General features: G+C 36.9%; 4 protein-coding genes across 8 annotated transcripts; 3 read left to right on the forward strand and 1 right to left on the reverse strand.

Annotated features, from left to right (window-relative positions):
* Positions 1-699: 699 nt before the first annotated feature.
* LOC140147971 (uncharacterized) lies at positions 700-72,183 on the forward strand. Its single transcript, XM_072169787.1, has 32 exons — positions 700-889; positions 4,968-5,125; positions 5,525-6,007; positions 9,559-9,783; positions 10,252-10,326; positions 11,229-11,397; positions 12,960-13,055; positions 17,340-17,515; positions 39,160-39,346; positions 39,511-39,750; positions 39,901-40,068; positions 45,708-45,871; positions 46,252-46,660; positions 54,684-54,843; positions 55,695-55,792; positions 58,227-58,415; positions 58,723-58,863; positions 59,932-60,065; positions 62,815-62,910; positions 63,782-63,976; positions 64,405-64,521; positions 64,723-64,866; positions 65,651-65,854; positions 66,120-66,275; positions 66,400-66,526; positions 66,977-67,128; positions 67,545-67,619; positions 69,129-69,369; positions 69,755-69,940; positions 70,397-70,584; positions 71,293-71,491; positions 71,706-72,183. The coding sequence occupies exons 2-32, from the start codon at positions 5,012-5,014 to the stop codon at positions 72,080-72,082; spliced, it is 5,685 nt and encodes a 1,894-aa protein (XP_072025888.1). The 5' UTR covers positions 700-889; positions 4,968-5,011; the 3' UTR covers positions 72,083-72,183.
* LOC140147970 (uncharacterized) lies at positions 49,371-51,604 on the forward strand. Its single transcript, XM_072169785.1, has 2 exons — positions 49,371-49,784; positions 50,336-51,604. Exons 1-2 carry the CDS (start codon positions 49,487-49,489, stop codon positions 50,788-50,790), a joined length of 753 nt encoding a protein of 250 aa, XP_072025886.1. The 5' UTR covers positions 49,371-49,486; the 3' UTR covers positions 50,791-51,604.
* An 18,494-nt stretch (positions 72,184-90,677) lies between the features above and the next one.
* Positions 90,678-111,040, forward strand: LOC140147801 (antiviral innate immune response receptor RIG-I-like). The gene is made up of 14 exons (XM_072169548.1): positions 90,678-91,066; positions 92,235-92,372; positions 93,377-93,724; positions 94,377-94,744; positions 98,746-98,973; positions 101,092-101,166; positions 101,991-102,159; positions 102,418-102,513; positions 103,177-103,340; positions 105,446-105,587; positions 105,814-106,053; positions 106,641-106,808; positions 108,105-108,268; positions 108,722-111,040. Exons 1-14 carry the CDS (start codon positions 90,949-90,951, stop codon positions 109,202-109,204), a joined length of 2,901 nt encoding a protein of 966 aa, XP_072025649.1. The 5' UTR covers positions 90,678-90,948; the 3' UTR covers positions 109,205-111,040.
* Positions 111,041-115,133: 4,093 nt separating this feature from the next.
* LOC140147990 (uncharacterized) lies at positions 115,134-128,267 on the reverse strand. 5 transcript variants are annotated; one of them, XM_072169814.1, is made up of 9 exons: positions 128,149-128,267; positions 125,831-125,919; positions 122,457-122,569; positions 120,529-121,243; positions 119,551-119,645; positions 118,923-119,201; positions 118,155-118,306; positions 117,203-117,304; positions 115,134-116,443 (listed from the first exon to the last, which is right to left on the reverse strand). In XM_072169814.1, the coding sequence occupies exons 6-9, from the start codon at positions 119,095-119,097 to the stop codon at positions 116,357-116,359; spliced, it is 516 nt and encodes a 171-aa protein (XP_072025915.1). In that variant the 5' UTR covers positions 119,098-119,201; positions 119,551-119,645; positions 120,529-121,243; positions 122,457-122,569; positions 125,831-125,919; positions 128,149-128,267; the 3' UTR covers positions 115,134-116,356. The 5 variants fall into 3 exon arrangements, 2 of the variants coding, with proteins under 2 accessions (XP_072025915.1, XP_072025914.1); XR_011858429.1 differs by having other exon boundaries at positions 117,199-117,304; XR_011858431.1 differs by lacking the exon at positions 122,457-122,569 and having other exon boundaries at positions 117,199-117,304.
* Positions 128,268-144,179: the final 15,912 nt, after the last annotated feature.

The following is a 144,179-nucleotide window of genomic DNA, read 5'->3' on the forward strand; positions in this document are numbered from 1 at the left end:
GCCTGCCACCCTCCCCTAGCTTGCCAAAAAATATCAGTGCACCGCTTTTGCAAAAGTCAAATTTGTGGGAAACCGATACATTAACCTTAAATGGTCTATATGATAATTATGCATAGCATTATTTGAACGTAGCTAGAGCAGTTAAAAAAATATGTATAGATATAAGACTGAATGTGCCAAATAGTATTTGTATTGCAATTTAGAATGTGTACTTCGGGATTTTTACCATTCTATATTATATTTGAAAGATAGCGTTTTATTTAAAAGGTGCCCCCATTTAATGTGTGCCGAAAATTGCTTGCCTCCTTTAGAAGCTTTTAGAATGGCTCCCAAAAAAATATTCCATCCACTCCCAATTTCATAGTTATTTTACAGTCCCTGATGTGTTTTATTATTGCTAAACGGATTTATAACAGCTTATAACTTATTGATGCATTGGGAAATTTCCAATAGGTGTTTTTATATTTAAAATCATAATTCGTAAGTCTATTTTGAAAGTAAAATTTATTCGCAGCAAAAATATACATTGTCTTAAATAGCACAAAAACACGAATCTTATGCTATATAAAACCATGTGGTGTATGTACACTGTGTGATGACAATCCGTTTCCCGGGGACTATACTTAGGTGAGGTCAACAGGGCATTGGAATTTGATTCTAGGAACACTTTTTTTTGCGTGACTGCAACGCGATTTTTTATGATATTACAGACGTCACGTGGGGTTACAGGAAGTCGAAGTCGAAATAAAGGAGCTTAAAGGAAGTATTATTACAATAATTTTGTGTACATTAGCCTAATGTTATATACATAATGTCGGTATGGATATATTGCTGTTGCTGACTCAACCAACATAGGGATAGAAATATAGCCCGCCATGTACCGCGCGATGTACGTACTATTTGCAATTATTTATTATATCGTTATTGATAAAATACATGTAAAATATGAATCTATCTTTATACCCTTGTATTCGTCAATTATGTATATGTATACACATGGAGGCCAATCGACATGATGGAAATCATGTGATCATATGATATTCCCATATTCTCATTTTAATTTGTCATTTATGGTCGATTTACCGTATGTTGCTTTCATTGGTGATCTACACCCGTCCCATACCATAGTTCCTCATACATGCATGTATTTATGTGGCTTAATTATCAATTAATACGGTGGTGGTCATCAATCAGCGCTGCTATGAAGTACAAGTTCATATCGATTAATCCATACATGTAAAATATAGTGACATTGGTGATATTCGTCAATATATAATATATACACATGGGGGCCAATCGACAAAAATGATATTATATTCAGGCCCGTTCGCAGGATTTTTTTTGGGGGGGGTGCTGATTTTGAAAAAGTGGACTTTTTTTCCAAGGGGGCAATTTTGTGAAAAGTGGACTTTCTTTCCCAAATGTGGACCTTTTTTGACCAAAAAAGCGTAAAAACCTGACTTTTTTGCTCGCTGCGCTCGCAAATTCTGAAAAAATGGGACTTTTTGTATATTTTTGCAAATTTGCTGAGGCACGGTCGCACCCCCCCCCCCCCACCTGCGTACGGACCTAATTATATTATCATTTTAATTTGTCATTTGTGGACGACACTTGCTATCTGTTGCTTTCATTGGTGATCTACATCCATAGTTCATCATACATGCGTGTATTTATTTGTCTATTTCCTTACCTACTTGATTATTTATTTTGAACTAATCATATATCACATCTCCATGACTGAATCAATCAAGCAAGCAAGCGAACAAACAAGCAGTTATTGAATATTATTATTGAATATTATTCTTAGTATTATAGCTTGTTATAAGACGCAAGCAAAACCAAAACAGACCAAACAAAATGTCATAGTTTAATTTATCTAAGAATTGAATCATTAGCATCACTTCTATTACTGTCAATATTATTTCCCATTCGCAATCGTTTACATGTACACTATAGTGACATTGGTGATATTCGTCAATATATAATTTGTACACATGGGGGCCAATCAACATTATGGAAACCCTCATATGATATTACACTCCTCAAAAGAATAAGGGATCAGTTAAATATAATCAGCATTTTTGAAAACATAGGATATGATGATAATATTATTGATAATTGTGCTTTATCTTTCATTACATCACTTGTTCCCTAAGCTGCAGACAAAATTCACTCATTGCAAGTATTCGCCATCACCCACATCGTGAGGGAAGGGAGGAAAATGGAGGCCAAAACAAAAACGATTTTTAAGTCATGATGCAGTCATGTCTACAGTAGAATTCATCTCGACCTTTGCAGGACTTAAACCCCATTAAACGCTATTAAACCAAGATAACACTCATTGAAGCAGCTCAACTGATTAAATCAGATCTTCTCTGGTTGTGCACAAGTGTCTGTTTTACATGTGCGACATCGCAATAAAGCTGGTATTATAGCTTCAGTTGGGTAACCGATTATAAAGGAAACGAAAGGAAACAATGGTATGTGTACCTTTGTTCACGAAATGAGACAATACGTGCTTTTTGTTAACCAGCATTCTTCAAAATGAGCAACATAATGATTGTTGAATTAACACGGTTTGGAAATAATTTCTTAATATTTTTGGTGTTATCTGTCGTTTACATATCCTTCCTAAAACACAAAAGTGCGACCCTCTCCAAACATCTAAATTAGCTAAAAATTTAGGACATGTTACAAAACTATATTTTCTAGAACCTATTTAGAATAGTTTAAATGTAGCTTGTACCGTTTTTTTGTGGCATCCTTCAGAACGGAGCGGTCCGTTACCAATATAGCTCAATATTTTCGGTCAAATCTCCATTCAATTAACACGGGGAGTTGGCTAGCTATGAGCTAGCTATGCTTTGCCCTCACTCATATTCTACGAAAGTGCGACCCCTTCTGAACAGCTAACCTAGCTGTAACTTTAGGTCATGTTAGAGAAATATATTTGCTAGAAGTTTGGAGAATAGTTAAGATATTGGCCGGTTATTTTTCACACAGTGATGTTAACTAGGCAATGCTCATATACCTATAACATACACTGTTTGTAGAGGTCACGCGTCAATGGTGAGAGCACTGTGTATTGTGTATAGGAAAACGGACAGTAACTGCAGTATGTCAGTTTTTAAACGTCACCACGGTCAAGATCAAGTCACATATTGGGGTGGGTTTGTGTATGTGACGTGTGTGTGGGTATTTACATCACATTAGTGGGTATAAGATGCCCTCAATGTATCCCCGGGGGTGGGGAAAGTCATTAATGTAACTGTACAAAAGATGACCACCCGGCCCCCTCCTCGTTTTCCCAAGGGTAGGGGTCTTATTGAATAGTACAGAACGAAAGAACATATAGAGTATTAATTTATGTATTACGTTGCATTATAAAGGGAGCTCGATTAGCTTCAATTATGACCCCTACCCTCAAATATGTGAGGATGGGGCCAGGAGATCATCTTTTGTGTGGTTACATTAATGACTTTCCCCCACCCCGTGGATATATTGAGGGCATCTTATACCCACTAATGTGACACCCAAACACACATCATATACACAAACCCATCTCAATATGTGACTTGACCTTGATCATGGTGAAATTTGAAAAATGGCTTCAAAATCAAAATTATATCCTTTATTTTCCCCCTTTCCTCAAGATGTGGGTGATAGCGGATATTGAAATTAATGAGTGAATTTTGTTCACAACTTAGGGAACAAGTTATGTAATGAAAGATCAAGCACAATTATCAATCATCATATGTGACGTGTCATGTCAAAAGGAGACACTTTTGGGCAGGATCGTAAATGGAGATATAGCCAAAAATCTGCCCGGAGATGATTTTTTCATAATTTGGGTTTGTTGCGAATTTGTGATGCTATTAATGTTTAAAATATTGTCTGATAGTTTCAGACCGGAATATAATTGGCATCTTGTATTTTTGAGACATTTTTCAAGGTAATTCCTACTCTCAACATTGTCAATAATATTTTTAAAGGCCGATATCTCAATTTCCAATTTTATAATACCATAACTTACGAACTCAATATCTTCGCTTAGGAATGTCCGATTTCATTGGAGAAAACGGCGTTGTGGAGCAAATTATCTCTTTATTTAAGATATGTCAAAACATCAAAATTGATAACCTGCCCAAAAGTGTCTCCTTTTGACATGACACGTCACATATTCAATGTTTTCAAAAATGCTGATTCTTTTGAGGAGTGTATATTTTCATTTAAATTTGTCATTTGTGGACGTCTTTCTATATATTGCTTTCATTGGTGATCTACACCCATAGTTCCTCATACATGCATGTATTTATGTGGCTTAATTATCAATTAATACGGTGGTGGTCATCAATCAGTGCTGCTATGAAGTACAAGTTCATATCGATTAATCCATACATGTAAAGTATATTGACATTGGTGATATCGACGCCGAGGATGGTGGGGATAATGATGATAAGCAGCTTGATGGTGATGATGATGATGATTTAAATGTGTCTTCTAATTAAGAAATATCTTTAATTGTCATGCGTCTTCTAATTAAGCAATATCTTTAATTGTAAGGTACATTGTATTTTAATCACAATCTCCAAATTTCATTATCAAATATCAAGCAAATTTGACGTTCTTTGGTTAATAGTGGCTAGCATCATTTCCGGTCAGCCATTTCGCGGATTACGTCCTATTTCTTAAATATAAATAATAATTCTTTCATGTTTCAATCCTATTTCAGTGATCAGAGAGCAAAAATGAAAATATTAGATTTAGCATGGGTTTCCAGAAAATCGTTGAGAACACCTCGGGTTTATGGTTACTATTAAGATGCGGATGGTATCTTTAATAGTTATTCTAAATTTCATGTCTTACATGTTACGTAATAACTTTGGGTGTTAGTTTTTATCTAGAAGAAAAGGTGTAAAAATATTTGAATTAATGTCTTACAATGTATTATGATTTATCATTTGCAGGTCTGCATATTCGAATAGGACCAACATCAACTTGATTCCCTGAAATGGAGGAGGAGACAAGGAGGAAACGCTTTGAGGATTGCCGTATCCGCTTTATGGAGGAAGTAAATCCAAAAGAGTTAATTCAATACTTGACATGTTTGACCAAATCATTAGAGGTAAGTTATATTTTAACATGTTTGAGCCCTGACATTAGCCAGCTATCCGTGACAAGGGGAATCTAAAATTGCAAAGGTTTTGGAGGGAGGCTCGAGACTTTTTAAGACTATTTTATGATAGTAGATCTTGAATTATATTCACATTAAGGGCTCGCATAGCAACGTTTGTATAGTATTTTTTCTGGAAAAAATTACCTACGAGCACCGCCCAGATGGCTCATGATTCAGCTAAGTTCAGTGACTTTTGGTACACAAAGAAACGAAAGTGGTCCAAGCTATTTTAGGACTACTTTAGACAACCGACCAATACAATTAAGTAAATAGCATTTATGCCTAAAAGTAATGGCCCCTGCTAGTTTTTGTTACCTGTATTATAAAAATGTGTGATATCAATTTCAGGAAGAAGTGCTTTATTGGCATGACAGAGAAGGTGCCCGTCATGCTGCATTTCGTTTGGCAATGGAATTAGTGAAAAAGGATGACTGGTATCATGATGTTATACATGCATTACGAAAAATAAACAACAACAGTTTAGCAGATGCGATAGAGGGGAAGCAAGATGGATCAGGTGCCAGAGAATCAAGAAGAAATATTGAAGAGTTAATTAGACAGGGATCTCAACATAAAAATGATAGCGACGCATTAAATATGTCTCCTCTGTCACAAAAGGAGCTAGAACTACGCAGCTACCAACTGGAACTCGCCAAACCAGCGCTACCCGGACCCAATGGTAGCAAAAATACCATTATCGTGGCACCTACTGGATCCGGTAAGACCATCGTAGCCCTCAAAGTCGCTTTGGATTTCCTGGATTCCCCTAGGAACACAGGAAGAGCAAGCGGTGGAGCTTTACCACGCAAAGTCGTCTTTTTGGTAAATAAGGTATAGTACTGTTTCAATATTTGTCTAAAGCCACTTGTCATTTATATAAAAGATAATTACACGTTCACAAAGGCTGGTAATTTGTTAGAAGATCCAGCGCTTATATTATAGAGTCCGATTGCATCACGAATCCGTTGACAGTCCACCTACCGAAAGCTTCTTCCTGTTTGTCTGTTACACATAGTCTTTGTTACAGACCAATAAGACCATTTATCACTCACTCACGAAAACTAGAGTGGGCCAGAGTGCAGGGCAGCGAAAAATAATTTCCTTTCTGGGAACGTGAACTGTTGTTTGAAATATTTTCTGCGAGCGAGGAGCCGGAGCGCGAGTATGAACAAATATTGAACAGGTGGGGTCCAGGGGCGAAGCCCCAGCGCCGTCCAGGCAGGGGTTAGTGGATTTTTTATGGGCAGAAATCAGCAGTCTGAAGAGTGGAGACTATTTACATTTTCAATTCCTTAAACAGTTAGCTCCTGTTATAAAATATTAAGTATTGGTGTTTGTTACAGTACTATTAATTGAAATATTAAAAATTGAATGAATTGGTTGACCATCCCAATGAGTGACTATTTTCATGTAAATAAAAACTATAAAAGCTACAAAACTCGTATTCTCTTTTTTGCAGTTCACTTTCGTTTACTTTTTGACAACATTTATGTCACATTGTGGGTAAAAATGTTCAGATAATACATTTGAACTATGATTTACTTAAGTTGAGTGACCATTTATATGTGGTGTGATCAAGCAAAATCAATCTGAAGTCGGGCATATTTAATTTTCAGTTTTCTATATGATTCCATCAATCATTTGTAAAGCTACATTTTGCAGAGAACCCCATCGAAATTGAACATTAATTTAGTTCCAAAGATATGAACAGTTGCAGTTTTTCCAAAACAATATGAACACATCAGCCGTTGTGCTGTCGGAGCCAACAATATGACAATTCGAAGACGTAATGAAAGACTAAAATTTCTACCACGGGGAACTTACCTTCCGACAGTCAATGAAAAACCTGCTTTTCTGGGGAACGAATCCCAGTTAGGCTTTGCCGCATGTTGAAAAACCTGCTTTTCGGGGGAATCTCAGTTACGCTCTACCGCATGTTACTTTCTGGGATCCCAGCGGTGTGTACGATAGTCTGGTTTGGAGTTCATGTTGACGCAGCAGCGTTAGAGACTACAGTGAATCGAGTCATACGCAAATAAAATCAACACACGTTATCTGTTTTACTTTGTTTACATATTCATTCCTCATGTTCCTGTCACTGGCCTTTAGTTTTATTTACCATTGCGAGTTCGCAGAAAATATTTCACGACTGGTAAGTAGCTAACTTAATAAAATTTTATAGTTTCTAACAAGAGACAGTTACGGTTCCCTAAACCAAAGAATGAACGGCTCTTTTCAGAGCCACCAAAACTTTACAAAAAGATAATTAAGATTGGTAAAATCTTTTTGTTGGATATTTATAGTTTTAAGTATCCTGGACCAAAAGAATAATTGGTTATATATAAATATTTCTTTTAAAGAAACCAAGATAAGGTTTGAACTAATAAGGCTATTCTAATTCATAATTTAGAAATTCTCAGCGGAAGAATTCCTAATTCTATAAAGCTAGTTTTAAGTTTTAAGACTGGGTTTTTACTGAAAGCAGGTACCCTCTGTGCCCTTCGCCTTTTTATAATTGGAATTTTTTTCTGCGACTCTGATTTTTTTTTTCTGGGAACGCCGGTACCACGATACCGGTGATTTCGTAGCCCTGCCAGAGTGGGAGCTAAAGCCGCTCATGTCGGCGCTTCACACCCCGGGGTTCGCACTACTGTCGCGCCTTCTGCGCTACGGTTGACTTCGCCTCTATTACCCCCGGTATAGATCTCGAGGGTCTTTGACAAAGACTAGTTTTATAATAAAGTTATATTGTTTACTATTATTTAAGATATTAAATAGTAATTACATTTTTCAAAACCTAAACATATACGTGAAATACAGGCCAGCGAATATGATTTTACACATGTTTACAAATCGAATAGATCAATTATGATAAGGATAATGAACTGAGTGCAATGCATTCGTCAAGATAATCGCACGCGCCGTGGAGTTATTGCATTTAGCTCGAGAGCCGATAGGCTCGAGAGCTAAATGCAATAACTCCATGGCAAGTGCAATAATCTTGACGAATGCATTTGCACGAGTACATTATCCGTCATACACTTTGAGTGTATTAGAACAATAGGCAATATTAATTGCTGCATTCATTATTAGTTTTAATATTAGGGACAATATCTTACATTTTAAAAACACCGTCAGGCCATTGACCAGCTAGGTAGCATTTAACTGGTAAAGAAAATCAATCCCTGTATAATTTAGCTATCAATGGTATCGATTGCGCCATACGTCATACTTTAGTAACTTATTCACGCATGGTTAGTAACCAATTGACTTTATGTTGTGATCATTTAATATCGTGGTTTCGAACCGAACACAGAGAGCACTGAACCAGTTCACCTGGAAACGATCGATTTAGATGTCCGACTAGTACTACGGTGAATTGAGATGACAGAAAAAACATATCAATATCAACTAGACTTTATAGCTCTATAGTCATGATAGTTTGAACTTTAAAATCTACTTATATTAAAAAACACGACATTGGGATTTTACAATTTGTTCAGTATTATAAAGCATGATCATGATATTATGCGCTAGTGTGTATTTCCCGGGCCCGGCCATGTTATTTTAGAGATATGCCTACATGTATTTCATTTGTAAAATGCTGAATATTTTGCAATGGTGTCATCTTGTATAATTATGATCCACCTGTTTTTGGCCCTTTTTTAATTAATAGAAGCTCGATTATTCTCATTTGATGTTTGATTTATTTGAGGTCATTAATCATAATTTATGACAATGATATTTGCAAAATAGAACACCGTTTGTAACTATACCATTTTAACACCACAGAATGTATATTCGTACTTTTTTGATGGTATATATATCGAACAGACAGTTATATAGTTATGTGACCTCTGTGTCGAAAGCGCCACCTAACTCTACCATATAGTTATGTGAAAGTAGTATTTCTAGTATTTGAGCGTGCACGTATTATCTAGAATCTATTGTTTAGCGTGCGGGTTTTAGATAATGCATTGTTTAGCGTGCAGTTTTATATAATTTGGGCTATGAAGGGTAGTTCGCGAAAATAATGCACGGGAGAAGAATACATAACGATGAATAGAAACGGGCACTAGAAGTGTATGTCCGGATATTGTTAATTCTTGTTTTTGCAGTATTTCTATAACTGTATTTCAATGGTGTAATACTTAATTTCATTTTGCATGTTTATTTATTCTGTAGTCGTGAGTAATAATCATACATTTATTGAAATATATTATGGGACAATACAATTGCGGAATCTGGATATGATCGCAATCACGTTTTTCATTCGAAACATCATCTTTGACAAGAACTTGAGCCCTGTTCTTGTTAGCCAAATATCACGGTGCGTATTCATGGTATTCTTGGACATTTTTAATGTTGTTTTTTTTCTTCAGCGTGTTCTGGTGGAACAGCAAAGTGAACTTTTCATGAACTACATGGCTAGCAATGCCGTAATTGGTCTGAGTGGTGAATCAGTACACGGTCCTTTGAAACCAATATTAGAAGCCAAATCGGTGTTGGTTATGACGGCAATGGACTTACTCAATGGACTACAGGACCATACCGTGGCATTATCACAAATTGGACTGCTGATACTTGATGAATGCCATAACTGCCAAGTACGATATAGCATTACAAAAGTACTTAGGATTAATCTTATACACTAACATTAATATTAAAGCTTATAGCTCGGTGTATATGTTTCAAGCATCGTTTAGCAACAAGATGTCTTCATTTGCCTTATCTTATAACAGATAAGTCTCTTGCCTTACAAAAATGAGGCACGTTGCATATTTCAATGCATGGTACTTGTAACATCTTATTGGGATTTAAATGTTGCTATTGTCATCCAATTCGCGAATGACCACTTTATGTATTAATGTATTAAACTGCAGCAGCAGCAGCAGCAGAAGATGATAAAAAATACGACTGATAAAAAACAACTTATAATTTTCTTTTTAGTTTTTGTTGAAAAATCAGAAGGCCTATCGTTCAAGGCACTAATGTACAATTTATGTCCATGGACTAATGGACAATTAAGTTGTTCTAAACAGTGATATGTGTTGTTCCCTTTCTATCATATGCAGGGAAACACCCCATATAACAAGATTATGGCTGACTACCGAGATATGAAACTGAGTTCCAAACACCCAAGACCTCAGGTAAAAAGTACATTGTTCACCTGCAAATCTAACTCATTGTTTTCTTAATGCGAAATAGCAAAAGTATAATATTTCTGAAGACATTAAATTGATAAAACATAAAACTTTGTCAATCAGTTTATTTATCATTCATTCTTTATCACTGTTTTTGAGATTGTATGGCTCGTTTTATTGCTGTAAAATTGAAAGTATAAGACCGAAATGAGCTTATTGGTTATTGTTATGCAAGTCTCATTCGGTTAATAAATTAGGCACTGCACTGATGGAATTCGGTGTTGCAATTTAAAAGTTGCATTTTGCTCCTTGCATGCCCTATTGATTTGTACACAAAGCCTTCGCGAACAAGAGAACTAGCGCCATTGATTAGCACGTTAAAACAAGCGTCGTGCTTTCATTGATTAAAACACAAGAGTGCAACTTTTGATTTCATTTCTTTATTAGGTTTTAGATCACCGTTTCTTTAATTCTCAACCAATTTCAACAAATGAGGTCTTAAATGAGAGCTCAGGAGTACAGGTATTGGCTGCTTGATTGATTTTGACAGATTTGTCTTTATTTAGGATATACAGGGGTGAACACAACAAATTCTTTGGCTTACTGTAATTTCATATTGAATTTTAACACCGGATTTAAAACAAAAAGTATATCCAAGCACTCCTTTTATATAACATTACTAAAAAAGGCGTGTCTCAGAATAGTGCTGATTTTAACATTATCGATCGACTTTTAGCACGACTATGCATAACAAGAGGATGGTCAAAAGCGATTGAGTGCACTGGTACATCACACAACAACAACAACAAGAGCATTGAATAATGGAAATATCGACCATTTTTAATGATTGAATGAGTTTCGTTTTGTTTTTTTATAACATTGATAATATTAATTTCACTTGTTTTCAGATTCTTGGTATGACAGCCTCTTTAGACGTTGGCCAAGCAAATTCGGATTATCAAGCAGAGAGCAAGGTCCTACAACTATGCGCCAATCTTGATGCAGAGGTCATATCAACAGTCCATAGTAAAGATTGCCTTGAAGAGCTTTCTCAGCACCAATATATACCAACAGAGAGTTAGTATATATTATAGCTTTGAATACAAGAATTGCAGTTATTATGGTTATACTTAGAGAATAAAGGTATTGGTTTTAGCCCCTGGAGTGTATCTATCGTCTCATATAACACGGGCGACATCATTATTTTAAGTAAAACAACGAGGCGAAACCGAGTTGTTTTACGCCAGCGGCTAAAAACAATACCTTTATTCTCATTCTTAAACACTTCAATTCAAATAGAAATATCATAAGTATTACAAAATTTTAATCAAATTAAATCCTACATTTTAAAAGGAACTACCTAGGGCTTAAAATCGATCGGTCCTGTAGTTGCTATGCGCCTCCGATTGGTTCAAATAGCGAGCACGCGTATCGCGTTGATGTACACTCGCTGACCCGTGTGATATCGTGTCTTATCATTCAGTAGACATGAATAACGACATTTCATTGGTTAATAGCCAAATAATATAATTTTGTATTGTTCAGCGTTCATAAATATACAATATATAGCCGTATTATTCAGCTCTTAATCAGTACCGGCAATTAACGGGCCTGCATACTCGCGTTGTATTGTACACTGTGCTGATCGCGTATGCGGTAGAGACGGCAATTACGCGCTACCTCGCGTCGCGTGCTAAGTGTGCGTCGCGCGTTGGCAATGGCGCGCTGTATTACATGGCCTGGCGGTAGTTGCATGACAGAAAACTGTAAAGCATGCATGGAAGAGTTTGGAGTAGGCCTATAACTTGATAATTTTATGATTGTGGTATTATTTATTTATTTATTTATTTATTTATTTATTTATTTATTTATTTATTTATTTATTTATTTATGTTAGATTCATGTCTACTGAATGATAAATTCGTTACCCCTGTCTGTTCATACAATACGAAACATATCACTGGTTTTGAGGTCGTATCACACTCGGCCTGCGGCCTCGTGTGATACGACCTCAAAACCCGTGATATTTTTCGTATTGCATGAACAAACAGGGGATAACTAATAATATCACACGGGTAAAGAACCAATGAGATTGCAGGAACGTTCTCAAGTGTTTAAGAATAATCCATGAAGCTTGTTGACTTTGCTAATAGTTAACACGCAAGAGAAATCTTGGTGGGGGGGTGAAAAAGAATCAACATCATCTGGACTGCTCATACTTAATTCTATTGAACAGGTTTGGCCTACGTACATATTTTAAGCATTTTATACCAAAAATAAAATTGTGCTAGTTTAACCAAAGAGGTAACTTTTCTCTTTCAAGTATTACATTGGTATTTTTCCAAAAATATATTATAGATTACCTAGCCAAGACATCAAAGTGGTTCTTAACTTGGTATTAATTTTTGAATACATGTGGTTTTAGTACCGGAAGTTTGCGTGTCCCTGGAAGATTCCAGTAGACGAAATAGTGGTTGAATATGTTGTGTCTGGCATATTAAAGACATACCTGTACACGAGATGAAATTTCCTGAGAAAAAAACATACAGAATTGTAGATGTCTAGATATAAAAATACTAACAAAGGTCATTAAAACGGTTAGTGTATTTAGAACCGAGTATCTGTTTTCTTCTCTCCAGAAATCAGTGAAGTTAAGGGACGTCCTAATGATCGGTTTGCTGAGGAGATTAACATTATCATGGAGAAAATAGAAAACGTAGTAGAGTGCTCAGAAGGTAGGTTTACCAGCATTGTGAACAGGCAATTTGAAACTTTAAAAAAATTATATAATTGATTTGATTTATTTTGACATACACCTAAATAGCACACGTAATTCATATGCGAGTTCCAAAAAAAAATGCAAAATCACTATTTGATTGGAGTAACGTGTATGGAAGCATAAGTGTATCATTTTGAGCAAAACCCTAGAATCGGTCGCTATACCCGGGTTTCGCCAGCCCATTCTTGGGTTTTGCTCCCCAAACCAAGGAATAGCTCACCAAAACTCAAATCGGGTAGCAATTCTAGGGTTTTGCAGGCCATTCCTAAGAATGGGCAGCAATACTATAGTATAGCCTCCGAATCTTGGGTTTAGCCAAGCAAAACTCAAATCCGGGTAGCTATTCTAAGGTTTTGAAGCCCATTCCTAGGAATAGCCCGCGAAACCAGGGTATAGCCCCCGAATCCTAGGTTTAGCAGGGTGAAACTCAAATCGGGGAGCAATTCTAGAGTTTTAAAGCCCATTCCTAGGAATAGCTAGCAATACCATGGTATAGCCTCCGAATCTTAGGTTTAGCTTGGTAAAACTCAAATCGGGTAGCGATTCTATGGTTTTTGGCTATTCCTAGGAATAGCGAGCAAAACCAGGGTTTAGCCGCAAAACCCTAGTTTCGCTCCCCATTCCAGGGTTTAGCTATGGAAACCTTGAATCGGGCTTGGAAACCCTGAATCGGGTCTGAAAACACTGAATCAGGTGCAATTTGATACGGTATTCGTTGTTTATACGGTCGAACAGCATGATATGCCCGGTGATATTCTGCAAGGATACAAGAGGTCATTTGACCTTTCTATGTTCAAAATATTATGACATGTTAGGCATGCATGCATGTTTGTTCCTCTTTGTCGTTAGTGTATTAATTATCATCATCATCACCATCGTCATCATCATCATCATCATCATCATCATCATCATCATCATGAATCATCATCATCATCATGAATCATCCGTCGACCATCCTCATAGCACCACCACCGCACCAACAAATATCAGATCAAACAATTTACTGCAAGTCCTCAGAGAAAATTAAATTATTAATTATACAAATATTTAAAATCATGTTTTTACACGCACAGCGTATCTAATTACAATTATAAAATACAACTGATAAATTGAGCTGAAGTAAAAATAAAATAGTCTATTAATAAAAATTCCTTTAAAAAAGGAATGTGGCGCCCAATGTGAGCTGGACGGGATATGGTGAATTCCATGGTGATTAGATTTGGTATTATAATGATTTTTTTAGTGTAGTGTAGAAGATGATCAAATACGAGAGAAATGCTTCATGGAATGAAGCTTTCGTGTCAATTTGCGATTATGTGGGGTGGGAGTTCTGGGGGCCGTTGTAGTGAGGATATTGCTTTGGATATTGAATATTGTTGAATTTCGTTATCAGGGCCTAGGGTATATGATGGATAACTAGAAGACACAAATAAGTAAGCTTCCCCCTAGTCATCTATACACTCATTCTTGTCACACGACGAATTTCGACAAAGTCATGTAAACGTAATTTCGTTTTTCACCCGACCTCCGTCCAGAAACAATCCTGAAATGTTGAAAACTTGGGGTCAGCGCACTCATGCCAGTTTATAAGGTATAGGCTACTCTGTGTCTTTTGTAGCCAACCATGTGGCTAAGAGAGGCTAGGAAATACTTAAACTAATACAAAACAATCATACCCTCCTTTCATATCAAACAATACCAAGAAATTGACAGGCCTGTTAAATCAAGGGTAAGATCGATCGTTATTCTTCATGAAACGGGCACAGCCCATTTTTATGTTATTAATTCTGCTAAAAATTAATTAATAAATAACAAAATTACGTCATAATTATGACTTTAAGTCGGCCATAGAACTCTATTTTAAACAGACAAATAGCCATTGGGGTTTCTTTCACTTTACCTTGCTAGGAACCCATCCCAGCAGTTAGGCATATTACAATAAATATTATTTTTGCAAATAAACTTCTGACCTTCAACACAGTCATGTCTTCTAAATTTATTCCTTTCTCTGCTGACCAGGGTTGATTTTCGTTAATTAATGTTTTGTTTTTTATCAGAGATAGTCACCACAAAGATACTGAGCTGTATTCAAGCACATAAACCATTAGTGATTTCATGTTTGGTCAGTGGTTGTGTTGGTCAACTATAATTAATTGGTGTTTGTTTAAGGATTAGGTGCACTGTGTGCAATCACTATATTATCAATAACCTCAATTAAACAATCATAGTGCAAAATTTGACCTTAATTTGCAAAGTATGAGTTTTTGTACTCACATTTTCAAAGGTCATTCAATGAATGCACAAATGTATTGGGGTTAAAGAACTGTGCCCTGATAGATGACCATGTTGTAGATTCTTCACACTGTAAACAACTAGTTCATGTGCAAACATGTTCAAAACATACATAATTAGAATGGTCAAATGTCACCGTCTATCGGGTTCTAAGAGGCGGTAAACTGGTTTAAACCATACAAAGGTCACGGGTTATTTGGTGTTTTTATAAGTCCATTAATTTTGTATTTTAAACAAAGAATATACACACATCATTTTATCCCGTGCATATCAGAAAACAATAATAAAATAAAATCCTAGCATATTGTGGTTTTATTTCTGAGCTGGGCATAATTTTAGCAAAACAATTAAGGAGTAAATCTAGCAAGACTGAAATTAGAAGCTTTTCACAAAGTACATGCCTATATGTGGCCCCTCCGTAGAGGGCGCCACAAAAAGTGTAGGGCCTATTTTGAAAATAAATATTGTTTACACTAGAAAATAGGGAGGGGTGTATTAAATCCTTTATGGCACAGATATTAATTAATCAATTAATTAAATAATTCATTCATTCATTCATTCATTCATTCATTCATTTTCATTTATTTATATATTTATTTATTTATTTATTTATTTATGTATTTATTTATTTATTTATTTATTTATTTACGTAAAGAAAGAAAGAAAGAAAGAAAGAAAGAAAGAAAGAAAGAAAGAAAGAAAGAAAGAAAGAAAGAAAGAACGGAATTTAAATAAATAGCAGGCCGTCTTGGCATGAATATAGTGATGAACATGTTAAAAACAATATCGTGAAAACAATCCAACAATTCACTTCATGTGTTAAAACATAATTTTATTTTTATTTACTAAGCATGGCTTTTTAATACACTTTTTAATTGGGCATGGCCGTCCACATGGTAACGTCATAACATTCATGTCACTACAACAAGGTTAGTTAATTAATGACATTTGCGGAAATTTACCGTATCTCGTATTGACATAATTAGAAGTCCTTCGGTTTTACGAGCAAAACTTCTTTTCAGCTGCGAATCCGGGGTTTAGCGGCACAAGTGTATCATTATCGAGCAAAACTGTGGTTTTGCTGCCCATTCTTGGGTTTAGCCACGAAACCCTAGATTCGCCACCAAAACCTGGGTTTAGCGGCACAAGTGTATCGTTTAGCGAGCCAAACCGTGGTATTGCTACCCATTCCTTGGTTTGGGGAGCAAAACCCAAGAATTGGTCGCTATACCTGGGTTTCAACAGCCCATTCTTGGGTTTTGCTGGCTATTCCCAGGAATGAGCTTCAAAACTAAAATTAAAAATTAAAAAGTGTATCAAATTGCTCCCCGATTTGAGTTTTACCGAGCTAAACCTAAGATTCGGGTGCTATACCCTGGTTTTGCGGGCTATTCCTAGGAATGGGCTTCAAAACCTTAGAATAGCTACCCGGATTTGAGTTTTGCCTGGCTAAACCAAGATTCGGGCTATACCCCCGGGCTATACCATAGTATTGCTGCCCATTCTTAGGAATGGACAGCAAAACCCTAGAATTGCTACCCGATTTGAGTTTTGCTGGGCTATTCCTTAGTTTGGGCAGCAAAACCTAAGAATGGGCTGGCGAAACCCGGGTATAGCGACCGATTCTTGGGTTTTGCTCAAAATGATACACTTGTGCTTCCATAAACGTGGCACGGACGAAGATTTAATTTGGGGCCTTCGATTGACTCTGTTCCTGTTGTCTTAAAAGTGCACAACAAACACAAATGTTCCACTTGAAATATTGGTAAATCCCGTCAAAGGTTGCTTGCTTACTTGCCCGGCTTACTTTGTAAAATGACCACACATGGCTTCCATTTAATCATGTTCGGTACATGTACAGTACTTTGCATAAATCATAAAATGTATATTTTATATTCTATTACTGATGTTAACTGATATAAATATCATCATGTGTTTTTGATAATAGAATGGAAAAAGCTTCAAGCGCACAACCCACAGCTAAAGATACCTTCATCACGTGGTAACCAGACATACGAGCAGTGGGTAGTACAGATGCAAGACGGGATAGCTGTGACAGTGAAAGCTACAGACGATAAAAATACAAGGAGACACAAACTGATGGCATGTACCGATCATCTCAAGGTCTGTACCCACAAAAGATATTTACGGCATCACGAAAACACTTCTATTACCCTTACCATGCTTACCAACAGAAATGAATGCAAAACCTAGTGTGGTGTCTAAGGTATTTGGCTTGTACCTTCAAAATCATACCCAAGTCTTTAAATGTTGAAATAGTTATTCAAAATGCTTTTGCTTATTTTTTTCAACAACACATACATACAAAAATGTGCATATGTCTCTGACACGTATGAGGAGCATTATTTATACATAATTTTATTGTAGTAATTGTTGATATAGTTGCTTTGATATGTATAAAAAGACTGATATGGTATTAGTTTTCTAATTCAAAATGTTTTAAAGCTTTTAAGGGAAGGGGAACCTTTATTGGTTTAAGATATGGAATGTATTCAAACTTACAATGTTAAACACCGTCCCCTTCACGCATCCATGTAAAAAAGTAAGAACATTTTCAACGTAAATGTGAATAATTAAAACAATTAATTAAAAATTAAATTAAATAATAAATTAAAAAACAATTGGTACAAGTAAATTGCGTTGTAAATCCGCATCATGTAAGCAGCGAAATGTGCATTCCCGGGCCGTATTAAACTTCATTTGAGAAGAAACCGTGATTTATGTCAATTATAGTTAACCTACAGAAAACGTGAAAATAACAGGAATATTGCCACATTTAATTATAAATGAGTGTCATGGTATCACTGTAGCTGAGTAGAAGCTTACGGAGCGTTCGTGCAGTGTTCCGAATTCGGCACGGTGAAGTTGGCTCGAGATTAGAGATTAGAGATTAGACATTCGTTATTACGTTGAATATTACACTTTCAATCGTTTTTCTGCATCGATCAAGGGTACTGGAGTCATTTGAGACCGTTTTTGGACTTTCAAAAATTTTGGCCCTAAAATTTCAAAATTTTTGAACTTCGTTATTTGGGCGAATTTCGACCTAAAACCCACTTTTATGCATCGGTCAAGTGTTCTCGAGTATTTTTACACCATTTTTGGACATTCAAAAATTTTAGCCAAAAATTTCAAAATTTTTGAACTTCGTTATTTGGGCGAATTTCGACCTAATAACCACTTTTATGTATCGACCAAGTGTTCCGGATCATTTTGACACTATTTTTGGACATTCAAAATTTTGGCCAAAAATTTCAAAATTTTGGAACTTCGTTATTTTTGATAAATTTCGACCTAAAACCCACTTTTATGTATCGGTCAAGTGTCCTCGAGTATTTTTACACCATTTTTGGACAATCAAAATTTTAGCCAAAAATTTCCACATTTTTGAACTTCGTTATTTGGGCGAATTTTGACCTGAAACCCACTTTTATGCATCGGTCAAGTGTTCTCGAGTATGTTTACACCATTTTTGGACATTCAAAAATTTAAGCCAAAAATTTCAAAATTTTTGAACTTCGTTATTTGGGCTAATTTCGACCTAATAATCACTTTTATGCATTGGTCAAGTGTTCTCAAGTATTTTTACACCATTTTTGGACATTCAAAAATTTTAGCCAAAAATTTCAAAAATTTTAAACTTCGTTATTTAGGCGAATTTCGACCTAATAACCACTTTTATGTATCGGTCAAGTGTTCTCGAGTATTTTTACACCATTTTTGGACATTCAAAAACTCAAAATTTAGCCAAAATATTTGAACTTCGTTATTTGGGCTAATTTCGACCTAATAATCACTTTTATGCATCGGTCAAGTGTTGTCGAGTATTTTTACACCATTTTTGGACATTCAAAAATTTTAGCCAAAAATTTCAAAATGTTTGAACTTCGTTATTTAGGCGAATTTCGACCTAATATCCACTTTTATGTATCGGGCAAGTGTTCTCGAGTATTTTTACACCATTTTTGGATATTCAAAATGTTGGCCAAAAATGTCAAAATTGTTGAACTTCGTTATTTTTGATAAATTTCGACCTAAAACCACTTTTATGTATCGGTCGAGTGTTCTCGAATATTTTTACACCATTTTTGGACATTCAAAAATTTTAGCCAAAAATTTCAAAATTTTTGAACTTCGTTATTTAGGCGAATTTCGAACTAAAACCCACTTTTATGTATCGATCAAGTGTGCTCGAGTATTTTTACACCATTTTTGAACATTCAAAAATTTTAGCCAAAAATTTCAAAATTTTTGAACTTCGTTATTTGGGCTAATTTCGACCTAATAATCACTTTTATGTATCGATCAAGTGTTCCGGAGTATTTTGACACTATTTTTGGACATTCACAAATTTTAGCCAAAAATGTCAAAATGTTTCAACTTCGTTATTTGGGCGAATTTCGACCTAATAACCACTTTTATGTATCGACCAAGTGTTCCGGATCATTTTGACACTATTTTTGGACATTCAAAATTTTTGGCCAAAAATTTCAAAATTTTTGAACTTCGTTATTTTGATAAATTTCGACCTAAAACCCACTTTTATGTATCGGTCAAGTGTCCTCGAGTATTTTTACACCATTTTTGGACAATCAAAATTTTAGCCAAAAATTTCCACATTTTTGAACTTCGTTATTTGGGCGAATTTTGTACCTGAAACCCACTTTTATGCATCGGTTAAGTGTTCTCGAGTATTTTTACACCATTTTTGAACATTCAAAAATTTTAGCCAAAAATTTCAAAATTTGAACTTCGTTATTTAGGCGAATTTCGACCTAATAACCACTTTTATGTATCGGGCAAGTGTTCTCGAGTATTTTTACACCATTTTTGGACATTCAAAATGTTGGCCAAAACTTTCAAAATTTTTGAACTTCGTTATTTGGGCTAATTTCGACCTAATAACCACTTTTATGTATCGATCAAGTGTTCCGGATCATTTTGACACTATTTTTGGACATTTAAAATTTTGGCCAAAAATTTCAAAATTTTTTAACTTCGTTATTTTTGATAAATTTCGACCTAAAACCCACTTTTATGTATCGGTCAAGTGTCCTCGAGTATTTTTACACCATTTTTGGACAATCAAAATTTTAGCCAAAAATTTCCACATTTTTGAACTTCGTTATTTGGGCGAATTTTGTACCTGAAACCCACTTTTATGCATCGGTCAAGTGTTCTCGAGTATTTTTACACCATTTTTGGACATTCAAAAATTTTAGCCAAAAATTTCAAAATTTGAACTTCGTTATTTAGGCAAATTTCGACCTAGTAACCACTTTTATGTATCGGGCAAGTGTTCTCGAGTATTTTTACACCATTTTTGGACATTCAAAAATGTTGGCCAAAATTTCAAAATTTTTGAACTTCGTTATTTTTGATAAATTTCGACCTAAAACCACTTTTATGTATCGGTCGAGTGTTCTCGAATATTTTTACACCATTTTTGGACATTCAAAAATTTTAGCCAAAAATTTCAAAATTTTGGCCCAAAAATGCATTTTTAGACATTCGAGATTAGAAATTAGACATTCGTTATTCCGCAGAATGTCGATCTAAAACCACTTTTCTACACAGATCACGTGTCCAGGAGTAATATGACACCATTTTTGACCTTCCTGAAAATAGTTGACCCAAAAATGGCATTTTAGAAATTCGAGATCAGAAATTAGACATTCGTGATTTTCGAAAATTGTCATATAAAAACTACTTTTCTACACCGATCAAGGGCCATGGAGTCATCTGACACCACTTTTTGACATCAAAAATATTTTGACCCAAAAAATTGTATTTTTATACATTCGAGATTAGAAATTAGACATTCGTTATTCCGCAGAATTTCGATCTAAAATCCACTTTTTTACACCGATCACGTATCATGGAGTCATTTGACATCATTTTAAGACATTTTTGCACTTTAGACATTCGAAACATTTTGACCAAAAAATCGAAGCATTTTGACCAAAAAAATCTAAATTTTTGGACATTCGTTATTTCGCAGAATTTCGATATAAAAACCACTTTTCTACACAGATCACGCGTCCAGGAGTAATTATGATGACACCATTTTTGACCTTCCCGAAAATATTTGACCCAAAAAATTGCACAAGACACCACTTTTTGACATCAAAAAAATTTTGACCCAAAAAATTGCATTTTTAGACATTTGAGATTTGAAATTAGACATTCGTTATTCCGCAGAATTTTGATCTTAAATCCACTTTTCTACACCGATCACGTGTCATGGAGTCATTTGACATCATTTTAAGACGTTCGACACCACTTTAGACATTCGAAAATTTTGACCAAAAATCTCAATTTTAGACATTCGTTATTTCGCAGAATTCCGATCTAAAAACCACTTTTTTACACAGATCACGTGTCCAGGAGTAGTAATATGACACCATTTTTGACCTTCCCGAAAATATTTGACCCAAAAATTGCATTTTTAGACCTTCGAGATTTGAAATTAGACATTCGTGATTTTCGAAAATTGTCATATAAAAACCACTTTTCTACACCGATCAAGGGCCATGGAGTCATCTGACACCACTTTTTGACATCAAAAATTTTGGGCCCAAAAATTGCATTTTAGACATTCGAGATTAGAAATTGGACATTCGTTATTCCGCAGAATTTCGATCTAAAATCCACTTTTATACACCGATCACGTGTCATGGAGTCATTTGACATCATTTTAAGACATTCGACACCACTTTAGACATTCGAAAATTTTGACCAAAAATCTCAATTTTAGACATTCGTTATTTCGCAGAATTTCGATATAAAACCACTTTTCTACACAGATCAAGTGTCCAGGAGTAATATGACACCATTTTTGATCTTCCCGAAAATATTTGACCCAAAAAATTGCATTTTTAGACATTCGAGATTTAAAATTAGACATTCGTTATTCCGCAGAATTTTGATCTAAAATCCACTTTTCTACACAGTTAACGTGTCATGGAGTCATTTGACATCATTTTTAGACGTTCGACATCACTTTAGACATTCGAAAAATTTTGACCAAAAAATCTCAATTTTTAGACATTCGTTATTTCGCAGAATTCCGATCTAAAAACCACTTTTCTACACAGATCACGTCCCAGGAGTAATAAGACACCATTTTTGACCTCCCCGAAAATATTTGACCCAAAAAATTGCATTTTTAGACATTCGAGATTGGAAATTAGACATTCGTGATTTTCGAAAATTGTCATATAAAAACCACTTTTCTACACCGATCAAGGGCCATGGAGTCATCTGACACCACTTTTTGACATCAAAAATTTTGGGCCCAAAAATTGCATTTTAGACATTCGAGATTTGAAATTAGACATTCGTTATTCCGCAGAATTTCGATCTAAAATCCACTTTTTACACCGATCACGTGTCATGGAGTCATTTGACATCATTTTAAGACATTCGACACCACTTTAGACATTCGAAAAATTTTGACCAAAAATCTCAATTTTAGACATTCGTTATTTCGCAGAATTTCGATATAAAAACTACTTTTCTACACAGATCACGTGTCCAGGAGTAATATGACACCATTTTTGACCTTCCCGAAAATATTTGACCCAAAAAATTGCATTTTTAGACATTCGAGAATGGAAATTAGACATTCGTGATTTTGGAAAAGTGTCATATAAAAACCATTTTTCTACACCGATCAAGGGCCATGGAGTCATCTGACACCACTTTTTGACATCAAAAAAAAAATTTGACCCAAAAAATTGCATTTTTAGACATTCGAGATTAGAAATTAGACATTCGTTATTCCGCAGAATTTTGATCTTAAATCCACTTTTCTACACCGATCACGTGTCATGGAGTCATTTGACATCATTTTAAGACGTTCGACACCACTTTAGACATTCGAAAAATTTTGACCAAAAAATTGCATTTTTAGACATTCGAGATTAGAAATTAGACATTCGTTATTCCGCAGAATTTCGATCTAAAATCCACTTTTTTTACACCGATCACGTGTCATGGAGTCGGGTGCAGGGTGTCAGTCCGAAACGTCCTTAGTCCGAAACGTCTTCAGTCCGAAACGTCGTCAGTCCGAAGTGCAAATTTACTATATCTGGGGGTTCGTCAGTCTGAAAGTCATTTTAGGTTCGTCAGTCCGAAAAAAAGCTTCACTAGTCCGAAAATAAAAAACACGTCTTTAGTCCGACACTTCATCAGTCCGAAGTCTTCAGTCCGAAACGTCTTTAGTCCGAATCTGAAAAGCACGTCTTTAGTCCGAATCTAAAAAGCGCGTCTTTAGTCCGAATCTGAAAAGCACGTCGTCAGTCCGAATCTGAAAAGCACGTCGTCAGTCCGAATCTGTAAAGCACAGCATCAGTCCAAATTTGACAGCCACGTCAATATAATAAAATAAAATAAAATAAATGGAAAACAAAATTGAATCCTCGCTTAATTTTTGTATTGAGTTCACAGATAAGATATGAAACATAAGCCTAACCCGAACCTTAACCCTGCCCCTAATCCTTACCCTAAACCTAACCCTAACCCTAACCCGAACCTTAACCCTGCCCCTAACCTTAACCCTAAACCTAACCCTAACCCTAAACTAACCCTAACCCTAATCCGAAGCCTAAGCATTATCTAATCCTAGGTTCTTAGGAGTTGTTCCGGTGCCTAACCATAACCCTGACGCGAACCCGACCCCTAACACTAGACCTAACCCTAACTTCTAAACCAAGCCTATACTAACCCTAAGCCTAATCCTAAACCGAAGCCTACCCCTAACCCTAAGCCTTCCCCTAACCCTGAGTTATTTCGGCGTCTAATCCTCACCCGAACCCTAAACTTAAGCCTAAGCCTAACCCTAACCATTACCAGGGTATACCCGTCAATCCGAAACACCGTCAGTCCGAATAACCGTCAGTACTATTTTTAGGATTACTAACCCTAACACTAACCCAAAAATTCGGATTGACGGTGGTTCGACTAACGGTGTTTCGGACTGACAAGGAGACCCCCATAACCGATAAGCCGAAACCTAACCCTAACATTAACCCTAACCCTGAGCCTTACCTTAACCCTAGGTTCTTAGGAGTTGTTCCGGCGTCTAACCCCAAACCTGACCAGAACCCTAACCTTAACCGTAACCCTAATCCTTACCCTGACCCTAGTTTCTTAGGCGTTGTTCCGGCGTCTAAAAATAACCCTTACCCGAACCCTAACCCAAACCTTAACCCTAACCCTAATCCTAAACTTAAGCCTTAACCTAACAATAACCATAACCATAACCCCACGCCTAACCCTAACCCTTACCTATATCCTGACCCTAATACTAAGTCCAACAAGGAGCCAAACCCTACCCTTAATCCTAGTCCTAAATTTAAGCCTAACCATAACAATAACCATAACCCTAACCTTAACCCATACCCTAATCTTTAACCTAACCCTTAAACCTAACCCTAACCCTAACTCATGCCCTAACCCTAATCCTAACCCTTACCCGAACCCTTACCCTAACCCGAGCCTAACGTAGGCACCATCGAGTATAATTGTGCCTATAGCGCCAATTATAAGGCTATCAGTATTAAGGTCAAGTTTTGACAACAGGTTAAGATTCTTAGGTGTTCTTCCGGGGTCAAACCCGAACCCTAACCATGACCCTGGTCTTAACCCTTACCCCAACGCTAAGCCTAACCCTTAGCCTATAATCCTAACCCATAGCCTACCCCTAACCCTAAACCTAATCCTAAACCGAAGTATTACCCTAACCCTAGGTTCTTAGGAGTTGTTCCCGTGTCTAACCCTAACCCTGACCCGAACCCGAATTCTGACCCTAATTCTAAACTTAACCATAACCGTAACCCTAAGCCTAAACTAAAGCCTAAACTAACCCTAAGCCTAAGTCTAACCATAATCCTATACCGAAGCCTAACCCTAAGCCTTACCCTAACCCTAGGTTCTCAGGAGTTGTTCGCGTCTAATCCTAACCCTGAACAAACCCAAACAAGAACCCGAACCCTAACCCAACCCCAACCTTAACCCTAACTCGAACCTATACCCTAACCTTAATTTAACCCTAATCCTAAACTTAACCCTAACCCTAACCTATACCCTAACCCTGATCCTAAACCTAAGCCTAAACTAACCCTAAGCCTAAGTTACCCTAATCCTAAGTCTTACCGAAGTCTAACCCTAAGTCTTACCCTAACCCTAGGTTCTCTACCCTAGGACTCCTAAAGGGGTGATCTCTGACCAAAGTTTTAAAATACTTGTGGAAATAATTGTAGTGACATTGTGTGAGTGGGAAAATAACCTTTATTTCGTTTGATTCGGGCATTTTACCCCCTGGACATGGCTTCTTGCGTTTTTGCTCATTTTAGTACATTGTAATTCATAGTGTGTTAGCTGATAATAGTTTATGGGTGGCTTCAAAACTCAACAGCCGGTTGACCGGCAGTTAGTGGCGGTTGAACTGCATTCCATAATGATTAGAACAATAGAAACCGGCTATAAGGCGAGTCTGCACATTATCGCCTCCCACTTTCGTGGTGACCACGAGCCCTTCGTCGTTAGCTTGCCACCGCGTCGAGTTGTATGCTTGGCCACTAGCAACTACTAGAAAGCTACAGCAGTGGACGCCGTTCACCAGTATTTCTAAAAGGCTGCTAGAATAAGAAAACATTTTGATGCTCTTTTCTTGCACATGCTGAGGAAGCCTGATTACCTTTTTAAAATAGCCGAGTGGGAGGGTTTTCAATGAAATATTTTGTGTGTAAAAACTGAAGCATCATATGTATAAAAAATATTTGAATATTAACTGTACATCATGTATGACGATTCATGATACCCAATGGTGCTACAGTGTATGTGGTTTAGAAAGCAGAGAATTTTATTTCAATTTTATTCTACGCAAAATATTTTCTGAATTTAGTGGAAATTAACTATGTAAAGTCCCCACTAAAAATTAATGTTTCGTCTTTATGGGAATCTAATCGCCAATATCTGGGAGAAAATTTTGAGGACCTACAAGGACTTCTCCTATAAATTGCAAAAATCCAGACCGTACGAAAAATGGTAGGCTCCATACTGACCCGGTATAATATTGGAGTATAGCACGTGCGTTCAAATCGATAATGTATTGTGCATGTATAGCTGCCCATTTTATTGTCGGATTTCTGTATGTAGAACACGCAGTTATCAACAATTGAGCCAGGTGGTGGCCGCATTGCATTCTCTAAATTCAGTAAATTTTCATCGTCAACCGTGTAATTGAATGGGATTATTTTGAAATTTTAAAACGCTTGAAATATCACAAACAAATAGGCCTATGTTGATAAATAATATAAATACAAGCTAAAACCGTTGGGGTTCGATAATGAACCCCACAAAACTAACCGAGTATATTGGAAAATGCCATACGGCCGGGCGGTTTCACAAGTTGCCGGCTCGATCGTGTCATCCGCCGCCTGAATTGAGCGCTATACACATTAATGTTTTTAAACATATACAATTCCAAAATATGGTACGTTACTGCATACATGATAGCGGCGCAGTGCAGCGTGGGTTCAAGCCCCACCTCTGCCGAAATTTAATTTCCTTTTTTTTTTAATTTCATATTATGTTAGGGAAATATGGCTGCGAGAAGTTATGTATGACGAAGAGTGGTGTGCTAGAAAGCTATGCTTTCCTCACCGGCTTACACAACCTGAAATACTGGTACTTGAAAACTTACGACTCTCGTTGGTGTTGATATGTCGACTATTGTCAACTGAAATTAAATTATAATTATCCCGTCTGTGATGAGCATTATCATGATAAAATATTCTATGCATGGCAAACTTGAGAATAATATGGTTGGTTTTTCTTTATTTGATTTGTGATAATTGCCTGAAATGAACGTTTTTTATTGCATTAATTGACTTGTTTGAACTGTCGTAGGCCCTACACTTCCAGGCTGTTCTTCAGCTGTAACTTTTTGATAAATTTAGGAAGACACTAATTAATGTAAACAAATATCTGGACTGACGGTTATCATTGTTTTTTAATACAACAAATTAGTTAATAATTATGCTTATGCTAAAATAATTATATAATTTTTATAAAGCTTTCTTTATGTCTTTCAATTATATTAAACTGGTAAGAAGTATACAGTACATGAGAAAATTGTGGTGTTTTTTTACTATTATTTATTCTATGGTTTTCTAGCCACTTATTATAAATCTGACATATTTCTGGACATATTTTTTTATTTAATTTTTAATGCTATACAGTAATGATAATGTGATAACCGTTACAGTTTGTTAAAAAGACCTGACTCAATATGTAAGACTCATGTAATATGTAAATATTACATTATTACATGAACCCATGCACGTTGATAGGGAAAACATTTAACCCTTCAACAAATATCTACGTGCGTTCTTTTTGACAATAACACGCAACAGATGTTGACCATTAATTCTGTTTAAATGATGCTGTAGTGACATCAAAGACCATTTCAAACAACTGTTACATGTAGAAATATTCACATAAACGATCAATTAAATACTTTGATAATGTCTATTTTATGGATAAATTAATGTAAATGTTAAATAATGTAAGATCCGTGTTGTTGAGTTTGTATTGTCGACTATGCTAGCTTATGCTGACGTGTAGAAAACGTCATTCGGACCAGCTGTGTACAAAGAGTTTTGCAATGATGTGATGTGTAGATCTGAATCGTGGCAATATGAGCGTGTTTAGGCTATATTATAGTAAATTTGCTGAATTTTAAGTACATCTTTGACGACTATCTTTAATTTATCGCTACGGCTGCTTTTTATAGCGAATCAAATTTACCAAATTTAAAATAACTATTCCTCCCTCAAATGGTGAGATAATAACTGCAAACATGGGCATCAATCCCGGGAGACAGGGAGACATAAATCCCGGGGGGACAAGGGGAGTGGATATACCTCATGTTTTTAGATATATGACACAATATCAAATCCCTCCATGTTTTGTCAAAATGCAAATTTCATGTCAGTATACGTATACAGAATTACAGTAGATCAACCGATAAGCAAACATTTGGAAATTATTTGTTAGTAATGACAAAAATTCACAAGCAGTTTCACATTTACAAAACAGAAACATAAAAAAAATCGAATTAATGTAAATTATGGAAAACAGATGCATGTGGCATGATAGAGGCAATGCTCTTGTATTAACAAAACTGTCTCCAGTCATGAGCATAATTACAACTAGAGCTGCTTGACATTGACCTCAGAGGCGGATTTAAGGAAAAGGGCCCTGTCAGCAAAATATCCCGGGCCCGGGGCCCAATGGTAAAGAGTTGAAATCAGGAACGTACCTGAATTTTGTCGGGAGGAGAGTAACAACAAAATTTGATAGTGATCATTAGTTCGGCCCAATGTTATGAGATACGTGCGCGTAGTGCGCAAACATTCATTCCATTTCATACTATTTGAAGTAAAAGTTGATGTAGGCCTATATTATTTCGGTAAATTACGCAAGAAGCGCGCGAAAATGTGCAATTTCACACTATTCTATACCCAATTCGAGGGTTTATCAGATTTGTGAGTGTTTCATACTGCAGTTACTGTCCGTTTTCCTATACACAATACACAGTGCTCTTACCATTGACGCGTAACCTCTACAAATAGCGTATGTTAGAAGTATGGGTAATTGCCTAGTTAACGTCGCTGTGTGAAAAATAACCGGCCAATATTAAAAGTACTCTTCTAAAATTCTAGAAAATATAGTTTTGTAACATGTCCTAAATTTTTAGCTAATTTACGTGTTTGGAAATATTCGTACTTTGGTGTTTTAGGAAGGATATGTAAACGACAGATAACACCAAAAAATATGAAGAAATTATTTCCAAACCGTGTTAAGTCTGCAAACCACCATGCTTCTCATTTTCAAGAACGCTGGTTAACAATAAGCAGAGTATTGTCTCATTTCGTAAACAAAAGCCCACACAGAATTGTTCTCTAGCGTTCGCTTTATAATCGTTCACCCAACTGAAACTATAATACCAGCTCATTGCTCCATTGTACATGTAAAGCAGACACATATGTTGTGTGGATTTAACCAGAGAAGATATGATTTAATCAGTTGAGCTGTTTTCAATGAGTGTTATCTTGGTTTAATAGCTTTTAATGGGGTTTAAGTCCTGCAAAGGTCGTGGTGAATTCTACTGTAGACATGACTGCATCATGTAAACGGTACTAAAGAACAAGGAATATTTCCTTTTCTATTTTTTTGCTTGATAGTCAAGAAGCAAGCAAAATCCCAGATTAATGGTCATAATCTGATCTCAAGGAATACGAATCCAATACGTTGGTACGCGTGAATTTTGACATTAGGGGGATGGGGTTGGAAAAAATCTTAAATCCAGGGCTTTTTGGCGAAAAATTTAATTTATGACACAAATGCGCGGGAAGCGCCGAAAAATGTTGCCATTTTGAAATTAAACTGTTAAAATATGGTGCAAAAGTGGGGATTGATCCCCACACCCCCGGATCTACGCCTATGCACCTTAGGGCCGGATTTGCCTTTTGGGGCCCTGGGCCCGGCCAAATTTGGAGGGCCCCAAACTCACTGTAAGGAGGGCATATACGAGCGCGTATGCACTCAAGTGGCTTAGTTTAATTTGATTTACGTATAAGATTGCGGCAGAAGCATAACAATTTTGAGAGAGTCGGGCATATTTTGTTTTCGATTTTACTATGACATTTGCGGGTGATCGAAGCACGAAAAAAATGAAGGTGAATTTTGCTGTAATATAGGGCCAGTGCGCGCTTCGCGCGGGCAAACTTATGCAATTTTACCCTATTTTGGCCCAAAACATGATGTTTTAGGTCTAAAAAGGCACCTTGCACAGGGCAATTGGGAGGGAGGCACATTTTGGGGGCCCTGGGTCTGGGCCCATTTGGGCTCTGTACCCAATAATATTTGACATTATGAGGCTCATATACCCATGTAAAGGTACACTGCCCAAGTGCTGAACCATGAACTGATATTGCTTTAAATTACTTTTTATAAACATTTTAGACCCTGGGACCTATAATGTTTGACCTTTGGAACTCATGAATAGTTATTGAGAAACGACAGACCCTTTGTATTGACATTTTGGGCCCCCGGGAACTCTTGATCTTGGGTATCCGGGCCAAAATTGGCAAAAGTCATATCTAAGGGGAAAGACCTTCAGGCTCAAAGTGCATCACGGTCCACATACGGAGTCCTTTGTAGTTTTAGAGCCAGCTTTGATGGTACGCTTATATCATGGACCCATACTAGATGACCTACTTGTATTTTGAGAATGTGTAATGCACCAATTCGTAGTCCTGATTCTATAGAAATTGTGTTCCCAAATATTAAATTTGGACAGCTAGGACCCTTGACTTTTAGCTACTTTTGATCTGTGGCCAAAATGGGCAAAATTTAATGAAACTTTTCAAGAATCATAAATGCAGGCATAAATAGAATGTCCTCTGCATGCACGGGCATATATAGCCTTTTCAGTACTATTCTACCCACCGGACCTTTGAACCTTGCAGAAACAATTAAAGCCAAAAAAAAAAAAAAAAAAACTGGCACATTTGGTCACAAAATTCAGTACTAAGAATGCTGACTTCAATATCAATCCATGCATGCTTTGTAATTGTGAGTCTCAAGTCTTATAAAGTGTCAGTGGACCAGTGTTCTATTAACAAAATTGCACATTGTGTGCGGGCCCTTATATTTTTAGTTGAAAGCAATGATAAAAGTGTAAAAATAATGCACCAAATAGCTTCAATTGGACCTTCATTTTGCACAGATTTCCAACTTCTCAGGGGGAACATCCCCTTCAGACACCCTATACATATAGATAAACATGTGCCTGTTTTCGCTTCTGTTGGACACCCGTACACTTTATGTTTTAAGCAATAAGACAAAGGTAATTAAAATAATATGTACATAATTATTATCAGTTGCTTTGTTTTGATAATGTGATATCAAACACCCAGGGGAATTTTATTTAACCAGTGAATTTACTCAACACACTTCAAGATCAAGATGAAACGATCGCTTGTAAACTTGATAACACCACGTAAGATAGTGCAATCAGCGATTTTCAAGAAAGTTTATTGACCCAATTAGAGTGGTTCGTCGTGACCACCGCTAGTCTTCGCTGTGAAGGATGCTGTGAGTATTCAGTCATGCATTTCTGGTCGCCGATACATTGTCAGTCAGTGACCGTTATGTTCTTAAACGGCGAAGCTTCGTGGTCACCACGAAAGTGAGCGGCGATAATGTGTATACTCGCCTTACAGAGTAGAACCGGGCGTCACTAGTGCGCAACTGGCGGATGAGTTCTGAAGCCCTCCATATAAATTATGTGAACTTATGATTATTGTTTTCAGTGCTCTGAGACTAATGAATAACAAGAATCAGCACATCATTTATAAAAAGAAATTTAACAACTTTGTTACTGATGATATAGGGAGTGTTCAGAGATGTTTTTATGGGATGGGTTGCTTGCATTCTGAATTTTAAAAGGTTTAAAACATCTTGGCTCCCTAATCCAAGCCCTAGAGTATTATTAAGCACTTCCTAAATGAAGAAAATCAGTGTAGGGAGTCAGTAGCACAATGTCGTCAAAGTATATCGCCCAGTTTGGGTGCATGGTCTCGAAAATATTGCACTTGAAATTGTTTGCTTCAAATAGCCTATGGGATATAAAATCCAATTCTAATCTTTACATTTTTAAAGCTATAGACATGATCCAAGACACAGTACACCCAAATTAAGTGTTAAGGCGAAAAAAACCCAAAACATTTAAGTACCACCTTCCATGCGTGTTGGTGTAACCCACAAAAAGACATCTTTATTATGACGTCATTGTGACGTCAAATGGGGGGGGGGGTGTTGGAGCTTTTTGTTTGTTTTGTTTTTTGAAAAATGAAAATACTCTATGATATACATTAATATAATTTTGTAAAAGATTTAATGATAAGTTATGTTACAAAAATAACATGGAAAGAATATATGGTTAACTTGTTGTAATTGGCCTTATAGTCATATAATCAGAATTTCAGACCCCATGTCCAGGGGGTAAAATAACCGAATCGGATGAAACAAAAGGCATTTTCCCACTAATACAATGCCACTACAACTATGTCCACAAGTCTTGAAATAATATCTCACAAAGTGGTTCAGAGATCACCCCCCTACTAGGAGTTGTTCTAACCCTGACCCAAACACGAACAAGAACCCGAATCCTAACCCTAACCTTAACCTAAGCCTAACAATAACCGTAACCCTAACTCTAACCTATACCTTAACCCTAACCTTAACTCTAATCCTAAACTTAACCTTAACCCTAACCTATACCCTAACCTTAACCCTACCCCTATCCTAAGCCTAACCCTAATCATAACTCTAAACCTAATCCTAACCTAAGCCTAACCTAAGCCAACCTAACCTAACCCTAATCCTATACCGAAGTCTAACCCTAAGTCTTACCCTAATCCTAGGTTCTTAGTAGTTGTTCTGGTATCTAATCCTAACCCTGACCCAAACACGAACATTAACCCGAACCCTAAACTTAACCCTAAGCCTAACCATAACCGTAACCATAACTCTAACATATACCTTAACCCTAATCCTAAACTTAACCTTAACCCTACTCTATGAAAAGGAATAAAAATCAAAACCACTAATCCCTCCAATTAGCTCCTGCTGATTTCCCATTATAGAACTAAATTTATCAAAAAGTGTGCCAACAGGTATCATAATAACATTATTACATAACAATTTCCTATCTTTTGGATTGTCTGCTGTGGTTTATCATATGGGGTGGGCTTGTCTAGCTGGAAGTGTAATTGACCAAAGGGGGTAATTATCAGTAATTGGGCCAAGGGACGGGTTATGCAGGAAACTACAGAAAATTTTGTTGCCTAAAAATAATTTTTGAAGAGTATAATCCAAGGTGAACGGCTTGAGGAGGGTAGGTGCAAAACTTCCTTTGACGTCTGCATTATGATCCCGGGAGGGTAAAATTGGGGGAACGCCCTCCCTCGGGCTCCACCCAGGATAAGTCTGTGATGTTAAAATGCTCATCATCGAGGAGGAGGCATCCTCAAGTCGGCGTACCGGTAAAAGGCGGTCTTTTGGAGCAGCGAACAATTAAAAATGGGGGCTTTTGGAGCTGCGACCAGTCAAAATTAAGGATCTTTCTTGGCTTTCTGGTTAAAAATCGCCTGAAAATACAGAAATATGAGGATTGAGGAATGAGCAATTTTGTTGAGTCTCTTAAAGCTGAAATTATCAAAATCAAGGGTGTTTCAGAGCTGTCATTTTGGTCAAATATAAAGGGGTCTTTCGGAGCTGTGAAATCCAAAAAGGGGGAACTTTCCGGGGAAATACACATATGGTCATTTGTGTTATTGTGCCCCCCGGATCTTGCCCCCCCCTGTTCATAATTATTGTACAGCCCCCCGGGGCACAGCCCCGTAACTTGGTGGAAAATAACAGACGGTAACAGTTAGTAAAAACTTCTTTAATTTTAATTGAAAATAAGCCAAAATATCAGGCACTATAAGATACTTTCCCAGATGTTTTCCTCTCATCCTCATATATATTAGGGCAAATAAAACATAAAATAAACATGTTTCACGTCCCTCCCGCTTCCTTTTTTGAGATTTCTTCAATTATATTTAGGGCCTAGAGGTTTCTTCAATGAGAGGGCCTACCTCTCAGAACAACAAATAAAAAGAGGCCTCCTCCTTTTTCCAGGCATTATTGTGTACGCTAAAACAGCTCTAATTATGGGTATTTACACCGATTTTGCAATAAAAAATAAAAAGCCCCCTCCTCAACCTTTTTTTTTCTTCAAAAATCCGGATGTGAAACATGTTTTTTTATTTTACTTGGCCTTTATCATATCAAATACACACTAGGCCTACATAGTGCACTCTTGTGCACCACCATATACAAGTACAAAATACAAGACACAAGGCCATACAGGTCAAGTTTGTCTCTGTCGGACCATGGTGGGATCATAGTGGATTACAATTACATCATTTTGAAGGTCTGGTCCAAACATGTTTAATAGTGTTACATAATACATGTAGTAAAGGGCACTAAAATTATGTGTTCAGCATAAAGCCTAAACATGATAAAAGTAGTATCTCTTGCGCATATGATCATGATAATGTTGGATCAAAGCTGCGTATATATTAGGTCTACTCATATTAAAGCAGTATTAACGTGCGATTTGCATATCAAATAGATTCTTATTATATTTTCCACAAAATGTGTGCTTTCACTGATCACATTGCTATTTCTCTCCAGCACCTATATAAATTTGCAATTTTTTTTTTTTTTTTAAAAATCACGAATGTCTAATTTCTAATCTCGAATGTCTAAAAATGCAATTTTTTGGATCAAATATTTTCGGAAGGTCAAAAATGGTGTCATATTACTCCTGGACACGTGATCTGTGTAGAAAAGTGGTTTTAGATCGAAATTCTGCGAAATAACGAATGTCTAAAATTGAGATTTTTGGTCAAAATTTTTCGAATGTCTAAAGTGGTGTCGAATGTCTAAAAATGATGTCCAATGACTCCATGACACGTGATTGGTGTAGAAAAGTGGATTTTAGATCGAAATTCTGCGGAATAACGAATGTCTAATTTCAAATCTCGAATGTCTAAAAATAAAAAAATTTGGGTCAAAATTTTTTGATGTCAAAAAGTGGTGTCAGATGACTCCATGGCACTTGATCGGTGTAGAAAAGTGGTTTTTATATGACAATTTTCGGAAATCACGAATGTCTAATTTCTAATCTCGAATGTCTAAAAATGCATTTTTGGGGTCAAATATTTTCGGAAGGTCAAAATGGTGTCGTATTACTCCTGGACACGTGATCTGTGTAGAAAAGTGGTTTTAGATCGAAATTCTGCGAAATAACGAATGTCTAAAATTGAGATTTTTTGGTCAAAATTTTTCGAATGTCTAAAGTGGTGTCGAATGTCTAAAATGATGTCCAATGACTCCATGACACGTGATCGGTGTAGGAAAGTGGATTTTAGATCGAAATTCTGCGGAATAACGAATGTCTAATTTCAAATCTCGAATGTCTAAAAATGCAATTTTGTGGGTCAAAATTTTTTTGATGTCAAAAAGTGGTGTCAGATGACTCCATGGCCCTTGATCGGTGAAGAAAAGTGGTTTTTATATGACACTTTTCGAAAATCACGAATGTCAAATTTCTAATCTCGAATGTCTAAAAATGAAATTTTTTGGGTCAAAATTTGTTGATGTCAAAAAGTGGTGTCAGATGACTCCATGACACTTGATCGGTGTAGAAAAGTGGTTTTTATATGACAATTTTATAAAATCACGAATGTCTAATTTCTAATCTCGAATGTCTAAAAATGCATTTTTTGGGTCAAATATTTTCGGAAGGTCAAAATGGTGTCGTATTACTCCTGGACACGTGATCTGTGTAGAAAAGTGGTTTTAGATCGAAATTCTGCGAAATAACGAATGTCTAAAAATTGAGATTTTTTGGTCAAAATTGTTCGAATGTCTAAAGTGGTGTCGAATGTCTAAAAATGATGTCCAATGACTCCATGACACGTGATCGGTGTAGGAAAGTGGATTTTAGATCGAAATTCTGCGGAATAACGAATGTCTAATTTCAAATCTCGAATGTCTAAAAATGCAATTTTTTGGGTCAACAAATTTTTGATGTCAAAAAGTGGTGTCAGATGACTCCATGGCCCTTGATCGGTGTAGAAAAGTGGTTTTAATTTTCGGAAATCACGAATGTCTAATTTCTAATCTCGAATGTCTAAAAATGCATTTTTTGGGTCAAATATTTTCGGGAAGGTCAGAAATGGTGTCGTATTACTCCTGGACACGTGATCTGTGTAGAAAAGCGGTTTTAGGTCGATATTCTGCGAAATAACGAATGTCAAAAAATTGAGATCTTTTGGTCAAAATTTTTCGAATGTCTAAAGTGGTGTCCAATGTCTGAAAATGATGTCAAATGACTCCATGACAAAATGGTGTCAAATATATGTAGAAGACTTGAAGTATACATAAGAGTTGTTTTAGGTCGAAATTTGGCCAGAAAACGAAGATACAAAATTTTGAATATTTTGGCCAACATTTTTGGATGTCCAAACATGGTGTCAAATATATGTAGAAGACTTGAAGTATACATAAGAGTTGTTTTAGGTCGAAATTTGGCCAGATAACGAAGATACAAAATTTTGAATATTTTGGCCAACATTTTCGGATGTCCAAACATGGTGTCAAATATATGTAGAAGACTTGAAGTATACATAAGAGTTGTTTTAGGTCGAAATTTGACCAGATAACGAAGATACAAAATTTTGGGTATTTTGGCCAAAATTTTCGGATGTCCAAAAATGGTGTCAAAAGACTTAAGAAGACTTTAAGTATACATACCAATCGTTTTTAGGTCAAAATGTGGTTAGATAACGAAGATACAAAATTTTGACATTTTTGGCCACATTTTTTCGGATGTCCAAAAATGGTGTCAAAAGATTGTAGAAGACTTAAACTATACTTTTCAGAGTTTGATTTTAGGTCGAAATTTGGCCAAATAACGAAGATCCAAAATTTTGTATATTTTGGCAAAAGTTTTTGGATGTCCAAAAATAGTGTCAAAAATTGTAGAAGACTTGAACTATACATAAGTTGTTTTTAGGTCGAAATTTGGCCAGAAAACGAAGATATAAAATTTTGAAATTTTTGGCCAAATTTTTTGAATGCTCCAAAATGGTGTCAAAAGACTTAAGAAGACTTAAACTATACATAACACTTGATTTTAGGTCGAAATTTGGCCAGATAAGGAAGATACAAAATTTTGAGTATTTTGGCCAAAATTTTCGGATGTCCCAAAATGGTGTTAAAAGACTTACGAAGACCTGAACTATACATTACAGTTGTTTTTAGGTCGAAATTTGGCCAGATAACGAAGATACCAATTTTTTGAGTAATTTGGCCAAAATTTTCGGATGTCCAAAAATGGTGTCAAAAGACTTACGAAGACCTGAACTATACATAAGAGTTGTTTTAGGTCGAAATTTGGTCAGATAACGAAGATGCAAAATTTTGACATTTTTGGCCAAATTTTCGGATGTCCAAAAATGGTGTCAAAAGATTGTAGAAGACTTAAACTACACACAAGAGTTTGATTTTAGGTCGAAATTTGGCCAAATAACGAAGATACAAAATTTTGTATATTTTGGCCAAAATTTTCGGATGTCCAAAAATGGTGTCAAAAGACTAACGAAGACCTGAACTATACATAACAGTTGTTTTTAGGTCGAAATTTGGCCAGATAACGACGATGCAAAATTTTGAGTATTTTGGTCAACATTTTTGGATGTCCAAAAATGGTGTCAAAAGACTTATGAAGACCTGAAATACATAAGAGTTGTTTTAGGTCGAAATTTGGTCAGATAACGAAGATGCACAATTTTGACATTTTTGGCCAAATTTTTCGGATGTCCAAAAATGGTGTCAAAAGATTGTAGAAGACTTAACTACACACAAGAGTTTGATTTTAGGTCGAAATTTGGCCAAATAACGAAGATACAAAATTTTGAATATTTTGGCCAAAATTTTCGGATGTCCAAACATGGTGTCAAATATATGTAGAAGACTTGAAGTATACATAAGAGTTGTTTTAGGTCGAAATTTGACCAGATAACGAAGATACAAAATTTTGGGTATTTTGGCCAAAATTTTCGGATGTCCAAAAATGGTGTCAAAAGACTTAAGAAGACTTGAAGTATACATACCAATCGTTTTTAGGTCAAAATGTGGTTAGATAACGAAGATACAAAATTTTGACATTTTTGGCCACATTTTTTCGGATGTCCAAAAATGGTGTCAGAAGATTGTAGAAGACTTAAACTATGCATTTCAGAGTTTGATTTTAGGTCGAAATTTGGCCAAATAACGAAGATCCAAAATTTTGTATATTTTGGCCAAAATTTTCGGATGTCCAAAAATAGTGTCAAAAATTGTAAAAGACTTGAACTAATACATGACAGTTGTTTTTAGGTCGAAATTTGGCCAGATAACGAAGATACAAAATTTTGGGTATTTTGGCCAAAATTTTCGAATGTCCAAAAATGGTGTCAAAAGACTTAAGAAGACTTTAAGTATACATACCAATCGTTTTTAGGTCAAAATGTGGTCAGATAACGAAGATACAAAATTTTGACATTTTTGGCCAAATTTTTCGGATGTCCAAAAATGGTGTCAAAAGATTGTAGAAGACTTAAACTATACACAAGAGTTTGATTTTAGGTCGAAATATGGCCAAATAACGAAGATCTAAAATTTTGAATATTTTGGCAAAAATTTTCCAATGTCCAAAAATAGTGTCAAAAAACTGTAGAAGACTTGAACTATACATATAAGTTGTTTGTAGGACGAAATTCACAAAATAAGGAATTTCAAAATGTTATATTGAACGTATAGAATTATTCAATTGCGAATGTCTAATCTCTAATCTCTAATCTCGAGCCAACTTCACCTCGCTCCGAATTCATCGCCTAAAATTCCACGCTACCCACAATTCCAAAGGATGTGTCAAAATTTCGCTTAAGTGGAACGTCAAATTTAAGGATATTGATGAGAAAAATATGCAGCATATAACTGATGACAACTGTGATGACAATTATTTAATATGATTACGAGGATGATGATGATATTTATCGATTTTTATGCAGGTTTACAACGATAGTCTTAACCTAAACCGTGATATCCGAACTGTAGATGCTCTTTCTCATCTTAGCGAGTTCATGGTGGAAATAAATAAGCACAAAGATGATTGGAATAAACTGACGGACGAAGAAAGGCAAACAAAAGTAAACCCCATTGATGAGACCGATGAGTTTTTGTTGAAACTTTTCAATGGTACGTAAAATAAAGTTGCTCTCCTTTAATAACTCGTCGTACAAGTAATCTGAGTTATAATAGAAACTTTTATTCCCTCAGCTGCAGTCGTTTCAAAAGTAGGGAAATAAAATATATACATTTTATTTTTCATTCAAACTTATACTAAACATGTTCATGTACAGATCGCAAAGCCAAACTAGAGGCTATCAGCGTGCATCCAAACAGCCGTAATCCAGTTCTTGAGAAGCTTGGTGATGTTTTGTTGAAAACTTTTGAAACTACGAAGGAAGTGCCAGTGAAACGTGGTATATTGTTTACAAAGACAAGAGCTTCCACAGAGGCTTTAGAAAAGTGGATTGAAGAAACAGAGCAGCTGAAGTGGTTAAAACCAGGGAAGTTGATTGGCGGTGGCGGATCTGGAGGTAATTGCTTTATCGTATAATAAATGATAAAATAGTTCGTTGCTTGACTGCCCGGGCTTGACTGCAGTTTGTTTTTGAAGAGTAATTAGGTACTGCTTATTTCCCGGGCTTATTTGAAATAAATGGACTGTTTTTGTTCTGTTACATTAGGTATGAGCCAGCACCAGCAAAATGATCTCCTGGCGGCATTTCGCGAAGGAGACCATAAGCTGATAGTTGCTACATCAGTAGCCCAGGAAGGTCTCGATATCTCATCGTGTAATGTGATCGTGAAGTACAATTACATCAACAGTATGGTTGAACATGTGCAACTAAAAGGTACGTTATTTTCATAGAGCGATCTTAACTCTGGAACAGTGTGCTCTCTGTGTGGTAGAGATGGTTGGTAACATCAACACTATAGCCATTGGCTGATATCCTTGATGTCAGCAATAACTTAATAAATCTCCAGTATGTCGGGTAAATTCATACTCTCGGTGGCAGCCCAACTGGAGTCAAAAAAAGGTTCTGATTTGTAGCATAGATTATGGTTTATTGTTCTTTTGCTATATTTATTGTCAATATATGAAATATATAATATAAATATACATGTTACTATTCGTTGGGATACCATTAAGTCGAATTCAATTCGACCGTGTCGTGGTTGAAGTGCGACTTTTCCTGGTCGAAACAGTCAGTCGAATTGAATTCCGACTTTTTCATGCGTGTCGCACATCGTCATCATCCCTATATCTTCGTGTTAAAAATTGCCGTGATAGTAAAGCGAATCCTCTCATTTTTAACAGCTACGCATCGCGATTTTGTTCGAGATTTTGCCGAGCGACTCAGGCTAAGCATACCATGACTATCATATGAGATACCACAGCGTTTCTATATTCTACACTTTATTACGATTTGTGCATACTCTAGTACCCCATATGATGTTTCTATTACAAGAAAAAAATTAGTTTTCAGGTAAAACCAGGGTTTTGTTTCCAGTACACTCACTCGAAAAGCAGTACACTAATTAGCGGGGCCTTGCAGCTTGCTGTGGATATCTTTTACTGCATTTTTAATGTAAACAATTTAAAATCCAGGGTAAAAATGGAGATATATTTAATTTTGAGAATGAAAATTATACTTTATAGGTATAAAGGAACGCGTTTAGCCCATTTAGTTAAGTTCCAGGTGCACGTCCTATAACACAATGCATATTTAAACTTTCTTTATCTGTGTCAATAATTGAATATTGATTTCAACGGAGTATTGAGCTGTATGGAAAAAAATATTTATAATACAGGGTGTTGACACTGTGTGTCGCTGAAGTGGCGAGGTGAATTTCTGGACCGTCGATTTGTCACTAAGCAATGGCACTGTGATATTGATCAATCGATAAACAACGACTGTTCTTGTGTATTTTCGTACATGCGCAGCATATGTCTACTGCAGTGACTGTACATCCATGCAGAAGTGTCTGATTGTATCTTTGTTCAATTTTGATAATTTTGCTTTAAATTGATCTACCTGAATTTGAAATGGCTTCACAAGGTTCCCAACAACTTCAACAAGATGAAACCACAGAAACTCGGGGTAAAATGAGGACTGAAAACGAGGAAATTGCGTTGATAGACAGAGGGCGTAAATAGTCGTAATTGAATTCAACAGAGTCGAATTCGTTTGGGCGCATAGTGTAAACACCCAGTAAAAACCCGAATTAATTTATGTCTGTCTTAATCGAATTCGATGTCGAGCACTCCTCCCCACGTCATACGTAAATTCTCCCAGACCCATTTCCCAAATATGAAATTAAAAAATAAAGTGAATTTCAGTTCTGTAGAGGTGTGCCTCGAACCCACGCCGCAGCTACATACAGAAGTCCAGCGCGCTAATCCATTGGACCACACGACTTGTTGGTAGCCAACTTGAATTTTAAACATATGAAGAGCTGAGTTGCAAAAGGGCTTACATCCACTTTTTCTGGTTCTGAGAAAAACACAAAAACTGTTTTGAATCCAAATACACGCATTCCTACACCTGACTAGCAGCCTTAATAGTTGGGTCCCCGTCGGCTACAATGCATCCAAAATGTGAACTGATTCGGCCTTGGCGGAAATTTTGAACTGCATTCCATCACCCGTTTTACACCTTCCGCGAAAACACAGGTAGACAAAAGAATGTTTACAACACAATACAGTTCCAACATTTGTGCAAATAAAAGCCGCCTTAGAGAAGGTCGAGGAGGGTTAATAGAATAATACAATAGAGATAATTCGGTAGGAAATCCCGTCGCATCTATTCATAGATGTACAAATGGATGAACAAAAGGACTATGTATGAATAGATGCGACAGGATTACCTCTATTGTATATATTATTCTATTAACCCTCCTCGTCTTTGCATCTTCTCTAGGTGTTAGGCGGCTTTTATTTGCACAATTGGGCGCTCAAAACACCAGGTTGGTGCTAGCGGGAAACCAAAGATGGCCGACCAAATCCTGACCATGACTTGGCTCGTTGGATTCGTCTATAGGCTATAGGCAACTCCAACATTTATCGGGTATAGAATAGAAATACAACAATACGTGTACTGTGCTGCGCACAAGGGAGCACACCACTAAATCAATGCGCCATTTGTGCAACCCTACTGAGTTCCGGTAAAATTCAGAAAGTTTTTGCGGTATTATGGGCTGCTCTTTGGACTAATAATCAGAAAGAGTAGCGAATTGTAGCTTAAATGAAAGTGTAAAGCCTGTGCATGAATTTGAATCACTAAAAAGTCGCATTTTATAATTATCGAGAAAATAGGTCCGCGTATTAAAAATGGGCAGAAACGGGTTTACAGTCATGAGAGCATGTCAAAACAGTGAGGGCGCTGTTTAGCGGCTCCTACCGGGAAAACGAGGTGGAAGACTACCCATACATTGAAACATATGTTAAACTGTCATCGATTTGCAATCGACTGGTTATCATTAAAATTCTCAGAAAGCGCCGAAAAGGCCTCAAAACGAATAAATAAAACTGGTGTTTTTACACGTATTTCAATGGGACGATTATTTAGTGGTGTGCGCCCTTCGAAGGGCCTAGGAGTAAAACCGTGCTTTTCAGAGATTCAGCCCAAATTGAAATGGCTGTTGATTAAATTGCAGTTTTTCGATTTAAATAGATGGTTTACATGTTAGTGAATATATTTAATGCGTTTTAGATGCAAGTCGCGCTAAGATTATTCCCTCAGAGGCCTTCAAAGTTCAAGAAATTGCCACAAATTGTGTGAAAACAAGATTTCTTGGATTTTAAGCAATTTGGGCTTAAGGTGACAAAACGGTGCATGCCTTTTAAAGCTGCAAATCTTGGTTTTCTAGGGGCGGGGGGTGATTGTTATAAAATCATTAACAGTAGACCCTTGCAATTATTAAACGTAATTTACTCTTATTTAAAACCGAATTTTATCAGAAAGAAGGTCAAAAACTATCTAGAGAATTGGAATTCAATGCAAATTTAGAAGAATAAGCATGAATGGTCAAAATGTTGAAAATTTGCCTATTTTCGGAATCCACCATAGAACTTTGAAAGGCTAGTTCTCTTGATGTGAATGTCACAGAGCACTTAAATTTAAAGTGTTTTACTCAAAACATTTTATATTTCAAGAAAAAGATAAAAGAACTCAATTTTTGAACATCAAAAACCCTTGAAGGAGCACACCACTAAATCAATGCGCCATTTGTGCAACCCTACTGAGTTCCGGTAAAATTCAGAAAGTTTTTGAGGTATTATGGGCTGCTCTTTGGACTAATAATCAGAAAGAGTAGCGAATTGTAGCTTAAATGAAAGTGTAAAGCCTGTGCATGAATTTGAATCACTAAAAAGTCGCATTTTATAATTATCGAGAAAATAGGTCCGCGTATTAAAAATGGGCAGAAACGGGTTTACAGTCATGAGAGCATGTCAAAAACAGTGAGGGCGCTCTTTAGCGGCTCCTACCGGGAAAACGAGGTGGAAGACTACCCGTACATTGAAACATATCTTAAACTTTCATCGATTTGCAATCGACTGGTTATCATTAAAATTCTCAGAAAGCGCCGAAAAGGCCTCAAAACGAATAAATAAAACTGGTGTTTTTACACGTATTTCAATGGGACGATTATTTAGTGGTGTGCGCCCACAATACATACAGGCTGAGTCAAAAAGAAGTAAACTCTTGTTTGAAGGGCTGTAACTAGAGATCTGTAAAGAATCTGCTAAAAATTAAAATATCAGTGGAAAGAGCAAACTTTACACGTCTAAATAATAACAAGAATTGTTGTAATTGCGCACAGCAAACTAAAGTTATACTCATTTGAATACAACCACCAATTTTTGTAGCTGCACACGGCCGATTGATTTTAATCCATTTCAATTTCGAATCAATAAAGTACTAACAGGATTTACTGTTGAATTGACAACTTTTGCTTTTAATTAATTACAAACGGCGTCCCCAGAATGAAGTCCATGACGGTACTGTAGTTTATATGGATACCAATTCAAGTCTTCACGAACGATCGGGCAGAAGCTTGACTGGGGAATGTTGGGTAAAGGATTGTGTCTTGAGCTGATCTTTGGGTCTTGCTGTAACGCATGCCTAACTCTAGCAATCTTCACTTGTGATCTAGCAGTTCGTGGTCTGCGTGAAGCTTCCGGATGTCGGTTATTTAGTGTCCCATGCACATTGTGCTTGTTCACATTCTTATATACTGCTCCCTTACATGGAATCCGATTAGATGTGGGAGACTGGAGACGAAAAAGACGCTGAACTTCAGTGGGACTCTTAGTTTCATGATATTTCGTCGACAGAAACGTACGATCCCGTAAGGTATATTGTAGTGCCATGTTGTCATTTGGTCCGTTTCATAATAATGTAGTGCAATGAGGTAAGATTCATATTGAAAAGAACCCATTAACATTAGGGAATTATTGATCGAAACCACACCTGCCACAGAACTTTATTTGCATTTGAATATCGCGCCTTACGAAACAATATAATAGGTACTTGGAAAGTGAAACCGTGTGCAGCTACAAAAATGGGTGGTTGTATTCAAATGAGTGTAACTTGAGTTTGCTGTGAGAAATTCGAACAATTCTTGTTTTAAATTAAATGTGTAGAATGTGCTCTTTCCACTGATATTTTCATTTTTAGCAGATTCCTTGCAGATCTCTAGTTACAGTCCTTCAAACAAGAGTTTACTTCTTTTTGACTCAGCCTGTATATCGATATTGACTGCATCGTGCATGGTTTGTCTGTCCGTGCAATGTATAGGGAGCCTGTCATTTTCTTGTAGGCCTATAGTCCCCGGGGTATAGACGTTGGGTCCCCCCAGTTTATTCAAGATTTTCGCATAGAACCCCCATGATGATTTTAGAAAATGGAAGATTAGATTACCATAAAAACGATTCAGTAATCTTTATCAGGGTTCTATGTAAAAATTACATAGATTTTTCATCATTTTGAGCGTTCATTTTCACTAAATTCAAAAAATATTTTGACGTACTATATAAAATTGAAATAAAATTCTCCGCCTCCTAAACAACACCAACTGAACCACAACTGGGTATCACGAATCGTTATACATGTTGTGCAGTCAATATTCATACATTCCTTTAAACATCATGAACATAGGATGCTTTAGTTTTTACACAAAAAAATGTTTCATTGAAACCCCGCCCACTCGGCTATTTCAAAAAGATAATCGGACTTCCTTAGAATATGCAATAATTAGTATTAAAATCAAGTTGTTTTTTACGCATTTTAAAAACGCTTGGCCCGATCACGAATGTCGCTGTGTGTCGAGTTTGAATTCGACTTTTGTACAACCTTACACGCATACATACACGCACCCACTTCCACTCTATCACAATGTATCTCCCTTCATGACAAAATACCAGAGGAAAGCAAGTACATAGCTCTTGTAAACAAAGGCACTATTATTGACACACTTCATTTAACAGGAAGAAACAGGGCCAAGGGTGGTCAATTCTTCTTGGTGGTAGATGAGCAGTTGAAGCTGAAGAACAAAGATCTAATGAATCGCATTCGAGAGCAAATGATGCTACGAGCTACCAACACAATTCAGAAAAGACTGACACAAGAAAAGGATCTTTTCCTAGGAAAGGTAGAAGAATCTTTACAATGTTTCCTTTCTAATTTTCCTCTATATGAACTACATCCAACTCCGAGAGGCGTCAGGTATATAACATAAATGTAAACGTTGCATGCTTCGTTTTCACCATGTTTAATCTACGTCTTCATTAATTGCTCACCCAAATTTGCTTTTTTTCGTCTATTACATTTTAAATTATGCTTAAGACCTATTAAGACCTTTCTCTATTATTTTTGTATGTTATGACCCTTCTTATTTAGCTATACATGAGCAATCGGAGATATTTGCTATTGATTGATACTTTTTCATTGGATTATCTATTTGGTTTGATCTATTTTTGGTTGGTTGCAGTTGCTTAGCGTAATTGGATGTTGTGTAATATTATGTTACAGATCAAAGAACTACAAAAAACAGACCAAGTCGACCGAAGGAGGAAGCAACGCGTAAAGCTGAATTGTCAAAAATGTGGTGTATTTGCCTGCTACAGCGATGATATTCGATCTGTTAAAGGCGCTCATTATATCGTTATTACCGACGAATTCCACCAGCTGTATGACACCAAGGAGAATGCACGATTCCCAAAGAAAGTCGATGATTTTGACCTCCAAAAGAACATCGTGTGTAAAGATTGCAAGTCCGAGTGGGGTATACTCGGCCTGTATAAGGGTACCACAATGCCATTGTTGAAGATCGCTGGATTTATTGTGGAGTATCATGACGGGAGGCAGCAGAGAATAAAGAAGTGGAAGGATGTGCTGTTTAAGGTGGACCCTACCACCGCGGAAGATTTGAAGAATATAGGTAATAGTAATGATTCAACTAATATGATGATAGGAATGACGAAGTGCATGAATGACTTTCACAGATCCAGTGTCAGAGGCATATCTGGACCACGGAAGCTTAATTTCTATACCTGTCCCGCTGACAGGCCCCTATTGATTTCTGAATAAAATTGTTAATTTTCAACACCAATTATTTTGTCAAGAATAAAACGTATGTGGGTATAGGGGTGTGTGTGTGTAGGGAGTGTTGTAGGTAGGGTGGTGGGGCGTGGGGTGTGTGTGGGGGGATTATGGATAACCAGTTTTATGAAATTTATCTCCTATTGATATTGCAATACGAGATTTAAAACAATTGTGGCCATTACAATTTTCTCGGTATAATATTTTCCCGGTAGTTTTTGTCCCGATATTTGTGCCCCTGTCCCCGGACGGTACGCCTCTGGCCAGTGTCAAATACTCTCTGTATAATATGTAAAATGTCGATATCGTCATATTATGGAACAAAACGGATGGCGTATGAAGCATGGTATAAATAAATTGTGGTGAAATTTTGAAAGAAATGCCAGTTTCCATTCTAACATGGGATGTAAAAAAGAAAATGATGTTTTGGGTTTTTTTACAAATGACTCAGGCAATCAGAAAAAAAACCACTTTGATTATATGTGATGGATCTCTTTATTTCCGCTTTGCTAATTCATTGAGATTAGTATAGCTATGTAAGTGATGAAAAGTACAAACATTTTCATTTCCCCCATTCCCCTTAATTCAAATTTCGGGAAAATGGAGACCCAATGCCAAAATATTTTCTTACAACATTAAGTATGCCGAAATGTGCATAGATTCTTTGCTTTATACTATGCTAATGTTACATTATTGTTTTAAAGAAAAACATTTATCCAAACGGTTACATTTCAGCCCCGGTGGTGGCACTTCAATATGAAATGGATATAGGTGTAGGGCTAGCCAGTAAGGGGCACCCGGTGAGAGTAAAATATAAAAAATATGGGGTCATTGCAAGGGTGAGAGCATGATTTTTGGCATTCGGTGAAATAAAAATGTACAAAATATGGGGTCATGTGAGAGAGGGGCCGTTTGGATCTAAATTAGGGGGCATTAGGCGGATATAATACTTTTTAAACGGGGTCTGTGGGTGAGATCCAAAAGAAGCCTCGAAAATTGAATTTCTAGTTCTAAATGGCTTCAAATGGCTTAATTATTTCAAACGAATGAACAAAATCAGTGATAGACGACTCGTTGCTGTTCAGATGGAAATATAAGGGTCTAGGTCTTTGAGTGACAGATCTAAAGGGAAAATATGGGCTCTTTGGGTGACAGAGCATGTGCTGGTAATGGGGTATTTGGGTGACAGCGATGGTAAAAAGGGGGGTATTACCACCCCTACATACCCGTCACCTCCAAAGTGGAGTGCCCCCCCCCGCCGGATTTCAGCACATCACATCAAAGCTCCCATTTGGCGCCCATTCCTTTTTAAAGGAATTTTGATTTGGGTATGATTATATATTCACGAAAAAGCTTATTTACAAAATGTCGGCCTTTGAATGTGTGAGTTACGCATAATTACATGTATTACAGCGCCCCATAGAGTACTGTGTTTATTCAATCCGAAAATAAATTGAACAGTATCATTGTCAAACGACTGAATCTGCAAGAAAGCTTATACCGTATTAAACGGCGTGTTTGTGGATGAAAATAAAATCGCAAAATATTGCAATCATTTTCTCCATTCAAAATGCATACTTCACAGGTCAGAGAGGTCACAGCTATTAAAATTGAAAATTCAATATACAATGCCCAGTAAATAATTTACATTTCAATAATCTTATTAATACACTCATCATCTCCAGTTTCATGTAGCAGACACAAGAAAAAAGTACCATTGGATTATATAAATTTGTAAGTGGAACTGCTATTGATCTGTGAGAGAATACAAATATATATCTTGGCAGGGGCAACGATCTAGGGGTAAAATTTTGAGAAAAAATGTTTAAACCAAATTAAATCAGATATTATGCGGTATTATACGACCACGAAGCCCAGTCGTGAGGTGTTTGACCTTAAAATGACCTCTGATGAACTTGACATGACTTTGTACAAAATTATCTTTTCGTGAAAAATGAAGGCACTAATACCAATAGTGTTATGAATCTGGTTGCATGAAAGTGAAATTCAAGTTACGCAGAAAGCCAAATATCACAGCCTGCAGGTTGCTATCAGTGTAGCGTCATGTCCTTTAGAGAAAATTAATCCCTTTACGTTATAGGACGCAAACCGTGGACCTACTTTAAATGTAATTCATAACCTCATTACCATACGCGATGTATTTAATCCAATCACCGATCATAAATTTCAAATACGCGAACGCAGTTGCAGGTCATTGAAAAAGTATAATGACCGCGTCTCGTGACGTCAGGCGCACAACAATGACCTGAAATCGTGACGTTTCACCGAATTTTAATTGATTGGGGCCCCGAACATGGATTTCTTTTATTATGCAAATGAGGGCGGCGAATTTAAAGATGGCGATAACCACTAAAAATAAATTGCACACGGCGAAACCCCGACGCAAAATATAAACAAGAAAATGTAAACAAAGAACGTAATTGTAGGAAAATACGTGTACATAGTAATCTTGTGTAACATTAATCAACTAAGTTTTGTAATAAATAATGTGAATAAAGATTTTTTTGAAAAATGAAACATGACTTCCGTGCCCTAATTTCCATGGTGATTGCTGACGTTTGATCTCTGCCGATACCGGCGGCCGACTTTCAGCTGAAGAACCGGCTGCACCGATACGAAGTTTAGAATCCGATGTGTTGTAAACATGGATTTAGAGGTTAATTTTAGCAATTTATGGGATGAATTGGAGTATGATGATATAGTAGAGACAATAGAAGCTATTGAGAGAGAACATGGTACGAACCAATCGGAAATTCACCCCATTTCAGCACCAGTGACTACCACCGCGAGTACCCCGGCCAAAACCGTGACGAAGTCGGGGATGCCAGCCAAGCAACCAAGATTTGCTGACACTAGTGAAGCAGATCTAGTTAAACTAGAAAGTGCACGTCATGAAAAGAAGACTATGGACACAACAGCATGGGCAGTGCGGCTGATTAAGGGTAAATAAAACCAAATAAAATATCAAGTTCACTTCCCGAGTCCAAATGCTCCCATGCATCTTCGATACGGGCAGTACACGTACGGTGGTACATCCACTGTACTGCGAGCAACAGCGGCGAGGTTGATCATGCCCCAAATATCATGGGATTCCCTGACCTTGACACAATTTAATGTACACAATGTTCACACGCTCGATAAAATAATCTCAGTTCACTCATCATGCTCATAGACCATTTAGTAAATTCCCAGCCAGTTCTCAATAAAAGAAACAATCAAGAGCATCTCAATAGTATAAATTAGCATGGAATTGTGCATGACAAATTGACAATGTAGGCCTATACAAATAACAAAGTACAAGATGTACATGTACATGCACAGTTCATACAGTCAAAGCCTGCATCTTAAAGACTAAGAAAGGGCCTAATAATAATATTAATGAAAGTCACATGTCAATATTTATAACAAAATCAAAAACAAAACCTAAAAAAGCTAACATTGCAATCAACAAATAATTTACTTTGGCATTGTATTTTCTTTTATTGCTTTGCAGAATGGTGCAAGGCTACGAACCACGATGAGAAATTTGAGACCCTGCCACCAGATACATTATGTCAGCTACTGAGACAGTTCTATGGTTCAGCACGTAAAGAGAATGGCCAACCATACTCCAAGTCCAGTCTTCTCAACATCAGGGCTGCGTTGCAGAGATATATCTCGTCTCCGCCATTTAATAGGACAATTAATATTATTCGCAGCGAGCAATTTCAATCAGCCAACAATGTATTTAGCGGGGCATTAAAAGTGATGAAAAGAGATGGAAAAGATACCAGCAAGCACTATCCCCCCATTACAACTGAAGATCTATCAAAGATGTTTGATACCAAGGTTCTATCCATGAACAATCCCCAGAGTCTACAGAGACTAGTTTTTTTCCAATGCCAGTACTTTTTTTGCAGGAGGGGAGGAAGGCTTACGAGATTTAAAGAGAGATTCCTTTGCAATTAAGCAGGATGCCTCAGGGAAGGAGTACATTACAATGACATTCAACGAGCACCAGAAAAACCATCCTGGTACGCTCAATGAAACATATCAAATGAACAAACGGGTCTACGAAACAGGCGAGGACAACTGTCCTGTAAGAGCGTTCAAGCTCTACCTCTCCAAATTGCACCCATCATGTGAGTGGTTCTATCAACGCCCCAAGAGGCTCGCATCTGGTGCCATCTGGTATGATAACATTCCAGTAGGACATAACACCATAGGGAATATGATGACAAACATCTCAAAGGCGGCAAATCTAAGCCAAATCTACACAAATCATTCGATCCGGGCAGCTGCAATTACCGTTTTGAATAATGCTGGCTTCAGTGACCGAACCATCTGTAGCCTATCTGGGCATAGGAACAGCAGCAGCCTGAAAAGCTACTGTAGTGACGCCAGTGACGGACAGAAGCGCAACATGACCCAAGAGTTGTCCCGTCAGCAACGCAAGATTCCAAGAACGGCAACTCTTGCTTCACCTACAGTGTCTCTGATACCAGCATCTTCAATAAGATCACCTGCAAATTATACCATAGCACAACCAGCACCACTAGGCCTACCAACAATACCCACAACATCAGCAATGCCAATGATCCCAGCTCAGCCATCTCTTACCAGTGCAGTAGTGCGACGTCCACCCAACACCATGAACACAGCTTCATCAGCCTCAACAAGCTCTGCAGCAAATGTGGTGAACATGGTGAATCCACAAAATTTACACCCTATGTTCACCAACTGCAACTTTCAGGGTGCAACACTGAATTTTCATTTTGGACAATAGCCCTGAAACTGACATGCTATTTAAATTCTGATTAAGTGATTAAATATATAGCTTTAACTTCAAAGAAATTGTAATCAGCCAAATTTATTGCATTTTTTTACAATAATACATGAATAACTCAAATGATTGTAAATAGTGTTATTTTTTTATGAAGTGCAGATTGTACATGTACTGCTGTTTGAGCCTGTTTCAGAAAATGCTATCCGGCTCGTAAACCAAACCTTTATGTGAAAGTTAAAATGATCTGCTTTACGTTTTGCATATTTCCAATAATAATCATCTGCATGTTGACCTACATGTAAAAACAGCAATTTTGTAGCATTTATCAAAAGAACTGAAATAATTACGGTAACACATATTATAGTAGTATTGCTGTATGCCTAATGCCTATGCATGTATGTAGTGAATTGGTTGTAAACATGTCACATGAAATAACCAAATCTTTTTTCAGTGCATTTTTTTAAAATTTATACAAATCAAATGTGATTGTAGTTGTACAATTGCCATTTCAGAAATGATCTCTATGATTAAGTTCTATAAACTTCTAAATGCACAGTACGAATGATGTATGCATGATGTAAAATTAATTTAATGGTAACCGGCTATTTTGTAGCCAAAAAATTATCTTGATGAGTTCACATTTGAGTGATAGATGCCATGTGATGTGCATCAAAGTAGGCGATTAACTTACATTTTTTGTAAGCTTAATTTGAAATTAACAATTGAGGTTAAAATTGCGCGTGTCAAAATCTCTTCATTCAGTGACAAAAATGCTAAATGTGACTGTAAATGTAATGTAAATAGTGTTATTTTTTTTAATGAGGTTATTGTACATACCATAATACAGTTGCTGTTCCACAAATCATCAGCTATCATCTCATGGTTTTAAATCTAAACCATAGCATAGTATGAGCAATTTTAAAACTCCTTGGATGAGCTTGATTTGTAAATTTTTCAAATGTAGGTCATGATTTTCATGAGGTGACTTTAAACTTTGACCTGTTTAGTGTGATATTTACATGTAAAAGCGTGACTTGTGTTCACTGTTTACATGACTATTTAACACTTAATTTGTTTGATAATAATGTTTAATGTTTAGATTGTTTGGTGAAATACATGTAACAATGTGATGCAGTACTATTATTAGCTCATGTACTGTGTACAGGATGTACATGGCGAGAGACATGTATGCACGTGTACATCATCATGATCATGTACGTCTTGGTCGACAATGGAGCTTCAGCAGCTTTCAGCTCATGAGCTTGCAATTTATGCAAGCTCTCTAGCACCGGGCTCTAGCAATCCCGGCTTGCAATTGATCTAGATTATACTAGCAAATTGCTAAAAATATGAGATCCGGACTATAATAGCTTACCTTTTAGACTGCACAATTTTACACGATTTTAGAACCTCATGAAGTGAGCTGTCAGCTGTAAACACCATGCTTCCACGTACATGATTATGTTTTTGCAAAGTGGGTCAGGTTCAACATGTAATAAACCATGATAATATTGCATTTTTGGTACAGTTTCCTATCCTGTATTTCCGTCTTGCTTGCAGTCGAGGTCCTTACAAAGATATTATATTCCAAGAAAAACACAACTGTGAAGTATTCCATATTTTTTCGACGTATTTCCTCGACATTCCAATAGCATTGTCTTCTACATATTTTGATAATTAACGACACGCGACAAAATTCCCGCACTTCGAAAGGAAATGCTAAGCGGGCCCTGGAACATGGATGACATTTAAAAACACATCGCAACTACTAAATATTAAATTATTCCAAATACTGCGTTGTGATTGGTCAAAACTTGTTACTGGGCGGATGATGGACGGGGAAACCCCTCTAAATTGTATTTTGGTCGGAACAATGCATAATTATAGAAGGGGTGAAGGTATGAAACGAGGGTTCGACATGATCAAAAGGGGACCGATTTATGTTTTTGGGGAACAAAATAATGGTTAAAATCCTTCTTTTTACATCAAGGACGGTTATGAATGAGGTTAATAACCGCGCGTCAGCTGATTTTCGGTGATTGTTTGAAATCGGAGGTTTGTTTTGGTCCTTCGAATTTTCCCTCAGGGGCTGACGCCCCTTCGGGAAAATTCATCAGGCCCAAAACAAACCCCTCCGGTTTCAAACAATCACCTCAAATCAGCTGACGCTCGGTTATTAACCTCTAAGCAATAAAACATCTTATGAGAACCAAAATTGTGCTTGAGTTTCTTATAGGATAGTCAAAAGCATTTACAAAACTGCATTTTGCAGAAAACCCCATTGAAATTGAACAACCAGTTCCAAAGATATGAGCAATTACAGAGTTTGCACAACAAGAAGAAACAAAAGGAAATATTTCCTTTGTTGGCAATATCTCAAAATCAATATTTCCGAGTTCCGACTGATTTTGCTTGATCGCATCACAAATATTGAAATCGTCTTGCAATATGACTCATCTGCTATCGTTTAGAATCTGTTCTGATAAAGGCCACTAATTTCCAGGAGTGGGGATAAATGACAACTTGAAATTCTTCCATTTTGAAGTTACAGCAAAACTGTATTTTGCAAACGGTTATGTTAAATGTTTTCCTCGTTGCTATGGTAAAATACATTGACCAAATTCTGCTTTAATGTGGACAGTTCGATGAGTAAATGCTATCTTGTTGCATATTTTGCTCGTATATTTCAATAAATCACAGATGTACGTAGCCTCTATATTTACAGTTATTCCAGAGACTCAATAATATCGTTTATAAGACTAAGACATTGACCATTTTGGCAACGTCCGCAGGCAAAATATTACAGTCCTTCAAATCAAATGAGTTACTACCGCACATAATTTTGTAAATAACATCTTACATTGCAATATCAAATTAAAATGAACATTTGGGGAAAACCACCAAAGCAAAAATAAGAATGACGGAATTAATTTCGTGCGTTTTTAACGTTTTTGGTAGATCTTTTATTAACACGACTTTAAAGGTTACCTAAATATTTTATAACTTTTGAAAAACGTTTTGAATGTATTTGGATTTTGCGGACACATTCATGCAGTAGTAAATATATGTTTTACAGGTACACCTGCAGAGATCCTAGCTCGTGGCCCAGAAGCTCTTAAAGCTTACCAGAAAGCATCAGAAGAAGGAACCAAACATGTGTACAGAACCCGACTAATGCTTGTTGGTCAAGAAAGAGTTGGAAAGACAAGTCTCATGAAAAGCTTCACTGGACAAAGGTACAAAATAGGAATTTGTCTTAAGTGAAAGTCTATTTTTTACTCTGAGAAAGGTTTTTTAACACAAGTCTCCACATACCTAAATGACAGCCAGTGAAAAATTTCACTGACCATCCAGGATTTGAACCTGGGACCTTCGGATCAGTTGATTCCGATTTTGATAAACGAATTAATCTGCAAGAAATTTTTTGTACATAAACATTATGTAGCCATAGATTTCCAGTGGTATAAAAATCTCAACTTCTTTGGAGAAAAGTGAGGGGATGAGGCTGTGGATCACGAAATGGCCTTTTAAGATCTCATTTGTTTAGTTAAATCGGTCGAGAATTAAAGAAACGATGATTGAAAACCCACGGGAGTAACGAACAAAAAGGTTTTTAATTATTATAATCAAAGGAAAGCACGGCGGTAGTTCCCCTTGCAATATGCAGCTTCTATAATTTGCATCTTTCGTGACCGATTCCAACAAATGTGGTCCTAAATCTGAGCTAATTTTGTTGTGTGCGTGTTCTTATTATGACATATCTGTCTTTGTTTAGGATTATACATCGGTGGAAATAACTGGTACATGTACCTCGATTGGTTAATGACCATACCAATGTAGAATGGTACTAATTTTGGTTACGAAATACTGGTTGAAATGTGACGAGAATATGTGTGAATTTTCGAACAATGATTTTCGGATTAAGGCCTATATCGTGATATGGCGCCTTTCTCCAGATCTATATGTAAGAAGTTAAAGCGCTGTAATTTCGCTGCCATGGTGAGTCATCACAATCAGATCGCATCAACTAGGCCAGGTGTCCTAATTGTTCGCTATTGTTGTTGTGGCCTATTTGGTCATATTTCAGATTTAGTGCATATGAAGAAATTACTGACGGAGTTGATGCAAGCACATTTGTTCAAGTCCCGAAAGACAAAGAAGGTCAATGGAGAGTAAACAAGACAGGTATGTTTATACTTCTTCTTCCGCCCACGAGGGTATAGTAGGTATAGGTATAGTAGTATATATATTTTAAAAGTTGACCTTTTTGTGGGGTTGGGGATTAGAGCGGTAAGATGTGATGGGAGGGTTGTGGTATGGGTTGAGTAGGGGTGTTGTGGATAAGGGGGAGGGGTTGGTAGTATATAGTAGGAATGTAGTTGAGGACTAGTTGGATAAGAGTTGCAGTCAGTCTGATGGTTTCCACCTTATAGTTGATTTTGACTTTATCGTGTATGTGTCAGGTGAACATTAACAAATTGAATGTAAATGTGCGCAAAGGGGTCCAATGGGTCACGGGGGTGGTAATCGTATACAGATTTTGGGCACATTTATATTTTGATTGACGTTTGATTGGTGGGTTAGAGTGAGTTTAGGAAAGGAGTAGTGTGGGGAGGGTTGGGGTAGGAGTTGGTAGGGTTAGGGTCTACAATGGTATGGGTAAGGGTAAGGGCAGTGCAAGTAGTAAATGCGTAGCTGCGAAATGCATGTATGTGCATGGCATCCGCTCTACTTTGTTATCTGTGCCAGAGGAGGCATTTTGAAGGAATTTTGTATCGGACCGGAAGTGACGCCTTGATGACCTTTGAACCCAAATCTGTGAACATCCAATAACCACTGTTTAAATTTGATGCATGTGTAAAGGTGGCGTCACTCTGCTATTTTATTTGTTGTACTGGAGACATTTTGAATGTATTTTGTTTCGGACCCTTAATGACCCTTGACATCTAATAAATGCCACATATGCACTAGGTATTCAACGATTCACGTATGAACATACCGTCATTCTGTTATGATTTCCTGGCTTATCACATTGTTTGACGGTATTTGGTTTTACACCTTTAATGACCTGTTACCCTCATCAATTAAAAGTATCACATACTGGGTAATATCAAGTCATGTTTGAATATACCGTTACTGCGCTGTTTTTTCTATCTAGTATATTTTTGAAGGTATTTGACGTGACCCCTAATGACCTTTGACCCCAGATCTAAGTATAATTCATAGACACTGGGTTATAGCAATGTATGTGAAAGTAGCGTCACTGCCCTACGTAATTATTGGGAGAAATACCATTTCATAGAAGGTGTATCATTTTATACCGAAAGTGACCCCTTAATGACCTTAGACCACATAATACAAGGTGTCCCATAAAAAGGTTACATGTAGAAAATGAACAGCATTTTGCGATGGTACAACAAAGCACTGCCAATTGTTCAGGTATTATTTATTTATCCGTCTTGTTATTGCCTGCTAAATTTCAACTCCGTATCGTAAAAGCAAGAATCAAGAATGACTTATCATCAAAATATTGTACAACAATTGATAAAGGACAATTATATTTGTTAACATTTGGTTATTTAAAAAAATCTACATGTAACCTTTTTTTGGGACACCCGGTACACTAGGTAACATTAATGTGTAAATATGCAGTCACTTCGCTATGTTTTTCATAGGTAAGGTACACACTGGAAGTGACTCCATTTGACCCCAAATCTGTGTATAATTTATAGACACCGGTTAACAGTAAGTAGTATCACTATCCTACGTAATTTGTGGGATAAGTATCATTTTGAGTTTCACGACTTTCATGTGACATGTATGGTCATGGTCAGTGATGGTTTTGAGTTGAAATGGGTGTAAGCATGTTAGTGCTAGAGCAAAAGTCGGCAGAAAGAAGAAAAAGAAGAAACTTCTGTAAGAAAAAGGACACAGCCGTGTGTGAGGAAAGGAAAGGGGAAAAGGAGTATAAAACGGTGCAACCACCATGCTTTTCCACTGCTGTCTGATTACCCCTGTTATGCATTTGCTTCATTACTCCTCCACAGAGGGTGTTTAAAGACATTCCCATAACCCAATGGGATTTCTGACCTTGGTATGTCTGGCTTTTGTACACATGTGGTACAGTGACCATACCTTGCATTGGGATTGTGTGCAAATATCTGGTGTTTTCATCCTATTATTTAAAATTCAAAACATTGAGACTTATAAATAAAATTAATGCAGTGGGACAATATGAATGTTTCCTGTAAGAAAATCAAATATCAGTCATAAGTCTCAAATATTAGCTTGTTGGCTGCAGTTTTAAAATTACCATTTTGTGTATGTGGCAATGGGGACTTTGCCTTTAAAATTAGGTTATATTGATCAAATTTCCCAATCATAGCGCATTGTAGGAATGCCTTTAAGCCTCCTTTGACTCCTCCAATTGCAAAGTTCCGTAAATTCCAATGTTGTCATGTACACATCTCGTTAAAATACAAACTGGTAGGCCAACGTGTAATCAAAATCGTTCTGTGAATTTTTTCTTATCTTATCTCGTCAAAACGCCTCTGCTCGGGATTTGTCTTTTGAAATGGAATTCGCACTCCATAATTTTTATTATGTGCTTGATTGATAGATCTTGCCAAACATGTGGAAAACCAACATAATGATGCAGTGTCTGCCTTGATGGTACAGGATCTTAGAAGAAGGGAGGACAGACTCGATATATCAGAGAAATCGAAGCACCGTACTGACGTTGATACTGATGAAAATACTCAAAAACAGGAATGTCCTGATAGTGACCAGACAAACACATCTTTAGCAGGTATGCATGAGAAAGAGTGTAGGTCTATGTAAAACATTGAATAATTGCACCAAAGGTAAGAAATATCTGAAAATAAATTTTTCTGATGATAAACTTTTAGTTTTGATGGCGTAAAATGTGTGTATCAATGTGGAGGCTGGCATCATAGTTATTCTTTTCTTCTTCTCTCTGCAAAACAATGCATGCCTTCTTAGGTCACTTTTTTACTGTTAATGGAAGATACCGCAATCAACCTGTATATTTTAACATTTTTCGTTTTCTCTCTCCCTCTCTCCCTCTCTAAAAACCCAACTTTTTACCAAACAAGAGGAAAGCAAGTCGAAGCAAAGTGAAGCATCAAAGGATAGAGTTGGCAATGAAGTGCTAGCAAATGAGAAAACTTTAGAGCATGTCACATCAACTACTGAAAAGTTTCCTGATGGAGACCAGACAGAGAAAATTATGGAAGGTATATTAAATATTATCGTCTTAATCATCACCATGCTCCTCCCCTCATGTTCCTCCTGTGCATCCTCTTTCTTCCTTCTCACCCTGTGAGGTAGATGTGGGTAAATGTATGCAGTTATCATTAACAGGGGATACCATATGTTACCATTGAGTCTAAATAAGTCGACATGAAAATTGTGCAAAAATACAACAAGTGTAATAATTCCCACGTTAAACACCCATTGCCATTATTTTCACCCCTAAGCAAGTAATATCATTCCTTAATTTTGCTTAATCCTAAAACCCTTCATTTCAACTGGGAAAAAACGTATATAAAGATTTATTGCATCTACCGTTTTTTCTTAAGTTTGATATAACATATACACCACATGTATGTACGCACAGTACCTGGTGATGAAATATGATTTACGTGAATAATTTATTGGTTACGGATGATGTCCCCTTGTATAAATAGTGATATTTGGGAGACAAGAGCATCTGTAGAACTCTAAAGCAGTATACAGACTTTTTATTGTACGTACAATATTGTATGTACAATATGTACGTTATTTAATCTATTGCCATTCTATTTCCAGTAATGTTTAAGTTCTAACGAATGTTTGATGACGTAAAATCGATAATATATTTCTGCTAGATATTGTATGTAACATATTATCGATTTCTCGTCATCAAACATTCGTTAGAACTTAAACATTACTGGAAATAGAATGGCAATAGATTAAATAACGTACATATTGTACATACAATATTGTACGTACAATACTCGGAGTCTGAAGCGCGCTTAACAAACAACAATCAATTGTTGTCTTCAGTGACGGCACATGGCTTATTTTACTACGGGAGCATATATATAGTACACGGCGCTCCTTAGTGATACAGCTTTGTTTTGGTCACATTTTTAGGGGTCTTTCGGAGCTGCGAAATCCACCCCCCCCCCACCACCACCAAAAAAGGGTGTCTTTCCAGAGGATCATAACCCGTATGGTCTTTTGTGTTTAAGTGCCCCCAGCCGGTATAATACATGTCTGGAAACTCTTAATTATGCATATTTTGCTTTCTTTCCTTCCAGTTCCGGAAACCATATCAAAGATAGTAGCACAGGGATTACAAAAGAACCAAGACCATTCCACAGACCACAAAGGGGTCCCAGAATTCCACATATGGGATTTTGCTGGTCAGGATGCTTACTATACAACACATCAGGTAAAAAATAAGAAAACAATGTGACTCAAAGTGACCAGCTAATGTTGCTGGTCCGAATTACCAGGTAAAAAAAAAAAAAAAAAATGTTTGATTGATGTAACCTGACCGACCCTAAATTTTTTGCCAAAAAATAATAAATAAATAAATAAAAGTAAATAAATTTAAAGAGAAAAGAGAAAAAAGTTCCAACGCCTTTATCAAATGAAATATACAGCTTAAAAAGTAACAAAAAAAAAGAAAACAATTCACACGTGTTCACACGTGAATTTTTGTTACTTACCCACCCTAATTCACCTTTTCGGTAAATCCCATAAGCCTTTGCGAGTACACCTGAGACTTCGTCATTTGACGTCACGCCGATCTGCGCCGATGCGCACATCGTTTATCGAACATTGTTACTGCGCATTGCAAGTCGGCGTGAATTCTCAGGTGTACTCGCAAAGGCTTATGGGATTTACCGAAAAGGTGAATTGGGTTTTTTTATGTTACGCCAATCAAACAACTTTAATCGGGGTACACTTAATGTTACATGTTGACATAATCTTTTTACATTTCTTACACGAATCCATGTATTGTTGTGTAAAGTTGGGTAAAGCAATAGAGGCCCTGCATTCTTTTATCGATTTGCTCCAAACAAAGGATTTGAACCGGTGTCCTTCACCGTAGTTATGGCGGAGTGCAGTCCATTCAATCAAATGTTGTCATCAACCTATTTGATCGTAGTGCAGGGTTATGTGTGTGAGACGAACTGTCACGGTAGATTGCAATCATGCTTTTGTTGAATGCATTTGAGTAGTCCGCCATATTTACGGGATGATACGTCACATGCAAGGCCTCTATATATTGTTGGAATAGCTCACACCGACGACTTTAATTTGTTTTCGAATTTCTACTTTTACACGACTATAACACCGAAAGGTACCGACTGATGTTCTTAAATTCCCTGTGATTGACTCTAACTTGTTGAAGATGGACGAATTCCGTAATCTGAATCCAATAAAGGAAGATCAAATTCTGAACCTTGTTATGACTAAATCTACATTCCCTCTCTAGTTTTGCTAACCTCAACGAAAATGCAGAAAGCGTTGCATTAAATATCAATAACAACTACAAAACTACTTATTTAAGAACAACTTGATTTACAGGAGGTATAGTTAGGTATAGTTGCATTTTAGACCTGGCCACAGCAGACAGGATACAGCAGACCGATACAGGAGACCTTATAGCACAATAACTATTTGCCAAACTACGTCGCAAGGGGGTCAATCCATATATTTTTCTGAAACCTTTGGATGAGAAGAAAACGTTGGAACAATGTTTTTGAAACTTTGTAATTTGACCAAATGAAATATACAGCTTAAAAAGTAACAAAAAAAAAGAAAACAATTCACACGTGTTCACACGTGAATTTTTGTTACTTACCCACCCTAATTCACCTTTTCGGTAAATCCCATAAGCCTTTGCGAGTACACCTGAGACTTCGTCATTTGACGTCACGCCGATCTGCGCCGATGCGCACATCGTTTATCGAACATTGTTACTGCGCATTGCAAGTCGGCGTGAATTCTCAGGTGTACTCGCAAAGGCTTATGGGATTTACCGAAAAGGTGAATTGGGTTTTTTTATGTTACGCCAATCAAACAACTTTAATCGGGGTACACTTAATGTTACATGTTGACATAATCTTTTTACATTTCTTACACGAATCCATGTATTGTTGTGTAAAGTTGGGTAAAGCAATAGAGGCCCTGCATTCTTTTATCGATTTGCTCCAAACAAAGGATTTGAACCGGTGTCCTTCACCGTAGTTATGGCGGAGTGCAGTCCATTCAATCAAATGTTGTCATCAACCTATTTGATCGTAGTGCAGGGTTATGTGTGTGAGACGAACTGTCACGGTAGATTGCAATCATGCTTTTGTTGAATGCATTTGAGTAGTCCGCCATATTTACGGGATGATACGTCACATGCAAGGCCTCTATATATTGTTGGAATAGCTCACACCGACGACTTTAATTTGTTTTCGAATTTCTACTTTTACACGACTATAACACCGAAAGGTACCGACTGATGTTCTTAAATTCCTGTGATTGACTCTAACTTGTTGAAGATGGACGAATTCCGTAATCTGAATCCAATAAAGGAAGATCAAATTCTGAACCTTGTTATGACTAAACCTACATTACCTCTCTAGTTTTGCTAACCTCAACGAAAATGCAGAAAGCGTTGCATTAAATATCAATAACAACTACAAAACTACTTATTTAAGAACAACTTGATTTACAGGAGGTATAGTTAGGTATAGTTGCATTTTAGACCTGGCCACAGCAGACAGGATACAGCAGACCGATACAGGAGACCTTATAGCACAATAACTATTTGCCAAACTACGTCGCAAGGGGGTCAATCCATATATTTTTCTGAAACCTTTGGATGAGAAGAAAACGTTGGAACAATGTTTTTGAAACTTTGTAATTTGACCCCCTTGTTACTCTTATGACCTTTCGAGGAATTTCAATACCCTTTATGAATGTACACCTAAAAGGTTTAGAATCAGTACAACCAATTTGACCAAGGATCATTCTCAAACTCAAACAGACTGTGGCTTATGTAGAATTTTAATGCTTTTTATATGTTTTTTTGTTCAGGCTGCGTCCTTATTAGGTTCATCTTGTGGATCTACGCAGTCTTTATATTTTGTACTTTGCTAATTGATATATTTTTGACTTTCTATTTTTCCATCACCTAGGTTTTCTTAAACCACAGAGCCATCTACATACTGGTATTTGATCTTAGTCTTGACCTCAGTCAACCAGTCAAAGTTCAGATTCGCAATATTGACAAGGTAAGTAGAGCAAAAACATGACGTAACATTCATCAATGTCTCCATCATCAGTGGCGTTGATACTTTCATTGTTCTCAGCAGTAGTAGTATCATTTCTATCCAATTACTTTTCAGTAAACTGGGCTGTAATTTTAAACTGCAAATTTAAACCATACACATTTGGAGGCCTATTCAGCGTATTCAATGTATCCAATGACTGCCAAAACACCTTATATATATTCAGCATCGAAGTGGTTACGTAATTCTCTTGGTTACCGGATCACGCTACTTTGGTATGCCTTCGAGTGCCATATACTTTATGTGGTGATCATTTCGATCGTGGTTCATTACTCTAGCGCGTGATCCCGTTGACATAGTAACATTACGTAACTTCGATACTGAATTGTGTTACCGTAAGCAGTATGCTTCGACTATATTTATAAATACGTATTTTTACGCACGTGACCCATGGGCATGACATACCAAGACCAGCAAGCGTGGCAAAATCTTCATACCATTGACCACTATACAGAAAAGGATAGGAACTCTTTAGATAAATATCATCAAAATTAGGTATTAATTAAATAGCAAAATTATAACACATGGATACGTTTACAATATAATCACAAAGTTTAACAGAATAGACAACTTTCCTGCACAGTAGTCTCGTGTGGTTACCGCCTTTGCATTCAAATGTACAGGAAGACCGCCCGCTGTGTAGCAGATCACTTCGAGACTTACCGTTTATAAGCTGTAATGGCAGCGCGGAGGTTGTCACGTAGGTATTTATAAATACATATTTATAAATATAGTCGAAGCCTACTGGTAAGACATTATTAAAATTCTTTAATGATAATGTTTCCAGTTTAATGCAAGATATACTCTTTTCCAGATCGAGTCAAGATACCATGAGTTAACAGGTCTAGAGTTCTTGGATTTTTGGATGCAGTCCATTTATGCATACGCTTCAACCAACCAGCAGCCCCGTGATGAAAACAAACTTCGGCTATCACCACCCATATTTATTGTGGGAACTCATAGAGACAGCTCTCATATTAGCACTGATTTACAAGAAAGAAAAAGATCGGTAAGTGCAAAATGTATTTTATCATAATTATTGTACGCCCAGGATTGTATGAGGACAATGAAGTCATAAAAGGAGACCATATTGCGGCATAATCTGTGTTGGGTGGGGTGTGCATTTGTAGACGCCATCTGCTGTTCATTCCCCTCCTCTAGCCTATTGCCATGATTGCAAACTACATATTCTAGACTCAAGGCGCAGAGGTTCACGTGTATTAAGTCCTCATTTAGATATGGTATGACCAAGTTACAGGTCCTCGGTTGGAAAATCATAGGTCCTCATTTGTCGGTCTTTATAAATATTGTGTGTGTGGGGTGGGAGGATGTTGTGTCTATAGTGTGTGGGGTGGGGGTTGGACACATGCCACATGCAAAGAATATAACCATTTAAATTATTTATCTAACTATGTCTATTTCCCCCTATTTACATAGATATTGGAAAAGTTCAAGAGCATCGGTGACATGATTTCTGATAAGCCTTACAAGGAACATGTAGTCGTGCAACTATATGCTGTAGAGAACAGCTCAAATAACCAGGCAGATATAGAGGTATGCTAATTAAGCAGCAATCAATGTTTTGATTTCAAGAAGCATTTATCTTCCAAAAAATGTGACAACTTTAAATAAATAAACTAAAAGCAGAACTAGTGATGTATAATTATTATTCACCGTGTAATTGTTAACAAAGTGTATAGCCTATAACTAAAAACAATTTTACTGAAACATTTTTTATTTGGCTTAACTTTTCAGCTATCCTCACTAATGGAAGACATAGTGACTGTCGCTGGCGAAGAACCATACATGGGAGAGAAGATTCCACTTAAGTGGCTAACATTTGAGAAGTCTGTAGCAGAGGCTATCAAGAAAGGCAAACACTTCATGGAACTGAAAGAGGTAAATTAGGCACAAAAGACATTACTTGTGAAAAATATTGTGATATTTAGTATTTAGGGGATATAAAGTGTAACCTGGAAAGTGTATCTACCAAAAAAGATTAAACAAAAAAAAAAGTTACAAACGTAAAGAAACGTGGAGAAACAATGGTGCTTTTTTTTGGTTGAACAAAATGATACTTTTATAAATATCGTGATCAAATCGAAACATCTGTAAAAAAGGCATGAGTGTAATTAATTGGCTCTGAACTGGAACATCACAACAATGTTAAAATTCGTATAAGTACTTATACGCACAAAATGGGTTTCATTCTAACAATTATTTTAGCACTTTTTTTTAAAGAAATAAGAAAACTTTTTAAGAAATAAAAAAAAATGCGGAGTACCTCCTTAAGGGACAGATTACTTAATAGCAAACCGCAATTTTAGTTTTCAATGCTACATGTATTTGTAAGAATAGACCAATAGTTATTACTTTTAAGTAAGTTAAGTACTTAAGAGTACTTAACTATAAAGTGGTGAATATGGAGTAATATAACTTGACTGTTTAAATAATCCCAATTTCAACGGGTATTTTTTTAATTTGAAATGTCAGTTTGTCCCCTACTTTGTGACTATCAAAGAACAAATTAGTATGACTGTCACCTTTTCAAGCTCAATTTCATGCCTGGTGACCTGGTTCCTGTTTTGTGGGAGCACCTAAACTACTGTTGCATTCTAGTCATTCCCCCAGTTGGCAAACTTAAGAAATTAAATTTCAGAGAATATGTTTTTGTGTGTAACAGGTGCAAGATATGAGCAAAGGGTTTGGTATTGAAGCAGACACACTATTCACAATGTTGACTTTCTACCATGATCTTGGCACCATCATCTACTTTGGAGGAAAGGATGACACCAACAACGACCTACACAATATTGTTATCTTGGACCCGCAGTGGCTCATTGATATCTTCAAGAAAATCATTACGGTCTTGCCAATTCGAAAACAGGTCTGGAAGTTATGAAATGTTTTCTATATAACCTACCTATGTATTCTTGTCATTTGTTTTGAAAATCATAGGTCATGTGTTATTCAATAGATGCCACACAACAAATTTTATGCTTGCTGGGACGCCGATTTTTTTTTTATACCGTTGCATTCATGAACATTCAGTATAATATTTTACGGGTTTTTTTTTTAAATGTTAGATATTGCCAGAATGCATCGTAGTGAATAATCTTGATGATTTTGTATACTCTTTCTGTTTCTTCCAGGAGCCCACAATGAAGAAAATGTGGCGAAAATTGGAGAAAAAAGGTGTCTTGAAAGATGCTCTTATTAATCACGTGTGGAGTGATCTCTTACCTCAGAAGAAAGCTCTCATAGCTCTCATGGAGATGTTTGATCTGCTGTGTCCACGTGGTGCCGAGGTCAGTCAAGCTATTTGCATGTTATTTTATTCCCCTTATTTGGCTTGCTTCTATAGCTTATATTCCGCCTTTTCGTTAGGTGGGGGAAGCAAACAATATTGCTAAAACCCCTTTTCTTTTTCAGGGTGAAGTTGCCGATGCTTATTATGTACCAGCTTGTTTAAAACCCTTTCCTGGTGAGAAGATGCATCTGGAACTAACAGGAAGAAGTGACATCACATTCTACATAGACTTCAAGGGGTTCCTGCCGGGTAAGCAAGTTTGTGATGATCTGTCTTGAGTTATTGAGTCAAGACTCAACTTCATCATTACACTTTAGAAGTCATATGAAAATCGCAGCGCGGCTATTATGCGTTACTTCACACTGACGAAGGCCCACTACGCAGGTTCCACCGGGTGTGAAAAAGGAAAAGGCATGTAAGAGTTGCAGGACTTGGGATTGTATTAATTTGAGATAGATGTTAATTTGTTATCCACTTATTCTCATGCAATACAAAATATTAAGCAAATTAAGTATCAGGTGTCCAAATAGTAAAATGAAATAACATAAGTGAACAAAAGACGACCAGAGCACAGGCTCCTACCATGTTGACCCATGATTGAACAGGGATCCACCCCAAAATTATTATTCTTGATGTTGCCACTTGTACTATAGTGATCAGCGATTTTATGTCATTTTTGGTTTTTATTCCTATAAACAGATGGATTCTTTCATCGTCTACTAGTGCGGGCTGCCCGTTGGTCACAGAACGAAGGAAAACCAAAATTGTTCTACCGCTATGGCCAGTTTTATCTTCATGATGATCATATTGTCGAACTAAAGATGCAAACTACAAAACCAATTTGTATCAGAGTAAGTTAATTAAATATAAATCCTCTGTTTGTGACATAGGATGTTAAAACTTTCAGTGAACAATATCGTAAACACAAGAAAACATGCAAATGTGATGTGGTTAGGGTTCACGCCTCGGATGCATTCCATGAGGTCCTATATAGATTCAGTCCCTAGAGCTGGCGGTATTTAAGGACTATGTCCTTTTAAAAGTAGGAAAGAGTTTGATGCATTTTAAAAGTATTGGTCAGCTTTTGACATTTTAATAATGTAACTAAGAGTTTTTATTCGGAAATGGTGTCTTCTTGAATTTCTTTTTGCGGAAGGGAATTACTGAAACTGTGTTATGAAGGAAAAATATATCTGAGCTATCATGATCAAATTTATATATCCATTGATCAATGTTTTTTACTTATCAATCCCATGTTACATTTCAGGTGACAGTTAGCAAAACTCTGGATGGTACAACAACAAGCAGTGATGCTCCACCAGATCCCAAGACATGCTCTGCCGTGAGTGCAAGAAGATAAAAATTCCTTTAAAAAAGGAATGGGGCGCCCAATGGGAGCTTTAATGTGATGTGCTGAAATGAGGACGCGTATGTAGGGCTGTTAAGACCCCCTTTTTCACCTTCGCTGTCACCCAAAGACTCCATTACCAGCACATGCTCTGTCACCCCAATGTTCCCATATTTTTCCTTTAGATCTGTCACTCAAAGACATTGACCCATATATTTCCATCCATTTTCTATCACGAATTTTGTTAATTGCCATTTGAAGCCATTTAGAACTAGGAATTCAATTTTCGAGGCTTCTTTAGGCTCTCACACAAAGACCCCATTAAAAAAAATCATATTCTCACCTAACCCCCCCCCCATTTAGATCCAAACGGTCCCTCTCTCGCCCAATGACCCCATATTTTGTACATTTTGCTCTCACAATGCCACAAATCATGCTCTCACCCTTGCAATGACCCCATATTTTTTTTTAATATTTTGCTCTCACCCAGTATTGCACATTCCTAACCCTATATCCATTGAGCTTGCTTTGAAATCATGTTGTGGGGGTTCTTGGAGCAGAAATATTTTATTTAGAATATAGGTTTGCATATTTAATTCTTCATTGTTTTCCAAGTGGACATATGATATAACTGTCGCTTGTAATACCTGACAATATTGCATGCCTGGTTATTGATTCATAGCGGAAAGTCGCCGCGGAATTAACAGGTTTTAGGAGCATTTGAACTTGTTTTTATGTTAAAGCGACACAAAAGTCACGGTGTATCGGGTGTTGTATTGTATTTCAAACAAAGATGAAAAGCCTATACGCGCGGGATTTCAAGGATTTTTTAAAGGTAAATGTTTTAAATAACACAACAAATGTCAATTGCAACTACCGCGCTAGATTTTCCAGGGATAAGAGACCATCCATCCCTGGATCATACCCTGCGATCGTAATAGCGCTATCTCTTGAAAAGCGTCGGTGTTTTTATGAGTCCATTATTAATTTTTTATTTTAAACAAAGGATAACGGGCCTAGACGCACAAGATTTCATCCCGTGCATATTAGTAAACAATAAAAAATCAAAACCAAGCAAGTTTTTATTTCTAAGCTGGGCATACTTTTAAGCAAAACAGTTACGTAGTAAATCTAGCAAGACCGAAATTAGAACCTTTTTGCAAAGTCAAGCCAAATAAGGGGCCCACCGTAGCGGGCGCCCCAAAATCATGCAAATAATGGTATAAATTGATGGTGGATAACTGAATATATAATGATATAATGTTGTGCGCAAATACGCCACGTCGTACACATACTATAATAGGTTTATATGGTAATATTTTTAATTTTTCAGTCAATCTTGCTGATATATATTATGTACAAATAACTTCTCCGAATTCCTTGCTATAAGCTACCAACACAATCTGAGTACTTCCTAATTTGACTTTTCACTCAACTTAGTTATGTTTTAACAAAAGAATGATGTTTCGGTCATATCATAAAGAGCTTTGTGTTTTGCTTCAGGTGACAAACTTTCTTGAGAATGCTCTCAAAGAACTGACCAAGACTTGGATTCATGGGATGAAGTACGAGTTTACAATAGCATGTCCTTGTAATACGGTACCTTCTCTATCACATTTACTTCCACTAAAACAAATTCTCAGTAAACCGACGATCATATGTCGTGAGAAATATGTACGTGTCGAGACGGGTATCTACCAGGCATGGTTTCAAGGAGGAATGACATGTACTACCTCAAAACAAGGTAATGCGCAATATTCCATGCTTGGTTTTCCTCAAACATGTGGCACGTGGTTCAACATGTTACGTAATTAATATTTTCAGTTATGACCACATTGACCACATCTCAAACAAGAAAGTAAATAATAAGGAATGAAATTTGAAATAAACATCCAAAAAATGCTATTCATACTCTAAACAGTGCTGAACACAGCAAAGTAATTGTCTTCAATTGCCTTTTAGGATTTGGGGGTTTTAAGGTTAGAATTAAGATAATTATATAGTAATAGTTTGGATTACGGTTTAGTGACGGGCACTATTCATGAGGTGTTCTGACTTGCTAACAACCTGCAACCATGCATTTACATTTCGAAATTTATTTGCTCTTCTCGCTTGTTCAAAATTTTCAGGATCAGCTGCTAGAGTAAGTGTTACATTAGAGGAGCCAAAAGAACTGCACACTCGGCATTCCAGATCAGCTCAACCGATTTATACGAATACGCTCTTCAGAAAACTTCCTGCTCGTGTGAATAAGGTTTTAGAAAGACTTAATATTCCGATGGAAAATAATTGGAAAGAGCTAGCTAGCAGTATAGGTAAAATAAATATACTAATTTGTACTAAGATAAAAATGTCACAAGAGCTTTTCATTATGTTGAATGAATGTTAATGCTAAATATAAAATCCTATTTAGATGCCGTTTTCTTAACAATCGCGACAAATATTTCCCTAGGAAGAATGACCAGACTGGTAATGTGTCATGTCCACCAAAACAATCACAGCGAGTCATGACGACGATATGTTTAAGCGTAACAACATTGTACCACCGTTGCTCACTGGGGCAAAGTGAGTGTCGAAGAGGGCAAAAATCAAAACGATTACCCAATGCCCACTCCCACTCGTAGCGCCGCTGCTGGTGATAACGATTTCAACGAATCACAAAAACAGTTTAAGCACGGTTCTTGTGTGAAACTGGTCAAATATACTCGTACTATCATGTGTAAATTATAATAAGTCGGTCAAGGTGTCTTATATGGTATCCAATTTTACAGAACCAGATCTAACAATAGAAGAGATGACGCGAATAGCAAATACACCAAACCCAACTCAAGAAGTATGCAATATCTGGCAACAGAATGAGGAGGTAACACTACAAGTTTTATTGGAGCATCTATATGACATGGGAAGAATGGACATCGTTACTGATTTACAAGATCAGCTTAACATCAGTTGGACTCCAGTAAGTTAGTCATAACTTACCTGTGGTTTGCATTTTCTTCCCCTGTTTTCTTCTGATCAATAACCAACTGTTCACATGAGGATAGCATTCTGTCCTGTATGTGTAACAAAAGCCAAGATGCAAGAACATGCTGGTGGTTTGTGGGTGTAATAATTAATAATGTAATTAGATTCATAAAGAAACATATCGAAATGCGTAAAATTGCTCCTTACATATGCATCCTGCATGAAACACAGTGCTTTTTTTAAAAGCCGTGTCAGGTATTTTATGGGTTCTATAATACTCAGTGTAGAGGTGGCTTACCTTCCAGCAGCACGTAAATAAGGTTTGTTTACATTGTAGCTCTACCAAAATAAACTAATTCAAATCATCTTTGCAGTATGTCCCAAAAGGTGTGTCTTGACATAATTATGATGTGATTTGTTATGAAATATTGTGGTTAAATCTGTGTCTCTAAGGTATGAAATATTTTGGTAAATATGTTTCGCTTAGGCATGTGTTACAGTTGAGATTTTAATTGAGAAGTTCTTTATCATGATGCTCATACAGCTCATGTAACCACGTTGCGTCTGGCATAGTAACCAAAGCCTGAGTGTTTTTTGTTGTAGTAGTTGTTGTTGACATTGTCACTTTTCCTTCTGTGTTGTATGACCATGATGTTACATTGTGAAATAGGTTTTTGTTATTTTACCAATATTTATTTAATAGGCCGTGGGCCTAGCGGACGCCAGGACTCATCCGTTTCTTTCTGCGAGAAACGTGAATAAGTTTGAGTCTGCAATTGACACGCAAACTGAAAATTCGAATGCAGCCGGTGCTTTAGAGAATATTAGTGACATATTAGAAGCAAGAAAAGCTGAACCAGAAGACAGCATTTCTATACCATCTTCAGATAGTAGGAACATTGGTAAGAGTGCGGAATTAAAAGATGTAGTTAAAGATTGTAGATGGTGATTCAAGCAATGAGAGTTATGATGCTACTGTTAAAGTACAGGTTTATCTAGTGTTCTAAACTATGTATTGTGTTTGATTTTGCATGGGTATATCTGATTATGTATCTTGATAACTGTTGGACTGTACATATCCTAAATCTAAATTCTCTATGTATGATTTACCTGTAGGTTCTACTGCAGAATTTTCATCTTCTCCTGCAATACAACGAAAAAATAAACAGCTCGAAACAGAGGAAACAAAATCTGTTGCTAAAGGTCGTAAAATAGCCACAGAATCCTCGAAGGCTTCATTAGAAGTAAATGCACGTAATACCCAGCCCGTTTCTATCAGCAGCAAGCTATGCCGCTCATCTCCAAGTGCAGAAGAAGGGGCGGCATCATCAACAGAGAAAACAAGATTCATGTCAACGAGTTTTATCGACCATCGGGGTGGAATTGTAGCGTTGCCGGAGTTGAACGTAGAATTGAAAGTTCCAGAAGATGCCTTAACAGAAAATACGCGCATTTCCCTTACAGTAGATTTATTACAACCGCATCCCCTTTAAAGAAAGGTCAGTTTGCAATAGGCCCTGTCATTTCCTGCCAACCAGATGGGCTCAGATTTCTCAAGCCAGTCACAATCTCAGTACCACATTCTTGCCTTGATCTTACGACACGTTCTCTTCAGGTGTGGCGTAAGAAGAGGGGAAGCCAAGAAAGATCAAGTTGGGAAGTTATATACGATGGAACAGACAACACCTTTGCAGGAGAAACGAAAGTTGTAGTTGAAGGGAGAAAAGTCAAATTCAGAGTGGAGCATTTTACTCTTTATGATGTCTTAACGGCACCTTTTGCATCTCTCGTGAAATGGTTAACTAACCCGAAACTAGCGCTTGATATCAGAGCATACTTGCACCCTGCGGACATCACTGATACTGCGCTTCTCAAAGTATATGCGTTAAAACACAGTGATGAAGCAAGTAAGAAGCTTGTCCAAGATGAGGAAAATGAAGCTGAAAGTTTCAAATGTGCTACTCCATCGACGTTCCTTTTGTGCAATAGCGGACATGATTTAACGGTAAGGGTTAGATATATTTCCCAAGCAGAAAGATGGATTCCGGATTTAACCATGGAAGGCAACATTCCGTTCGACCATATTCAATTTGGAGGTGTTGGATCTAGGTGTGAGGTTCAATTTCATACAAAAGATGAACAACTTACACGATTTGACGGCGCCTTTGATCTGGTTCAAGAAGGTAACCATGGTAACCAAAATGTCTTTGGTCCAGTGCATTTTCATAGTAGACGGGGTCAGAGGGAAATCAGACGGACTCAGACTGAGCGATATGCTTATGAATGTGATGAAGCGAGTAATGTCACAGGTAAAGAGTACCCGTATTTGAGTTAATTAGCGCCCCTGCCCCGTACGCATGTCATACGAAAGGGGCTTCACAATTAACATATTTAAAAGTGAAACTAGACATCTTTCATGTTGCAATTCAAGAAAAATATCATATCATACTCACATTCGCCTAGTTGTTCCGTTAAAATAATGACATCTACTGTGCTCACCCACCGACACAGGCGATATATACACGGCTGGGTCACAAGCTAGTGTCTAAACGAAGGGCTGTCTGTATTAATATTCATTACTATTTGCCACTATGCAAAATATATAATTATGTGTGTTTCCATGTTAGAAAAGCCTTGACCAAGACTTCGTCCTTACTTTTTCTCTAACATACCATTTTGCGATAAATAAAAAGCCTAAACTACATATAGGACCCATATACATGTAGTCGGGGGTAGTATCATATACTGGACTCAGACTTTTATTTTCTGTGTAGGACGAAAGCATTGACGGGTTTGTAATTAAATTAAATCTGAATATGTACACAAACAGTATGCAACACAGATCAGCTTCCCCTAAATGTCACTGCTATTTGAGATTCATTACTTTTCAAAAGGGACAAACTTTGAATGTCTTTTAAGAAAATAACTATGGTTGAAGAACTATATCCCATTATTAGGAAATCAAACTTTTAGGCATCATGATTGAAGTGACATTGTATTGAATTGGACATTTCTTTTTTACATTTTGTGTGCATAACTTGCAACACAAACCTCATTACAAACCTACTATAATAATTTTGAAAAATTACTGAAACAAAAATAACAGGAATTTTTAGAAACCGCGGCGAAGTCTGCTTGTAATTTTCAGTCACTAAGGACGCCTAAGGACTTGAAGCAAAAAAGCAATCTACCAAAAATTAGCTCATCAAAATAGTTTTGATCTTGCGGCAAGACTTTTGAATAATTGGCATCACTCCAAGAGTTGTATTATTCAGAATAACGTTAGCTTTTAGGGTTTGAATTAAGAGATACGATCTAATGCTTCTCTCTCCTGCTCCCAAATTTTTCAGGATCCGCTGCTAATGTTACATTAGAGGAGCAAAAACCTAAGCCTCACATTCGGCAATCCAAATCAGATCCATCAATTACTGTAAATACGCTCTTCAGAAAACTTCCTGCTCGTGTAAATAAGGTTCTGGAAAGGCTTAATAATCAGATGGTAAATGATTGGAAAGAGCTAGCTTATAAAATAGGTAAGATGTAAGATATCCTTATAGTTGTAATGTGTCTTGCACAAGAATTAAATGACCAAACCAAAATTTGCATGTTACTTTCTTTTATGTTCTTTGAGCCATGCACACCAAAAGCAACCACAGTTAACTAGAGTTTGTCTGCGACCGCTTACGCTCGCGCTGCTTTAATTTGCGTGTTGCGCCATTTCTAGTACGCACCTTTTAACATCGCGTTTCTCATTTTTGTTTTCCGCGCTCGCAGACATTCTCTATTTCATCACTTTGATAAAGTACTTTTGTACGAAACGTCAGTGAATTATTATTTTATATTAAAACATCGTTGAACAACACCTTTTTGTTCAGTTTCTTTCCACAGTTAATCATAATGGCGATATATATATCTTAGTGTGACGACTACTACCGTTGTTCATGATTGCATCACAATCACCAAACATGACATATAACGATTAACATGTCTTATATTTGTCCCAATTTCTCAGAATCGTGGATAACAACGGAAGAGATGACGCGAATAAGAAATACATCCAACCCAACTCAAGAATTATGCAATATCTGGCAACAGAAAGAGGAGGTAACACTTCAAGTATTGTTGAAGCATCTATGTGACATGGAAAGAATGGACATCGTTACTGATTTACTAGACCAGCTTGATATTAATTGGACTCCTGTGAGTTATAGTTTCTTTCCCTGGTTTTTTTTCTCGATCAAAACGAAATCGTTACATTGAAACTAGAATAGAAATTGTGTGTCGTGGTACACGTGTATGTTAAAAATAATTGCTCCCAAAACCAAAATATTTTCTATTAGATATAATTAATCATATAATCTATTAAGGATTCTAAAGTACTAGAGTATTGAAATATTCTAGTTAAATCGGTTTTTCGGTGGATGGTATGACTTGCATACTTTGTTGCAAAGTTGTGAACCCTTTAATACAGTAATAAAATGATAATTTTTAGTGCAAACTTTTGTCCTTGTATTTATTTGTTATATCAGATTTGACATCATATCTCTATTTTTTCAATGATGCTCCTGTAAACCAAGTGGCTTAGACATAGGTAGCACCCCTGTAGTGTTTATTGTTTGTTTGTTTGTTGTTGTTGTTTTTTTGTTTTTTTGGTGTTTTTTGTTCTGGTTTTTGTTTTGCATTTTTTAACATTGCCACTAATATTATTTGATACTGTGTGATTCAACCTTTCTTTCACTAGCCTGCTGAAGTAGCCGATTCCACATCTCAAGGTGCAGAAGAAGCTGAATCTTGTAACAATGACAAAAACCCATCGGAATTCAACCGTAAAGTGAGAGAAGCTGATGTTGCAAAAGCCAGTTTTCATCATTCGAATTCTGCAAGAAATGAAAATCAGGATGGGTCTCCAGCTGACTCACAAAGACATGCACAAATTATGTCTCATTCCTCCCAAAGTGAACCAGTGCATTTAAGCGAACAATCAAGTAACACTGAAATAGCAGATAACGCTTCCACAACATCTTTTGATAGAAGTAACAACGTTAAGCTGCAATTAAAAGATGCAAAAACTGAAGATGATTCAAGCAAAGAGAGTAGGGATGATGCTACTGACAATACTGGATCAAGTGTCTGTATTGATAACGTTGTTAAAAGCTCGAGCAAGAATAATAGGCAGGGAGCTAGTTCTGAAGAAGTACCAAGTTATGTAAAAGATACCAAAGCACTATGTGTAAGTGAAGTACAATGTTCAGTAAGAAGTGCTAATGAACATCTACAAACTGGACCACCTGATCCAGCAAGTTCTCTGCGTTCCGGCATCTGGGATGAAGCTCATTTAGTAGCAGTAAACATGGTAAAAGTCCATTCAGATTTCAACACACAAGCACAACAAGGTAAACCACATAAGTCTGATATCCACTCAACTTGGGCAAGAGATGCAAACAATGGAGAGAATAAGAACAACTCATATGGGTTTTCGGGTGAAAGTTCATCCGCTACTTCTGGCGTGGCTGTAGCTTCGTGTCAAAGTTCAGCTGTCACTCCTGATGTGGTTATAGCTTCGAGTCAAAGTTTAGCAGCTGTAGCTTTGGGACCAAGTTCATCTGTGTCTCCTGGTTTCGCAAATCGTCCAGGTCAATGTTCACCTGCCACCCCAGTAGCTTCAGGTCAAAGATCAGCTTCTGCTTATGGTACAGCGGATATGTTAGCTGATAGACAAGAAGAGAGTGATAGACAGGACACAATGAAAGAATTTATGGAAGCTGCGCAGCAAAATCCTCCATCAATAACCAAAGCAAAACTTACCGGAATCCAAGCTAAAACAATTAAAGGTGCAAGTTTCCACATCCATTGAATGAATGCATGCCTTTGGTAATAAGAAAGGAGAAAGTCCGAAGCTAGTTCAACTCCAAGAAAAATACAGATTAATATTTTGGATTAAAAAATATTCTGTTTTTCAAAATGGAACATAGCTAAATCTGAATCCTTTATTTTTAACCAGCAGTAAACCTTTTATATATATAGTTTTACAAAATGGACCAAAAACATGCAAATTTTCGTTCAATTATAGCAACAGAGTCAAAAACTTAGCACAAGTATTGTAAGCATTGCATTTGGGTAAATACTGAGTTGCTCATAAATTTAGTTTTTTATATTTATTTTGATATTGGTTATAAAAGATATTAGAAAATGTGTTTTCCAAAAATTAGAATCCATAACCTGAAATTAGTCTTTGTAGAAGTCTTTGGGTTTGATTATCACAGAAGAAAACAAAAAAAAACACATGTTTTTGGCCCTTATTTACAATAATTGGAAATATTTGGCCCTTATTTCCAATAATTGGCCAAATATTAGAATTTGATTTTTGATTAAATTCTTAACTACATTTTTAACTAAATAATCAAAGTATTACGATTTAGCTATGTTTCATTTCAAAACAGGACAATATTGTTTTAATCACAAAATAGTGACAAACGTAAGGTTGGCTAAGGTTGCTGAAGTAGTACCGAATAATGTAGAAGGTTACTGAGCACAATTTCTAAGTAAAGTACAATATTTTTGGAGTGTGCAATTGAAATACAATTATTTAATGAGAAACCAATGTGTAAACTTACAAAGTCGGCAATAGGTTCTTTAAAAAAAAGCGCAGTGATTTATAGTGCGCTACGCACAGGCACAACACCTAGACGTTGATCCACAAGCCTCAGCACACTTTACAGGTTGTCACTGACCACTACGGCACCACATCATTCCATAAACCATTTAACAACAAATCAGGGACTTTGGTGCTTCAAGAGCGCACACCTTACACATTCCACAAATAACTATCGCAACCAGGATCAGCTCCCCGAGTTTCGTACGGGTTATACAACGAGACAATTAACAGTAAGTTCCTTGTCCAGGGGAATTTCAAGCTAACTCAATTTTTCCACGAGAGCATACTAGGCACCGCCAGGGTTCGAACCCGCAACCTCTCGCACTATTATAGTCGAACGCCTTATCGATTGAGCTAACTTAACTTGACTTTACTTTCGAACATAATACAATCAGTCAGCCACCTGGACAACCGATTCTTTAGAAATGCTTAGTCACGCTAAAAGTCGATCGATACATGTTAAAATCAGCACAATTCAGAGATACACCTTTTTGCTATGAAATTAATTTTCTCGGTCAAATATAAAGCAATAATTTTTTTTCTTCAGTAATGTCAGTTGAAAACTTGGTGCTTGGATATACATTTTTTTTTAAATCCTGGTGTTAAAATTAAGCATCAAATTGTGTCTTTTAGTGTGATATTTTTGATTTTTATAGGCCTTGAGTTCGCCCGCGAGCTTTTTACGGAATTCATTTTTTTAGCGTCTCAAACTAATATAGTTTGCTAAAGAAAGATATTTCCCACCTCTGTAAGGCACATCGTGTGGGTCTATATGTTATAGTTTTGTCAGAATTTCCGTTTTATTTTACCCTTTTTCCCTTCATGCTCCGAAAATGTCAAACTCAGTACTTTTATCTCGAGAGCAACCAGCAGAAATAGTCGATATTTCCTTTGTTGTTATCCAGGTCAATTTTCCATTGAAAGCAAATATTGCCCGACCAGCGATTTGGTAGCCCAAATCCCCAATTGGGTGTTCTGGTAAATGAGGTGAATTTTAAAAATTTGCTCCCGTGATAGCCTGAATTTCAATTGATATGGATTCCATGATTATAAAAACCATTTTGTCTGTCTGTTTGTTTGTTTACCTAGGTTAGTCCGTATTAAGAGACGCACGCTTGATGGGAAAATCCACGGTCCAAACCTAGAAAAATTAGCGTGTTATTATAGGGGATTTTAATCTTCTGTCCCTCCTATTTCCAGGTGAATTTTGTATGACCCCACCGCCCCCCCCATCGCGGCTTGGCATTTTCATTTTTTTGTTTTTAATTTGACATGCAGGCCTATAACCATATTTGTCATAATTTAGCGCTATACCTACGTAAATGTATAGCTATAGTCGTGCTATATAAATATTATTATGTACCAGTATATAATATCATGTACATGTAGGCCTATGGGGTGGGGGGGTGCAGAGGTGTGTGAGGCGGATAGTGGGGATGTATGTAGGGAAACTTTGGGGTGGTACTCAACACACTTTAACCATGACTTTCAATGCAATGCTCATTGTTGCCACAAATGGGTTTTTTTTCCTTTAGGTTATTTAATAGGTTTTATAAACTCCATGTTTAACCTGGTATTGTTTTGGCTGCTTCATTAGGGCCTATGACTTTCGGTGGGTTTCCAAAAGCAGTTTCAAACAAACACAAACAAAAGGCACCATACCCAGTCACCTTCATGACAATTGAAACACTACGTCAAGTATTAACATCCAAGTTATTCTGTTTCTAGGCAAGCAATTTTAAATAATTGCTTGAACAGGTTTTTGTTTTAAAAACAAAAACCTGTGTAAGTTAACAATAATAATGAATGGTTCTTATAAGCATGATAAGGCACAATCTCTTCTGAGGAACTCAAAGCACGTAAAGCACGAAATTTACAAACAAACGTAAAAACAATCTATTTACAGAGATTGGTTTTAAGCTGGCGTTTAAATAACGAAAGTCTGGGGGCGTTTACGAAGGTTATATGGAAGCGTGTTCAAAACAGTTTGTTTGATCATAAAACATACAGCGTAATATTTATGTTTTGTAAATGAAAGTTTTGCTTAAACTATTGCCCAATTGCATGTAAGATTTTTGGGCAAAGTTGTTTTGAGGAGAAGCAAATTTCAACACATTGCTCCGATGATCACGGTGATGATGAAATCAAATATCCGCATCGTGCTTAAACATGATCAGTAGGAGCGCTATAGGCCTGGGAATATCTTTGCTATATTGAAGTTCTGGCAACACTGTAGCCATGCCGGTATTCCTATTAAACCCAGGGATATCGATCCACAATGCTAGTATTAGCCTTAGATTTCACGCCTTGATTTTGAAAAAATTTCAGCCGACAGTAAAAAATGCTGAAATCAAAACGGAAATTCTGACAAAACTATGATATATCGCTCACGGTGATGTGCGTTAGAAAGTTGGGAAAAATCCTTCAATAGCGAACTATCTTACTTTGAAAAGCTAAAAAAAAAAAAAAAAAAAAGGCTCGCGGGCAGAGTTTAAGCCTATCAAAATCGAAAATCTTACACTAAATAACTAAATTTCACGCCTAAGTTTAACACAAGAATTAGAAAAAAAAAAACAGTATCAAGCACCAAAATTTGTCCTGACATTTACTGAAAAATGAAAATGATCCCAGTGGGCACACGGGTCAGTTTCTGACGTTGTATCGACGTTGTATCAACGTCCGATTTCGACGTTGAAATAAGGTTGAAATCACGTTGTATTTGCAAATGGGCATCAACCTTGATACAACGTTGTATCGACGTTGTATCAACGTCGAAATTCAACCTGATTTCAACCTGATTTCAACCCGATTTCAACCCGATTTCAACCTGATTATATCCCGATTTTAACCCGATTTTGTAAATTATCATTCAAATATAGGGCCTAATTACTAAATAATAGTAATAAATTGATACTTACCCGTGTAGAGTTTCACAATCGGCCGGCTGGTGTATTATATCATGATTATAGGCCTGGTATCGCCCTGGGGAATAGCCACGGGTATATCGCCCGCATCGTAGTCGGGAGCCAGCGGCGGGAGGCAACCCGGTGTGGAGTTGATAGGTCGTGCGCAGCGGTCATGCGTTGTTGTCGGTGCAGAGGGCCCCGTGCAGTAGGCACCCATACGCGGCAGGAACTGGGTGTGGAGTGCCGTGTGCTGCGGTCACATTTTTGACCAAAAATCACATTTTTGACTAAAAATCACATTTTTGACCAAAAATCTCATTTTTGACCAAAATCTCATTTTTGAACAAAAATCTCATTTTTGACCAAAAATCTTATTTTTGACTAAAAATCTCAAAAATCACATTTTTGACGAAAATTCACAATTTTGACCAAAAATCTCATTTTGACCAAAAACTCATTTTTTACCAAAAATCTCATTTTTAACTAAAAATCTCATTTTTGACCAAAAATCTCATTTTGACCAAAAATCTCATTTTTGACCAAAAATCTCATTTTGACCAAAAATCTCATTTTTGACCAAAAAATTACTTTTTTGACCAAAAATCTACTTTTTGACCAAAAATCTCATTTTGACCAAAAAATGTTGACCAATTTGTTTTTTCAAGATGGCCACCACTGAGTAAACCTGCAACCTTGTGCTAATTTCTCACCTTTTCATATCAGTTTACCGTAATAAGCCTCAATTTGATGATTGGACCTACTTTTAACCTTCAAATCCTAAATGGCCGCCAAATTTATCAGCTCACATAGGCTTTAATTAAAGCACTGATCATGATGAATTGAGGGTGCAAAATACACGATACCCAGTTGCACTACATGCAAGCATTATATATTGATTAAAGTATTTGAACAAAAATACAGCAATTTAATTATTTTCAGAAATAAGTCTGTAATGACTTCCACATAGATGTAGGCCACCTTTTAAATCTTTCAGACCATTTCCGGCGCACCAAATCTGTATTCGCTTCAACAAACACATCTTAAAAACCAAACATTACATTTAATAACTTTTATTTTGTAGCCAAGATGTAAGGGTATAATCATCCCAGCAAACACAAAAACGTTTTAAAAACGTTTTAGATAAGTTATATTTTGGCTTTTGGCTTAGGTAAAACGTATTTATAACATTAAAATGTCGGGTTATATAAAGGTCATGAAAACGTTTTAAAACGTTGTGTATAAAAACACACTGCAACAATATTTTAACAATGTTTTCAAAATGCTATTGTAAACTATCAATGCAAACATTTTTGCCAAATATTTTGTCAACACTTAAATAACTAATTATGTTAAAATATTTGCATCCAGCAAACACAGAAATGTTCTTAAAATGTTTTTTAAACGTTTTAATAACATTTAAATGTCGGGTTATATAAATGTCATGAAAACGGTTTTAAAACGTTATTACAAATATTTTAGGCAAACATTTTTCGCAAAATATTTTTTCAACCCCAAAATAACATTCTGTTCAGAATGTTTTGTATCAAGTTTTCAAAAATGTTTTTGGAATGTTATTAAAACGTTTTTTATACCCTTTATATAACCCGACATTTAAACGTTTCTGCAATACATTTTGTGTTTGCTGGGCAGAAGATTATCAAAAAATCTTTTTTAATGTTGAATGAAAACGTTTTATACCCTTAATATAACCTTTATATATAACCCGACATTTAACCGTTTTCTGACAACCTTTTATAACCTTTTGCGAATGATCTCGAAAACATTTTAAATTTCAATTGCCTGACACGTAAGATAGAGATAACGATAAGAGGTGACGTAAGAGGTGACGATGGAGGTTTTGAATGAACCTCGTATTTAATGTTAATAAGGGGTTTCCCTGGCTTGCGCATTTGGAATATCCATTCAATATTAACTTGAAGAAAACGCGTAAAAATCTTCTTTTCACGTTACAACTTACTTAAAACTTCTGATACCATGCAAGTGCAAGGTATCTTTAAAATATGGTTTCTACGTCTTGACTTTTGATACGCTAACTAAACTGGAAATTGTTGACAGATTATACAACTAAATACTTTTATTTTTCTCATGGAAGAACTTCACACTAACTTTCTTAGACTGATGATCAGATCATACAGAGAATGTGATCAATAGTTTTGGAACTGTTCTGCGCTTGCACTCCACCCTTCAACACATGTTCAAAGGATCCTTGTCGTGCTCAGTTTTAGCTGAAGGAGATAAGCATCGAAAACGTCAACCCTATCAGTAGGCTTATTTCGCATTGATGATGTCATCACTACCAATATCAAGAAAATCTAGACCAGAATCTGTATTGCTTGCTTAGTTGTTCACCTTCTTTCTTTGTATGTTAAGACACATATCAAGGCAATAACAGCTGTTATCATTAAGCTGATGGGTTGGCGCCTAGATTTGAAGCTGGTCCGTTTCACAATTCCTGGAATTTGAGGCGGGAGTACATTCCATCTGCGGGATATAGATGGAATGAAGGACCCTTTGACCCTTCATGACTAACAAGGTTAGAACTTAAACTGATGAGTAGTACGTGGCACTAACTGCTCTACGATGGACCCAAAGGCAGAATTTGCAGGAAGAAGGAGGGTTGATCTAGGAGTTGCTCCATGCCATTCTTTTAAACTAATGGCTCTCTCAAGTGACCAGTTCATCCGAAATCTTTGGCTGCATCTAACCTTTCTGATGTTACGTCAATTTTCTTGATGCTTTATACATTGTATACATTGTCATGGACTATAGTCTGTCTATTGCATGGCCAATCTTCACTGATCTTGTTTTGATTCCTTTATCATGTGGCGCAACGACACGTCAGCTGTAACGACAAAAATAACAATTTAGGGATTATCATTTAAAATAAAAACACAACTATTTCCATAATTTACACAGAAACATTATATTTGGCATAGATATGCAGTAGGATTAATTATGCGTAATGTATATCAAAAAATCAAAAAACTTGACGGAGTTACAAACCTAGACTCCCCTACCGGTAACGTAAATGTCTAAATATAAAATCATTTAATACACGACCTAGCACATCATGCACATGCACATGACATGAACATGACTTGGACGTAGTCTAGGGCCTAGGGTTCACCTATCTATGCTCCCAGCAGTATACCAAGCAAGACCTTTTACTGTACGATATGACTAGGGCTAGGGGCCTAGCATGCCTAGTTCGTTAATTACATTTACATTGCCCCAGCAAATATTCCAAATGACCGAGTCTTCTACAAAGTAGGCCTACAAGTCAAGGCACTGTCATGACTGTATCGTGTCTGTCTAATGGTGCATTCATCGTATATACAGCATGCAGCAGGCATGTTGCTCGAAAAACACTATAGCCAAAATAACAATTTCTCGATCATGAGAGGATGTACCTTCTGTGTCAGCGTACTTTTCATAGAATAACACAATCGCGCGACCTACATGACCGAATCTTGACCTTGCCTAGCAACGATCGTGTGATTGGTCAATTCTCAAAAACTGTGTTTGCGCCGTAAGCGCCGGTATTTGCGTAGTACGCTTGGCGCAAATAACTGTGCGTACCCAAGTTGGCTCTCATGATCGAGAATTTAATATTTTGGCTTTTGACTAACACACGCGTCGCGTCACGTCACGTCACGTCACGTCGCGTCGCGTCACGTCACGTCACGTTGATATCTTCATGAGCGAACGAACTTGCACCCGCTGGGCCTGTTGAAATCAAAACAAATCTTTGCCGGGGGTCCACTCTTGCAGTAATGTTCATGTCAAATCCGACCCCATTTAATGGGTTCTCTGGGTTCAAAAATCCCACTCAATCAGGCCCAGGAAACTCCACAAATTACCCTCACGGAGGCTTCCAAAAAAAAAAAAAAAGAACCCCAAGTGCCCCATCTACTGCAAGAGTGGACCCCCCGGCAAAGATTTGTTTTGATTTCAACAGGCCCAGCGGGTGCAAGTTCGTTCGCTGTCGATATCAGCATGTGTGTATCATATGCAATAGAGCAGGCCATGGAAAACATGTGTGCAACAACGTGACCAAGTAAAACAAACACAGCTGTATGGAATTTTCCATTGAAAACTCTGAGGTCGTATTCTTGAAGACGGGTCAACCTTAGGCCTGGGAGGCTCTTTGGCCATGTCAAGTGGGGTGGGCTGGGTCATGTTATTGCGCGGTTGTGTTGTTCATTTTTCGTGGCGTCTGCGGGTTTTTCTGCGGGGCCGGGGTGTGTCCTGGGACGGGTGTTAGCCCCTTTGCGAGAATACGGCCCGGGGTATTTTCCACAGTTTAAAAATAGCCACGCGTATCCCATGCATTCATATCGGGTCTTTTCAATGGAAGTTCCTAGTGCATGTTCATGGTATGTGCTAAGCGAAACATTGATTGGGGTGCAAACAAGGGTCATGTTGAGTTCTGGCTTGTTTTGGGTGATTGGATCGGGTTGTCAAAAAGGCAGTAAATACAGGTGGTTGTCAAGCATTCTCAATTGGCAAAAGAAATACAAACTAAGTGGCGAAAAAAAAAAAGTTTCCGGGAAAGTTTTTATCAAATAAAAATAAAATAGGAAAATAGGAGTTGAAAACAGAGAATTGAGGGACCCAACGGTACCCAGTGCGTTGGGCGGGGTGGTATGTGGCCCACCTCGGGTGCATTCACCCAATGCCCCCAGCTTGATAGAGGTCAAGGTCAAATTGGATCTCAACCGTATGACTTGTTTGTAACTTTTAAGAAGATATCAACGTGACGCGACGTGACGTGACGTGACGCGACGCGTGTGTTAGTCAAAAGCCAATATTTTGGCTATAGCAACGAATTTGCTCACGGATACCCTCGCATTGCGTTAGAGAATATGCTCGAACAACATGAACAACAGGCATGTATCGTAACTGCTTAGTAAGCAACTATTTTAACATATCCTGATGATACAAAATGGAAAAACAAGTTGAAATATACATGCTGCAATATGTCCAAAATTCAAGTAGACTTTTAAAGAAAAATTAAATGTTTACTAACCTGTTTTATTTGCAAATTTAGGCCTCAAGTTCATGTACGTCACTCGTACGTGTGTAACTCCATTTACTTTCACTGCTGTACATTGGGCAATATCCCATAGTGTTGGGCGAAAGCGATACGTACTTGCAAACACCTGCGCACGCACGTGCGTACCCGAAATAACTTTTGAACGCAGGTGCGTATCCATAAACACTTGCACATGTGCGTGCGTACCCATAAACACTTGCGCACACGCTTGCGTACTTGCAAACACTTTCGAACGTGCTTGCGTACGCATAAACACTTGCGAACGGGTGTGTACATGCAAACACTTGCGCACACGTGTACGTACTTTCAAATACTTGCGAACGTGTTTGCGTACTCGCAAACACTTGCGAATGGGCTTGCGCACATGCAAATAACCTGCGCACGCACGCGAGTACTCATAAACACTTGCGAACGCACAAGCAAACACGAAAACACTTGCGAACACTTGCGAACTCGCATGCCAAATGCGTGCCCATAAACACTTGCGAACGTACGTTTGTACTTGCAAGTACTTGTGTACGCGCGTGCGTACCTGCAATAACTCGCGAACGCATGTGCGTACCCATAACACTTGAGCATGTGCATGCGTACCCATAAACCGCAATATCATATAACCACTTGAGATTGCGCATGCGTACTTGCAAACACTTGTGCACGCGCGTGCGTACTTGCAAACACTTGCAAACGTGTGTGCATACCGGTAATGTTCGCAAGCGTACGCATGAAAACTTCCAAACGTGAGTGCGTACTCGCAAACATTTGCGAACCCGCGTGCGTACTCACCAACACTTGCGAACGCGTGTGTGTAGGGCCTACCGGCAATGTGCGCGAGCGTACGCACCCACCTACAATAGCTTGCCAAACGTGCGTGTATAGGCCTACCTATAACACTTGCCGTTCCATGAAAAATTTGAGAGAGTGCGTTCCCCCCCCTGCTTTCGCCGACTATGATCGAAAACATAGAGGCCTATGATGCGGCCGGCTCCAGCCAGGGCTAGGGGCCCTACTACATGACCGCTGCGTCCGGCCCACTCACTCCACACCCGGTTGCCTCCCGCGTATGGATGCCGACCTCTGCACCTCTGACGCCGGCTACGCCGACGGCGATACCCGGGACATTACCCCGGGGCGATATCACGTGTTAGTAAAATGGTTAAAAGAATATGCGAAATAACAATAGGCCTATTAGGGACCGTTCAAAACACTTGTTCGGGGTCTGATGCAAAAAAAAAATTATCAGTTCTCAAATAGTTCAGGGTCCCCTTTTTGACATAAAAATTATGGGTCAATCCCATCGAAAATCATGTAAACTCAATTTTCACAGGAAAATTGTTAGTTTATTTTTTCAAGGACACCCCCTAGAAGGGTCAAAACTTTTAAGCACCCCCCCTTTTTTTTTTTTGCCTCCCCAACAAGTGTTTGTCGCACCAGCTTCCACCAAGTTGTAGGAATTCCCATATCAACATCAGCCCGCCAATTGAGCGGCGACGGAGCCGTATAGCATACCCCGTACCACCCGGTGTTTTCGCGTAAGTCATTACATGCTTGTTGGAGGTAGTGAACGCCACGGCGGGCCACTTTTGAAGAAGAGAAACGGAAGTACGGTATAAATCGGGAGATCATGCGGCATGGATATAATTACTTTAATCATGTTATACTAAGCATAGGCCTATTTCGTCCTAATATCTTATGTATTAAAAAGGCCATTAAGTTGTGCGTTGAAACATTGGTTGAAATCAGGTTGAAATTTCCACGTTGTATCAACGTTGAAGTTCAACCTGATTTCAACCTTCTTAATTTTTTGCATTGAAAGTTGGTTGAAATCAGGTTGAAATTTCAACGTTGTATCGACGTTGAAATTTCAACCTGATTTCAACCAATCTCTAGGTTGAAATCGGGTTGAAATCTGGTTAGGTTAGATTTCGACGTTGTATCAACGTTGATACAACGTCGAAATCCTAACCTGTGCCCACTGGGATTGCTTTTCATTTGGCCGAGAAAATTAATTTTACATTGAAAAGGTGTAACTCAAAATTAAGCTCATTTCAACACCAAATTCGATCGTTTGTATTGCCTCATTAAATGACTGAGTGAGCCTTGCATAACAAAAGAATCGGTTGTCCAGGTTGCTGAGTGCAATGTAGTTTGGATATAATGTAAAGGTAATAACAGGAGCTGTATGTTTAGTAGCAACGGATTTAGCTTGTTCCAATTTTGGTAGATAATCATGATATTGGAACAAAGTATAGCTAATTGCCGATATGAGTGGGTTTCGTTTGAGAATATGTTATGCGCAGAGTAGCATAACTTAATACATTTGCAAGGCTCCAAAGAGCAGGCAAAAGAGACTTCTAGTAAAATCATCATTATCATAAAATACAGTACCAAGTGCAGGTACATATGAAGTATACTTGCTTTCAAGTCTGAAAGAAAATTATGTGAACTCCATTAATTGCAAGTCTTTGCTATGTGTTTTAAGCTGTATGGAATTAATATTTTGTTTAATTCCTAGTTAGCACGCTTACTTTTCAGAACGCCACATTAAAAGCCAATAAGACATGTAACACTGATCTCTCACAAAGTTGTTTCGATTAATCAATATTGTTATACCATGTACACGGTAGAGTGAAGAGATCAGATGGTGTTTAACATGTTTAGATGTTTACAGCATGATTCGATATTTCGGGTATTTCTAGCCAGAATTACCCGAGGGATTTCAGATAGAAATTCCTTACAAAAATGAGACTCTAAATTGTTCCATAGTTTTGGATATTTCTATGTTTTTCGTATTATATTTTCATCGCCCAATGAGATAGCTTCTGACTGGATTCAGGTTCTGTCCAGGACCTGTCGCAGTTATAATAAAAGAATCGGTTGTCCAGGTTGCTGAGTGCAATGTAGTTTGGATATAATGTAAAGGTAATAACAAACGACAAGCACTGAAAGTTGAACCGAGAATTCTTTATTGAAATTAGTTCATTAAAATAAGCCTTATTCTATGCAAATGCTTTTCATATCCTAAGTTTCTAAAATATATGTAGAAAGAACAAAATAACTAATTACAATCATAACAAATGTCTTTTTCCCAGTTCATAAATTTTAAGAAATGTGATTTAAACGTGTTTGTTTGTTTGTTCGTGGTTTTTTTCTATAGTCTGTAGAGGTTGATCAATAATATCAATAATGAATTTAATTGAAATTAAATGGAGTAATATTGGCATGCATGGGCATATGAAAAGGTTTGACTACAAAAACGGATATACGCACAGTTTCCACCCCGATACTCTCGAATACACAGATATTTCCAAACACAGCGAGTCTAGCCTCTACGCAGTTTGTGGTTATACTACATGGTTGAGTGCATAGCATCATAAAAGCTGTGTGAGATCTAGTGGAAAATGGGCATCTGAGATTGGTTTTTGTCAACACCAACACCTCAAGTGTTCCCTTCATCCAATCAGAATTTTTTTTATATCGATCGACAGCTAACACTTCCCCCTAAAAAGACTTTTTTCAGTAGGTCAACAGATAACGCAATTCAATGTTTATAGCAAGGCGAATGTGGTAAATCTACCTATCCAAGTACAATTTTTGAGCAAAATGTAGGTTTTAAAAGTCAAAACCTCAAGTGTTTCTTACAATATTTTTCAAATTGTATGTCATTAAATGAAAGAGCACACTTAATTCCATATATATACTAGCTTCATTTCAATGAGCAATCGTCATTGTGCAAAAAGTTACTGTTTTCGCCTGTTTTGTCGTACGGTTGTAAATTCAATGAACTATGACTTGGCTAAAGAGCGCTTAATACAAGTTGATATGTAAGTTAAGTAGCTATTTGCAGGACACCCTTTATGCAATAATAACTGCACGTTATCTGTTTGATGGACATTGCGTGAAATTGGAGAGGTTTGTTTTGGACTATGGTAATTTTCCGAGCGAGCTCCTGAGGAAAAATATCTAGGACCAACACAAACCCCGACGATTTCACGCAATGACCATATAATAATGTCATCATGAAAATAATAACTTTGAGAATGTCATTCTTTACCACTATTTTTCAGATTTGTTTTATGAAATAAAAATGTACTTTCCGTTCACTGTTTTAATGTGCATTTATTAATACGCATTATATAAGTAAAGGTCCGTTTATAATACGCCGCAATTGCTTTGTGGTGCGGTGCGTTGCCAAGTGCCACACTTTTGCTTCATTCAAAACCGTAGTTAAGCCGCTATCCTTTGTAGTCAATCTTTTACCCATATGTCTGGTCATTTTTGTGTTTATTTGATGGATTGTACTTTAGGCATTCCTTTAATTTAGTTGCCCCCGAGCCACTATTGGGTTTTGCCTGGCTTTGGCTGAATTAAATAAATAAATAAATAAATAAATAAATAAATAAATAAATAAATAAATAAATAAATAAATAAATAAATAAATAAATAAATAAATAAATAAATAAATAAATAAATAAATAAATAAATAAATAAATAAATAAATAAATAAATAAATAATGATTTTAAACATATGGTCTCAACACAAAATTAAGACGTACCTCAAATTTTCGGTCACAACTTTAACCTTCATCAGGAGACTGGCAACCCAAGTTCGTGATCAGTGACCTTTTGGACACTTGACCCCAAAACTTGCTCGTACAATCTTGGTAAATTGTATCGGTCCCCGTCGCGGTTGAGTGATGGTTGGTTGACGCTGATAAATAAATAAATACATAAATAAATAAATAGATGAATAAATAATTAAAAATTTAAATATTCATGAGATTGTGAATTACAAGCAAACTCTATAATGGATGTATCATAAATTAATTTTCTTTAAAAAGAAACATTTAATAAAGTAAAATTTGTGATAGATGTGCAATAGAGCTGCCCATGAAAAGAGCGACCTGTAAAACAGCTCCCAAAGTGAATGTTCATTTATTAAATCAAATAGATACTGCACATGTACAGTACAATATCTCATATATCAATTTATTTCACGATTGCAACACTTGCTAAATTGGCAAAGTAATTATGATATTTTTGTCGTGTAATATCAGATATTAGTCTAATAATTGGGATTTGCCATAATCTGTTCTCTTCCCCGACATAATATTCAACATTTCCTGTCACCATTAAGTTTGTCAGATATTTGTTTGAGTCAATTATATTTGTAGTCGCAAATGATTTCTAAAATTTTTAATCGCACATTATATCGTGTCAGATACAGTCATTCAATATTGAGCGCAGCCATAATCACTAAAGCGGACTATCATAGAATTGTGAACCTAATTGGAAAATTCCCAAATACGAAATAATAATACTGTTTGGCGATTAGTCCCCTTTAATCAATTGTGTATCTGCCTGGTATATGCGTATGGTTATTTCGTGATTTGATCGAAGTTTCGTGACGTCAAGGTGTCTTATTACACTATTGCAGTCTATTTTCACTCTGTGGACTTGCCCGCTACATCATGCAACGGGGGAAATTCCCGAATTACTGTATAAGAACAAAAAACAATAATACGGCTAGCTTTATAGCGACAGGTGGAACGATATGTGAAACACTACAGTTCTCAGTGCAAATCAAAAAGCCTTTTGCAGCAAATTAATTAACCACAGAGGAATTACTTCTTACGTTCTCAGAGCAGCAACTCTCAAAACAGGGAAAGACCTCATTGTGTACACATCCCTACACCTTCTTGAAGAGTCTTGTGGAACATCAGAATGGCTGCGGTTAGTCTGTCCAGGCGATTGAACTTGGTTGATTTCAAGCCAATATTTGTAACTTATTTGAATCCAACTGTAACGTTTTTGTCGCATTTGACGGTTTTGGTTTCTACAGGTAAGATATTTTACTATTTGATATATTTCTCGTAAGTTAAATTTGTTTGCATGATTTTCGCTGTACGTGTATTTTGGAAATTGAATATTCTTCTGTATTTTATTCGATTCAATTTAAAGTTGTACTACTACAGACTATGTGACACAACCCACAAATTCGATATCACAAATGTAATTTAATCCGGACAAGGATTGATGCCAGTAGTTGTTGTCGTCAATTCGATCAATCAATCCATTTAAGAATGAAATAAAACCGTCATTCTTTGATATGTAAATCCATATTGATATGCATTTCACATGATACCGTACCGATACTGTCAAAATACTAGATGAAAGTATAATCAAAGCAATATAAATTGGTGTTAGAGAAAAAAACGTTTTTATCAGAAGTAGGTTTATAAATATCGGATGGCTTCGATTTCCGGTCCAGTATTTTTTTCAAATACATGTGTATTTCATTGTCATTTCAATTCATTAATTTCATTTTATTATACTGCATTTCCGTCAACCTTTGTTTTAAGGAAAAGTGTTTTTTTTGTTTTGTTTGTGTGTGTGTGTGTGTGTTTTGTTAAATAATTGTGCCTGTTGTATACCATTCGATACGATACAATAGCACTGTGCATGTTCCGGTATATTCATATCCCCTGTTATTATCGGTCAAACAGGCCTCCTTCCTCAGGATTTACCTAGGTTTACATGTAAATTGGTCAAACTATTTTGCAAAGATTTAAAAAGATTATCAACCACTCACTTTATAAATTAAGCTCTCTGATACGATTAAGCATAATATATAGTAATACTAAGTTTACATTCCATTAGTGCATTATTACTCATTATTTCACAGTATTTTGCAAGGATAATGAAGTATCAAAATCTAAATAAATCATGGAAGTAGGAGAAAGTGAATCACATCTACCACATATTTTTATTTTTGGCATCGGATTGTGATTTCTGAATACTGACAAAAAAAATACAAACATTCACTATTTTTAAACATAATGAAGTGCCATGCATACATTGCTTGATGCGTGCGTGCAGCAATATAACCTCAAATATCGATAGCACCGCCCTCAATATAACACAAAAGGACCGGTTTATAGTTTACCAGAGATTCGTCAGTATCGGGTGATCACACATTTCTAACGATAACAACTCCCTTTTAATTGCAGAAGAGGCTAATGATATTCAGAATTTAATCACTGTAACTACCAGGGAAGCTGCAGTAAGCTTGTTTCTTGAGAAACTTGAACGAAAGCAACAGGAGCCCGGTATTTTCACAATAGTTGTTCAAGCTCTGGACAAATCTGGTAATTGCCCTTTTGTCGAATACTATTTGTTATAGCTAAAATGTAAGTAATTTCACAGTAGTGAATTTGATAGTAGTTGCCAATTTCATGTCTGATATTATGTTTAAAACCTTGCGTCAAGAAACCCGCATTATTTATTATGAAAATAGTGTCATGTATATTTCATAATATAAATAACAGCATTTTTTTCTTTAAACTAAATTGCATATAAAAATTCCAAACATTTGTTATACAAGATCTGTTTATAATATTGATGTCATAGCGAACACAATTTTTTTTATAAAACGTTCTAAACCGTTATAAAGGTGTTTTTTTGGGTTTGGTCGAAACGGTCTAATAACATTTAAATGTAATGTCATGAAAACGTCTTAAAGCGTTTTATATGAAAAGATTATTGTTATGTTATGTAATGTTTGTAATTGTACAATACTTTTTAACAAATAGTTTGCAAAGTATGTTGTCACTTCTTAAATACCATTATGTTAAAATGTTTTACAGCAAGTTAGCAAACAAATTTTTTGAATGTGGCCCCTTTTTACCCTTTAAGGGTATACGATGTATTGTTGGTAGAAGCAGCAGGGAAAAAAGTAGTTCACAGCATCTTGCGAATGGTAGTGAGCTTTAGCAAAAATTGCATTGCTCAATTCATAGCGAGCGTGTAGAAGATTAAAATATCACAGATATACCTTTGTAGGTCCTGTGGTTCTTGAGTTATGTTGTAAAGAGGGCTAAAACAACAACACTTTTGTAAAACGTACATAACTCATTAACAACAATAAATTAAGCAAGTTTTCAAAGTATATGATTTGAAGAATGAACTTTTGCAAAACACCAAAGTGTTATTTTTCAATAATATATTAATTTAGATAATGAAAATCGATTAGAATATTTAATATATCACGTTTTGTGTTTGATGGGACTTACATCAATACATTTCAATTTAAAGGCGTAGTGCTGAAGGTGAACGCTTCCCTTACCATATGTTCATTGTTTTCTTCATTTAGATCAAGGCCACATCGCTGAAATGTTAAAGAGTGGTCAAAATGTCCCGGATGAAAACACACGACGCGTCAAATATCTCATCGACGTGTTCTCCATAGCACTGACTAAAGTCCGTCCTCTTGAAATGAGTCCATATCTCCGATGTTTGAATAATGAAGAACTTGCTCAAATAGACTCATGTACGAAGATGTCTACCAACGAAAGAGGAGCACTCAAGATGTTCTCACTTCTGGTCCTTAAAGGGACCACGGAGATGTTTGCGCAACTTGTGGAGGCCTTGAAGAAAACGGGACATAAAGAAGTAGCTACTAATTTGGAAGATCTTCAGTCGAATGACTGTGATGACTTGGGTAAGGCTTGTAATTTTTTATAAACTGTTCTCTCATATAAACGCAGTATCTGTGTATGAATAACTTAACTTGAATACACTGTGTTCTATTGAGAACGCAAATATTTTTGAATGTTATACTTGATCCCAATGTAAATGTATACTATGGTAATAACAAAGGAGATAACAAAGGAGTCTTTTTAACTTGCATGGGATTGGTGTTATAGGAATTCCCGCGCCGAAATTGCCGGTGGCAACGACGTCATTGTCATGTCGTCAGCCTGCATTGTGTTTTTGGGACTTCATTGACACAGGTAATTTCAACGCTCGGGAAATTTGAATATCGCGTGGTAAGAGACGGATGTTTTTATTCGTTTTTCAGGTCAATGTGGGTTTATTTAAATAAAACCACGTGATTCATGCTTGATAATTATTTTTCTAACATATAAGGCATAGTGTTGTGATTGCCGGAGTGTTCCTTTAATGAGGACGCATGTTGGTCAGGTAGTACCTTGCTCATTAAATATAATTTCTACGGTTGGGTACATAAAGGTACATGACAGGATGTTTGACGGCTTTTCTACAAATATCTTTTGTAGTAAGTTGTTAATGAATGAGACATTTGGATCTTAGACGCTGAAGTCTTATTCATTCTTTTTCACATTGCCGTTAAGATTGCTGCGAAGAGGATAAAGAATGTCGCAACATCATCCCTGCTGACAGCGAATCTACTGCTTCAGATGGACTTGCCGCTGGCGCGACTCAACTACAGCAACACCAACCCCATGCAGAAAATCTTTCTGGTGTCACTCAAGTACAACAACGCCAAGAGCTCAATCTTCGCAATTATCAGGAGGAGCTTGCGGCACCTGCTCTACCAGAAGGTGGAAGCAAAAACATCATCGTTGTGGCTGCAACTGGATCAGGAAAGACTCTGGTTGCTGTGAAGGTCGCAATGGAATTCTTGAGATTTGAGGCAGAATATGCTTGCTGTAGTATCGACAAAACTAGACCCAAGAAAGTGGTTTTTCTTGTGAATCAGGTAAACTGGTTTTTTGTTTGTTTTTTGTTTGTTTGTTTTTTGTTTCTTTCTTTCTTTTTGTTTGTTTGAATAAAAGTGAATCAAAAGTGACATTCAGAGATGTCAATTAAAAACGTATATTGATCTGTGATAGGGTTTTGTCTATTTAGTGTGTATACTACAAGCTCACTCCGATGTAGGAAAAATAATAGCCCATATATTAACAACCCAACTCTGGCATGAAATTGGGATAGCAGTAAATGACACGGTTCCCTATCATTTCTAGGCATATAACTTGCTATAGCAAGTTATATGCCTAGAAAGTCCTGGAACGAATGGGCTTTTCCAGAAAATAAGCGCACACCCCCTATACAGGAGTTCGAATATCCAGACTTTTTCTATCCATCCAAGCTCCGGAAATCCGCGCTCGACCTATAGAGGATTTCGGATATCCAGATTTTTTCTGTCCTTCCCAGCTCCGGAAATCCAGACTTTTCAAACATTTTCCCTCCAAAGTGCCGCGCTCTAGGGTTTTTAATCTTGTGAAAACACCAAAACCGCTTTGGGTTGTCTCTAAGTGAGTCTCTAACTTCAAAGAGAAAATCGGCACTCTTTCTCTTGATGAGGGATTTGGATTGCTTACGCAAAGATCGAAATTTATCCCAATAAATGATGTTGCCAGTTTTTTAAACTTATCCCAAGCACGTTCTTTTCTCTTCACAATATTTCTGAATCAATCCAAGGAGCAGAGTTTTGGCTTTTGCAGTTCACCTTAGGAATAAACGTATCAACAATGTCACACAAAGTAGTGTTCCAATTGTCCCATAAAGCATCAATGTCATTATCGTTCCAAGAGTGAGAAAGGAGAGCATTTTTTTAGGCCAGACCAGTCGGCTCGTTTGAAATTGTAAACGGTACGCTTCGGTTGCTTGACTCGTTTGCACGAGATGGGAATTGAAAAGGTAATGGCAGTATGATCCGAACCAATAATTATTATCACACCCTTCTCTAAGATCATAAACAAGAGTAGGATCCCACAGCAAGACAAGATCAAAGATGTTACCGATACCATCTTTATTAAACTTAGTTGGGAAATTGACTATCTGGTGCAAATAGCAAGCATTAACGACATCACAAAATTCTCTTTCAAGCACGCTACTGTCATTAGTGTATTCGTTTAGTGTCCAATTAATACGTGGCAAATAAAAGTCACCTACTATAATTTTATTTTTAATTTGATGAGATTGAATAGAGTCAATAAAAGAACTCAGCACATCCATGTCCTCCATGCCAGCGTTGGTGTACACAGGTGGACGATACACAACGGAGAGAAGAACACTTTTCCCTGGCAAATGCTGGCTGTGGATTTACTTAAACAACACACGACTCTGGGTACGTTTCAAACTCAACATGGCGATGAGACGTTACATACTGCAGTTACTGTCCGTTTTCCTATACACAATACACAATGCTCTTTCCCATTGACGCGTGACCTCTACAAATAGCCCTACGTTAAAAGTATGGGGATATGACTAGTTAACGTCGCTGTGTGAAAAATAACCGGCCAATATTAAAAGTACTCTTCTAAAGTTCTAGAAAATATAGTTTTGTAACATGTCCTAAATTTTTAGCTAATTTAGATGTTTGGAAATATTCGTACTTTAGTGTTTTAGTTAATGTTATAGGTAATAGTACATTGCCTAGTTAACGTCGCTGTGTGAAAAATAACCGGCCAATATTAAAAGTACTCTTCTAAAATTCTAGACAATATAGTTTTGTAACATGTCCTAAATTTTTAGCTAATTTAGGTGTTTGGAGAGGGTCGTACTTTTGTGTTTTAGGAAGGATATGTAAACGACAGATAACACCAAAAATATGACGAAATTATTTCCAAACCGTGTTAAGTCAACAATCATTATGTTGCTCATTTTCAAGAATGCTGGTTTACAAAAAGCACGCCATTGTCTCATTTCGTGAACAAAAGTACACATACCATTGTGTCCTTTCGTTTCCTTTATAATCGGTTACCCAACTGAAGCTATAATACAAACTTTATTGCCATATCGCACATGAAAACAGTCACATGTGCACAGCCAGAGAAGATCCGATTTAATCAGTTGAGCTGTTTCAATGAGTGTTATCTTGGTTTAATAGCTTTTAATGGGGTTAAGTCCTGCAAAGGTCGAGATGAATTCTACTGTAGACATGACTGCATCATGAAGTACATTTTCACTGCAATCAACACCCCGCCACCACGAATACCAGTACGATCATTTCGGTACACGACATAACCAGAAGGGAGAACAAAGCTGTCAGGAATATTTGAGTTCAACGAAGATTCAGTAATTAAAATAACATCGTTATCAAGGCGGTATACAAGGCTTGACGATCAACGGTTTTGTAAAAGCAAGTCATAGTGTTGTTTCTACTGTCAGCAACAGAGCTAATGGAGCTGTTAGAAACTGACAGAAAGGATCGTGAAGAACCTGGTTCACTTTATGTAGACATGGAAAAGTTAAGCGAAGATGTCGAATCAAAAAAGGAGTCAGTTAGTGGTGGGAGACCTTGTGTGCAAATACATAACATACAAGTCCAGCAAGAGCTGAGGGAGCGAAACTGATGCATAGACAGTCCACTACAGGCACGATGGAAATGTTCACTGCAATGTACATTTGACTCGGTACTTATTGTAAATTGGTTTGTTACAATGTGCACACCTCCAGTGGCGTAACTAGGGTTGGTAGTGCCCGGGGCAAGAAACAAAATTGGCGCCCCTACCCCCCCGAGAATATCTTAGACTTCCATCGCCAAGAGCAACAACTGGAATGTAGCCGAACTGTTGGCATAATAGGCTACACGTCTGTGCAAATATTTTTCCGCAGTCATGTAAGCTTACCAGATTATCACCTTCACCAAGTTAATGTAGTCTAAGCTGAAATGAAATAACTGCAGCAGACGCCATTTTCACGATAAACGCATCTGCAGAATCGCCGTTGTGTAGCATAATGCTACGTCTGAAGGAACGGTGACGCGCGGGGTCGAGACGGGGTGTGGTAGTAGGGGTGCGGAAGTTTTTACTACTTCCCCGCGTGCGAGTTATTGCGCAGGATTATTGCGGGGATTACATAATAAATATTTATGAGGTATAGTAATAGCTACTACCTTCATGGTCTAAATTTGGCTTTACCTACGAATCCACAGAATTACTCGTAAATTGGATGTTTCTTATTCATCTTAACATTTTGAAAACATTACCATTTTGGGAGACTGCAATAGGTTAGAGAAATGGGAAGGAATCATTAAGCAAAATGTTGCTACATGAAAATATGGAATGATTTTACTTCAAATACTAATATAAAACTGTGTATTGTGTCTATTTGATACCGTAAAATTCCGTCTACAAGCATATGCCTCTAAACGAGGTTTTTTTTGACACAAGAGACAAGAGGCAGACACTCTCAACATTGGGTGTTTCTTTAAAAAATAATAAAGATTATGTAAAATAAAATTATCTTGTGATCTATCTATGGGTTACACATTTAATAATAAAAGATATTAAAGAAAGTGAAACTTTACGATGTACAACAGGTGAATTAGGCTTAAATTCGTAGGCAACATGCATATGTAACACATAAATACATGTAACACATGTATTTATGGACATGTATTTATTGGTCTAGCAATAAAAGCTATTTTTCAATCCGATGGCACTTCCGCCTGATGATTCCCTAGATATGATCTTCTCATTTGATAAGTTTAGAGTTGAAATGGACAACATTTTTAAAATGGCTCCTGAGAGATTTTTTGTTTCGTTTTCACTGGGATCGACCATGACATGTAGTAGACCTACATGTAGTTTACAAGTTGTATTCAGGTGTCAGCTGCTATTTATCTTCGTCTATTAACTGTTCAAACTCAAAATAACGAATGTCCGTTTGATATGTGGAAATCGAATCTTAATTATTAAATGATCAACCTCAAACTAAAATTGTATAATTATTATTCATATTATGTTTATTTAGGTAACCCTTGTACACCAGCAGACCCAGAGATTTCAAGATTATCTTGGTACTTCTGATGTCATAGGTCTTAGTGGTGAAACAACGCGAGCCCTGAGTCTTGATGAATTGTTAAAGAAAAAGTCTGTCATGGTTATGACTGCTCAAGTGTTAGTGAATGCACTACAAGAAAATATTGTGCGTTTGGCAGATATTGGTTTGCTTATATTGGATGAGTGCCACAACTGTCAGGTAAGATATATTACAGCAAAGTATAAGAGGAATAAAACACTATAACTAGATACAAAGCAACACTAGGCACACATTTTGCAATACACAAACTTGATTGTCGTGAACAACGACATCGTAAAAGTAGGGACTTGTCCCTACTAAAAGTCAGTGATAGACATCAAGGGAAAGAATGCCTCTCCGGACCATGAGTTGTATTTTAGTGGACCCCGGATGGGAACATTTTTGTAACAGTGTGGTCAATTCCAGGAGATGAGAAAATGCATAACGTGTTTGTTTGGTGTGTTTTTTGTTGTTGTTGTTGTTGTTGTTGTATTTTAATTGTTGTGCAATGTTAAGGGGCTGTGAAATAATTATGAGCCCTGGGGGAGGGTAAAATTGGGGGGGGGGAGAAATTTTTGGCGAGTCGAAAGGGGGTGCAAGCAACTTTTGGAAGCCGAGAGGGGGGCAAGCGATTTTTGGCACACATTCATGGGGTGCCTTTTAAATAAAACGCGCTATAAATGCTTAGGAAAACGGTACGGAAACACTTAAATATGCAAATTTTCCTGCTCGCTGCGCTCGCAACATGTATATAGATCATTTAAGGTTTGAAAATTGGGCAAAGAATTGTTGGCGGTCCGAGAGGGGGGGCAAGCGATTTTGGCGGGCCGAGAGGGGGGCAAGCGATTTTGGAGAGCCGTTTGAAATTTACCCCGAAGGTGGGGCTCATAATTATTGCACAGACCCTAAGAATATATGAATAAGTTTGAATCATAACTTCATTTGGAAAAAACTAATTTTGCATCTTACTTCAAATATGAAAATGAAGCAACCAAAATAAAACCTGTTGCAATAACACTATTCATTATTTTTAGATACGTACAAGTTGCGCAATATCCATACGGTTACTCATGACCTGGATAACACTTCGCAATATCCCTGGAAATTATATTATTGACTCATCGGGTGTTTTCCAACCGCTATATTTGTAGCAACACAAAGTCTGTGCACTCGGGCTGCACGCTTGACTACATAATCATTGTCAAGGTCAAAGATCTGAAACGTTAACAACCTAATCGGTGTCAAAACAAACAAGATAAATATGCTTATACTAAGCGCACAAAATATCGATTCAAACAAAAAATATGATCAATGGCCTGTTTAATTGATTTATATTCTAACATAGGCAATGATTGCCTATTTATTATATATTATTTTTAATACTTACTATAAAAAACAGTATTGGTCCGGATCATTGGTTTATATAATTACCGTTGCTCTTAGTGTTAATGATGCTCGAATTTTTGATAAAATATCATTACAAGAGTATACACAAGCGATACATTATGCTTAAATGGGTGACATAAGCCTTAAGTTAAGGGTACACGACATATTGTTGGTCGAAGCAGACCAAAAAAATTTCATTTATTCAAATCAATATAGTATTGAAAAATAACACTTTGATGTTTTGCAAACTTCATTCAATACTTTGAAAAACGTGCTTGATTTATTGTTGGTCGAAGCAGCCAAAAAGTTGATTTTCATTATCTAAATCAATATATTATTAAAAAATAACACTTTAATGTTTTGTAAAAGTTCATTCTACAAATCATATAATTTGAAAACTTGCTTGATTTATTGTTGTTAATGAATTTTGTACGTTTTACAAAAGTGATGTTGTTTCAGTCCTCTGTACAACAACTCAAGAACCACCGGACCTAAAAAGTTTATCTGTGATATTTGAATTCCTCTACACACTCGCTATGAAATGGTCAATACAATTTTTGAAAAGCTTACTAACATTCGCAAAATGCTGTGAACTACCAAATCGAAATAGTTTAAACTAATTATTAACCTTAATGAGTTATGTACGTTTTACAAAAGTGTTGTTGTTTCAGCCCTCTTTACAACATGACTCAAGAACCACAGGACCTACAAAAGTATAATGTGATATTTGAATTCTTCTACACGCTCGCTTTGAAATTATCAATGCAATATTTGCCAAATCTCACTACCATGCGCAAGATGCTGTGAACTACCAAATCACAGCAGTTTAAAATAGTTGCTAACCTTAATATCAAGTAATTACGTCATATAGTATATTACTAAAATGTGTGGTATTCCACTTATTTTATACAGAAAGGTACCCCATACAACAGGATCATGAGTATCTATAGAGATATGGTGATAGACAAACAAGAACCAAGACCGCAGGTAAGAATGGGAACAATTGAGAGCAATTCAAACTATCTATTCAATAATAATAATAATAATAATAATAACAATAATAATAATCATGATCATAATTAGTGGAGAAGGAAACATACACGTACTTATCCCGATTCTAGACACTACAGCACTACTATTACTTGTTTTGATTAAAAATATTATCCTATTTAGTGGAATGAAGCATAGTTAAATCATAGTCCCTTAGTTAGTTCTAACTGGGAATAAAGTCAAATTTTCATAGTTTTGCAATTTGAAGGGAAATGGCTGAAAAACATTTTTGTATGATTTCGTAATTGCAGTAACAAACTCAAAAGACTTGGCACAAGTCTAAGCAATTCATAAAATTGCGTATAGGTTTTGTGTTGGCTCAGAAATTTAATGTTGTTTGTTTGTTTATTTATTGGTTATAAAGATATTAGAAAATGCGTCTTCCAAAAATTAGAATGCACAACCTAAACAAAAGCCCACACAGAATAACCTAGCGTTCGCTTTATAATCGTTCACCCAACTAAAACTATAATACCAGCTCATTGCTCATTGCACAGGTAAATCAGAAACATGTGTTGTGTGGATTTAACCAGAGAAGATCTGATTTAATCAGTTGAGCTGTTTTCAATGAGTGTTATCTTGGTTTAATAGCTTTTAATGGGGTTTAAGTCCTGCAAAGGTCGTGGTGAATTCTACTGTAGACATGACTGCATCATGATAGACTCTGGATAAAGTCCTGGCATCTAATCCAACTGTGTCTGGACATGAAACTGGTACCTACATAATGTTGTTGGTTTCATTTATGATCTTTTCCGTACTAGATTCTGGGAATGTCCGCCTCATTGGACATCGGTCAAGCCAAAAGTGAAAAACAAGCAGTAGATAAGGTTTGGCTGATGTGTGCCAATCTGGATGCACGGTTGATTTCGTTGGTTAACTCAACAGACGGCAAGCGAGAGCTGGAAGAACATTTGAATATACCAACTGAACGTAAGTCAAAGTCTTTAAAAGTTTCCTAGTACAGGCCTCGAAAGGGTTCCTATCCACGTGACAATTTTTATAGTCTTAGCCATGAGTTTCAAATTGAAGAAAGAAAAGATGTCATGTAACACAATGATCATTCAACGAGACAAAACTTAAAACATGTTCCCATTCAATGTTGATACACATATTGTTGTTTTTCCTATGGCTGTATAGTTTTATTTGAGTCTAACGAATTCTTTTGAATCTCCTCTTTCGTTCTTGTAGGCATCATTGAAGTTGCAGGTAGAACCAATGACAGGTTTTTGAAAGAAGTGTCTACTAGTATGAAGATGATTGAAGATATAATGCAAGGCACACCAGGTATTTAAATGTTGTGTGTTCAGGGGATTGGTGACAGTAGCGTAGCCAGCGGGGGGGCAGGGGGCAGAGTGCCCCCCTGACAAAAAAAAAAAATGAAAGAAAAAGTGCCCTCTGACAAAAAAAATGAAAGAGAAAATCACGAGGGCAAAGGAAAAGAAAAATGGCAAGGAGTCCCTTTGCTACCAAAATTCAGGGCCAAAATAGTGTAAAATACAAAATTTTTCCGCGCTACGCGCGCACATTGTAACAATAAAGCCCTTTTTTAGCCTGATAATGGCCGAAAATAGTGTAAAATACCATGATTTTTTTCGCGCGCGCGCACATCATCCCAATAAGGCCCTTTTCGGGAAGCTCGAAGACATACAGTCTCTATGTATTGTATGATGCAACTGCAATTTTTTTTCGTCTGTGCCCCCAAAATTTAATTTTGACCCCCCCCCGACCAAGAAAGCTGGCTACGCCCCTGTGTTTGTGGTAGACGGGGGAACATGTGTGTATTTGTGGGAATACGTATAATGCAGCTGATAAGAAATGCAATTTGTCTTCATAAGACAAGATTAAGACTGTACAATAATGAAACAGCAGCTACGCCATTAACATGTTGTATAGACAAACAAGCGTGCCACTTTGAAAAATCGCATATGCTTTTTTCTTACATTCTAGGATTTAAACAGATAGTTGACAGCAATCCTCAATTGAGAACATCTGGTAACTACGGTAGTCAGACCTACGAACAGTGGGTGGTGCAGTTACAGAATGACATCCTGGAAAAAGAAAAAGACAAACCAATGAAGCGAAGGCTGGTAACCTGCACAGACCATCTCAAGGCAAGTTATAGAACTGAAAATAATAGTATGAATTTAGAGACGATTGAATATAGATGCCTGGCAGTATGCGCGCGCATCATATTTTGTTCAAGGTCCGTCCTCCCACCACATCACAATGGCTATTGAGCCATGTAGTGGTTGTATGCAGTTCGCTCAAGCATGTCGATATACCAGTCCCTTGTCTTTGCTGATAAACATTTAGGTCAACTCATCTATATTATATTAAATTAAACTTCCTATTGTTAATTAAAGTCCCAGGTACAGGGGCGACGCTAGAGGGGGTATGGGGGTGTGGCACCCCAATACACAATTTTGTCGGAAAAATTGACTGTTGTCGTTACAAACGTTTGATTGTCGACAAATGTAGTCAAAGCTATGTGATTGTCGACAAATTGCAATGAGTCATATAAAAGATTAATGTGTTACGAAAATGTGCGGTTGTTACGCAACACACCGACACCGCCTGGCTAATAATTATTTGGTGCAGAAGGGACACTAAAATGAATACACGGGATCGATACACGTGAATTGCTATGCACGATTTTGATATCAGACGAAAATCTTCTGATACCGGGTTAGAAAATGATGAATATCTCCCGTCATGATTTTTTTCTCAAGAAACCAGATTTGGTCTCATAAACTTGGAAATACGTGTTGAACAGATATGATAGTCGCTAGAATGCGCTTTGAAAATTGGCCGTGCGCTTTGAACTCAAAATTTGACCATTTTATATTGCGTTGGTCCTGTTATGGACTACAGCGTGCAGCGTGTAGTACAGCTGCACTCACTGTAGGCAGTATAAAAGTCGATGACCATTAACCTCAATGGGGTATACAAGCTTAATCACGCACAACCAAGATCGATTACCCGGCTATTGTGAGTAGCCTTAGTTATGTCCCTCGACTAATTATTAGTTTAAAAGAGCTTTAAAGGTTTGAACCAAATGGCTAATCGTGGCTGTGGATTTAACCTACCATGGCGATTCCTGCCATGAAGATATAGGGTCGAAGACACTGTGCGCAATAGACCTATACCTATTGTTATTTTTTATTCTAGTTACTAGTTTAAAAAAATGTGTCGAAAAAAATATTTGGCTCCTACCTCCCCCCCATCTATATTATATTAAATTAAACTTCCTATTGTTAATTAAAGTCCCAGGTACAGGGGCGACGCTAGAGGGGGTATGGGGGTGTGGCACCCCAATACACAATTTTGTCGGAAAAAATTGACTGTTGTCGTTACAACCGTTTGATTGTCGACAAATGTAGTCAAAGCTATGTGATTGTCGGCAAATTGCAATGAGTCATATAGAAGATTAATGTGTTACGAAAATGTGCTGTTGTTACGCAAAGGACCTATATACCTATTGTTATTTTTATTCTAGTTACTAGTGTAAAAAAATTTGTCGAAAAAATATTTGACTCCTACCTCCCGATTCGAAAATATTGATTACAAAGACCTTGCAACAAAATAAAAGGCACTTCCAAGTAAGTTCTAAGTATAATCATTGATCAAATGAATGAGGTCAATCGAATTGCCCGAAATTGTGTGTTTTCTTCATCAAATTAGCGATTATTAGGCGTGAATTTTATACTTTACTATCATGAATATCAAAATGACGAAGAAAGTTAAACAATTACTCAAAGCTTATTTTTGCTCACCTGAGAGCTTTCGTAATATAATACTTGTCCTTGTTTACTCGGTTAATGCACTGGTGGTTCACATCAGGACTAACAAAAGTATTTTGAACCGGGACCAGGGCCGCCATAGGTTTTCTGGAGCTTACAACTAACTTCCTACTTACTACGACAGTGCCAGACACGTGACCTATGTTACGGTCCGACAGTTTCTGACCAGATGTAAGCATCTTTCAACAGTCCATCAACCGAGTGAACAAGGACTGGTGTATCATTCCGAAAGCTCTCAGGTTATCAAAAATAAGCTTTGAGTGATTGTTTAAATTTCTTCATCATGACTCAATCAAAGTCTACATCAAATATCAAAATGATATACGTATGAATGTTTGAATCATCCACAGCAAAATAAATGAAACAGTGTTCTCTTAATATACCTGATTAAATTATTGTTTATATCACATGCATAGGTCTACAATGACTCGTTGTATATCAACCGAGATATACGCACTAAAGATGCGGTTTCCAAACTGGCTGCTTATCTGGCAGAACAAACGGGAAAGGAAGGCGGGTTCGATGAAACAGACCAGTTGCTTGTTGACCTCCTTAAAGGTAAGCTAACATTTACATTTCGCTTTTACAACACGCGGAAAAGGTCATCATTTTCATGTTTTTCATGTTAGTTAAAGGTTGCTAAACGTTCACTTTCACTTGTTATGGCATGATATTATTCGCTCATACAAGTATACCTTTTAAAAAGTAAATTAACATGACTAAGGAGGTAGGATTGACATAGATTTGTAACAGTTTCTTTCACATATTTTATTTTTCTTCACAGAAAAGATACCCAACTTGAAGGCTATCAGCGAGGATCCAAGCAGTAGTAACCCAGTGCTGAATAAATTAGGAGAAATCCTAGAACAAGCATTTCAGATAAGCAGCGAGATTCCCGAAAAACGTGGAATTCTTTTCACCAAAACACGTGAGTCAGTTGAAGCCTTAATGAAATGGATCACAGAGACAGAGGAACTGAAATTCCTAAATCCAGGACGTCTTATTGGATCAGGAAGATATGGAGGTAAGAAAGAATCCCTGAGTTAATAGAATGCGTAGTAATGCTGTGGACCCGGGCTGTAGAATAAGAATAAAAAGATTTGTAGCCGTCTTCTAATACTGACGTACCCCGAAGAACTGAATAGTAATTAAGGATGGTCTTAACCCAGGAATTATGGAAACTATAGAGTCTCATAACTGCTAAATTGTTGGTATAATGTATAAAATGTATACATATTTACAGTATACTTCTTGCGTTCAGGCCTTCAACTACAAACTGTCATATTTTTGTTATTTACTGACTATAGAGGGCGGCGTTGTAGTTTTTGGCCATTGTCGCTACGACGTTCTGTCAACCAGACCAAAAATGCTCTACTGCGCAGGTTAGCAACCAATCACGCCGAGTGATTGCCCTGACGTCAGACGCAAACTAGTCTTTTTAATTCGCTCTTCAATTATAGTATTTGTTTTTTGGTGTTTTTTGTTTGTTTGTTTTAGTTACTTTTTTTTTAAGAAGCCACAGTTTTGGCATCTAGGTAAAGCAGATATTCATTATTCCATGAAAAAATTATGTGTTATTAGCTGTTATTCTTTGGCACTTGTATATTCCAGGTATGACCCAGAATCAGCAAGTAGATGTACTGAAATTGTTTCGTGAAGGGGGCCATAAGTTGATTGTAGCAACCTCAGTGGCACAAGAAGGTCTTGACATCGCCGAGTGTAACGTGGTTGTACAGTACAACTGTATTAGCAGTGTCGTAGCACATGTGCAGGCAAGAGGTATCGTATATTGTGTAATGCTATTAAGGGAGTGTTCATAAATACTGGTGGGGAGAGGGGTTGGAAAAGTTGGAACATCGGACGTCAAAATTTTAAAAGGGTGGATTTTTTTTTATCCCCCTTTTTATGGTCTAAAATTTTGTTGATCCCCCCTTCATGTCCTAAAAAGAAACCAAAAAAAAAGACTGCCATATCTGAGTTTACGTCTCTTATCTGGGGTTAAGGCGCCTTATCTTGGGTTTAGATGCCTTATCTGAGGTTTATGACCCTTATCCGGGGTTAACGACCCTTATCTAGAGTTAAGGCACCCTATGTGGGGTTTAGATGCCTTATCTTAGGTTTATGTTCCTCATTTAGGGTTAAGGCGCCTTATTTGGGGTTTGAACTGCTTTATCGGGGATCTATGTCCCTTATCTTGGGTTACGGCGCATTATCTGGGGTTTAAAGATGCCTTATCTGGGTTAGACTGCGATATGCTAAGGTTAAGGCATCTTAGCCACAGGTAAGGAACGTAAACCCAGGATAAGGCCGTCTACACCACAGATAAGGCGCCTTATCCCTAGATAAGGGATGTAAACCCAAGATAAGGCAGTTTAAACCCCATATAAGGGACATGAACCCCAGATATGGTGGAAATGACACACTTATGCTTCTGCTCTCATTCAAAAATCACATTTACGCTCTACCAAATAGGGGCCATCTTGGATTTCTGGGCAAAAATTATGTTATAACGTCAAATTAATGTCAGATTCGGATTTCTTGGGGTCGACTTACCGGAAAAAGTGTCTTTGTACACGATTTTAGGTACTCTGGTTCAAAACTTATTTTTTTCAAGATGGCGCCGGCGGCCACCATCTTGGATTTCTGGGTAAAAATAAAGTCGTAATGTCAAAGTAATGTCAAATTTGACATCCTTGTGGTCGACTTGTCAAACCTTACTAGCCAGAGAGTGGTCACCAAATTGAAGTTTTTGACCTAACTATGTTGTTCGTGTGCCCATTATTGCTTCAGCTAGCTGCAGTATTCACATTAACGGACTCACAGTTACCTACTCAAGGTTTTAACCTTTCTATAATCAAAAGGCAAAATAGTATATTTGGCGGGACTCAATATACATTGCAATAATATACTCTTAAGTATCATCCTGACTTGTTTCATAGACTCTTTGCTTTTTTACGGTCCTTTGTTTCATATATTGATGTTACGTGCCCTAATGTAATTGCTCAATTCATAATAGTCCTAGGCTAACTTATTATTCTAGTAATTTGTCAAATATAATTTATATCTATTTAACAGGTAGAAATCGAGCCAAAGGAGGGCAGTTCTTCATGGTGCTCGATGAACAGCAGAAACTTAGCAACAAAACCCTGACCAATCGTATCCGTGAACAGATGATGAAAGCGGCAACACAAACTGTCCACAAGAAGTTGCTTATGGAACCACAAGATTCAATCAAGAAGGCAAGTCACAATTAGCAGATACGATCTTAGTATCCTTTGTCACAGTGACAGAATAGATTTTAGGATATGGCTATTATGTAAAATTATGTATTACGGTGAATGGCAATGGGATATTCCAGTTGAAATCCACATTATCCTAGGGGATGTGGAAGATTTCTAAAGTCTTCCACAGAATGATACAAAATGAGTTTCACGTAGAATAGACAATTGGGTATTAACTTCCATTTGAAATACTCACTCTAGTTGTGGAAGATAGATATTTTTGGTACTCAGCAGGCTGCATGCAGCAGCAGGCCGCATGGATCGTGTCATATATGCATTTATTTACTAGTTTCTGGTAGGCTACTTAAATTCTGGTTATGCCCACTCTCAAGTCTCAATTCATATAGGTCGACTCATAACTAGTCGAATTAATGTGGAAAAAATCAGCTTGATATGTTTTATTTATTTCAGATAACGGATATTCAAATAGCAGACCAGAATGAAAGGAAGCAGAAGAAATCGAACGAGTCACGACGCAAAAAGCTGCTTATAAAGGATAGGGTAAGGCTAACGTGTCTCAAGTGCGGCGAATTGGCGTGTTACAACTACGATATTCGATGCGTCAAAGACGCGCACCGCATCGTCATTTCTGACGCATTTAAAGAGCGCTACGATACCAAGCATAACCCGAAATACCCACGGCTTATTGACGGGCTGGATATGCGGATGACATTGGTATGTGTCAAATGCAAAGCACTTTGGGGTACGCAGGCCATATACCAGGGTATGGAGCTCCCGTTGTTGAATATCGCTGGCTTTGTAGCTGAGTACCCAAACGGGCGACAGAAAAGGGTGAAGAAGTGGAAAGATGTGGCATTCCAGGTAGAACCAGTCACGTACATAGATCTGGAGAAGATGCTGACTACAGAATCCACCGTGAGTGTTGAAGAGTAGTCTCCAAGGAACAAGGCTGTTATCGACAGGATGACAGGATCATTTTTGCGATTATGTTATAGGTCATTGACCTTGACCAGTTCATTGACCAAAATAGGGAATAATAAAGCTACTGCATATAGTGTGGAATATATAAGCCCCTCATGATTGATTATAATACCTACACAATAATACAAGTTACCGCAAATCATTCTGAAAAGAATTATAACAAAAGAGTAGTCAAGATAATTGTGTTCACTTGACATTTAAAAGAAAGCATTTTTAATAGGAGTCACCATAATTGGAATTTTTAATGGAAGTCAACCATAATTGCAATTTTTAATGGGAGTCAACCATTGGAATTTGACCCCCAATACTTCGCTTTGGTCACATCATAATCTTAATCCTAAAACACAACCTTAATTCATATCGCTGAGGGACGGAAGTGGAATTTTAACATACAATTTGAACCTGCAGAAATGTCACACGAAGGCAATAATCACAATATTGGCGGGAAACATTTTTGACAAAATATGTGAAATTGACAAGTTGTAGCGCTATGCTGAATAAGTACTTAACAATGTTTCACGGTTTATGTTATTTTTCCAAAATAATGCAATTTACTAGCATTCATGCTATATATGTTATTTAAGAATATGCTATGTTATTGTGCTGTATGGTATTGATCTACATTTGTACCTTATTGTTAACTTGAAGCAATTAACTTGATACCTATGCTCTATATCATGTAAATACGGTCGTAGTTGCAATTTGGTAAAAACATAAAAATTGCATACACTATTTTCGCATATATTAATCTTGTCTTTCATTTCCAATTAATGTTATACAATGGATTTTTCATGGCTTGATTCCAGACGGGCGTAAGTTATTAATAGAAACAGTCATGCAGAAAACTCAAGCGTACTTATTGTATCAATCCACATGCACTAGGACAACGAACCATTGAAACCGTGGCTTGTGAGTCATTCTATGTTGCAGGGATAGGGAGGGGCGACCATGATATGGGGGCTGATGGGGGCAGCCGTTTTCGGCAATTTTCCTATGGAATTTTCTAAATTTTCAATTTTTTAAATTATATCCTTGGATGATATCTATCGTGAAATAATCAATGCTGCTATAGAGTATAATATGTCTAGTACCCTGATTATGCAATATATACAATAATAACTACAACAACAATAACAAAACCAACAATTCGTAACTCTAATTTGTAAAAAAATATTTATAGGCCTATATAGGCTGCGCCTATAGACTAGTATAGGCTATATACAAATTCCTCTATTATATAATGAAAAAAACGGCCAAAAACAATCAATCACTGCAGTCAGAAAGAAACGAACAGAAAAAAAGAAAAAAAGTGAGAGAAAATAGCAAATAATAGAATTGGACCACACACGGACTCGAACCCGTACCGACATTTTCCAGCTCAAAATTATTACATAGTCGATTTTGAGTACGGTGCGCTAATCGATTGCGCCACGGAGGAGCTTACGAACTGCTGATCTGAAACTGACTATATGTAATGGTGCATATAACAGGATGTTATGATAAACAAGCGCATTGCCTCTGCAATGTCGGACGCATCGATGGCGAAAAACCTCGGTTTTTGCAAAAGTAGCTTCAATTTGGATTGAAAATCAAGCGACAGACAGTTGAGAAATAATGTAGGTTGTTAGATGTCAAAATTAACGTTCCACAATCGATAATGTAACTGAACAGTTGCAGTTTTTGTCGTGCAAGATTCTCGAAAATGTTCCCCCAAAACGGGCTTCTAAAATTTAATCGGTATTGCATTTTTCTGTTAAACGGCAAGATTATTTCTTTGATCGATTAGTACTACAATACAAAAAAGGAGAAAACAATCTCTCGGCGTGGTTTTATACGGTGCGCACATTTAAAAAAAAAAAAACATGGAACGCCTTTTTGATCATATGAACATGGTGCTTAAAAAGGATTTAAACGAATGATTTTCAAACGGATAATAAATATTTGTACAAACACATAAAAATAATGTAAAGCTACATTCAATGAACCAAAATTTCTATCACTACGATATTTGATTGCGGAGAAAACTCGGTTTTAGAGAACAACTTTATACGTCTTTAATACGTTTTTCATACGTTTCTTTGTCTAACCTTTATCTGATGCATTATGATTCAAGGACATTATTTGCTTATTATTTTGGCTGTTGTTGTTGTTGCAGTTAGCCATGGAAAGTGTAGCTCGTTCACGTAGCGGTTCCGTTGTCCCATTGGCTTTTACCACTACGCCGAAAAGATCCACGTTATGAAGGATATTATTGATCTGACTGGTCTATATTTTGGGTTTTAAAGAAAGTAGACAAAGTATAGAACTCAAATAATAATTTGTAATACTTCTGGCGAGATGTCACAAGATAATACTCTAAAATAAAATATATTGATATTAATCCGCGATGTTATAAGCCACGCCGATTACGATCTGATCAAACTATAATTGAAGACAGAGGTAAAAAAAAAAGACTAGTTTGCGTCTGATGTCACTGTCAATCAAATTTCCTACGATCCTTGATTGGTTAATAGCGCGTAAAAAGGAAGGTCGATTTATCTGGTGCCGATAGGAGAAAAGGAATAGCACAAAAGTGTGAAAGTTTCCTACTATAAAGACATAACTTTTGAGATGGTTTGAATGTTTGAAGGTGCAAAATTAACAATAAGGCGCCCGGTTTTACTGCCGCGTTAAGTAACTCATATTATCACAACACAACAAAAACAGTGCACGAGAATAAGGCAAGCCATTTGGCCGTCAACAGTGATGGAAGGCAGGCCATTTGGCAATCAGTACTCACACCATGTAGCGTGGAGCAATTAATTGTATCGGAGCCAAACAAAATTGCGGGCCGTATTTTTCTGCCCTCCAGAAACCTATATTTGAAATTTGAATCTATGTAAACAAAACACATGACTTATTATACTCTATGGTCATGGTTTGATCCAAAATAATATTTTGTTGAAATATTTTGAAGGAGGATTTCGTGATCCTAGCATCCTCTTTTTATGACATTTTCAGTAGATATCCACGAAAAAGCTAATTTCCAAAATTTCAGTTGATTCCGATTTTGCGTTTGCGAGTTATGCATGATTATGTGTATTACACTGCTCCATAGACAATGTGTTGTAATTTCGTTCTGGTGCACCAGAACGAAATTCAAATTTGGCGATATTTTGCTAAACGAATTAATCTGCAAGAAATATTTGGTACATAAACATTATGTAGCCAGAGGTATCCAGTGGTGTAAAAATCTCAACTTTTTTGGGAAAAGTGGGGGATGAGGCTGTGGATCACGAAATGCCCCTTTAAATGTTTTACGCGACTGTTCCGATTGATTAACGATTGATAAAGAATTTAATTATCATGCGCAATAAAATAAAAATTGTACATAAGCTTTCAGGTTTTTCAAGAAAAGCATTATAATTTATAAATATTATTTATAACAAAATATATTTAATGTTTGCTACATAATTTATTACTATTTACAAACTAAATTAAAATAAACATTTCTCTAGAATTTACAAAAACACCCCCCCCCCCCCCCCAACCCAACCAAAAAAACCCATATCGGTACCTTTTTCAACAAATTTGGTAAAGCAGAGTGCAGAGTATGTGCATTAGGTTCCAATTAAACATGGAGAATTCATGGTAATATGTGATTCTACGGAATCATAGGACTCCGGCCATTGCCACTTTTAAGCAATGAGTGAGTGCAATGAATGGACATATCATGTCTGTGACCATTGTGGCTATTATAAATTGTTTGTATAATTCTTGTATTAATATTAAGTAGACACACTGTTTTATATGGATAAGTAAAATATCCCTGAGAGTATAATAAATAAAACTAATAAAAAAGTAAGCAATAAAAATAATGTCATTTTGTCTTGACTAAAATATCGCTTGTTGAATTCTAGGGAGCATTCTACAATGGAGAATGAGCTATTGCATTTGAACACCCCCTGTGGAAGATATGACCTTAATCTCCCACACAGGGGGTGTAAATTTCAAATAGAGACACCCATTCAGGTAGCCCTATTTGAAATTCACACTCCCTGTGTGGAAGATTAAGGTCGTGTCTTCCATAGGAATGTATGGATTCAAATGGAATAGCTTTAGTGAATAGATCCGCATTTAAATGAGACAGAATATCCTAAATAGATTGTCCCCAACACATTTTATTTTCATCCCCTTAGGCACAACATTTAATTTGGTCCTATAACACTATCGGTGCCCCAATAGGTACCGATGGCTCTTTCTATCGTACCCTGAACATTTGCACAGTGCTTTCGTTTTTTTATGAACATCGATAACCCTATGCAAATGTTAATTATTATGGTTGATACAATTTATTACATCACCAGGTATGCCACAAAGAGTCATCGGTACATAAACCGAACACCGACGTGGTGCCTTACCTCATCACCTTACCTCATGAAGATATTGTTTTGACACCAACATTTATTTAAAAGCCCAGCAAACACAAAACGTATTATAGGTAAAGTTTTAATGTCGAGTTATATAAACGGTGCATTTATGTAAAAGCCAAGTAAACACAAAACGTTTTACAGATAACGCTTTAATGTCGAGTTATATCAACAGTATAAACATAATAACATTAAAAACCATTTTCAAAACATGTTGCTAAACATTGTAATTTTTTTTTTTTATGAGTTGACAAAATAGTATTCACAACATTTTAATTGTTTCAGTTTCAGTGCCTTTTATAGTGTTTTAAGATCATGTTTGTGTTCGCAAGGGGGTTCTATATATTTCCAACATAGTAAATCAAAATAAGAGGCAAATGCAGAAGATGGGGGATGTACTTAAATGCAAAGTTACAGCCTGATGTTAATGCACTCCCGTACATGAGTGAAATATTTCACACCTGAAATAAACAGACTTAAAATATAGTATGGAATATGGAGTACGGAAGATTCCAAGACTGGTCTGGAAGGGGTCTGCATAAACCGCACGGGCTAACTATTAATTGGGGTGTGTTGGGAGATGGTGTAAAATAATTTTTGACAAAAAATGTGCTTTCCCTAAGTTTACATTGTGACGCCCATAATGTTATGAGTTGGCATAAAATGGCTGATTTAATGAAGGCTGAATTAGATTTTTGTGGGGGTAAATTTCTGAATTTGAGCAACATTATTCTGCTATTATCAAATTTATTGAGATATAAGGTGATATTTACTGAACCTAATTACCAATAAGTGTTCATCAAAGCTGAAATGCACTTGTAATCTACCAGTTTTGAAAGTGGGAGGAGCTTGAATAAATATGGCTCTTAAAAGTGGTACGCACTCAGAACGTTTGAATGCGTCACTGGGGCCAAATGTTATAAACTTACTGTACACAAAGAAACAGTGTGAGTTCATTGGTCAGCCAGAATAGAATCTACGCAGTTCTTTTGTACCGTAAGTTTAAAATATTTGACACCAGGGGGGGGGGGCAACCAGTGTGTATTACCTACAATGACCTATGGTTGTGAAACCTGGACAACAACTAAGTTTTTAGAACAAAAACTCAAGGTAGCACAGCATGCTATGGAGAGGAAAAAGCTGCATATCACCATACGTAACAAAGTAAAAAGAGTGGAAATCAGGGACAAAACAAATGTCAAAGATATCATGGAAAGGATCAAGGAGGCAAAGTGGAGATGGGCGGGACACATAGCTCGTAGAGAGGACAATAGATGGACAAAGAGGTTAACGGAATGGCAGCCAAGAACAGGAAAGAGAAGAAGGGGAAGACAAAAACGAAGATGGCGTGATGATCTCACATCCTATTTGGGTACAACCTGGGCAAGAGAAGCACAGAACAGAAGCAAATGGAAGCTACTTGAGGAGGGCTACATCCGACAGTGGGTGACACAGCCTGTGAGGTGAGGAGGAGGGGGGCATTCAAACTTTCTGAGAACGTATCACTTTTAAGGACCATATTTTAAGCTCCTTCCATGTTCAAAAAATTGGTACATTTCAAGTGCATTTCAGCTGTGATTAATACCAATTGCTGACGAAGTTTAAGAAATATCACTTCAAATCCCTATAAATTTGATAATAACAGAACAATGTTGCATAATGTCCGAAATTGTGTCCCCACAAAACTCTAATTCAGCTTCCTAAATCCGCCATTTTAGGCAAATTCGCTACATTATGAGCACCATGATTTCAATTTATGGAAAGCACATTTTCTATCAAAAAAAATATTGTACACCATCTCCCGACACACCCCAATTGATATTTAGCCTGTGCGGGTTATACAGACCCCTTCCAGACCAGTCTTGGAATTTTGCGAAAAATTATTCCATACTAAATGTCAAGTCTGTATATGTCATTGAAGCTACAGAAGGTAAGGAATCCTTAAACAATTCAGTTCATACTAACGCTTTAGCTATCCCCACATAGCTGGGGTAGTTCATGTATCACTTAAATTTACCCTGCATAGTTGTTCTTTGCACGTTTTTGGTACATGGTTAAACATCCTTCAATCAACAAACACGCAGAATTGAGGTAAAAGTAGAGGGTGACCCTGAAAGACATGTACCGTAGGATACTTTATTTTTGAATAATTTTCTATTATATTTCAGTAAATCAGCTTTCATATAGTAACCTTAGAGGCGTTTATAATTGTCATGATTAAATTATTTAATTCATTATACAATTTATTTAATTCAAGATTTAATTATTATTCTTGTCAGGAAACGATCTGATACTTCCTATAATTATAATCTATATTTAGATCATTTAACCGAATTTGGCACATCGTTCCATACTTTCTGTCCACTTGACTGTTACTCTACTTATGTGCACTGCTAACTGGACAATTTAATTAAATTTCCCTTAAAATCACTGCATAATAATAGCAAACAATAGCAAAATACATTTGAAGTTCTCATATATATATCAACTATTCTTTTTTTGTATTTCAGCCCTTATATTTTACAAGTCAGTAAGCATCTTAAAAACACAATTTGTTAAAAAGGAGTTGAGGATTTAATGACAGTCGCTAGTAATGTAACTGTTTACTAGCCATCAAATATGGCAACGGCGGAAGCGAAAACGCTGGCAACACCTCCAACAATTCCAAACATTATTAAAATGATATCCTTTATAATTACTGGCAACCACAACCGCCTACCATGTAATTTGAGATGAATGACGCAAGGTATGATGTAAGCGAGGAGAGTTCCACCGACAGCACCTGTAGATATTAACCAAATGCATAAATGATTCAGTATCGGAAAACCCGCAAACGATGTTAGTGATTTATATGACATCACAGCAATTTCTGCATAGTGGCTAATATCAAATTACTATAAACGGTCCATATGTGATCGGTTAAGTGCCTTACGCAAGACGCCCACTCCAAGGAAAAGATGGGAATAAGAAATGTTTGACTAGCCAACATTTCTGCATGGCCGAAGCCACCCACCCACATAAGCCAGGCCAGGACAAGAAACCTACGTTACTACGCGACACACAATTTTTAAAAAAAGTAAAATTGTTATTTAATTGTCATTAACAGTATCTTAATTTATGTATAATTCTTTCCAATAATCTACATTCATGACTTTATGAGAAACCATGGTAACGCCACGTCCCCTCGCATATTAGGCAAATATCACCTAAAGACAGTGCGCAAAATAATCAAGTACCAATTATGTTCATCCCTGTATTATCATTAACAAAGACATTATGTCCAAATTAACACAAGCAGCCAATACATGTACTCTTTAACTCTGTAACTTTTACTGGGGGTCAATTGTTCATTCACCACGCCTTTGTGCTTCTTCCACTGCTGATAAGGTATCGGCAACGCTGACCGAGCAAGATGGATTCAAATGAGGTTTTCTTCCGGGGTCAACTTTATTTTATCGTTCTTTGTTTAGGATATACAGGGGCCGAACATAACTGGTACCTTCTTTTGCGCACTGTTGGTTGTGGTATAAAACGTACCTACAAATGCACTGAAGTAGGCATATTCATTCTTGAAAGCGATGGCAATACCAGACTCAGCGCATACTAGTATGGCCCGAAACAAATTGCGTTTCCATGCAGAAACCTACATTAAAAACCAATAGCAGAAGAAAATAAGAGTTCCTCCCGTGGGTGTACCCAACTCGAGCATCTAAAATAGATACGATTATGGTAATAGACATGGGATGTCGGTAATTCTGTACTCCGCAATACAGCAGCACATGACTCCGTCGAAAATGCAAAAAAAAAGTAGTCTCAAATGTTTCTGAATATGGGATGCTGCAAAATATATTTCTATTTGTACAATACAAGAACTAATAATGAAAAAAGGCGGGAAATTTATGGAAAACTAATGTAACTATACTATTTGTGGCGCCAATAGAGCCACAGCTCGATGCGGTGGTGGTAATTGTTGGTTAACACCTCAATTCTTTCTTTTTTTAAATTTTACCCCCCTCCCCCACCCACCACTTTTTAGATTTTCGAGAGCCATCCTGAGTGGGAAAAAAATGGGTCAACCTTTTCGGGCTGTTGCTGAACGGGTCGGCATAATTTGCTTTTCTTTAGCACCCCCCCCGGGTAGGGCAGCCACGATACACCGTTGAACATATGTGATGCGATCAAGCAAAATCAGTCGGAACTCGGAAATATTGATTTTGAGATATAGCCAAACAAAGGAAATATTTCCTTTTGTTTCCTGTTGTTTTGGAAACTCTTTAATTGCTCATATCTTTGGAACTGGATGTTCAATTTCAATGGGGGTTTCTGCAAAATACAGCTTTGTAAATGTTTTTTACTATCCTGTAAGAAACTTAAAATTTATTATTGCCGAGTTTCGACCGATTTTGCTTGATCGCATCACATATGGTTTGCTCTCTTTATCAACATTATTTATGATCGTTCGAAATTTGAACTCAGAATGAAAAAGTACTTACAGAATCGGGGATAGAGTTAGCTACAGGCAACCTTTTTAATATGGCGATAATTTCGTCATCATCTTCGTCTACTAATGGTTGATAATCAGTTTGTACGGTTGACTGTCCAGAACTTGGGTCCGTTTCTGGTTTGGGTGGTCCCAATATTCTACCTGAAGTATGAATGATTAGTCAATGTACAGAAACACATTCAATGTCAAAGTAAAAGGAGTCACAAGTAAAGACATGTCAAGGTACATGTCAAATCCCACGCATATTTATAACCATGCGGGACCGCGCGCACAACCACAAACATGCACCACCCCACAACAACAACAAAATAAAAATACAAATAAACAAAATACAAATAAAATATAAAATAAACGCAAACAGAATGATGTACTCCGAAAGTACAGAATCCCGGTACAGAATACACTTTTGTACACTTACAGGGCAAAACCTGTAATATCGCTCCGTGCGGAGTTACGCTAGGGTCCTGATGGGGACCAGCCTTTAATATATTAAATGCTCAATCCAAGCTAAGATCAAGGAAAAGAAGGACACTGACAAAAATCAAGTGAACCATTTTACTGTCACCCTCTTGATCAAGTGAAATGATGTAATATGTTTAATCCAATCTCAACTGCCACGAAAGGCTTTGTGTTGTTGATATACATTTATATTTGCAACACGTTTAAAACAGTGTGTAAAAAGAGACCGCATGCAAAAAAAAGTTAAAAACTTTAATTTCAAAAGGCAAATAAAATTGATTTAGAGGTAGACACTAACCTTGTGCAAACAGCAAGTCTTCCAAGATTTCAATAACTGGATAATTCATTAGAGGTAAAGTTAACATAACACCCAAACATATCACAGAATCGAGGATGTAGGGAATGATGCTATGAGATGGTAGATTCCATATGATAATCTGTTGAGTTTCATCGCCATATTTCATATATCCCATAATGCCAATGGACGCCTGGATTACGGTAAAATGCTTAAGCCGATGTACAAGAACGGAGCGAAGAGATATCGGTTTCCAGTCATGCTAGATTCTATAGGTATTATCTGATGGGAATTGATGTGAAACATGTGTTATATTCTTGCACATTTCCAAAGGCAATATTTTAAATTTGGCCACGTATGCCACGTTTCAAACGTACATGTATTGTGTTTGCCAACTTGAAACCTTAGCTTCTTTAAAACTATTTCACTACAGAAACTCCAATCGCCCACTAACTCCTTTTTTCAAAAGAAACTTATAACGCATTTGTTTTGTAATATTCCCATTCGTTTGTGTAACGAAACTTTGACCAAGAATATGCCACTGAGTGGCTTTGCTCCATTCCCCAGGAGCTGTCCACAATTTTATAAAATGGACTTTATAAAATGTAAGGGGTGTAACGTTGAAACCTACCGTTCCTATTCCTTCGTAAGCGTATGTTAATTGACCAAAGAATATTGGAAATGTTGCCCAATGTATCCACCTAACACTCGAATCTATATCAAAATCTGAAATTACAAAGGTGTTTAGGTGAAAAATTACATCCGAATCAAAGACGTTAAAGATTTTTTTTTTACCATAGCCTTTATTTCATCATAGTGGCGAATACAAGATTATTTTACACCATCTCCAACTTTACGTGAACAGGGCATTATCAAATCGACGCATTTTTAACCAGTCAACAGTTCTGTACAATGATTTTATAAAGTCGATAATATATTATCGAGTATAGCTCATGGAGGCGGCCATTAGCAGACGACCCATTGTCAGATGTCTGGATGATTTTCAGCTACACACACAAATGAATAGGAGAATTTTGAAAATTAATCATGACATTTTAATAAACCGCTTACTGCAAAAATTCTTGAGCATTGGGCGATTTTAAGTTTCACATACAATGCACAAAACAATATTTGTAAAAACTTTGTCGACAGATTAAAAAAGTTATCGAGAGGATTTTCTGTAAAATTGTTTTGAATTTGCCAAAAAAAATACAATTTTTTAAGAAGAAAAACGGCCACAGTTACTATCTTGCCATTGAAAACTACAGGAAGACCACCCGCAGAGCTTCAAGCCACATGCCAGACATCCTGGCGCCAACTGCAAATGGCTGCGCCCATGTGATGTATCGACTTTATAAAATCATTGTTCAGGACTGGTCAAAAGCATAATAGGGTTTGGGCTATTGTGCTGTTGACTGGTTAAAACAGAATAAAGATTAGGATGACGGATATATATATATATGACCGTGATTTATTTTTCACATGTCTTTCTGTTAATTTTATGTGCGTCTCGTCATTATACGAAAACGTCGAGGACTATTATTATCACTATGAAACATGATATTATTTAGCACAAAATATAATATATTGAATGATATAGCCAGCATACCTATAACAATATAAGCCATTACAACAAAGTAAGCCAGAAACACCGCTGTGTTGGCGACAATGCTGACCGGCCCAAGATGGTGACGAACATTCCGAAGAAAGGCAAATATAATAAATATCGGCACCATTGCTGCAACTAACGTCTCGTATCGAGGTCGTGTTGGAGGAACCATTGGTGGATTTAAAGCACTTGAATTAGCCATTGTGGTCATGTTGTAATGCGCTGTGGTCTTCATCAGCGTTGTCATATTAGAAGTGCTTTCAGTAACGAGATCATCATAAGTACCCGTGATGTTATTGCTAGGAGCTAAAGTTCCAGCTGGAAAACTCAGAGTTCCATTTACCAAAGGAAACATTTTCTGCACTGTATTTCCCAGAAAAATAGTAAAACCAACACAAAATCCAATTTGAGTAACCACAAGTGCAAAGTTCACGAGAGCTAACCCCCATCTTCCCATAGCAACCCATGCTACGTCTCCATAAGACAGATGCATTTCAATTTGTTCTTTTATTCGCGCTCTTGAGAGTGAATGTTTGACGCTAATTTCCCGCTCGTCGCCATCTTTTTTGGTCGCCGCGTCATGTCTGCCCGGTTTGGAGTCGATTTCATGCGTTGGACGAAGCAGTTGTCTGATTGCCTCCCGTTTGCATTTCACTAACAGATGACAACAGTGAGCTGTGACTAGTGCTATAAGGACAATGCCAATCGATCCTAACTGCAAATGACAGGATATTAGAGTTTTATTAGACAGATAAATAAATAAAATAAAATTTGTCCAGGTAAAAATTTAGGCATGAGCCATGCCCAAGAACATGCCAAGATCTTGCCAAGAACATGTCAAGAACATGCCCTATTTTAATTTGGCTAGCAACGGGCATGAATTATCGTGAATGTGTGAATTTTTGATGGGTTGCTCATGCTCACACATGAACATTTATGCTTTTGCATGCTTTTTTGTGTCATGCATTTGTTCAGATTCAGAGCCTTGACATGTTCAAGGCATGTTCATGGGTAACTCATGGGCATGAATCGCGGTCAGTGTCCAATTCTCTCTACCTCCATGCCCATGAATTCCTTAATCAAGTGCGTCAATTATATTTTTCATGGGTTCAAAATTCACCCCTTAATTTTATGGCCATATATCCTCGATAGAGGATTTTATTACATGTTCATGTCACATACAAAACAAAAGAATCGGAATGTCTTGCCATGTTCATGACATGAACATGTTCATGGCATGATTTGCATATCAACCAATAGCGAATTTTAGGAATGGGCTACCCATGATTTATTTTTGCCTGGGTGATCACTCACCTTGCCCTTTATTTCATCACCTTGCCATTTATTTCAAACAATTGACAAGTTGAGTGATTTATTGATAATGACCATTACATGTTAAAAATATAAATCACTCTATTTTTAATCTGAAAGACATTCCTTTTGACAAGCCAAGGTAGAGAATTACTGTCGACCGGATGGCAAAAGGTTGCAAAATGAAGAATTTGAAGAAAACAAAGTTTGAGCAAAAATACTTCTCTAGTATTTGAATACATTTAACATAGGTTTAACATATTCTGAGATGTCTGACTATACACCGGTAGCCGACAAAAATGTTGGCCGATTCTGTATTACCATGATTACCGCTGGCAACTCTTGTAGATCTACTTTATAACTTTATATAAATATCTCTTTCGGCAATTCATTGGTCGTGAAATACTACTATCTACTTGTTTTTATTACTTCGGCTATTTGGAAATGTTTCGATAACCCTTAATTACCGCCTATTTTATTCTTATGTTTTTGACATAGATAGTTTTATATAATGTGAAATTCAACAAGAAAAAAACCGAAGAACTTAAACTACTTGCCGGTTGCCGCTACTTATGAATCTACTTGATGTTCTATAGATTTCGCTTTTAAATGCTTACCAGTATTCCACTCTGGCTAAAAGCAAAAGACACTGCCAAATAGTTTGTTCCAACAAAAGCCTTGAAGACGTTGGCAAAATCCAGAAGAAATTTCTTAAATCGACCGAATGATCCTGCAAAATGAAATTACGTTTGTTCAGTTGAGCCTCGGGACAACCAGACACTTTCTGTACTTTCCGCAGCGTCAATTGCTCTCATTCCAACCCAGTCTATCTACTACAGTGCTTGTATTAAGCACTGTACGACATGTCTTAAAAGTTCAAATTAAGCATTTTAGTGCAGTTAGGGCTATGGTTAACGGGCTGTCTAATACGGGATGAATTTAAATATGTAAATACGTATTTAATTCTTTTTAATGTTCATCACGTTATTGAATCTCACATTTTCACGCAACTCACGGGCAATTCAATGTGTATTTTCAAATGTTGAACATAAACATCTACCAAAAAGTAATTACCCCCCTTTATTATGAGATAATAACTCAAAATCTATGCATCAAAAGCAAAAGGAAACCCAGTTTTGTTTTGCAAATGTTGATGTCTTAATAGCCCAACATTTGTTGCCATGGTGACTCTTTGCATGAAAAAGACCCCTATTCAAAAGGTGCACATAAACCCATTGAAAATGTTGCTCTTGTTGCTAGAATGTCTGGTCGTCACTGCTTATACTTGCACTCCACTCCTTGCTCGGTGAGCGATTGCTTTAAAATCAACCCAGTTAGGACGCTGGACTACCAATTCTTTAGAAATGCATAGTCGCGCTAAAAGTCGATCGATACATGTTAAAATCAGCACAATTCAGAGATACACCTTTTTGCTATAAAATTTATTTTCTCGGTCAAATATAAAGCAATATTTTTTTTTCTTCAGTAATGTCAGTTAAAGACATAGTGCTTGGATATACATTTTTTTTTAAATCCTGGTGTTAAAATTCAAGCATCATATTTTGTCTTTTAGTGTGATATTTTTGATTTTTATAGGCCTTTAGTTCGTCCGCGAGCTTTTTACGGAATTCATTTTTTAGCGTCTCAAACTAATATAGTTTGCTAAAGAGATATTTCCCACCTCTGTAAAGCACATCGTGTGGGTCTATATATTATAGTTTTGTCAGAATTTCCGTTTTTATTTTACCCTTTTTCCCTTCATGCTCCGAAAATATCAAACTCAGTACTTTATCTCGAGAACAACCAGCAGAAATAATCGATATTTCAATTGTTGTCAACCAGGTCCCTTTTCCATTGAAAACCAGGATTGCCTGACCAGCGATTTGGTAGCCCAAATCCCCAATTCTGGTAAATGAGGTGAATTTTGGAAATTTGCTCCCGTGATAGCCTGCAATTTCAATTTATAGGGGCTATGGATTCCATGATTATGAAAACCATTTTGTCTGTTTGTTTGTTTATTTATTTACCTAGGATGAGGTCCTTGGGAAAATCCACTGTCCAAACCTAGAAAAATTCGCGTGTTATTAGAGGGATTTTAATTTTCTGTCCCTCCTATCTCCAGGTGAATTTTGAATGACCCCCCCCATCGCGGGTTGGCATTTTCATTACACCCTTCAGACTTGCGTTCGGGTTTGTGTAGGCCTATTTGTCATAATTTAGCGCTATAGGACCTACTTTCTAAATGTAGGCTATAGCTATAATAGCCGTGCTATATAAATATTATAAGGTACCGGTATGTAATATTATGTAGGCCTATGGGGGTGGGGTGGGTACTCAACACATTTTAACCATGACTTACAATGCAAGGCTCATTGTTGCCATAAATGATTTTTCCTTTAGGTCATTATAATAGGTTGTTATAAACTTCCATGTTTAACCTTGTATTGTTTTGGCTGCTTCATTATGACTTTCGGTGGGTTTAAGCAATTTCAAACAAACACAAACAAAAGGCACTATACCCAGTCACCTTCATGACAATTGAAACACTAGGTAATTTCTTTGCTATATTGAAGTTCTGGCAACTCTGTATCCAGGCCGGGCACCCAGAGATATCGATCCACAATGCTAGTATTAGCCTAAGATTTCACGCGTGGATTTGAACAATTTTCAGCTGGTAGTCAAAAATTATGGAATCAAAACGGAAATTCTGACAAAACTATGATATATCGCTCACGGTGATGTGCGTTAGAAAGTTGGGAAAAATCCTTCTTTAGCGAACTATATTACTTTGAAAAGCTAAAAGGTTGATCCAAAAAAAAGGCTCGCGGGCAGAGTTGAAGCCTATCAAAATCGAAAATCTTACACTAAATGACTGAATTTCACGACTAAGTTTAACACTAAGATTTGAAAAAAAATACAGTATCAAGCATTACAGTTTTTCCTGACATTTACTGAAAAATGAAAATTATTGCTTTTCATTTGGCCGAGAAAAAATTTTTACACTGAAAAGGTGTAACTCAAAATTTTGTTCATTTGAATACCAAATTCGATCGTTTGTATTGCCTTGAGCCTTGCAGAACAATAACAATCGGTAGTCCAGCGTCCTAACTGAATCATTGGCTAAAAACCAATCATGCCAATCGCTAATAGCTCAGCGATCCAGCTATGCGTTTTCTTTCAAAATAAACAACCTATTGTCATTATAATGTTGAGGGTCGAATCTTTCAATGGTCTGTATAGAATAGTAAACTCACGGACAAAGAGACCACGTTCCTTCGTTGCATATTGTATGAATTGATTTTATTCTTATTATGAAAATAGACTAAATGTGGTGTAGATTCTTTTGATGTGATTATATTCTCAAACCCTTTAGTATATACCATTATTTTTGCTTTTGGTACAAAAAACATTTGTAAGACTGACAGTTGAATACATGTATTGAAAGAATACAATAAGCGTTACTGTGCGTATTGAAATTCAGAAAACAGATCGTAAAAAGCGTGTAATTTCAGCTAATGAATGGAAACGCTATAGTATCTTATATCGTCCAGGTGATGTTGAAGAACAAGTGGATTTGCACTACTATCATGGCAATTTTTGACACGAAGATATAGGGATGATGACGCTGTGAGAGGCATCATCACTCAGACTGACCATCAAGTGTCAATGGTTCATCATCTGATTAGTCTCATCTGATACTGTCGCTATCAAAAATAGATGAACAAATTCAATATTCATTGTATTATGTTTATCTACCTGGATGACTGAGAATATTCACAAAAATAAATTTATTTGTTTATTTATTTAAATAAATTAATAAATTAATAAATTAATAAATTAATAAATTAATAAATTAATAAATTAATAAATTAATAATTTAATAAATTAATAAATTAATAAATTAATTAATTAATTAATACAATCTCTAAGGAGATACGATTTTAATATTCGATGTCATTATTTATAATAATATACAAACTACATCACTTACTATTTCTGTTTGGCATGTTGAATTCAAATGGTGAGAAAATTATTCAGCGGAAAGATTTGATATCGATAATTGCATGCTGATTCCCACGACTACAAATGGAAATAAAATTGAAAAGAAGTGGTGTTATTTTCATTAGTAAAGTTTGATGACCCTAATTGACCATAAGGCAATCTTAAAGTCATAGTCACAAGTTGAAGTCCCTAAATACATCCGATAGTCCGGCTGCCAGTGGATACTCGTTGTTTTGGTGTCCATGGTTTTGTTTTTGATAGATTTTGGTTCTTAACTTCTACTTCTACTTCTACTTGGTCACCAATTAAAAAAACTTTAAAAAAATTACTGGACCTCAGTCAGCGTTGAGTATTTTGAGATATGGAGGGTCAAAGTTGATACAGACGCAAAATTCAAAACTGCTCAAGTATTGTTCACCAACGGTTATTCCGCTTGTCATAGCGATCCAGAAGGGTATGCCACAGATAGGTAACAGTAAGTTTTCTTGACCGTTAACGGGATAATTTGGTAAACTTTCCAACAATATTAAGTATTTAGATTTTTGACCTCCGTATAAACTTTTCCCCTCCATATCTCCAAATCCTCAATGCTGACAGAGGTCCAGGGGACATAAACTTATTTTTGAAAGTTTGAAAAGCAAAATCCACCAAAAACAAAACTATGGACACCAAAACACAGTCAGCTACCTGCACAACCGATTCTTTTGTTCTGCAAGGCTCACTCAGTCATTTAATGAGGCAATACAAACGATCGAAATTGGTGTTGAAATGAGCAAAATTTTGAGTTACACCTTTTCAGTGTAAAAATTTTTTTCTCAGCCAAATGAAAAGCAATAATTTTCATTTTTTCAGTAAATGGCTGGAAAAACTATAATGCTTGATACTGATTTTTTTTTTTAATCCTGGTGTTAAACTTAGGCCTGAAATTCAGTCATTTAGTGTAAGATATTCGATTTTTATAGGCTTCAGCTCGGCCCGCGAGCTTTTTCTTGGATCAACCTTTTAGCTTTTGAAAGTAATATAGTTCGCTAATGAAGGATTTTCCCCAACTTTCTAAAGCACATCACCGTGAGCTATATATCATAGTTTTGTCAGAATTTCCGTTTTGATTTCACCATCTTTCAATGTCGGCTGAAAAAATTTCTAAATCAACACGTGAAATCTAAAGGCTAGTACTAGCATTGTGGATCGATATCCCTGGGTTTAATAGGAATACCGGCATGGCTATAGTGTTGCTAGAACTTCAATATAGCAAAGAAATTCCCAGACCTATAGCGCTCCTACTGATCATGTTTAACCAGAACACCCAATTGGGGATTTAATCGCTGGTCGGGCAATTTGCTTTCAATGAAAAATTGACCTGGATAACAACAAAGGAAATATCGACTATTTCAGCTGGTTGCTCTCGAGATAAAAGTACTCACCATTGCCTACTTTTACTTAGTTTGACATTTTCGGACCATGAATGGAAAAAGGGTAAACAAAAACGGAAATTCTGACAAAACTATAACATATAGACCCACACGATGTGCTTTACAGAGGTGGGAAATATCTTTCTTTAGCAAACTATGTTAGTTTGAGACGCTAAAACATGAATTCCGTAAAAAGCTCGCAGGCGAATTCAAGGCCTATAAAAATCAAAATATCACACTAAAAGACACAATTTGATGCTTAATTTTAACACCAGGATTTAAAAAAATGTATATTCAAGCACCAAGTTTTTAACTGACATTACTGAAGAAAAAAAAATATTGCTTTATATTTGACCGAGAAAATTAAATTCATAGCAAAAAGGTGTATCTCTGAATTGTGCTGATTTTTACATGTATCGATCGACTTTTAGCGCGACTAAGCATTTCTAAAGAATTGGTTGTCCAGGCGGCAGACTGAACATGCTTCTGTGGAAAAGTGCTGCCGTACTATACTATAAGCACTTCACATAGGCCTACATGCAAACTACTTGTTTAGGTTATAAATAAGTTTGTAAAGGTTTTGTATATCTGGATATGTAAACAAATAAAGCATATATTGATCCAACATGCCCAACCAATTTGGATGAGGTCAATACAAACACAGCTTGTTCTTGTATCAGTACTGTAATGTTAAACACAGTTCACATCGCTCCAATGGTTCAACACAGTATCAGTAGGCCACACGTATCTATACACGCGTGCTGCACAGTGCAGTACTTTAACTATTAACAGATTGTCAGGTTTTCATTTTAGCTTTTCAATTTTAGAGACCACAAAAGTAAAGCTTAAAATTGTCTTCCAAATAGCAATGTATATTATAAATTGAAGAACTTACCTTCTGTTTTAATAACTCAATTGCATTGTAAAAGCACATACCGATGCTCATTGTGACACACATGCAGTCACATGAGATATATGCAGTCAAGAGATATCAAGGACAGAACCATCCAGGCAAGTTACTTCCGATCAGGAATGTTCCGATTCTGTTTTATTGTGGTGTTATTTTTTCGTTCAGATGCACCTGAGTGAATATATACATTGGTTGTGACCTTGAAAATATTTCAACCTTTGAACTGAATCAGTGGCTCCGGAACCGGGGGCGGGGGCTGGGGGGCCCGGCCCCTCAATAATTTTGGTGAGGGGACCCAAGTACCCTAGCCCCCCTCCCCAAAAAATAATCTGAGGTAAAATTCATAATTTTAGGGTAAAATTCACAAATTTAGGATAAAATTCATAATTTTAAGGTAATATTCATAATTTTAGGTATATAATTCAAAATGTAAGGTAGAATTCATGTAAAAATGTATGCGTTTCAAGAGCTTCCGCGCTTCGCGCGGGTCGGCGACACCCCCTCCCGCACCCACCCCCTTCAGCGGTTCGTGTTCCGGAGCAGACCCGGAGCATCTACAAGCTCCTATGGTAACGTGATGTCGCAACTCATTAGCATATCATCATCTAAGCGTGATGTGGGCCGTCGTTTTTGACTTATCTCGCAACTAGCTAGGAATGACGTCGATATTTTTTTATTTAATTGCTAAGGAGGCGACGGTCCTCGCCTATTTTGATACCATATATTATGGAAAGATCTTAATATTTTTTGTTACACAGTTACTGAAAGTTTTACAAAAATCAGGTGTTTAGCACTTGAGAAATTGAGTTCAGAAGCATTTGACCTCGATCATCCCTCACTCTGTGAAACGGTCATTTGAAATGAATGGTTACGTAACAGGCCCAAACCGCCCTAGCAACTTGCTGACTATACAACGTAACTCCTACGAAAATATACGGATTGGCCTACCTGAATCAGTCGACTTCTTGGTGTACTCTCAGATTTCAAATCCCTTAGAGTGTTTGAACATATTGAACATTGAAGCACATATTTAAGGGTTGTATATTCCAAAGCATGCAGTATTAAATATCTATGGTGTTTTTACCAGAATAGACGAGTTATTCAGTATTCCCATATTATATCAATATAACAAGCAGTTTGCATTACCCCTTTTCCTTCAAAATTCGATATTAAACTAACCGCACTAACATCTTATTTCCACATTGAAAATGAAACGGAAATGACACCAAACCTTTCCAAAATTAACTACTTTTGGCTGATAATATGGTGTTTTTATTTCATGAAAAAAAATATAGATCACATGAGATCGATAATATAGAAAAATATTGACAAAAGTAGTTAAGGTGACTATTTTGTTAAGCACTTTATAAGTTGCAAGTTATAAAGGATTAATAAAAGAAAAACATTTTGGTCAGGCATTGCGAGCTAAAGACTGCAATGCGAGAACAAAATATAAATGAATTTCTAGTTATCATGGTTATACTTTGCTTCTTTCCAAATCTAAACTTTTGATATATTAAAATGGAAACAACACAGGCAACGCAAAACAAACATAATCCTTGAAGAAAAGGTCCATAATACCAGTGTTACCTTAAATATAACAAACCAGGGATAGAAAGCCAAAATTCCAAAGTTCACTCATCTATATTTAAGTTGATGTTTGTTATTTGAACTGGAAAAGAGGGCGCAATTAATAGCATTAGGGTTTTTGTGGGCCTACTCTTAATGGATAGCGGGTCCTAATTAGGCATACTCAATTTATACAAAAATAAATGGATAAAACCACAATCCTGAAAGAAATATCGAAATTGTGCATGGTTGTGACGTCACCCATTGTTTTGTTTTGTTTTGTTTTGTTTTTTTTTTTGCATGAAGGTTAATCAACTTTTATATTTTTTACATGAATTAAACAAATCGAAAGAAAGAAAAATATTGTTTTGATAACATATTACAAATTCGAAATTGAATTTTGCAATTCAATTGATACTAAAATATGATGATATTTATCTACAGAGTTCCTATCCCTTTCTGTATAGTGGTCAATGCAGGAGGATTTGCTCACGCTTGCTGGTCTTGGTATGTCGTGCCCATGGGTCACGTGCGTATTTATAAAAGCACATTTATAGATATAACCGAAGTACACATAGCGTACTTACAGCTGTACTTGTTTTAAAACAGGAAATGTGTGTGAAAAATGTCGCTTTGTTTTTGATGTATTTATTTTTATTATTATTCCCAGGCAAAACATTATACTAATGAAACTATGTAGACTTTCATTCATCTGGGTATGTTAAAATTAAGATTTAATTTACATCTGGTCAACCAGACATATGTATTTTTTTAACGGACGAACGGAAACCTTCAGTCTTCAGCTGGGTTGTGATGCAAATGACCTTGAGTACCAGACACTTCCGGTAAAGATGACAATCGACAAGGCATGTTATGTCCTTTATGATTCTGCGGTCCCAGCCGTGTGAAAGTTTTGGCTCGGACGCCCCCTCTACGGTTGAGGGAAGATTACTCCGCCTTCCGCATCACAACCCAGCTGAAGACTGAAGGTTTCAGTCGCAACGTCAGTTCGTCCGTCAAAACAATAGGTATGCCTGGTTGACCAAATTTAAATTAAATCTTAATTATATACTAGTAACTTTCGATCCTAGACCTGGGTAATACCAACAACTTTTACACTAATATACACAGGTACGTTTCAGCTATTTCTAACACTGTATTCTTTATTTATAAAAAGTCTTACTCTATTAACTGTATATTTGAGTTCAATTGAGAGTCAAGTAAACTAAGGGCTGTAGTATTTTCTCAAAGTTGTATATAGTCATAAATTTGAGAGAAAGTTTTTTTTCAGTGGCAAGTCGTTTCTGCTATAACTGCGCTTAATACTAAACAATGGTATATTGTGGTCTCTAATAACTCGTATTTTACTATTTGAAAATCGTCAATTGTAATCTGGATTTCAAGTTCGATAAATATGCCAATAAACGTCGTAATCTGAACATTTTGATGAGTTCCTTTTGGAAAAGTCTATTTGTGCAAACATACAAAAACGGGTTTATTCCAGAATTCATCCACAGAAGATACTCAACAAACACTGCTAAAGGTGTTACTACGGGACATGCTAGAGTTTCTATTAGTAGCACAATATGGTATGGTGTCCAGCAGGTCAAATACACAGCTACTAAAATGGTGAGAGTAATGGCAGCTTTACGACCTTTCTGAAGAACACATCTGTTTTGCTGACTCTTTGTACCTCGCGTACATACTATGAGATCAACGCTTTCTTTTCGAGTAATCACTTTATTGAAATGATTACCTGGTATTGGACACTCTGTGGATATTTCGCAATATTCTTGAGCATCTGGTTGGCATTCTTGCGCGCTTATCTCTTGTTCATTACAAGTATCACTTTGAATATGTTCATCAAAAGGTGACGCATCGACAGATAACAAAATGTTGCTGCTATTGATTGCGGAGACATCATTCAGTATGACGTCTTCAAAAGCAGGGTTCAGAAAACAAGCAGATCTTGACTTTGTACACTGCGAAGAGCTTTGTTTATCGTCGCAACGCAGGTTGTCAAGATCATCACTAAGGTGTGTCTCCATCTGATAAGAACTCTCATCGTTATGAGCTGTGCCGTAGAGATACTTTATACATGTTTCTGACTCCGGGCTTCCCTCCCTCACTGACTTTCTAGCTTCAGAGGTTAAACACCAGTTCCGCTTTGATTCGACTATATTTTGAATTGTGTCCTGTGATTGACTATTGTTGAGAGAATGCGCATTCTTGTCCTCTACCTGGTATAGTGTCTTATCACTAGGACTACTTTCTAATTGATTGGGAATGCCTGGGTTGTCATTGTAAGGAAGAGAGACTGATATTAGAATTGAACTATCTTGAGTTACAATGTCATTAAGATCTTTTAATACACCGTTGCTTTCATTTGTATCAGCTTTAGAAGGAGAACTCTTCAATTCTGATTGTTTAGTTGCGTTGCTCTCACATATCTGCGTTCTATTCGTGTCGTTTGCACTATCTACCCAAATACATTTCTTCATAAGATTATCTCTGTCCTTACGCGACCTCTCCCTGATTGTAAGATACACAGCAACATTTAGACAGATTGTCACAACGAATGGTATCATGCATTGTGAGACGGCTTCAAACCAGGAATAGCCCACGGTGTTGATAGCTTCCATTGCACATTCTTTAGAATAATCCACTCGATCGCCTTTGATATGTTTCCATAAGGTAACGAGCAGTATGTAGAATGCATACCAAAACAACCAGCTACCAAGCGTTAACATTAGCGCCAATTTGTGTGTTTGGTTCCTTATGTAAGTGTTGATATTCTTAACCATCCAGAGCCGGTCCCAGGCGATTAAGATGATCGCAATCATGGATTGCGTTACAGTGGTGTAATCGACAATCAGCCATAATTTACAAACTGTTTCACCAAATGGCCATATCCCGCCATTATGCCACCAGAGGTTATAAAATGGAAGCGAGATGAAACCGACCTGGTGAAAATACAAACATGATAACTTTTCATTTTTAAGTCACAATAACAGAAAGCCTAATTGTATGTATGTATGTATGTATATCTGAAACTCCCGGAGGAACTCGGCAGGGGGCTTGCCATCACGCCAAGCTGACACAAGGTCAATTTCTACAAACATTTTTACGTCTGTTTGGAAACATCATAGCCTGATGGATCATTTTAGGACGGTACAATGATTACTCTTTGGTCTATTGAGTGGAGGCAATGGCCGAGATGGGGTTCGAACCCACAACCTTGCGATCATGAGTCCAATGCTCTAACCACCGTGCCACACGACACGATAAAATTGGATGCTTTACGCCCAATATTTATTGGTCTCGCTATGAGTTTTAAAATATTGAACTCGACTGCGTCTCGTCCAATATTTTAAAACTCATAGCTCGACCAATAAAAATGGGCTCAATTGATCCAATTCTATATCAAATATGGGTCACAAGCTGCCACACTGCTATGTGTCTACTAAATTACAGGATAGGGTTTATGTCAAGGTATGCCCATGGTTGCAACGGAGGGGAGTCAAAGGCGTTTAGAATCCATTAATGTCCAGGCACTATTGATTGCACAGCTATAAAGGACATAATTGTGTCAGAACGCTAGAAATGTAATAATTTGTAATATAATACAACCAACATCAAAGTATATATCTGACTAATGACACAACCTGCCTCAAAATGATTGGTGCACTTGAAGTTGACATTAATTTATCGTAAAGCATGTCATTACATTGTCTGACTATACTAATGTGACATTTAGTTCGCACCAAATAGTCGTGCGGAAGATTGTTTTCAAATCATTCACCTTCATCATTATTCGTATAGAAACGACCTTGATGCACATGAAATAGGGAAATAACAAAAGCCAAGCCCCGAGATCTCAGTGTCAAAGCTACCGGAGCGTAAATTGTCTCATTTGCATAGCGGGTTTCTCATATCACTTTTAAATGTAACATTTCCTAAAATTCAGCACATTGTTATGGTCAATTTATTTCAAAATCTGATGGATGTCGTTCATTTTGACAACATTGTTGATACCCAATTGTAACAGAATAAAAACACAAGTGCGTGGCTTACCTTAGCATCGGCCAGAGCCAAATTAAGAATGTATACATTGGCTGATTTACGTCGAATAGCAGGATTACGTAAAAGGCAAAGATAGTCACCACATTACCAAATATGGTCACCACAACTTGAAACCACATGAGGACAAAGACAAATGGTGACAGATTTGTGGTAGATAGTTCTTTGTCGGTTGTTGGGTTATCAGAACCATCATACATTATGCTATTAGTTGATCTGTAATAATAGAAATAATAATAATAATAATAATAATAATAATAATAATAATAATAATAATAATAATAATAATAATACACTCAAAATAATTGGTTGAAGGTACGTATTTGAATGTAACTTGATGCCTAATTTCGACATGCGTTAAATTAACTTCATGTTTAGTAGTAATAATATTTTTAATACTCGTGCTCACTGCAGTCAAGTTCAATTCAATGCAACATGTTGAATGCGTTTTTGTTAAATAATATCACCGTTTTACAATATAAAATAAATATAATCAAAATATAAATGAAATAGCTATCATTATGAAATAATGCATGAAACGCATAGGTATAACATAAAACCAATCTGGTATGTCTTCAAATTTTTTTTTTTTTTTGAAAAAATCAAATTGGTTTAGTTACTTACTGTAGTTGCAACAGCCCGATAGGTTGTTGTGCTATCAAGATTTGTTCGAATATCTTGTTAACTTATTTGTTGAGCTATTAAAAAGTATACTAACATTAACTTTTAATAGCTCAACAAATCTTGTGGACAGATTGAATCTGAGTCATTAAGCATGCTGATAAAACTCATACATGTAATTAAATTGTCATCAATGGCTCGGTCACCCACCTTTTGCACAGTATTAATGCATCTCCTTGTGATATCAAATAATTTACATTTTTTGACATTTATGTTAAATTATTTTTAAAAAATTGACAGTCCTTGTAGTAAACTAGGTAGACTTAATATATCTAATGCTACGTACTTGTGTAGTGTATGTGTGGTGTCAAGTGTTTGTAGCTGAGATCAAAAGTATACACCTATCCGACTTCGCCATTACTGCGGTGTCCCCGATGTAAAACTGCGGTGTCCCGAGGTCGGGGGTTCGATCCATTATTTATTGTGTGCTATACAGATTTGTACCCGGGAATGGTACACAACAGTGATATTCAATACACAATCATGAGTATTGAATTACGAATTAAATCTCCCGCTCTGGTACATCTGTGTTGCCGTCAATAGAGGGCCAAATGCAGTAAACGCTTCTCGGATTGGTGTATAGTTCATCATATCGATTGCTCAGTGCAAGAAGTGGGTAAGGGGAATAACTCTCATGAGTAGATGAGTACAATATACTGTGTGTAAATTGTCAAATGTTCACAGGGCAGCTATTGCACTTACCCACTTCTGGCACTGAGTAGCCAATATGAAAATGTGAACCTTTTGTATTGAAGATATACATGAAGTTTCCCAAAAGACCTCAAATGTTCAGGTCTTTTGTAAAACTTCATGTATATCTTCAATACGAAAGGTCAAAATTTTCATATGATGGTCAGGGGCTTTTCCTCCAGCTACATACACTTTATATACATATCATTAGATTTATAGGGCGAATTTCTCGACGAGTGGCTTAGCAGTTGGCTTGTCTAGCCTCAAGGCTTAAGAGGTCGTAAGACCAGGCTTAACTGAAAACGTATTTCCCGAAGCATGGCTACCATAGCCTCGAGGCTTCGTTAGCCCGTGGGCCAGGCTTGTAGGATTAGCCCCAGGCTTCAGTAAAATTTGCATTTCTCGAAATCAGTCTTCTGTAGCCGTCGTCTACGCAAGCCTGTTAGACCAGGCTTACAGCGGCTGTTCTTGGCCCTGCCTCAGAGCAGGTCTTAGGTCGCAAGCCTGGGTCTATTTCAATTTACACATTATTTAAATTGTAACGCAAAGTTTTTCTTTCATATTTTGACAGTCTTTCAATTAACATGGGTAAGCAGCCGCGTAACTAGGGGGAGCAGGGGAGCTCTTGCCCCCCCCAATGATAAAGGTAAATTAGGCCTATTTCTGAGAGTTATTAATTAACCTCATATTGGTCATTTTAACCTTAAAAACTCAATTTTTAAGGTTAAATAAAATGCATTTATTTTTAATGTTAAAATCCCACTTTTGTACCATTGGCCTATGTCACCAGCTTTAATAGCTTAAATATGGCATTTGTACCATTTTTTTCACCCCCCCCACCCAATGTCAAAAAGAAATCTACGCCAATGTTCCGGGGACACATTCCAAGCAGATCCCATAACTCCTCAGACCCACACACACCCCACCCGTGTCGCCCAGTGCGACGAGGGTGTTGACGCGCTTACAAACCCAAACAGCATGAACGATGCCTGCCCCTCATTTATTATGTTTGCCCCCGCTTGCCCCCACCCCCAATTAAAATGTCTAGTTACGCCACTGTGAGTAAGTAACATTATTGTTCGATTAATAGGAATTGCTATTTTCCAGACGCTGTTACCCACGAATCCATCCGAGATCCTCATCCTGCGACGAGATACAAAATCTAACTTTATATTTATATGAAGCATCTATTCTAATCTTTCGAAATAATACAGTAATGTTAAATGACAGCCACTTTGGAAAGAGTTCGAAGAATTGACACAATCTTAACTGTACACCTGGTTCTTTCTTAAAATTTGTAATAACCAAAATATTTCTTTGTAGATATATGTAATAAAATTCTATTTTACGTTCAAAGTCTTCACCGATTTCTAGTGTATATGAGTCACACATAAAATATTGAAAGATATTAAAGAAAGTGAAATTTTATGGCGTACAACAGGTGAAAAAGGCTTGAATTCGTGGGTAACATGCATATGCGCATTTAACACTTTATTTGGTCTAGCAAGAAAAGTTATTTTTCAATCCGATGGCACTTCCACCTGATGATTCACTAGATATGATCGTCGCGTTTGATAAGTCTAGAATTGAAAAGGAAAACATTTTCAAAATGGCCCCCAGAGAGAATTTTATCCCGCTTTGGCTGGAATTGACCATATATATTGTACCAGGTTGGACATCAATTTAATACAATAGAAGGACAAAATTGGTAAAGATGTAGTAAATATTTGACACGAAACAATAATGCATGCAGTATTAGAACTGAATTTACGGATAAGATGCATATAATATTGCTATATCTTCTACTTCAATAATTATAAATATTGTACCAACAGATAACTTCATGTGAGATCTGAGAAGACTACTGATATCAGCAGCAGATAGCACGTTGGTTGTCAAATAATGTTTGGTTATGTTTTTGCACCAAAAATATCCTTAAATAATGTTTTACTTTTGACAAACATTCGAATGACTTGTTTGAAGTGTGAAACAATTTTTGCTTTACTTTTTAGGGAAATCACAGATTCCTTTCCATTAGGCTTACAGTTTTACCCTTTTTGGGATGCAAAGAAAAATCACGAGTAAAAAGCATAGACGTATCATTCATACAAGTTGGACTCATAAAAAGTCAAGTGGAAATAAAATAATACATAAAAGACACAAAAACAGACACAATATTCTTGCATCAAGTTGTGTATATAGGCCTACGGTATAAGCCCAAGCACAAGACCGCGGGTCTAGGCTAGTCTTTGTGCCGGGAACATTGTGATAATGAGACGGCAACCTTGTTAGTACGGTAAACCGTGAGGACCACAGCTTATGTACATCTACCTCCAACAGCCTATACAATTACGTCGCTGGCTGAAAGGGACGAGGTTGTCAAGCGTTAAGCCTGCAAGGCCGCTAAGACTAGGTTGAATTTGCGTTGAAGAAATCCGGCTAGAGTTAAGACTCGGGCTTCGAGAGCGGGCTAGGCTTAGTAGCCTCAAGGCCACCTTAAGCCTAAGGCTTACGAAGACTCCTATCGAGAAATTCGCCCATAGAGTTTTACCCAGAAACCTCAAATTCAGCAGCCTTAAATTTTCGGCAAATTCAATACAATATGGATACCATAATAATAAACTCATGGAAAGCATATTTTCTATCAAATAAATCTTAGCACTTCGTCAACAAATATACCATGCATAATGTCAATGCTGTAGTTTTGCAGATTTGAGTACGCTGAAATGTTATTATTGTTGTAGCCAATATTAAGAAAAAACATCTATTATTTAAGTGTACGTACCTTTTGAGTTAGCTTGAAATTCCCCTGGACAAGGAACTTCCTGCTAACTTGTCTCGTTGTAACCCGTACGAAAGTCGGGGAGTTGATCCTGGTTGCGAAGGTTATTTGTAATTGTGTGGAATGTCTAGGGTGTGCGCTCTTGAAGCAGCAAAGTTCCCGAATTGTTGTTTAATGGATTATGTAATGATGTGGGACCATAGTGAGACAACCTGTAAAATGTGCTGAGATTTGTGGATCAACGTTTAGGCGTTTTTACCGCGCTATAAAAATTCCCTTCAGTAACAATTCAGTTGACAGCAGACCAGAGTCCTTGACTACCTGTCACAGTGGCTATCGTAAACAATTAAGGCTACCCGGATAATAGTTTGCTTATCTAGTCGATGTAGTTAATAGATAACAAAATCAAAAGGAATATACTAACATCATCTATCTAAATCTGGGCTGGCTTAATGTCTCATCAAAGCAAACAAGAGCAATGTCATTACAGTCCAACGTATAATATCTATTTCAATCCTATTTCTAAATTTAACCTTTCATCAATAACAATGCTGAACATTTTCTCCTAGTAATTATATAAAGTATAGCAATATTAAGTGCAACAACTTTCTGTAAATCATAAAATGTATCAAATATTGTTATCTTAATCATGCAGATGATTAATTAAAACAAAATAACAAAGAAATAGTCATAATCTGAACGGAGAAACTACACTCACGTCGATTTAATTATGATTATTCCAGATACTAGTGTAAAGTCGAAGGTTTCTTTCAGACATGGTGGAAGAGGAAGTTGGTGTAAAGTCTGTAATGCAGAGTAAATTAAGCGTCTTTCGCTCACGGAATCATTTTTCTGGGACGCTCATGGTGATTTATCGCCCAAAGAAATATACATACAACGGCATTTATATAGCGCAATTTCAAAGAAATGATCATTGCACTTTACAGAAAAAACTTACCCTACTACTAAAGACTACAAGTAAACAAAAATATGCAAAAGAAACAACATAAAATTAGCAATGGTTAAAAAGATGGGTTTTCAGGCTACGTTTGAAAGTAGTAACTGTGGGAGATGACCTAATGGATGAAGGAAGATTGTTCCAGATTCTGGGTCCAAAGACACTGAACGATCCATCGCCTATCAGTCTGTTTGTCTTAGGAATTATAAGGCGCGTAAGATCTTGATTAGAACGAAGACCTTCCCTAGTTGGAACACGGATGGTCAGACAATCAGAGAGGTAGGGTGGTGCCAGATCGTTCAATGTCTTGTAAATGTAAAGTAGCACTTTGAAGCAAATTCTCTTGTCTATTGGAAGCCAGTGTAATGAATTTAAAAGAGGTGAAGATGAGTGACGGCGTGGAACTTGGAAGATAATGCGGGCAGCACGGTTTTGTAGTCTTTGTAAGCGAGCAACGTCTTTGCTTCTACATCCAGACAGAAGGGCGTTGGCATAATCTATCTTGGATAACACTAGTGCCCGCATGGCATTACTGGATGCATCTTCGGTGACAAACCTACGAATTCTGGACAAGTTCCACAAGAGAAAGTTAACTGTTTTACAAATAGATGTTATATGGTTAGACATGTTCATCGTAGCATCAAAAACAACTCCCAGATTCCTGATGGTAGCAGATGGAATTACTTCAGCATCACCAATCTTTATATTGATGTTGGAGAGACTGGGCATATTGTGTGGAGGGGCAGCAATGAAAACTCAGTTTTGGAGTCATTTAACTTGAGCATATTACAAAGCATCCAATCACGAACTTCCTCAACACACATGGATAGCTTGAAGATGGCACATGCTGAATCACCAGGAATCTTGGGATTGAAAAACATATAGATTTGAACATCATCGGCATATATGTGAAAATGTAAACCATGACGACGGATTATGTTGGCAATATACTGAGAATATTTTGTAAACACTCTTGGCCCAATAATAGAGCCTTGAGGTACGCCACACTCAAGAACATGCCTATCAGACATCACCCCTCCAACAGATACTCTAAACTGACGACCACTTATGTAAGACTTGAACCACTGTAGGACTGTGCCTTTGATACCAAAGCCAAGCTCTAAACGAGAGAATAAAATGTCATGGTCAATGGTATCAAAGGCAGCAGAGAGATCAAGCATAATTAAGAAGACTGCCTTGTTATCATCAATGGCCCTAGCAATATCATTGGTCACCTTGAGCAGTGCTGTCTCAGTGGAATGCTTTTCTTTGTAGGCAGACTGACATAATTCATCAAGCTCATTAGCACGCATATGGTCATTGATCTGGATAATTGCAGCCTTCTCAATTAGCTTCCCTATAAAGGCGATGTTTGAGACTGGTCTGTAATTCTAAAAGTCCCTAAACTTTCTGCACGCCACAGTGACTGTATGTTTCTTCTTTTAGCGGAAAAAAACACGAGGTACCTTTTGACTTGTCACTCCATACAATAAAGCAATATATTTCATTTGAATTTGCAGCGCCAATATTAAAACGGAAGGGCTAACGTTAACATGATAAACATCTGAGACAACATTATAATCACTAGAGTAAACAGATATATTCAGATTTGGACTTCGATTATTGCTTTGCTCCTCCGGTATTCCCCTGGTATTAATCTTAATATTTCGCCTTTGATTTGACGTTCAATTTACTCAAGTTTTGCATTTCAAGCCCTTGTTATTTTTTGACAGGTTGATTGAGGACCCGGATTTAATTGACAAAGTCATCTGTTGTTGGACGGTGTAGCCAAGCATCGTTTAATCAAAGCTATAAAAATAGCTTTTCGCTCTATGGCTCTCATCATGTATAAAGTTGTTCCATCAAAAGACTGCATGTTTCTATGTAGACTTTTGACTGTTTGATATAAGTTAATCAAGATGACACTATGATCATTCTGTTCAGACTTTCCCCTTTTTCACATTGCAACAATATCATTTTCATAATGGAAGTGCTTTCACTAATATGTTTTGACAGAGAAGGTTACTGGCCCTGGTGGCCCATTCAAGTTCATATATATATAATTAGTGCATGTTGATTTATCAAATGCTATACTTTGGTATCTATAGATGTGACCTCGGTCCCTCACAAGAACCAAATGGTCTGAAGCATATCCCAATAACCATGATTTTATGCTCATAGTTAACATTTGACCTCTCGGTAAAGCTGCTAATATCATCCACCCGCATTAAACCAATTGCTCAAACTTAACCTCACGTTTTAGAGAATGAGTTTTTGTACTAAGACATTCAAAGGTCATTCAATTATAATACAGACATATTGGGCTAAAGAACAGGTGCCATGGGGAAATGATGTTACTTTCACTACAGTTGGAATTGTGTAGCGTAAGGTCAATAATCCTCATTAAAGCAACCACCTTCAAATTATGACCTCAATTTGTTGAGTATGAGGTTTTCGTGTATTAGAATTATCATCATGGAATACTAGAAGACCCAATGAATTCTCGCTATTCGCAATAAGGGCGCCGCCAGCGGTTTGCGATGTAATCGTGATGTATCATGGGAAAGGTCGACATCCAAGTCCGCGCAATACGAATATTACCATGCTATTACATAGGAACACGTGACAATATTTTTTTAGTTTGTCAAAATAAAGGTGTTACACGCGAATCGATACTCAATAATACTTAATAATGTGATTTGAAATGTGCACAATTAATTTTTTCTCTATCGATTTGCGTGTAATACCGTTATATTGACAAACTAAAAATATTGTCACGTGTTCCTATGTAATAGCATGGTAATATTCGTATTGCGCGGACTTGATGTCGACCTTTTCCCATGATACATCACGATTTTCCCATGATACATCACGATTACATCGCAAACCGCTTGGCGGCGCCCTTATTGCGAATAGCGAGAATTGGGTCGCCAAAAATCCCTTAAATGGATATGACTCGCATCCTGTAAGTATAATCCCTATAACCTGAATCCTGCTCAAATACTACTGTAATACTAATTTTTTCAAATCACATTATTCAAATTATTATCTCTATACGGTATACCAAAGTAGTAGGTCTAGCATTTAATAGCTTGCAGTTGAATCTGTCTTATATAATACTTGTATTGCATTTGAAGTCAAAGACCCCCACTGCATGGTGGGGTGTTGGTGTAAGCTATGCACTACATAGCCCAATACCTTTCCAATACCCAATAATCTTCCTTCAAGTTCATTTTGGTTTGGCAAATGTACTGTAGTGACTTGAAAATGTAAGGAAACTGTTTTGAAACCCGTGTCATGGCCATGTCCTCTTATAACTTTGACCTAAAACTGTGAATAAAAATGGCCTCCTATTTGACTTGTGACCTTTCAGTGAGTGTTTGCTTAATCATGCTCTACCTGCAGTACAGAGTTCTTCAATCAGAATGGCCTAGATTACACTGGGTACAAAATCTAACTTGTTGTTAAATTTTGAGACATAAATGACAAAAGATGCGTGAACTTTGTCATGCATCTGAAGTGATCCATTATGGCAAAGAACACAATATGTGACCGTACAGCACGAATGAGCCGTAAATTCCCTAAATTGTATTCTGAGTTACAGTGTAAAATGTGTACGAAGGTCGTATTCATCGGTAACTAAAGCTGGCGCGACATCTATATCATTTTTTATAGTCAAACACCAATGAATAATCCTATTGTTGAAGTGGATAATAAGCTTCTACCTTAGATGGCTATAGACATTTTAATAGCTCTGGTCTTTGTTTACTTTGGCTAAATCCTGTTCAAGTGGTGGGTTACAAGGCATTGTATTTTGTATAGGTATGTATAACCAACAATTAACAATGAGAGAACTTGGGGATGATTTGAAATGACCGCCAATTATGACTGGATATTTATTGCCAGCAATGTGGAAAAAGTGACACATGTAGAAACGAAAAAAGCTATAATTTTGATGAAGGAGCAAAGTTTAACATACCATAACCCCGCTTCTGTATATCGTTTGAAGTCAAATGATATACCATTTTAAAGCTTATGATGTATATTTTCTAAATACGAAATAAAACAAAAATGATCGGGGGAGGAATATACGGCTCATTCGCCGTGAACGGTCACATATATAGATGGCAAACGTGCTTAATGTGTCTGTATATTTTTTCATATACTAGTCCAGGTTAAACACACTTACGTACAGACGTTTCGATAGCTACCAGCTATCTTTCTCAATGCTACTGTTGATGTGATGATCACTGAACAACTGTTGTTGATCGCTGCTTGGCAATGGAGTTGCCAGACGATTTTTCCATCAACAGGTCGGTTCATTGTGGTACCTTGCTGTCTGATGGTGATGGCCTCCTTCATCCATCTTGTGTATTTATCACTCTCTTTACCGACAATATTTGCCTCCTCCCAATTGATTATATGATTATTGCAGCGATCAACAACAGCTACTCGACGATCATCACATCAACAGCAGCATTGAGAAAGATAGCTGGTAGCTATCGAAACGTCTGCACGTATTGTGTGTTTAACTTGGACCTGTATATGAAAAAATATACAGTTTTATGGAACGGTCGTGATGAATATGTTCAAGAGTGACTAATGTGTGGTTTACAAGAACAGCTAAATGTTATTAGAGAAGTCCCTTCACCGCGCAGCCGAGAGCTGCATTGAGCTGATGAAATCTGGCTATTAAGTAGGCACGGAGATGATTTAGATCGGTAAACGATAACTTCCCATGAATTTATGAGAAGAAGTGGAATAGAAACTCTGTACCGATTCGGAGGGTCCGTGTTTGAGTTGATTGAAAATAGCATAGTCTACATTACCAGTCGTTATTCACGGTCGGGGGTGGTCTACACTTGTCCCCACTATTCAAATAATTATTAAGTCATTTTAATTTTATGTCATTCAAATTAGCTCAACGTTCAACTTTAGGTTGGAACTGACACTGGTTGAAAACATTACATAACTTTGAATTCCTCCTGTAAACGTTCAGTTGAGTTGTTATTAAAAGGGTGGGTTGTCCACCGTGTCAGGATTATATCCCAGAATTCTCTTTACGAAATCCAAAAGGGGAAGAACGTCGGTCTGTTATTCGTATTTTGAGTTTGCATAGCTAATGCGCTTTACTAGCGTCTCAAAGACAATTTCATTACGATCCGTTGTAATGATTGCCCTAGCCTGAGTCCCTCGGCCTCTCACTCGCATATATCAAACATGCTGGGTAAACATGACGGCGTATACAGCACTGTG

The sequence above is a fragment of the Amphiura filiformis genome, chromosome 3 (genome assembly GCF_039555335.1).
Source record: "Amphiura filiformis chromosome 3, Afil_fr2py, whole genome shotgun sequence".
Taxonomy (NCBI): Eukaryota; Metazoa; Echinodermata; class Ophiuroidea; order Amphilepidida; family Amphiuridae; genus Amphiura; species Amphiura filiformis.

Bases quoted from the DNA above. Each gene is read 5' to 3' on its own strand.
- LOC140147990 (XM_072169813.1), bottom strand. From the start codon at position 119,097: ATGGGATATATGAAATATGGCGATGAAACTCAACAGATTATCATATGG. The intron at 118,307-118,922 runs GTTAGTGTCTAC...TTCATACTTCAG, and splicing joins AGACTTGCTGTTTGCACAAG to GTAGAATATTGGGACCACCC. The intron at 117,305-118,154 runs GTAAGTACTTTT...TTTTTAATGTAG, and splicing joins CTAACTCTATCCCCGATTCT to GTTTCTGCATGGAAACGCAA.
- LOC140147801 (XM_072169548.1), top strand. From the start codon at position 90,949: ATGGCTGCGGTTAGTCTGTCCAGGCGATTGAACTTGGTTGATTTCAAG. The intron at 102,160-102,417 runs GTAAGTCAAAGT...TCGTTCTTGTAG, and splicing joins TTTGAATATACCAACTGAAC to GCATCATTGAAGTTGCAGGT. The intron at 106,809-108,104 runs GTATCGTATATT...TCTATTTAACAG, and splicing joins AGCACATGTGCAGGCAAGAG to GTAGAAATCGAGCCAAAGGA.
- LOC140147970 (XM_072169785.1), top strand. From the start codon at position 49,487: ATGGATTTAGAGGTTAATTTTAGCAATTTATGGGATGAATTGGAGTAT. The intron at 49,785-50,335 runs GTAAATAAAACC...ATTGCTTTGCAG, and splicing joins GGCAGTGCGGCTGATTAAGG to AATGGTGCAAGGCTACGAAC.
- LOC140147971 (XM_072169787.1), top strand. From the start codon at position 5,012: ATGGAGGAGGAGACAAGGAGGAAACGCTTTGAGGATTGCCGTATCCGC. The intron at 6,008-9,558 runs GTATAGTACTGT...TTTTTTCTTCAG, and splicing joins TCGTCTTTTTGGTAAATAAG to CGTGTTCTGGTGGAACAGCA. The intron at 46,661-54,683 runs GTAATAGTAATG...TATGTTTTACAG, and splicing joins GGAAGATTTGAAGAATATAG to GTACACCTGCAGAGATCCTA.